This window comes from Mangifera indica, chromosome 5, assembly GCF_011075055.1.
Source record: "Mangifera indica cultivar Alphonso chromosome 5, CATAS_Mindica_2.1, whole genome shotgun sequence".
NCBI lineage: Eukaryota > Viridiplantae > Streptophyta > Magnoliopsida > Sapindales > Anacardiaceae > Mangifera > Mangifera indica.
Genome location: NC_058141.1, coordinates 3,753,760 through 3,897,938, shown reverse-complemented (window position 1 = coordinate 3,897,938; position 144,179 = coordinate 3,753,760). Strand labels below are relative to the sequence as shown.

Here is a 144,179-nt window from a genome sequence, read left to right as displayed (position 1 = left end):
AGTGATAGGACCTAGGGGTTAGGTGCCCTAACCTCCCTCTTTTATTTCCTCTCAACCACAAGTAAGGCATAAACAAATTTGTATTTAATGATGGTTCTCTCTATTTAGCCACCACTTAAGAGCAAATTATCCTTTTTAACCTCTACCCTTTTCGGTGTTTGACAAAATTAATTAAAACTAAGAGGTGCTAGGGTGATAAGCTTCTCCTTAAACCTAAAGGAATAAGTATTCTTTCTAGCATCATGCTTCACATTCCTATCAAATTGCCAAGGCTTCTCCAACAACACATGACATGTATCCATAGGTATGATATCACACAAATCTTAGTCAATGTAATATTTGTCAATAGAAAAAGAAATGAGCACTTGCCTTGTCACTTGAAGACTGTACCTACTATTTAGCGATTGCAACTTATATGGTTGAGGGTGTGGTGATGATAGTAATTTTAGCTTCTTCACAAGTGTAGTAGATGTCATATTAGCACAATTCTCACTATCCACTATAACCAAGCACACCTTGCCAATGATAGTGCACTTTGTTTGAAAAATGTTGAGGCTTTGATCATCATGAAGGTTGTTTTGGATATGCAAAGCTCTCTTAAGCACTAACACATTGCCATTATCTGTTTCTTCAATCACCTTTTCCTTTTCTTCATTCTTAGCTAAATCATCATTCCCTTCATCATCTTCATCTTTCATACATTGATAAGCCTCATTAATTGCTTGAATTTCCTTGAGTGTTATCACACTTCTATTAGGACAATTGGTTTAGAAATGCCCCTAGTCGTGACACTTGAAACATTTCTTGTCATTTTGGTTTGATCTTATTGGATAGGGTTTGTCTTTGGGGTGTTTTACTACTTTCTCTTTGCCCTTGTCCCTTAAGAAAGTCTCAAGTTTAGTATAGGAAGTGGATCCCTTAGAGAATGACGTTCCTTTGGTGAAAATTCTTGTGGCCAAGGCTTTCATAGCCTTTCTTTGCTTCTCTACCTTGATTGCAAGCTTATACATATCACCAAAAGTGCAATAAGGTTGCAATTATACCATATTGGCTATATGTTGCCTTAAACCACCAAGAAACTGAGCAATGGTTTGTTCTTTTAATTTAAGCATCTCACTCCTCATCATGAGCTTCTCATACTCTCTAATGTACTCATCTACACTACCATCCCCTTGTTTAAGTATATGAAGTTCGAGGTACAATTCTTGCCTATGGTTGTTAGGTAAGTTTTTTTTTTTAAAGTAATTTTTTGAGTTTTTCCCATAATTTCGCTTTATCCTTGCTCTCTCTACTTCTTTGTTTCTTAATGTTTTCCCATTATAATAAGGCATAATCTTTAAACTTCAATATGACTACCTTACATTTCTTCTCATCGCAATACCCCTTATATTTAAACACCCTTTTGATGGCATATAACCAATCAACAAAGTCATCCAGGCTAAGGCTTTCTTCAAACTCTAGGATGTCAATTTTCAAGTCATGGTCATCATTCATAAGTCTCCTCCTCCACCTAGTCTCCTTATTATCAACTAACTCACTAAAGATGGGTGGTGGTTATCTAGGTGGTCTTCGGTGGTGGTGAGGTTGATAAGGTTGAGGTGATGGTGCATAAGTTTGATAAGGTGAGTTTTGTGTTTGGTTTTGGTTTAGGTTCCTTATAAGTTAGAGGACTTGGGCTAATTGTTCTTTAAGTTCATGGATCTCTCATTGGAGTTTTTGGTGTCCAAATATCCAAGGATAGGGTGGGGATAAAGATTCACTCCTATAAGACATTTTGTAGTCAAGTGTTTATGGTTATGGTTTCAAGTTTTAGGTGATTTTCTTTGGGCAGTGATTACAGTTATTAAGAAAGGTTTATAATAGTGTTTGGGGTTGAATATGTCTCACTGAAGGTAAAATTGAAGGTGTTCTTGGTGATGTTTAGGTAAGGTTCAAGTATGGTAAGTGTATGAAAAAGGTGGAGTGGAAGAGAAAGCACACATAAGGTTTATCAACAAGCAATACTTGCCAAGTATTTTCAGAAACAACCAAGTCAAGAAACTCGCTTTTCCAACCAACGCTCTAATACTTAATGATGCATTACCAAGTACAAAGTGTTGATCAACTTTAGGTGAGTTAACTTTAAGAATTCCAACTATGATCTTGTTTAGAATACAACCTACCAAGAAGAACCATGCACACATGTATCAATTAACTAAAGATGACCTAACATGCCTCCAAGGCTTAAAGGATGATCCACAAGCCAAGGAATCCCACCACCTATCTCCAATCAATAGAAAAGACAATAAAGGCACAAGTATTTAGAGAATACTCAAGACCATTTTCATTCATCAAAGGTTAAAAAAGAGCTACAATGAATTTCTAGGCCTTTATAAAGGCTACAAAATACATTAAACTAATACATTAGAATTCAAATAAAAATAATAAAATAGTGCATTTTGAGATCCCAACCAAACTAAACAATAGTTTATGAGACATGCCCATTGTGTCATTATTTGTCTTTGTCGAATTGGGTAAGTCTTGAGCTTAGCACTTGTCATTCTTGTCTCCTTCATTATGGCTTTCTTTGACTTGTTTACACTTCCCATGATGAACTGATGCACTATGAATGGAGTTCAATTACAAATAAATAGATAATTAAGCTAAGGCATAATTAATTAAGCAACATTTAGATAAAATAACACTCCATTAGGCTTGCTTGCTATTCTTGGAAGATCGTATTACATCCAATAGAGTGGTTTAAGCCTATTGAAGCTTGAAGGGTCAGACGGTATGAAGAAGTTGCATGGGCTTGGATGTTGTTATTGGAGCTTGATTGGAGAGCATGGGCTGAATCCGCATCATGCTTATAATATATATAATTTTATTTATGTCACTAATGTTATGTTGATGTCACTGACTTGATCAACTGCTTAAGATTCAAATCGACCTCTTAATTGAGTCAATGCTAATTTTGGATTTGAAACAATACTTATAATAAGTTTCATAATGATTTTAAAGGGTATTTAATATTTAAAAAACCCTTTTTTAAGTTTAATATCCCTTGATGACCCATGAAATCAATTTCTATCATTCATGTAAATGAACATTCAATTTTGCAAACCACATGAAATAAATTATCATGTGCTCATTTGATATAACTTATGATTGTTGGAATCAATTCCTATCATTCACGTAAATGAATCTTCATTTTGCAAACCACACAAAATAAATTATTATGTGCTCGTTTGATATAACTATGATTGTTGAATTGTGATCAAGATTATTATTTTAAAAATAATTAATTATATGATAATCATTTGGTATCACTGACAAGTGCTTATTTGGAAGAGACTTAGGGAGAATTGCCTAGTGCATAAGGCCTTAAAAGCACAATCAAAAGCACTTCCTTTCAAGTGAAAAGTTGAAACCTAGAAATCCCTAGTGTTCTTCTCACAAATGGTGGGACAAATGAAACAAAAATATCCCTAGTATTTTTCTCAAAATGGTGAGACAAATATCCAAATATTTAAAATTTGAATTTTAGTTATGTAAAACATGATATAAACATATACAATAAATATGAAATATATATACAAAAAATCTATAAAGAAAATAACAAAATAAATTTAAAAAACAACTGTTGTAAGTATAATTTTTCCCTAATAATTTGAGAATTTGAAAAATATTATAATTTGATTGAATAAAGTTGCAATATTTTTAGCACAGGAGTATAACTGATGTTGAAAGGAATAATTTGATTGAGTTTATTTATTTAGAAATATATATCATGGGAAAGACATTGTATAATTTTTATAACTTCTATTTCAAATAATATTTTATGCAATGTAGAGAGTACACAATTTATATTAATTTTGGGGTGTTATATTCAGTTATTTAAGGTGTAATTATCTTTTTTAAAACTACTGAAGGGAATATCAAAATTTTAAAATTTTCGAAAAAACAATTTTTTTTTTGAATTTCCAAAAGACCACTAAAAATTTCATTAACATTTATAATAATTTTAAGATTATAGTTCACCCCAAAATATACCACAAGATATCAAAATTTTAAAATTTTCGAAAAAACAATTTTTTTTTTGAATTTCCAAAAGACCACTAAAAATTTCATTAACATTTATAATAATTTTAAGATTATAGTTCACCCCAAAATATACCACAAGATGTCATTGACATCTCTATCCATATTTGTACCAATAGTTTTTTTAAAAATAATTTTAATTTAATTTAATATAAATTAGGGATATTCAAATTTTTTGGGCACAATATGTTATTTAGTTTGAGGGATATTTTTTTTCATCAATTTTATAAAAATATTCTACACATGGGGAAATGATTATTTTAAATTTAAAGGGTGATAATTTGTCATTTTATCAAACCTTGGAAGGGAAATAGTCATTTGACCTAAATATATTGTTAATAAATATGATTTACCATTTAGTTTGGTTTTATTGTTTTGACCAGATTATTCACAACCCTAAATATTTCCCCCATTTTTACGTGAAAATATGACAAAATGGTCAAGATTAATGGCAAGACTCAAGTATGTGCAATGCCAACTTTGTATACGTGATGTATAACCTAGTCAAAGAAAATTTTATTTAAGGAGGTAATTTCATATAAGAGTGGATACAAAGTGAGCCAAACTCAAACACCTACTAGTTTAAGTTTTGCTTGAATGAAAATTTAGGCAACTCGAGTTCATCGATTCGAAGTAAAAAGTAGCTTGAGTTTGACCCAATCCTTAAGTTTAAAGTTTGAAGCTTAGATCAAGTTCATGACTTAAATTCGTGGTTGGGATTTGTGGCTTCACATCTCATTAACAAAACGATATTGTTTCGATAATTATTTAACATGACTTGAATCAAGCCATGAGTTAAATTCAAACTGAATGAAATTATCACCTAATTGGCGAGCTAGATCAAGCCAAACTCCCTATTGTTTGAGTTCAATTCGATTTCATAAGTGAGACGACCCTTTCAACTTAAGCTCAATTTGAATTTGATCAAAACAAATTTGAGTTGAGTTAAACTGAATCGAACCAACTTTTTCAGCCCTAATTTTGTCTAACCTTAGCTTCAAAGGTTAGGATTATTTTTTTATGACACACCTGAGAATTGGTTTTTTAATTAATTCCCTCTTGTTTGAGTTCAATTTGATTTCATAAGTGAGACGACTCTCTCAACTTCAGTTCAATTTGAATTTGATCAAAACAAATTTGAGTTGAGTTAAATTAAATCGAACCAACTTTTTCAACCCTAATTTTGTCTAACCTTAGCTTCAAAGGTGAGGATTATTTTTTTATGACACACCTAAGAATTGGTTTTTTAATTAATTATACTTAATACTAAATAAATAAATAAAAAAACCTTGCTTGAGAAAGACATTTCTCATTTTGGTATTGATACAAGAATTAAGATTATGAATGTCACATCTTTTGACTAAAAATATCATTAGCATAAATTTAGTTGATAAGGAATGGGACATTAATTGTGGTGGTTAAGTGCCTAAATCAATTGCTTATTAAAGAATTATTGAAAAAGACTAAATTATTATGTAAATAAGCACTGCCCACTTTAGGTCTTTGTCAATAATAAAGGGAGAAAAAGTGAAAACAAAATCATTTTAGATAGGCCAAAAGACATATGTCTACTGAAGGTTGGATGCAAACCCAATTTCCTATCCGCTAATTATTAAAAAATTCAAATTCTCACCTATAGACTGTTAAAATTTACAGGATTAGTTAACTCTAAAGGTGAAATCATCATTTAACTAGTAATATATTAAAAATAATAAAACATTATATATTTCCCCTCTAAGTTTAGGAAACTAACAATTTCTTCCTGGGTTTAGGGCTTTTCTCTCTCCCTTTTCCAATGTCTAAACCAGCGGCTTCGCTTTCCCTTGCCTTTACTTTTGATGCATATCCAACATGTCCCTCCCCCTACAGTGACCTGTCTTTGTCCTCAGACAAAAACATCCCTTTTGTCACTGGATGAAGGCGACGTCTTCGCCTAATGACAAAGATGACATTTTCATAACCAAACAAAGACGAATAATTATGGGAGGGAACACGTCAAAGATGCGACGAAAAAGAGGAGAGAGAACGAAGTAGCCAATTTCGATGTCGAAAAAAAGGAGGGAGAAAAACCCTAAACCCTAGGGGGAAATGTAAATTGTTAGTTTTCTAACCTTGGGAGAAAATGGATAATGTTTTATTACTTATAATATATTACTAATTAAATAATAATTTTATCCTTGGAGTCAACCATTTATGTTACTTTTAACAGACCATGGGTGAGAGTTTGAGTTTTCAATAGTTGATAGGTGGGAGTTTGAATTTTTGATAATTAGCGGATGAAAGGTTAGATTTGTATCAAACCTTGGGCTGGAAATAGTCATTTGGCCTTTTAGATATTGACTAATCAACCCATTTTATAGTCTAATCAAAATCAATGTTTTCAAACTAGGTCACTAAGTTAGGTATTGACCTAGTCAAGAGGCAATATGAGTTTTAACTTGGATTAGTGTATATTCAAATAAATATTAAAATATGGTGTATCAAGCCTTATGAATTGTAAAATTTTATAAAATAATATATTGATGTTATCATGACAGTTTGACCATTTTGTCTCAGACCATACTAACCACTTAGTAATGGCTGAACTAGTTCAACTAGCCAAATAGATCCAAGTTTTAAAACACATCAAACCAAATTATACTTAGTTAATTTGCAAATTTTGAGAATCAATCACTACTAAAATGATGTATAATGGAGAAATTTAATTTAATGGTGATTGGGTCATCACCACTATCTAACATAGAAGGCAAAAATTCAATTGAAATCCTATAATTTGAAACAATGCTAATGTTTTTGCATATGATAATTCTTATATAGAATATAATTTGTTAATTTACAACAATGGTAAACTTTATATATTCGATAATTTTATTTAATTTAAATATATAATTTTCGAAACTAATTTAAATACATGTTAGATATGTGCAACAGTGTAAATAGCATAAAATTACATACATAAGTATTTCTATTAATCACATATTATCATATCAATTTATTTGAATAAAATAGGGAAAAAAATATTTAACATATAATATTACTTGTAAAAATAATAAAATAACAAATAATTTATATATAATATTTATGGGACACATTTTATGTCAATTTCAGTTCCTCCACTTATTATTTAGGATTTTGGCCATACTGAATTAGGTTTAACTTGTTCAAGCACAGATTATAAAACTTTAGGTCCAAACCTTTGACATGTCCATTTGGATCTCATATTTTTTGTTCAAATATGGTTCATTAAAATTTTGGGGCTTTAGGCTATTTTGGGCTTATTTCGAGTATATTTTGTAATTTTAAAAACTTACAAAAACATTATTATAATCTCTTGTAGGTTTAAAAACCCAACATATATATATATATATATATACACACACACACACACCCTTGACCTTAATAAATTTTTGGGCCCTATTGGATCTCCAGCTTTAGCAACCTATGTTCAAACTTGAATTTGATAATTTAATAAACAAATTTTTTTGTCAAAGCTTGCTCGATGCTTGAATTTTGTTTAGCCTTAAACTAAATCTTTCGGGTCAAACAATTGTGCTTTAGCTTGTGTGACCTAAAAAACAGACTTATTTTTATTTATAATTTTTTACATTCGAAAGACAAAGTTGCTCTTCAAAGATTTTGACAAAAATAGAAATAAAGAAAAGTAATAGTGGGCTCCAAATTTCAATTATTTCACTCGAGAAATTGGAATTCTCCAAATTACATCAAGGTTCCAATTCATGAAACCTAAAATCTTAGTGTCACACTAAAGGTTACTTTTCTAAGAAAAAGTTTATTAACATCAACTCAATTATAATAGCAATAAAATTTATTGGGTTGTATCAAGTTAGGTCAACAACTAGATTGTCTATCATTTTTACTTTTTAAAATTTTAAAAATAAATTGATTTATTTATTTATTTTTGTTACAAAATTTTAGAGATATTTATGTCATTTGATAATTATTTATAGCCAAGCATAACTATTAAATTTCCATGTAAAATGAATACAATGCAACATCCTATTTAGTTGTCCCATATAAAATGTCTAAAATTCTGTGCGCTTTTAGAGGCGAATGAAAGAGGATGCATTAAAAAAGAGGAAAGCAAAAGTTGGAACCTTAGCCTTTTGATGAACATTGCACATCCCTTCACAGAATCAATCATCACATAAAAATGCTTTTCTGATAGCTTAAATGGTGAAATTGAAACACCCAAACAACATGACAAAAGTTTGAAACTTGTTGAAATATATCAAACATAACTAGCGGTGACCCGATTCAAGTAAGGGTTCATCATTTAAAAAGAATCACCTAAAGATACTCAAACTTTGTTAGTTATAATTACTGATATAAGATGGAACAAACCAAGTTTAATCATAAACAAGCCGAGTTTGAGTTTATTCGAACATTTGATTTTGAGTAAGTTAGAACTAAATAAAAAAATTAATTTGTTTTTTAGATAAGTTTGAATCACAACTAGTTGATATTGAGCCATTATTTGAGTTGAAAGAATTGGATTAGAGTCATTTTGAATTGGCCAAAGGACTATTTCACATTCAAGTTTTAATACAAAAACAAATGAATGGGTATTTGAGTTTTTCAAATCTCGTAAGTATGTATTTTAGGGATAGCAATAGAGAGGAACGGAGAGAGGATCTCAATCTCTGTCCTTGTTATGGGGATGATAAGGATTCCCCATTCTCTTTCTGTGAAGAAAAATTTTCTCTTTATACCCGCAAGGAAAAATCCTCTTATAATACCCTTTAAACATAACATAAATATATAAAATTAAGTAAAATTAAAATCAACTCACTATTTCAAAATCACAAATATCATATATTAATCACTTTAATATGCACAATAAAAACCTAAATAAATTTGAAAAACATAAATAATTTAAAACTATATAAATATGTTAGTATTTTAAGTAAATATATTAATATAAAATGATGAAGATAGGGATGGGGACTGGGACAAGGGGGCGACTGGGACAAGGGTACTACTAGGATGGGATATATGTATCCTCGTCCCTAACTGTGGGAATTTTTGTCATTCTCATCCCTATCCTCTTCCCTATTTCTATGAGGAATTCCCTCCTAGTTAAGGTCGGAAAAAGTCGAAGCCCTTAAATTCGGACTAGAATTGTCATTTCTAATGTATTTGTCTTTATATTAAAACTTGGGTGGGAAATAGTCCTTTAGCCTTTTGAATTAGGTCTTATTTGGGCTCAGTTTATGTTGAATCCAACCATGTTTATCTCTACATATATTCAATGAAAAAATAGATTTTTTTTTTAATTCTTTGATTTTATCCATATTGAGATTATTTATTTTCATTATTCTAAGTAGAGGTGTAAAAGGGTTGGCTTTTATTCGTGCGGAGTTTAGATCAAATTCAACTATGTTGATCGTTACATATATTCAATGAACAAATTTTTTCTTTTTTAATTCTTTGGTTTTATCCATACTAAGATTATTTATTTTTACAATTCTAAGTCGAGACGTCAAGGGGTCAGGTTGGTTGAACCCCTTATAAATTGGCACAACCCATATTAACATAACCCACAATTTAACATGTTGTGCCAAGGCCCACAAGCCTATGAGGGTGACCTGATGTGGGAAAAAAATAATTTAGAACTTAAAAAAATTAAATAATATGGCAAGTTCGTCGAAAAAAGCATGTGGGTCATCTTGCCTAAAAGACCACGAAAGCACAATCTAGGGGGTCAAAGGTTGTGTCTTGGGTCTTACTATTCCAATAGTCGGCATGATCTCTAATATATGCAATTTGACGAGTTTTGGCCAAATATGATCCATAAATCTAATAAATCGTATCAATTAAGGTACGACATGACCTAACTTGGCCCATGGATACGTTTAATTTTGGGTATCGAAGAGTTTGAAACATATTTTAATTTGTTTTAACTTATTTTAATTTAACAACAAAAGTTCATTGATTTTTCACAATATTTGAACACTTTCATATGCAAATATTGCATATTTGATGTAGCTCAGGTATAATATTGGATATTAAAAGAATGTTTTATATCAAAATTTAGCCTTTTCAAGAATTTTTTTTTTGAACTTTAAAAAAATTTGAAGTATCAACAATAATTTCTTTTAGAAATTTTACCAATAAAACTTTTATGTTGTAAGTTCAATATATTCCACTATTTGGTCCAAATATATGATTTACAATAATATAATATTACATAATATTAATACATCATTATATAATTGAATAATTTTAAATAAAAAATCAAAAAATATTTAATTACATGATAATATATTAACATCTCAATTGGTTTTAGGAAACCATGTGTCTTTGACTTTTTCATGTGAATATCTACTAATTTAAAAAATGCAATTCTAATTCCTAAGAAATTACAATGGGTAATTTAAAAATCTTGTTGTATGTAATTTAAAAATATGACCAAAACAATTGGTAATGTAATGAATAAATGATATAATAATATGAAAAAAAGAGAAACTGGGTATGTATTTGTCTATACAATAAAAAATATATATTATTTAATTTTAAATTAAAAATTTTAAACTAAAAAATAAAAAATAAACTGTAAGGTATATACTGAGCTAGTAGCCTAATATTATTGAATTTAAATGGAGAATCTATAATTTAGTGTCTAAATTTAGGTAATAACTAACCTAGCAATTAATTTGACCAACATAAATGTGAGTACTTTTTTTTAAAAGAAATATAAAATTATGTATACATATTTTTAATATATAATTTATATATATAAATAATATATTATTATATGATTATATAATTTTAAATTATAAATAAAATAACATCAAATCATATGATAACACATTATTTATATATTCAAAATATATACAAAAAATATACATATATAATATTATTTATTATAATAATATCTACAAATCTATTTTGTGTAGATTTAAATAAGAGTAGATTAGAGTCGAAGTGCACCCAAACAATGCCCAACTCAAACTAGAGTTAATGTTAAAAGTCTTACTCAAGATCGAGTCTAACCATTTTTAACAAACTACATTGGAAATATGTATTTTCAATAAACCATTTCATCAACAATGAATATGCAGCAAACCCAATTCATAGTGTTCTATGTTGAGAATAAAAAATAACAACTACTCAATCCACCCATTATAAATAGGTCTAATCATTTGATTTTCATCACATTTCAACTTTTTTTTCATATTTTTTTATTAGAAAACATAAATTCAAAAAAATTCTTGCAATTAAAAAAATTGAGTTTGATCAAACTTGAGTTTCGACTCCTATGACTCAAGCTTTATGAATTTAAAAATCATGACGCAAGATTGAACCATGTTGGCACATTTCAAGCTAAATCAAATTGAGTTGGCAATCAAACTTGAGCTAACTTGGCTTGAATCCAACCCTTTTTTGCAGGTTGTCATTTGATCAAATGCTCGATTTAGGTCAAACCCAATTTGACTATCAGTTGAACCATTTGAACTATTTCAATTAACATTAGAATAATATTCAATTAAATAGAATCATGATTTGGTGATATATGGTGCATATTTATTATAAGAAGAACTCAATTCGAGTTCTAGCAAATGCATTTTTTTTGTACTTTAACTGAACAACACTTTGGCTAGTGAAAATTTGCAAACTATCATTCTAATGTGATATTATCAAATTGGCCTGATAGTTAAACTAATATGGATCGAATGATAATCAAGTCTTGATCGAACTAATTTGACCGATATTGATCTAAATTTTAAAATAACGAGTACAAGTAATCTTTTTAAGTAATAAAGTATTATACATTACCATTTCAATAAGTTACAAATCTTGAAGACCGGATTGTTTCAACCTATCAAAGTGTTTTCTTAGGTTAAATTTTCATTTGAATTCTAATTTTTTTGGGTCAAATATATAAATTTTTTTAAATAAAAACTTATATGTGATTTATATAGAATCTCTTAACATTTTTAAATAATCATGAATCTCTTATTTATTGTAAATTGATCACCTTCCTTGTAACTTAATTGATTTGGTATGATTTTGTTTGGTTAAAATTAAAAAAAAAAAAAAAAACACCCTAAACCATTGGGATTTTCTTTTGTTGTCCCTATTTTTGTATCTTGGACACTAAAAGATATAATTATGTCAATTAGGACTTATTTGAATCGAGCCAATTCGATCGATTTTGTATTTGATTTGATTCAAATTGAATTTAAATTAGAATTTTAGCTTGATAGTTCAATTTGAGTTTGTCATAAATCTTCTCTAACAATATTGTTTATTCCATTAATGGTAACATTATTTGTCTCACCGATATCCCTCCGATGATATCTCTAACCAACTTAAACAAGCGCTAACTAAACAAGATTCAAACTAAGCTCAAGCCAATTCATGTTCGGGTTTGACTCAAATCCAATATGTTAATTAGTGTGACTTGTATCATTTTATCGTGTTCTTCATTGGTAATTTCCACTATTATTATTTCAAATAACAATTAATAGTTAAAAGTTATTCAACGGTATTTATTAGAGGAGTAATATCATATGTGCATACTTTTAAGTATATAATTAGATAAACAGATAAATATGTTATTATATTATTGAATATTATTTTATTATTAATTTAAAATACCTCGATTACATGATGACATATTATCTATGTATTCAATTATATACTTAAATTGTATATACATAGTTTACAAATATTAAAACGTGCATAAGAAGTTCACATTGCTTATTCACAATTATTAACTCTCCTCCTCTAATAACAATAAAATTATTATTTATATACTCAATTGTGTATCAAAAAATGTGTATACATAATTTTATTGTTATTAGAGGGGGAGAGTTAATAATTGTGAATGAGCAATATGACCTTCTTATGCACATTTTAAAACTTGTGAATATTTATATCACCCTAATTATATATTATCACATCAATTTATATAAATAAGTAAACACAAATTATTTGGACATATAATTTAATGTATATATTGAGGTGGAGAGATTATTAAGTCTCTACTACAGTTCTTTTTGAAAACTCTTAAGGGTTGTTTGCTTCTTAGTAAACATAAATTACTTTGATAATCTATTTTTTATTACTTAAATTATTTTGTTTAATTTGTCAGTAATAAAAAATTATAGTACCAATGGTGTGACAGGTAAAAAATTATAGTATTACTAAAGTAATCTTGATTTTATTATAATTATATTTTTATTTATTAATTTTTAAGACAAAAATAATCTCATTTTCAATTAATATAACAAGTAATATAAAAAATATTTTGAAATAATTGTACCGAAGTCATTTCAGTAAAATAATATATTAATATTTTTTTTACCTCTAGTCAAACACAATAATTATTTATACCTACTAAATTTTATCAAACATATTAATCAGTACTCTATTAAGTAATTTATCTTCAAGATAATCTTTTAATTTAGGTAATAAAATATTACTCAAATCAAACATCCCCTGAAATATAATTTTATTGGGAAGTTTTATTGAAAAAATATAAAATTTATCTCTTTTTTCTTACTTTAATTTTGAAAACTAACAATTATATCATATTTTAGTTTTAAAAGTTATTTTTTCAGGTTTAAAAAATTCACATTTGCCCCTCATTTTTAAGGGTTTCATATTTATATTTTTGATACCTTTACTAACCCCCTATATTTTTTACTCTTCGCAACCACCCCATACTTTGAAATCTTCACTTCCCCTTCTCTTTTCTAGTTGCTCCTCTATCTCTAGCATCATTCTTTGTTCCATTGGCACACCCTAAACTCTTGAATAATTGGATAGGTGATGAAGGTTGAACATAGAGCCAAAATCGACTGAATCAATGCGAAATACGCTTAGGGTTTCGACTTTATCAACAAATTAACACTATCATCGACCTCTCTTTTGATGGTTGATGATGGCATAATATCTCCTTCATTCGATTCTTCAAATTGAAGGGAGACGGAGCATTGGTGGTTGACTACGCCAAATTGAAACATTGATGGCCAAAATCTTTTGCTCGATTTTAGCCAAAATTTTACACCAGACAGGATATAAATGGGAAGACGATGAAGGGATGTCATGACATCTCAGTCTCGATTGTCGGAGACGAAGGGAGAAGGACCTCAACGATGATCTGGAAGTTGAAGCTGAATAAGGGGTGAAATTGAAATTTTTCAAAAGGTTGGGGGTTCCCTAAATAGGAAAAATATGAGAGGCTGAATTGAAACCTAGACTTGGGGGCGGGGGAATGGTTAGTTTTTAAACTTGAAAAAAAAAAGATTATTAGTTTTCAAAACTAAAGTAGGAAAAATAAGATAATTTTTTTATTCTTTAAATAAAATCTCTAAAGGATAATTTTACCTTTGACAGTAGTAGTTAAAATTAACAGACAGATGAATATTTGAGTTTTCAAAAGTTAATAAATATAAGTTTGGGTTTGTACTAAACCTTGGGTGGGAATAAGTCTTTTGGCCAAAATTAAATTATACGCACAAATAATTTTTGTTCACATATTTATACAAATTAATATGATAGTATATAATTACGATGATATGCATATTTACAAGTATTAAAACGTGCATAAGAAAGCCATATTGATGAAACAATATTTCGGACTTTTTATATTTGAAAAGTCTATTAGCCCATCTATTATCCATTTGGTGGAAAGACAGGAATGTTATTTTCTCTTTTTATCTTCTCTTTTCCCCTTTCTTCTAAGGCTGGATTCGAACTGAGTCGAGTTCAAGTTTAGCTCGATTTACATATAGTAGAGTTCGAGTTCAAACTTGAGCTTGAGCTTATAAAAGCTAAGTTCAAACTCGACTCGTTTCGAGTTCAAGCTTTTAACTAACTTTTTATTAAAATGATATTGTTTTAATACATATTGGTCAAAACGACGTCATTTTGTATCAAAATTTTTAATTCACAAATTTAACGAGTTCGAACTCGAAAATATTGGCTCGAGCGAGCTTGTATAAAGTTGGCTCATTTCAAGCTGAGCTTGAGCTCAAGCTTGAACGGGTTCAGTGTGAATCTAGCCCTACTTTCTTCATCTCTTCTTGATAGACACCTATCTAGGATTTGGTTTTATATATCATCAGAGACCGGATCGTCCAAGGAATTCTTTTGAAGATTAAGTACCAAAAGAGATGATAATTGTGGGAGAAATGGTGGAAATTGACCAGTAATATTATTGCCATGACGATCAAAATATTCAAGCTGACTTAGCCCACTAAGATTTTAAGGTAATTTTTTTGGATAATTCATTTTTGCCTAGTGATAACATCCTTGTACATAGACCAAAAGTTTCTTGAACCGGAGAATCTAATGGAAGATGTATCATTCAACATTTCGGAGTCACATTGGATGTTACCCAGTGTAGGAGTAGTACAGTCCAATCAAATGTTAGATCGTTTGACCAATTTTTTAAAAATAATATTTAAAATTTAATCATTAATTATGTAATTTAAATTATTTAAATAAAAAATAAATTTAGTTTGATGACATATTTATTCAAAATTGATAGACAAATCTTGGGATAAATCCACTCTAACCCCAAAACGGTTTTTTAGCAAACTGTAATTGTTTTTCTTGATGGGTGACAATTAAACCAATTGAAGTGACTAATTTAATCTAATTTTTAAAACTATGATATCAATATAAGCTAGTAATGTTATAGGACAGTGTAATCAAAAGTCAAACTATTTGACTAAATTATTATATTCAAAACAATTTTTAAAATTTAATCATTAAATATGTAATTTGAATTATTTAAACATAAAAATAAATTTAGTTTGATAATATGCAAGCATAAAATTGATATATAAGGTTTTGGGTTCAATTTTTTTGCAAATCGATCAAACTATCTAATCCAATCTGATTCTTTTAAATGATCACAATGAAGTCATGCCAATCAAAACACACAAAAGTCCATTGAAGGTTGTTGACATTGTGTTGGTGTGTGCATGCTTGATTAACAATGTTGATTGTGTAGGCAAAAACGCGTTGACAAAGAATTGGAAGAGATAGGTGCATAGATGATGAGGATGAGCATGGGGGGTGGCATAGTCATAAAGGTGATGATTGATGATGAAGATCAAAGGTGTTTCTATAGTTTTAATAAAAATGTGAATAAATTAATAATTGACATTATATTAAGTGTTTATAATAGCTTCATAAAGGGAAATTAAAATAATTATCCTTTTTTTTTAGGTAATAAATAAATTTATTCTTATTTTTGGGGTTTAAATGAAAATACTTATACTTTAAAAGATTTAAACGAAAATGTCTTAAATATTCTAAAAATACTAAAATTATCCCTCCTTTATTCCATATTTTGGAAAATTAATTAAATTACCCTTTTTTTAAGGGTAATAAACAAATTTACCCCTAATTTTGGGATTCAAATAAAATACCCTTATTTCAAGATATTTAAACAAAAATGCCCTAAAAAAAACAAAACTACCATTACTTTATTTCTATATAAACTATATCTCTTTTATTATTTTTAGGGAGAAGGACTATTTCACCCCCAACTTTTGATGCGTTCTCAAACTGCCACCCATGGCAGATGAAAATCCACTTTTTTCACCCATGAGCAAACTGCCGTCCAATTTTTCAGTTAGGGACAGGGGCAAAATTGTCATTTGCTATTTAAAACCTTAAAACTTTAAAATTTTACCGTTTCCCCCCTCCAGGTTTTAAAAACTAATAACTAACTCATCCTCAAAGTTTAAAAAGTTTAGATTTCACCCCTGGGGTTTGCTTCCTTCTCCGGCCACCACCGACGGCTGACGCATTCGATCGATCTCTCATCTCTGACTACAAAGGACGATGAAGGATGACCCTTCATCGCCCAGATCTGGATGATGAAGCATGAAGAATAGATGAAGGACGACGCTTCGTTGTCCTTCGTCGTCGCGTCGTCCAGACGTGACGAGTGACGAAGAGAGAAGAAAAGAGACTTTCATCGAGCGATCTCCCAGATCTAGACGATGAGCAAAGTTTGAAACCGATCTCCCAGATCTGGATGATGAGCGAAGTTTGAAACCGATCTCTTAGATCTGGACGACGAGCGACGAAGAGAGGTCTCTTCTTCGCATTGTGCGACGAAGAGAGGTCTCTTCTTCGCATTGTGTGACGAAGAGATCTCCGTCTCTTCGTTGCACCACCGCCATCGCACCAGGAGAAGGAGGAGGCCGGTGACGACGCTAGAGACGACGTCGGGAGATGAAGTTGAAGAATAGGGGTGAAATGCTAGTTTTGAAAGTTATAGGGGGCGACTGTATTTTAAAAAATATGGAAACCCTAGGTTTGGGGGTGAAAATGTTAGTTTTTAAAGTTTAAAAACTTTAGGTAAGGTGAAAATGTTAGTTTCTACAACCTAAGGGGGGTGAATGGTAAAACCCTCACATCAATTTTGGGAGATTAAATTGAGGGGTATTTTTGTTATTTCATCTAACAAGAGTAAAATGAACATTTTACCCTTATGCAAACAGATATCATCCATATTAACAGCTCATGGGTGGGAAAAGTGGATTTTTATCTGTCATGGGTGGTATTTTGAAAATGCATCAAAAGTTAGGTGGGAAATAGTCCTTCTCCCTTATTTTTAACATATCTAAAAGAGATTTCTAGAAAGAAAAAAGAAGTTCATATTCGGGATATTGAGTGAGAAGAAAAAAGTTCATGATATCGAGGTATTTATATCTACTATAACTTCAATCGTTATTATTTTATTAATAATGCAATTATATGTGATGTTTTATATAATAAATGATAATTTTGTGTAAAAAGAAAATTAATAAAAATTATATGGGCTATTTTGTAAATATTATAGTTGTATGAGATGAAATGATATTTTACAATAAAAGGTATTAGAGGATTAGATTAGATAATATTTGAGGGTAAAATGATATTTTACAATAAAGAGTGTTAGAGATATGTTAGTTAATATTTGAGGTAAAATGATATTTTACAATATAGGGGTAAAATGATATTGTTCCAAATTAATATCACATTAATCAAAATATATTAATAGTTACAATATATAGTTGAATTATGAAATAGGTATAATTATGCAATATAAATCTGTAAATAGTATTTTCAGTCATATTATTTATATTGATTATATATTTTATTGTAAGATTAATCTAAATGGTTGGATATGCTTCAATTAGATATGGGGGAAAATAGATAGAAAGAAGTGAAAATGTAATAAAATATTTTGAGGGTAATAGAAAATTGATTAAAATTTCAGAATACATGACATTCGAGGAATTAAGCTAAATGGTGAGCGACAAATGTAATATAGATCGAAGGATATTTAACATTCAGCTAAGTATGAAACCAAAACATCTTAACGATGGCATCCCGATTGAAATTTTGAATGATGAAGATGTTGAGGTTCTTAATGGTTTATCTAAGCTCTTCAAAGAATGCGTTTCAGTTTTTGTAACAACTACAGTTAATAATAATAGTTATGAGGCTCAACAAGCAAATGAAGTTTTACAAGGTGATAAGTCAAGTAGTTATCCAAAAAATCAAAATATTGGTTTAGAAGGGATTCAAAATGTCGGGATCAATTTGAAACAAGAATTTTTAGAGGAAGATTTTACGTATATAAATGATATTGATGTTGATGCGTTCTATCGTGTGGAAGAATTTCTTTATGACAACAAAGAAAAATTTCTAGAGTGGAGTGAATTTGATGGAAAGGTTGTGCATGATATTCGAATCGAGAAATCGGAGATCAAAGAGAGGACACATGTTAATGAAGATATCAGATTGGGTTGCAGTATCCCTGCATTCTAACAACATATTCGACTAGTCATATGAAATGACGCTGTCTTCTTAAAGGGTAGATATCTCAGTCAATTATTTATCATTATTGCATTGAATAATAATAATTAAATATACCCATTGGCTTTTGGCATTGGTCCCAGGGAAGACCAAGACACGTTGTGTTGGTTTTTAACAAAGCTAAAGGATTATTTTGGTGAGGTACCTCATTTAGCCATGATTTCAGATCGATATGTCAGTATAGTGTTGTCATCACCTCTATTGTAACATGTGATTCAAGTACAAGAAGAATGCAAAAGTCTCATGGATTTATTGGAAAACAGCTAAGGTGTACACGAAGTATGAATTCCAAGAGAAAATGAAGTCATTGGCCCGTATACACTCTGATGCAGCAGCATACCTATGTGAGGTGGGTTTCGATTGATGGGCACAAGTATATTTCCTAGGACATAGGTACAATATAATGACTACTAATATTACTGAGTTATTTAATGCACTTGTCAGACACGTTTGAGATTTATCCATTACTATGCTAATCGAGTTCATCAAAGGTATATTGCAGCGATGGTTTTATGAAAGAAGAAATCATGTAAGTAAGTACATATTCAATATTACAACATGTTAAAAATGTGTATGTAAACTTATACTTAATTACTCATCATATCTGTTTATATTTATATGATTTGCAGATAATTGCATTAGCCCAATAACACCTTAGGTAGAGGAAAAGATTGTCAAACATGTGCAAAAGTCTTCAAACTTAGAGGTGTGTTCTATTACATTTGAACGATACCAGGTTCTTGGTAATGGCCAATATGATGCTCTGATTGACCTTATAGAGCGAACATGTACCTATAGAAAATTTCAACTATCATAGATTCTCTGTATGCATGTCATTACTATTGCCAGATATACGAAGCTCACCACTTGCATTCAATCGGTGCATCTATGCTACAACATCGTTTTTTATCGTATAGTCTACGCGGAGGCTATCAATCCATTAGGAAATCAATCATAGTTGATCCATCTAAAGGAGGCAAGTGTTATCCACCCACTGTTCGTGTATCATCGTCGTGCGGGATGTCTAACAAATAAAAAAAGATGCCCTTCATAAGGAGAGATTGTTGAACAACTTATTTGTAGTCGATGTCACAAACTTGGACATACGATACAGAATTGTAAAAGTCTTACTCCAATACCTAGTTCTGTACCACCAAGTTTAAGAAGAAAAAAGAAAGCTGAAAGATAACTGTACTTATAATTGTACTTGTTAATTTTGATATAAATATTGTTATTGCACTTGTTACTTTAACTATAAAGTTTGTAATTGTAATATATTTTGGTATAAAAGTTGTGATTATAGTTGTTACTTCATATATATAGTTTCTGATTATAATATATTATCTTTAAAATTTGTGATTATACTTGCTAATATATCTATAAAATTTCGGCTAGTAATCATTATATATGTCCATGTTGATTTCATATATCCATTTTTAGTCGTTTTTTATTCATTATACTTATCGCTTATAGTAATTATATAAAGGACAAACGCATATAAATGAATCAACATATGGGTATACTAACATATAAAACATATGAATTAATAAACATATATACATATACAAATGAAATTTAATATAATGGTCAATCAATATTCTGAAAAAATAGTTATGTGCCTAAATGCATGTGTAGGCGTAACGAGTCCTCCCCCTCAAAAGATAACGATCAGCCAAGTGTCAAGCACTCGATGTATTATAACATGAACATTCTATAATCACTTGATATGGGTGCTTGCTGCAGTATATCCACCACCCTATGCAATGCAAATGGATCGTCTCATAGATTCTGACCTGTATGAGACCAAAATAATGTCGCAGTTAGCAAATGCGGTATCATTGATGTATACTCGAACATCTTTAGCCTAAATAGCTCCAAGTCAATAGTAAACCTTTGTAACGAGTTGTAAATTGTAATCATATGAATTGATAAACATAGTAATTATATAAAGGACAAACACATATAAATGAACCAACATATGGATATACTAACACATAAAACATATGAATTGATAAACATATATACATATACAAATGAGATATAATATAATGGCCAATCAATATCCTGAAAAAATAGTTGTGTGTCTAAATGCATGTGTAGGCGTAACAAGTCCTCCCCCTCAAAAGATAACGATAAGCCAAGTGTCAAACACTCGATGTATTATAACATGAACATTCCATAATCACTTGATAGGGGTGTCTGCTGCAGTATATCCACCACCCTATGTAATGCAAATGGATCATCCCGTGGACTCTGACCTGTATGAGACCAAAATAATGTCGCAATTAGCAAATGTGGTATCATTGACGTATACTTGAACATCTTTAGCCTAAATAGCTCCGGGTCAACAGTAAACCTCTATAACGAGTTGTAAACTATAATCTTCCACTTCTTTAAATCCAAGACCCCTGTTACCTAATGTGCATTATCAAAGTTTATCAGGATAAAAACCTACACACATTGATAAAATACATATATTAGACCTTAATTCAGTATTCTTTGAAAAATAATTGAGATTCGAATACTAACCTTATCAATCACACCCCAAGGTTGTAAATGTAAATTAGGTGGATAATCAACATTCACCAGTCGTATGAAGAGCGGAGGAAATTGGTAGTTATACTTATCTTTCATCCATACAACATACTCATGAGGGATGTATGCAACAAAACAAGCCAAAATTGTCATCCACTTTTGACGAACCTTCGCAGTATCATTATGCTGTCGTCGACGTAATAATCCCAAAAATAAATCTACATATTATAAAAACAGAAAATATAACGTTATCACGCACCTGAACGATCTTCTATACTAAAAAATAAAATTAATTAAACAGGTGAACTTACATCATCAGACAACCATCAGAATGTATCTATGAGTGTACCCTAGAAGGAAATTTTGGTTCCCATCCGTATGTCATACACATGATGTTTCTCGAAAAGATTTGGTTTTGCATATAATTTCTTAAAAATTTTCTCACACTCAGTACTTGATAATTGCATAATCAGTCTTAACTGTTGGATCTGTGGTTTCAATAGATTTATGTAAGGGTTACGAATGAGCAATCTCTTCTTGACAATTCTACCACGAATTATGCAAAAATACTACACCAAAATAAATAATATGTCATTTAAAATTACATTAACTCATGAGATTTTCATAAACTTTTTAATACCTTCTGTAAGGTAGGAGTCATTGTCAGAGAATCCGCAAGTGAAGTTAGGTCGATTGTATTAACTTTCGAGACTGTCTATAGTTAAATACATGAATTCAGTAAATGAATAATATATTTTCCAATCATACTTATTAAATTTCTTGAAAATTTTTCAACCTGAATAATGTCCCCTTGTACAGGGAGCTAAACTACATCGTTAGTGACCTCGTCATCTTGAGAGGCAATATCGATCACCTATTTTCCCTTGCTTGGTATATTGAGATGGACTAAACGGAGAGGTTAAAGGTAAATGACAATTAATATTAACAAAAGTAATAATTTACAATGGTTAATCCAACAATTTACCTCAATCTTCATATAAGGTGATAATAGAGCATTCTTATGGGGTGATCCATTGTCATCAGTGATATCCTGTGACATTATTAACATCTCATATTAGTAAATCAAACTGTTTGACAAAAATTATAAAGTATACAGTTAACAATATACGTACCTCTAATGTCAAAATAGATGTGGCCCATCGACGTGGCCTGCTCAACACTGAGACACTGTCACAATGTCTACAATAATGAGTTAACAGAGAATCGATAATCAAATATGTAAATGAGATATAATATTAACAATCGATGTTATACTTATTGGAATCATCACATAAGGGGTCGACAGGGAAAATATATGGGGTAATCTATCATCTTTGATATCCTATAATAGTATTAACATTTTATATTGGTTAGTCAAAGAGTTACATTTATCGAGATTAAAAGGTGTACTGTTAATAGTATAGTACATCTACTTTTGGAGCCGATGTCATCAAGGGATCCCCTATCAGTATGGCCTCAAAATTGTTAGGACACTATCATAATGTTAACAATAATGAGTTAATAGAGAATCGATAATCAAATGTGTAAATGAGATATAATATTAATAGTCAATATTATACTTACCATAATCATCATAGAAGGTGTCGACGAGAAAATCATCGTCGACATTCTATAACAGTGTTAACATTTTATATTGGTTAATAAAAAAGTTATGTTTATCAAGATTAGAAGGTATACAGTCAATAGTGTACATACATCTACTTTTGATGTCAATGTCATCAGGGGATCCCCCATTGGTGCAACGTTAGAAATGTGAGGCCACTGTCACAGTATCAATTGTAACAAGTTAACAGGTAATTAATCAACGATTTTTGAATTCGGATATAATATTTACAAACGACGTTATAATTAGCTGAACTATCATAGAAGGTGTCAACGAGAAAACCTCACGCAATGATATGTCATCGCCCAAATCAAAAGTCAATATAGGATCCTCTATGGATGGTCATTTATCAAACAACTGACATTATAACAATATCAACATTCACGAGTTAATAGAAGACTAAAAGTATTTCTAAAGTATCATTTTCAATATACTTAAAACATTTAGCACCTACATTGACAACAGATAAAGATAGGAATGTCAGACTCCCTCTCGATAGTCGGTTACCATTATCATGAAAAGACTATAACAACATATACAATTATTATAGGTTTTATATGGTTATATATATAAATAGATGAAATATCTAATAAATTATTAACTTTTTTATTTGTTGGACAGTATCTGTGTAGTGATGAGATCGTGTCTCCTCCATACGAGTCATTATATCCTCTATACAACTCAGCCTATCCTCGATCCGACTCAGCCTACCCTCCATACTAGCCTTTATATCAGTGAATCGATCTAAGATAAGATTTCTTCATTGAGCCAATATAACATCAAAGTAATGAATGGAGAAATTTAATCCATTAACATGAGGAGTGTTTAACGTGCACTCAATGGTAAGGAATAGAATAGAGGGCTCTAATGATATGTGCTTGTTAACAGGGGTCATAATAGGGACTCTGACCAGACAAGGCTCGGTCACAGGAGGTTGGACAAGAACCTCGATAGGAGGAGGAGGAACGATCAGGGAAGTAACATTAGCAGAACCCGATAATGCATTTCTTAGCAACGTCAGGGGTGATGTGGATGAAAAAGATCGGTTGTTTGACATCTCCGTATATCAGACGATATCATCATACCAGTTTGTCCCTTTCTTTACTAAAGATAAAATTAATGGAAAATTAACATTACCCTATAGATTTTTTTTAAGTGCACTTTGTTATTATACTTTATACATATATTAATCGATAACAAATAATACTTATTGTATCTCCAATAAAAATAGTTGAGATAGAAAGATATCCCATAATGTCTTTTGTGTGCCATCTCAACATTTAGATAACTCCTGAAATCGACAAGATATCTACCTATCGATGTAGCAAGTCTAATGTCATGTATATCCAAAACTGTAATTTCAACTTAACTCGGTTATTGTATATATTTACAATCGTATTAAATCAATTATATTTTAATTAAAAAAACTTTTAAATTAATAAATGCCACAATTACATGAAACGTCAATAGAAATCTTATGATACCATACTGTTTAAGTTAGTTTTCCTTCTTCTTTTTTGGGTCGAGTCAGAATCTATAAAAATTTGGGAAATATTATCAAAAATCAAGCGATATGTCATTTGTCATACCCGTACTCCTTATAGGTATGCATTAAACCCATTAAAATGATCAACCAATTGTAATATTTTCTGGGGAATTGTTTTCCTCAAATCACTCCCTAATTATCTCATGTGAAGATAAAACAACAATGCTAACTTTACTGCATCAGTGTCGTCCTCACCCCACAACCTTTGCTAGAAAACACGACTCAGATCAGCATATGTAACTGACTTACACCCATGAAAATATGTCTAGAAGATCCGATCTGTGGCCTTCGATGGAATATAGATGTCAATATCTACCATATGACTAAATCGAAGGCTTGTCATAATAGCAAATTCATACGGACTGAACCTCACATTCACATCATTAACTCGAAACCATAACTCCTCTCTCAAGGTCACCTTATTTACCGCTCTAAGGATGAAAAAGTGTATTAAAACTCCACTAAATTGGCTATCCTTCAAATCCAAGAAGTGTCCGAAATAGATATGTTGAAAAATTTGTAATTGTCTCTCTGTTAATAATTTTTTGATCATAACTCTCACATTTCTATATTCATATATAGTAATTTGAGTCTTGAAGTGTTTTTCAATAGGAAATCATATTTGCCCTCATCCTTTTTTCTCTTTTGTCTAACTCCTTGTATCAAAATTAAATTGTGATTATATTAAGCTTATATCAATTTTATATTATAAATTATTCAATTATGAATATAGAGGCCTTATTAAAAAAAAAAGATATCAAATTCGAATTCTACACGTCAAAAAATCTTAAGATGCATAAATTTAAATTTTCCCCTTATATGAAAAAAATAAAAAAAAAACCCAAATTTTTGCATAACATGCAATCTGCCCCCTAAATCCAACCATGCCAATTTGCGTGGTGGATAACTTTGGAAAAACGCATTTTGCCTCCCACCACGCAAATTCGCGTGTCAACCACACGAACTCACAAGTCAATTGTATGAATTCGTATAGTTGACCGTCACCTTGTGTATCAACCAACTTTTCAAATTTGTGTTCTGCCCTACCACATGATTAAAACTCGCATTTTCACCCCCAACCACACAAGTTCGTATGATCCTGGAAGTTTGAAAAATGCACAAAACCTTCCCATCTCGAACAAATTTCACTACACAAATTCATGTGATGAACGCGCTATTTGAGTGGTTATTGTTGAATTTTTGCGCTTAGATTTCATCTCCCAAACTTCGTTTTTCAAACATCATTTCAATAACAATCAACTTTACACCTAATCTCACACAAAACTCTAGGAAAATTTATCAAAATCACCAATAAATCAAACAATTTCATCAAATCTTTTAAATCGGAACTCTAACGCTAAACATGCAAATTTCACATCAAATCGACTAAATCTTTGAACTCAAATGCATAAAAAGATGACAAGGATTATTTTACTAACTTTTTTGTCCATTTTCGTAGCCAGAAATGTCACGAAAATCACCTAAGAAAATCGATTGCACCAATTGCACAAAATGTGTGTTTGAATATTCTGTTTTCGTGTGTTGGATGGCTAAACGCAACGTTTTCTTCGTTTTTGAAATGAAAGGCATTTTCGTCTCTACAACAATTTAAGACATTTTGGTTTAAAATTCAAAAACAGGGGTAATTTTTTTTGCCCCCTTAACTTTAGGGTAATTTAATTAATTTCCCTTTTATAAAATCACTAAAAGAGATAAACTAGTAATTTATAGAGAAACAAAAATGTTTTCTTTAATAGGAGTGATTGAGGGATGAGGTTGGACAAATAAATTTTCAAACTTAATAGTTGCCAATGATCATATCATCAAATTTTGGATAGAAAATAGTCACTTGACCTACTTATTATTATCTTTATCTTATATCATATTTATTTGGTGAAATAACTATTTCCACCCTACATTTGATGAAATAATTTCTATTATTTAAGTTTGAAAAAATCAATTTTTTACTAATCTATTAAAATCAACTATCAGTTTTAACAGTAAAGAGATATTATTGTCATTTTATCTAAATATTATAATAAAAGTATAATTTATTATCATTTTGTCTCAAAAATTTAAAATATTACAATAATAACCCTGTTGGAGTGAACTGTGAATATTATTGTGGGAGGAATAAATGCCATCTTTTTAAAACTTACTATAGATGAATAAATATTTTTTCTTATAAAAAATTATTATACTCACCCCTTTTTTTTAATATAACTATAGTTATTATGGTTTATACTATGACATTTAAAACTACTAAGAAGAACATTGAAATTTAAAAAAATTTCAAAAACACCTTTTAACTTTTTTCAAATTTCAACTTTAAAATTTTATTAACACCTTTAATATTTTTAAAATTATAATTTACCTAAATATATAATTATATGTCATTGACACCTCTATATATATTTACACTAATAAAATTTTTTATTATTTTTAATTGAAATGAATATATATTAAGGTACAAAAATTATTCAATAAAATTTTGAGGGCAAAGTATTATCTAATTTAAGGTTTTTTTTAAAATAATTTTATTTAAAAATTAATAAATTTTGTTAACAAATCTTACAAACAGGTGGAAAATTCACTTTTTCTGGATTGTCAGTTCATGAAACAATGGGTAGAAAATAGTCATTTGACCTATTTATTTTCATCTTTATTGTATAGCTTATAGGGGTGTATAATCCGAGTAATTGAACCGGTTAATCAGATTTGTGAGTTAAACTAAATTTTTAGTTTGATGAAAATTTTGAATTGAAACTGAATCAGATTTACACATTCTGATTGATAACTAAACTAAATTTACCGGATAACCGAACGGAATATTTGGTTACCTGATTTTGAACCGATTTTTTAAATTAATATTACAATTATACCCTATTTCATCATGAACATTTAGACTTAATTTGAAAATACCTTGCCAATTGAGGCCTAATTGATTCTTTGGCAAAGAATTGCCTTTCTATATTCTTGGGCCTTGCTTTTAGAAGGGATAAGAATATATTGTTTTTTCAGGATAAGTATCAGCTAAAGGAAAGAAGTACAAATGTGGGGAAGATGATTGTTGAGAAATCAATGGCGGAAAATGAACTACAACTGCCCATCTTCCCCTGGTTGTTTTTGCGAGGAACTCTTTCGGTTACCTACACACAATGCCTGTTTTTAACATTAGAACTATGAAAAATACAAAGGAAAATAATAGCAAAAAATTGACAGAGAAATATGGCCATGAATTTTTTTTTAGTCATTAAATTTTTATATAAAATATTATTTATTATATATTTAATTAAAAATCGGTTTGGTTTGGGAAATTAGTTTTTTCAAATTTTACGAACCGAAAACCAAATCAAAAATTTGGTTTTTTACAATTATTCAAATTGGTAATTGAATCAGTTTTTTAAATATCTTATTTTTCAGATTAATTTAGGGTTCAGATACTAGATCAAGTTGATTTTGGCATATTTTTGAACACCTTTAATCACCTATAAACCTATCTTCATCTTTGGAACTTATCTCTTTCTCTAATGTTGTATATAAACACCAAGGTGTAATAAATGAAAAATTAGAGAAATTTACTCTCATTTTATCATGGGAGTTTAACTGGGGATAAGTGATAAAATTCAAACAATAGAGGGCATCTGAGATTATCAGCAAACTTCGGGGCCTGTTACTTTAAACCCTCAGTAACCCAAAAAAACCGTGTTAAACCGGGCGCCAAGTTTTAAATTTTCGTTCGTTACTCCAAGAGAAGAGGCAGAGCCATGGCCATTGAATGCCTAGTTCTCGGTAACCCATCTCTTCTCTTGACTCTCTTCTTCAATCTACAATCTCCACAAAGATTATCATTCGTTTGATTGACTTTTCCAGGAGCTGGGCAAGAAATCGGGAAGAGCTGCGTGGTTGTAACGATCAACGGCAAGCGAATAATGTTCGATTGCGGGATGCACATGGGCTACGACGATCACCGTCGTTACCCAGATTTCTCTCTCATATCAAAGTCCGGGGAATTCGATAATTCTCTCAGTTGCATCATCATTACTCATTTGTAAAACTCTACCTTTCATATTTGCTACTAATTTATTTTCTTTGATTGTTTTGCATTCACTTAATTCTTTCTATTTGGTAACTGCGCTTGGGATTTTGTACTTTTTTTTGTTTCAGTCACTTGGATCATGTTGGGGCACTTCCTTTCTTCACTGAAGTTTGTGGGTACAATGGACCTATTTATATGACGGTAAATCCATTATGTGTTTGATAAAATGTTTATCTCATGCTTTCGCTTTGTGTGTAGTTCTTTTTCACAGGTCGAAGTAGAAAAATAAAGCGGCATATTTTCCCCCTTCTATGAAGCTCCATGTTGACTTCAATATGTTTCTTTTATGAACTCAAAGTCCAGAATTTTATAGACTTTTGATCTTTATATACGGCAATATAAGTGTGTAATATAAAATTGTTGTCTTGTAGTTCAGTTTAAAGTGTCCAGTATGTTGCAATATATTCAAAACATACTTTACCAAACGCCATGCTGATATTAATGGTGAACTTTATATAACATTTAACGACTGATGGATTTGGCTCTTCTCTAGCAGTTGATGCACTATTTTAAAAAGTTTAATATTATTCTTTTTCTCTTCATTTTCTAGTCCAATATCATTTTTTTCCAATTTGTGGATGGATATAGTTTCAGATGATTTTAGATTTGATTTCTTCATCATTCCAAAATATCATCCTTGTAGACTTATGTTTTAAAGGGAAATCTCAACTTCATTTCACATGCTAGCCACTTGTAACTCTTTCTTGCTTTATTAGTGCATAGTTCAATTGCTTACATAAAATTTATAAATGTACTAAAATCTTAGTACTTCAGAATTTTGTGCTTGTAGCTTAGGGTATCTGCTGTTAAGTCATGCTAACATATTGGACAATTTATTCCATAAAATTACCATTTTTCTGGAGGGACTAGTTTAGTTCACTCTTAGGTGTTTTTTACTTGTTGTTGGCTTGCATGTGGGGGCTCTTGTTTTCATAAAAGTTATACTTTTTGGACCAATCATGTTTGCAATTCAAATTATAAATTTTGATGTATTTCGATGAATGTTTACTGCAGTATCCAACAAAGGCATTGGCTCCTTTAATGTTGGAGGATTATCGAAAAGTTATAGTTGACCGAAGGGGTGAGGAAGAGCAATTTACTTCTGATCATATTGCAGAATGCATGAAGAAAGGTAGGATTTTCTCATTTTCTATGAGTGTAACTTGTTCTGGACTTTTCATTTTTTACAGTTTGGTAAATGCTGAATTGTAAAGTTGTATGCATCAAAATTGGAATACCTTACTTTAACACCAGTAATGTGTTGTTTCCATTTAATTGTTTTGATTGAAACCTTTGAAGTTGTTATTGTATGGACTCCAACTTTTGTTCACACATATATTAATTTCTTCTTCTCTTTCATTTCTTTGCAATTTTATGCGGTCTTTAAGTCGTATTTCGCTTCATATATTCTTAAAGTTTCAAGCACATATATTAATGCGTTAATGTGTTTTCACATTTCTGTTTCAAAATGGTTTCTCATTGCAGTCATAGCAGTAGATCTGAAGCAGACTGTGCAGGTTGACAAAGACCTTCAGATCCGTGCCTATTATGCTGGACACGTAAGGTTTTTAAACTTAATTCTATAAACATAGGCCTTTTATCAGCCTTATCTGCACTAGATGGCAGCTCACACTGTGATGTAACTCCTATACTGTCCTTCATATCCAGCTTAACTGCCTAAGAATTGCATATACACATTGAAATTAAACTGAGAGAAATGTATATTGTATGAAAGACATATCGCTTCTCTTTTCTAAGATACACCAGTTAAATACATGTATAACTATGCTTTTTTTTTATTATTATTTTTTTCAATTTATAAATTTCAATTAGACTCCTTTCTAATCCTTGTATGAGCAGATTTAGACCCAAGATCTCTTGTATAAGCACACCAATCAACTGACCTACCTAGTACTCATAGATTTGACTACATCAGTTAGGGGTTACATAAAATTGTCAGGTTCTCATGTTCCAACTTTTCCCAAGTGGTTATTTAACATGGTAACAGGGGCTGTTGATCAAGTGGTCATGTGTCTGAATTCCGTTGTATAATCGAATTAGAGTATGCTTTGTTTATGTTTGTTACAACGTTCTTGGTTTTGATTGTGTCAGATCTATGTGCCTTATATGTGTGTAGATATGCTAGTGTTCACATACTGCTATTAGGTTCTTACTCATCAACTTAAGCATCTGGATAAACTGCTAATATATTTGACAGACACATTCATTACTAAATAAACATTTTGTGTGCTTCAAGTGTGAAACACAAGACTGTTTAATGATCCACATGATATGTCGTTTAAAAGTTCTTGACAGATCATTTTCATTATTAACTCATAATATTTTTCATCAGGAATTTTGAAAATGTCGTCCACATGTCATTGAGTTACAAGTCTCATTGTTTATGGTGTTTAAGGTGCTTGGAGCTGCAATGTTCTATGCAAAGGTGGGGGACACTTCTATGGTGTACACGGGAGATTATAATATGACTCCAGATAGACATCTTGGAGCTGCTCAAATTGATCGACTACAGCTGGACCTCCTTATAACAGAGTAAGGAACCTATATGCACGCATTTTTAAGTTGTGTGTAGTCCCATCTGCACATAAATAGGAAAAAACTATTAGCTACTGGTGACAATCTTCTGGAGTGTGTGATTCAATTTACCTTAGTTTGACGGAAGGAGAAAGACTTATGCCATTCATCACTTATCTTTGCCATAAAGGCAATTAATTTTTCTAGCCAGGTTTGGATGACCTAATTCTAAAAAGGAATAATCAGAAGACCAGCACATTGCCAATACTCCATTATACTACATCATTTAGCAAATTTCATTCTGATCTTTAATTGGGTATATCATCATTATAATTTCTCAAATGAATATCAAGTTTTCTTCTTAACCTTTTCTTCTCATCTGAAAAATAATATACGGATATTTTTATGATTTTTATCCTGAATGGTTATGAAAATCACGATGGACCGATACTGGGCATACAACTCGCATTTCTATCCTGAGTTGATAGTTTCTGGCTGTATTAATCTTTCTGGCCTTCAAGTATTTCCATTTAATTATATAATTTTGTTAAAAAATGAACCTCTGGAATCATGATTTAGAGGCAAAATCAGGTGATGCCGTTTCTCTACGGCTTAAACTACACAAAATCAAGACAACTGTGTTCCTGGAGTGATATAATGGTTGTCCAGAGGCATCTTTTAATTATTTGATTGAGGGAAGAATTGATGCTCAGTGAACAGAGTGAATTTTTGGTTATAAATCTTGACATGAGTGAATTAATTTTCTTTTCCCCATTGAATTGGATGTATTTTTGTTTTTGACCTCTATTGTCATTTAGTACTTGAGTTCCAAATTGAATATTTGGCTTTATTTTAGCATTGGTTTAATTATCTTTAATCAGCTAAAGATTTTTTTAAAGATAATATTTGTCAGTTTTTGCTGAGATGAAAATTGTATTCAGAATCTCAATATTTTATAACCATCTTCTCTATTAAATGAATATATTATTCAAACATGAATTCTTATGAACCTATTTCTTGCTTATACATGACTGTCTACACCAGATCTAGGTTAAAGGATGTTTTCTAATTCTTCTGACAAGAATTCTGCTTCAGGTCCACATATGCAACAACTATACGGGATTCAAAATATGCTCGGGAGAGGGAATTTCTTAAAGCTGTACGTAAAAGATAAGACTGTTGAATTCTCAACTATTTATTATATTCTTAAATTTTTTGCTAATTTTTTCTTCCATAACCGACTAGTGGTAAAAGAGATTTGTTTATCCTCAGAGTACCTCAGAGGTTAATCAAATCTGCAGGGATCTTTTTCTGCTGCTTCTGATAGTCAGTGCCAAAGAATTTAGAAAGTTCATGATTATGTATCTGGATGAGTGCCTATGAGTATGTGCTTTGATTTATCTTTGACCCAGCATATAGTTGATTCTGTAGCCTTCTTCAACTTTATCTGTAGCTGTGGCATTAATTTTTTTATATTTTTACAGATGCTTTCAGCATATGTGATATTTTTTTTTATCTTTGACTCTTTTTATGGATATCTATAATATGCTACTGTGAAAAAATATTGAAAGAATCTTAGTCATGCGTGGTTGTGTCATCTATAACTTCCTATACTTGGTTTACATATTTGTACAAGTTATCGAATATTCTTTTTAGTTATTATTTGTTTTATGATAAAACTCAAGGAAATTGCTGTTTCATCATTTACTTGCTTAACTAATTTACATTCACATTAAATCTTCTTACACTATACATTTTTGGTTTCCATTTACTTGCATTAATATCATTCAATTTATATTATTCAAAATCCCTCTGATAGTAGTATGTTTCTGTGTTTGAAAAATTCCTTTAGGTTCATAAATGTGTTGCTGGTGGAGGAAAGGTGCTTATTCCAACATTTGCTCTCGGAAGAGCTCAGGTTTTTTTGTTGCACAAACTTTTATTTTGCTTTCCTTGATTAATTGGAATGTGAACTATGACTTCATGCCTAAGTAACTTGTAGAGATTTTAAGATTTACCAAACATAGGTATGCAACAAAGAAATAAGTACTGTGGTTTGTAAATCATAAGAGAGAGTTTGGAAGGATTGTTTCTGCTGTGAAATTAAGTGCTGCTCTATCTTTTGCTCTGTTAAGAGCTTCAGGAAAAGAGTGGGGTGACTCAAAGGTTAACATGTTTTGAATATCTAGCCACTCTATCTCTTCCTCTCTTCACTTCACTGGGAACTAGACATTTTATCTTTGAGAGTCTATTCCTTATGCTTTCTGTGTCTTCTAAAATTCCTGGTCATGGATGCTTCTGCATATCTAGGTAATTGTTTTATTGATATAAATATCAATAAAGTCAGTTTGTAATTACCCTTCACTCTTTTATATAAAATGTTATAGTCTTTAAACTTAGAATTTGACATATAAGATTTTGACTTCTTGCTCCTAGAGAGCTGAAAATTTTCTTAACAATTTTGTAGGACTTAGGACCACATATTGTGTGAGATTTTACCTTGATAGGATTGCTCGTGAAGACATACTTTTTTTTTTCCTTTTGTAGATCTACAACTTGTATCCTTGTTTACTGCATTGTAGAAGTCATAGATGTGATCTATATATGGACTTTATAACTTGACTATGAATAATTGCTATTACCATGGAACAGTTAAGAAAATCATTTCCTTTTTCTTTTTGACAATATTCTTAATTATCATACAGGAACTCTGCATATTGTTGGATGATTACTGGGAGCGTATGACTCTTAATGTGCCTATTTACTTTTCAGCAGGTTTGCTAAATTTGCTATTTTATTTATGTAAAATTCTTTGTTTGCTTGACTTTGGTTAGTCAGTATATTCTAAATCATGATATTCTTCTTTGTTCATGTATAAATAAGATGTGTAATTATAGGTCTAACAAGTTGAGAGTGATAATCAAGCTCTATTTGCTATGTTCTCATTGAAGATTTGAAAATTAATATTTAAACAACCAGAGAGCCAGCCTAGGCAATTGCAAGGTCACATGAGATTTTTGAGAACTATGTTGTTTATCTCAGTGTTACACTATTGTATGATATCTGTGGCTGAGATTGTCAAGATGTTATTAGCTTAAACTTGAAATGGATGCTTTAGTTGATAATACAAAGTTTTCTCAGGAACCCATATATGCAGGTTCTTGATGTTTTATTGGCATGCAGCTTATCTGCTATTTTACGGTTTTTTATTAATTTTATCTGTATGATTTAGAAGTACTTATGGAAATAATATTTGATGGTGAATGCTCACTAATAAGTGGAGAAACTTGCCTTAGGTGCTCTCTTGTTGGCATTTTTCTTGTTCTACCGGTAGGCAATCATGATTCATATTTCTGTTGATGACTGGATTCTTGTTTTTCAGGTTTGACCATTCAAGCCAATATGTATTATACAATGCTAATTAGTTGGACTAGCCAGAAAGTCAAAGAGACATACGCCACACATAATGCATTTGACTTTAAACATGGTACGTATAACTTTTTATCCTTTCTTCTGAGGAAGTATTAGTATCAATGCTTAGACTCAGCCGCTGTAGAAAGATATCTGTATACTCCTAAAGATATCTGCTTCAAATTATATTGTTTTCCCTGTTATCTACAGTGGCATACCCAAAATTTAGAATAGAAACAATATGTATTCTTAATCAGTCTTGTCTCTTTTAAGGGGCATTCTTCTATCTGAGTGCCATTTCTTGTTTCAGAGTTCTCTCCTGGCATATTACTCTGATTGCCAATTTACTATTGGAAGCCTGATATTGTTGGCCACATGTATGTCATATGTTACGATAAGACGGTAGTTTTCACACCAGTTCAATTCAATTCCTGTAGAAATTTGTATTTTTGACTTTTTGTAATATAAAAAATGGCTTCTATACAGTCTGAGAAGCAAGTGAATTATTGATTGTCTTCTTGATTCAGTGAATGAAGTCAAAGTACTTAGTTTCCAAATTGGCATGTGATTATCTCCAAATCTCTTTCAATGTACAAACTATCACCCCTCTAAAGTTTTGACTGTTTTTACATAATCACAACATTTTAGAACACTTCCAAACAATTTTTATAAGAGCATATAAAAAGCTTGGTTTATGACTTCTTCAAACTTTCATGTCAATTACTTTTTGTACAGGTGAAAAATTTTACTTCATTTGCTCAGATTAGGATAACTTAGAACAATGCTCTTTAATCTTTCATGATATATATCTGTTCCAAAATAATTTAACAATGTTAATTTCAATTTTTGGAACAGCTTAGTTTAATATCAATTTTTGGAACAGCTTAGTTATCCATTGCAGAAGAAACAATATTTCAACTCAAGTTGTAATTAAGAGTTACTTTTTTCTTTTATATCATTACATGATTGTTTTGCTTAAACGGTTACATCTCTATCTTATTTGTGTTTGGATGTTGCAGTTCGTAAATTTGACCGCTCTTTGATAGATGCTCCGGGTCCTTGTGTTCTTTTTGCAACGCCAGGGATGATTAGTGGTGGTTTTTCTCTTGAGGTTTTTAAACATTGGGCTCCATCTGAAATGAATCTTGTCACATTACCTGGGTAAGAACTTTGTTATTTGGTTTTTTTGTTGGGCATACATGATAAAGTGATCATGCTGTGATTTAATGTTCATTTGTTTGATAGAAAACTGCATTTGTATGCTTTTGTTTTCAAGCCAATCTCTGATGCATTTTTGGGGATTTATATTAAAGATATAAGAAAAAGAAATGAAAGAAGAAACATTTCTAGATTTATTAGTGGTTATTTAATAGTTACTGGATGATTTATCTGTCTTAGGGCATCTATTGAATTATTAAACTGACTTATCTTCATGGTTATCGGGTTTTCTAGAATAAGATAGCCTTTTGCTGTGACTCAGCGTTAATCTCCTGGCTGATTGCTGGTATGATTCTTTATGTCGTTACTGACTCGTTGCTAACTTAGATATGCATAAAGAATGTTTTACTATTGCTATTACTTGAAGGTCACTGTAAAAGCAGTTATCTTTTCTCACACTGCTTCATAAGAGAGGTAACTAAATGCACATCAAACACTATACCTGTGTCAAGAATGTTCTTTGAAAAATCTTTTTGACTTGGGATTAGGATTGTCAATGTTCTTCTGAAAAGAAAAGTGAGTTCTTGTAGCACAAAGGTAGTTGCCGCCAATAGGAATTAGTTTCATGAATCTGGACTATTCTTTGGGTACAAGTGAGCCTCACTATCAGTGGCAATGTATGATATATGATCTGTCTAAATTGAGGCATTTAGTTTGTAATTTTTCAAGTCAAGCCAAAAATAGATTTGGGAATTCAACAGATAGCTTCTTTAGAGAATTTATATGTTATGGCAGTGGGATATGTGCTTTTTTAATTATCGATATATGTTATGGGCTTGGAGACTTATTTCAATTTATGAATCCTCTTTTTTCTTTTTTATTTGTAGGTATTGTGTGGCAGGAACCATAGGACATAAATTGATGTCAGGAAAGCCCACCAAAATTGATTTGGACAAGAAGACCCAAATTGATGTCCGATGTCAGGTTCATATTCATCCCTTACCACTGTTAATTTATTTTCAGCAGTTTTTTCATCATCTTATGAATTTTTTTTTTTCAATCTTTCATTTCGTCTCTTTTCACATATTGCAGTATGCTCAAGTTTTTCTATTGCTATTTTCATTTAAAGCACAAGTTGGTATCTCAGGTTAAATCTATGAAGTATTAAATTTGTTTTGCCAAGTTATTACGACAACCCACAGTGCTGTGACAGATGTCAAATTGATGATCCGAAGTTATTAATCTCTTCATTCCATGAAAGTCCAACTCTCTCATTACGCAAATCATATTATCCATCTGGTTTGGTTTCTCCAATCTAGGTAGAATGACAGAGGTGAATAGTTTCTGAGGTGCATTTAAGTCTTTATTGAAACTTGGTGTTTGAAATATACACATATATCATAGGGCATGAAACTATTATCTTATTTGAACAAGAAGAGTTTCTGGAAAAAAGATAGTGATCATGTATGCTGTAGTATAGTGTCCAGCACTAAAATCTGAATGTCATGTAGTATTTAAGCATGTTAATGTATCTGCCTTAAAGGGTCTCTTCCCCACCAAAAATGGGATTCATTATGTTATCTTTGCCCATCTGTATCCTCTCTATGTTTTGACAGTGCAATATATGACTTTCTTTTGTTTGCGCTTCCTTGTGTCAATGTTGTTTATTGTCTTAGATTTCCTAACTGCGTTTTCTGTTTCCAGATTCATCAACTATCTTTTAGTCCTCACACAGATGCAAAAGGAATTATGGATCTTGTTAAATTTCTCGCCCCACAGCATGTAATACTTGTACATGGCGAGAAACCAAAGATGGCTACTTTGAAAGATAGAATACAGTCTGAATTGAGGATTCCATGTTATGATCCTGCAAATAATAAATCGGTGCACATTCCTTCAACTCACTTTGTGAAAGCCAATGCTTCTGATGCGTTCATCCGAAGTTGTTTGAATCCCAACTTTAAGTTCTTAAAAGGTGGTTCAGAAGAGAACTTTGACTCTGGTTCAAAAGGCACAAGTGCCTTGTCACTGCTGCAAATAAGTGACGAAAGAGTTCTGGAAGGGATTCTAGTCTTGGAGAAAAGCAAGAAGGCAAAGATTGTACACCAAGATGAGCTTCTGCTTATGTTTGGAGAAAAAGAACACAAGCTTCAGTTTGCCTATTGTTGCCCTGTAAGTATTGACAAGTTAGAGAAGGCCACAACCACAGATCTTACTCCAGAAACTGATTCACTTTATGTTTTTCAAACATCCTCTCTGATTCAATTACTATCCACAAGATTATCGAGTGAACTTTCTGAAGGAAACATTGTAGTTCTGGGGGAACATCTGCAGGTGGAATCATTTCAATTATCAATTTGTTTGAAGGACAACTGCCCATATAGAAAAAGTGGTACATCGCAGCAGAAAAAATCTGAAGCAGTATTCTTTTGCTGCACTTGGTCAGTGGCAGATGAGAAGCTTGCATGGAAAATCATTTCAATCATGGAGAATTTTAATCAGACTTAAATGTCTCATCGTCATGCAGCTTTTTATGAGAATGCCCTTAAGTTGTTTACGGTGAGCTCAATTATGTGCTCGCAGAGAGGGGTATTTTTTTAATCAATCATGGAGAACTTCAACACAAGTGCAACTTCAAGTCATCCGGCGCTGTTGTATTCATCAATTTATTGTTGATCATATGGAGTTGTTTATGTTAAAGGTAATCTACTCTGAACTTTTTGGTGCGGGTGTTTCGTGAAGTGTTGCACAAGAACGACATAGGAGCCATTGGCTTGTGACATTTTGCATATCACTTCTTGACATATTTAAGAAAAAGGGTATTAGCAAAATAGGTCAGACAGTCTTTCAAAGTCATTGTTTTAATTTGTGTTTGTTATGAATAATGTAATATCCTAGCAAGAAATTGGTATTTTCTAGACTTGGACAGTTTATGCCTTTGGGTTATGTGACTAGCAAAGACCCCAACCTAAACTTGATCCAAATTAATATCATACCAAAGACACCCAAATTGAATTATGAATGTGTTGATATAATATAAATTGAATTAATCTAATTAGGTCGTACTATGTCAAAACAAAGTTCGTTTGACCCACTTAACTTAAAATGACATATTCTATATATTTTTCATTTATATATGATTTGACCATTTTAACTCAAAACAACTCAAACACAACACCTATATGAAGATCATGGTTTGGTTATGCAGGGTCAATATGGACATGACTTGATTTATAAATGGATTAACCAAATATGATTGAATTAGAATTTGTGTAGAAAATACTCAATATTAAATCTATTTTTATTTGTCATATTATGTCATAAATTGTCAACTCTAATATGTTTGCAGTAAAAGACTTATTTTTAAACTTCAAAGATTCACCGTGGAAGTCTTTGAAATAGCTTCAACACTAATGTAAACTTAAAAGTAGTAATAAGAGGAAATCTCAGTTGTCTTCTTTAGCATGGGGCAAAAACAATGGGAAATCTCATTATTTTTAAATTCAATGGACGAACAAATTTAAAACCCAATTAGACTTTGACCTAGTCAAAGTATTATTCTATAGATTAACCCACCGATTGAGTAGAATAATGATATTAATATAATATTAATATGATATAACTAAAATTTTGAAATTAAATATATTATATATATTTACTAAATAATATTGAATAACAAAAACACCTAACTTAATGGTTTTTGTATCTATCCAATTATGTTATAAAACGAGGTTTGAGTCTCTTAATTCTCAATATCAAATACATATAACCATAGGCACTCCTTTCAATGTATTCTCAAATTGGCAACTCTAGCTCTGAAAAAGCCAGTTTTTCCTTTCCTAGAGACAAAATGTTATATGATTGACTTGTCAAAAATGAGTATTTCTTGATGCACTAAAATAGGTAACAAACATTAGAATAAAGACTCTGCATTAATTAAGTGGTGTACATGAATTTATTATCCATCAATAATGCTACATTCCTTTCATAAGATGAATCTCAAATTTTGTAGACCTGGCTCATGTCAGATTTGCTTTATGCAAACTAAGCAACACAAAAAACAAAGAGAAAGGGTTTTTTCCCTCGAATACATTTCCCACCAAAATCACTCACTCTTCCGTTTTGGCCAATCACATCCAAGATCTTACAATCCAACGGCTCTAATCCCAATAATACAAGTCACACGGATCACTTTCCAATCCAACGGCTACGTATGCCTCATCTCTTCCTATATAAGCCTCGTCCTCGTCGTCTTATCTTTTCATCCGCCTTAACAAACAAACATCCAGAGAGTGACCAAAGGAAAACTGAAGAAAAAAGACAAGAATGTCAGGAAGAGGAAAGGGAGGCAAAGGATTGGGAAAGGGAGGAGCAAAGCGGCACCGTAAGGTTCTCAGAGATAACATTCAGGGGATCACGAAGCCGGCCATTCGGCGTCTGGCGAGGCGTGGCGGAGTCAAGCGTATCAGCGGTTTAATCTACGAAGAAACTCGCGGTGTTCTGAAGATCTTTCTGGAGAACGTGATTAGAGACGCCGTGACCTACACGGAGCACGCTCGCCGGAAGACCGTTACGGCCATGGACGTCGTTTATGCTCTGAAACGACAGGGGCGAACTCTGTATGGTTTCGGGGGATAGGGTTAGGGTTAGGGTTAGTTTTGTTTTCTTGCGTATGAATGGAAATTGTAATGAATTAAAGGAGATTTGTATGGCAATTGATTCATCTCTGAATCTGAAGGATTGATAGAGAAAATGGCAGTGGCAGCATAATAATAATGAACATTGTATGAGTAATTCTCTTCTCGCTTAAGACTAAAAACATAGTATAGTATAAAAGCCCCAGCTCATGAGTGTTGGTCCTCTCTCTTCCTCATACAGCCAAGAAACCTAACATACCATTCGGTATTCCATTACTCTTCTACCCGTGTCTATCTATTGAACACAGCTGAAAAAAAAAAAAAAACAGAGGGTTATTATTCATTGAGTAATAATGAATTTCAGTCTTTCAGACTTCAACAATATATATTTGGAACAAATCATAATCTTCTCAATTCCCATACATAATCTGCTCCAATCGAGGTTGACCAAAGTAGTCAAACAGTATCCATGGCTGACTGCAGGGAATCAGTTCAACTTCCTCCTCACCACATGAAGTTTCCACTAATTCAATATTCTCAACAGATTCAGTCCTCACACATTCCTGTACCCTCCCTTCCTGTAAAATCTGAAAAATCTCCTCCTCAAATGAAGAAATAAAAAACGGGCTATTAGAAATACTCTCATCATATTCTTCATCCTCATTAAGCCGTGACTCTATGTTTCTTAATACGACCCGTTCCTCAACACACATCTGAGCCTTTTCAACACTGTGCAGTAAGTGAGTCAACTCTGCATATTCAAGTTTCACTTTCTGAGTCAATTCAAGAAGAAGCAATTTCTGGGTAAAATGATCCCCATGCCTTCTCTCCTTCCCCTTCCCCTTCCCTTTCCCCAGTACAGAGAAATTAGTAGAAGCAGCATTCTTGGCGTTCATGATTTTGTTGTACTTATGAATCAGTTGGACGCAAGATTCAGAATCCTCAGGCCAAGAATCGAAGGAACTGGTACTGGAAGATAGGTCTTCGTGTTTGCAAATAAACAGAACATCAACGTCGCAAAGAATGCTCAATTCCTTGCTCTTTTTCTTCAAACATTGGAGTCTCTTTGGGTTCTTTTTTGATGTCTTCATTGTCATTGCGAGAGAAAAAGAAATCAACAAAATCAGCCACTTGCAGAGAGCGGAAGAGAAATCAAGAAAATCAAGAAAAACTCAAGGAATGAATATCGAAATCGTTGCCGCAGCTGCTTCCTTTAAACAGTTGGAGCTGGCGCCAAGTTGACCGTTGGAGAGAATTATTAAAAAAATAATTAAAAAAATAATTTTTTTTAATTAAAAAAAAAACATTTGACTAACTTGTTTTTCATATAATATAATCTCTTGCATTAAGCGTATTCGTGTTGAGATTATTAATTTGATTAAGGACAGAATTGACGGTCAGTGAACAGAGTAACTTTTCTGTTCATAAATCTTGAATTCTTTTTCTACTTCCCATTGAATTGGAAATATATTTCTTTTCGACCAGATTGAATATTTTTGCGTAGGTTTAAATATCTTTAATCAGCAAAAGTAAAGATGAGATTAAAATTATATTCAGAATCTTAATATTTTATAGCCATCTTCTGTATTGAATGAGTATGAATTTTTTCATTTTTTATTCACTTAACAATATTCAACATATGATTCTATTTACATCTTGACGTATCAAACTAAACCAACAAGCACACAGTTGCTATGTTTGAGCCGTTTGATCAAAATTTATATTCTAGCATAAACATAGAGAGTCCAAGAAAGAACTCTTGTTATTAGATTCAGAAAACATCAATCGTGTTAATAAAATAAAATGACTTCATCTACTTAATATATTGAAAGCAATTAACGGATCATATGATGATAGTTACTTTTGTTAATTCAGTAAATACGAACTTACAAGGACATGGTAGAAAACAATAAGTAGAAGGGAAGATGAAGGCCCTTTGAAATCACCCCCACCGCCATTGCCATCTTCCGAAGATGAGGAAGACGACATTAGTTTATAACAGGCGAAGGAAGCTATAAAGGAGATGCAAGAAATGGGCTACAAAGAAGCAAGGACAAAAGGGTGTAGAAGCGAGGGACCCAAAACAAATGCGTTTGGGATTCCTGGAGGAGACACAATGAGACTTCAATTGATGTGCTAGCCTGCTAGTGCATATTATAATACAATTATAAATTTATGGTAAGGCCAAAGGACTCTTTTCCACCCAAGCTATACTACTTTTCCAAGTTTTCTTCGTTAACTTTAAAAATTTCAAATACTCAATCATAAGCAATTAAAATTAACGAATTTTAACTCCTTAAAATTTTATCTCTTTTTACCCCCCTAAACTTTAAAAATTAAAAGTTTCTTCCAACCTAAGTTTTAAAAAATGACAGTTTCCCCGTAGGGTTTCATTTCCAGATCTCTAACGCCATTGCTAACGGCCTCTCCCTAGGGTTTCGTTTCCAGATCTCTGACGCCATTGCTAACGGCCTCTCCCTAGGGTTTCGTTTCCAGATCATGTATTACAGCTTCTTTTCAACACGGTTCTCTCTTTTCAAAGTCAGAAGATTAATACTACTCCAGGAAATTATTCGAAGAGTGAAGAGGAGAAATAAATTTGTTAGCCTCGTTAGAACTTACTTCAATGTGGTGTTGTTTAGTCAATAAATGGTTCCCATCTCACTCAAATCGATTTCAGATTCAGATAAGAATTTTGTTCTTCATTTTCCAGTCTTCACTACTTCATTTTAAAAGAGAGTGATCTGATGGTTATGTTTAAGTCAAATTGTGTTTTCTAGGTAGTCCTTCTAAGGTTGAGAATGTTTCATATATATAAACACTTGAGAATGATTGTTACTTGGTTAATGAGAACACAGAAAAGAAGTTTTCAATAATTTTTTGAATCTCTTCATGGTATCTGACTCTTCTGACCAACGTCGAGTGACAAGCTTTACTTCACCTCCTGAGAAAAACCTATCTTTTGGATCTACAAAGTCGCCACTTCTACCTCAGATTGGGAACTTTACTATCAAGGCTGCAAGCTGTGAATGATAATCGACGTTATTGGCGTGGTTAGGCTTTCTTCTCAGCAGGCCACACATGAATTGGAAGAATTAATGGTATTGTCCTCCATAACAGCAGCTAGATTTGAGATATTGGGAAATCAATTGTGTGTGGTAGGAAAATATTTTGTAGTAAGAACTGAATCTTTATAAAGCAAAGAAGATAGTGAAGAAGGAGTTTTGAATGACAAGAATGTTGGTAGCCAGTTTTGTTATATAACGAACAATTCAGAATTGGTAGAAGTGATGGTTTAGTTTTAGGGAGGATTCTTATTGAAGTGATGACCTACCTAGTTTCAGAGAGGATCCCTTATTGAATTTTCTCAGGAAGAATTTTTCCTTGCTTTAAGTGTTCTTTTTCAGTTTTACGTTAGAAATTTTTTATATGGGTTAATATTAATTATATTTTGATTTCATAAAATCAAATAATTGAATAGTCAAATACCAATTTATATATGGATTTGAGTGATCAATAAAGATATATTTAATACACTTAAAAATTATTAGTTTGGATGAACGGTTTAGTATGTGTCTTCGGTTATTGGACTTTTAATGAGAGGGTCTAAATAATCTCTTATAAATTAGCTAGGTCTGTATTCTAAAACCTAATTTTTGATACATTTACTCTTTCAAAACAGTTATAAGAAAGTTTTTAAAGTAAGAGATCACTCATAACGTGTTTTCAAGTTTTAGATTATTTCTAAAGATCTTTGGTTTCAGATGCATGACTCAAATAAGTTTTTCTATATCTTTAATCATTAATTTTATATTCAATTTAATTATAAAATTCAGTATTTTATAATTTATGCATATTTAGATTAAGTTCAGTATAACACCTTATATCATCATTCTTCTTCGCAAGCCAACAAGTTACACTTTTTGGCTTCACGGAGGATCCGAAGCATGATGTTTAAAAAATAACCAAGAAGGAAGTTTCTTCTCCTTTTACAAATTGACTAGTAGACCCTAGTCTCAAGGCCAAAAGACTTGTTCTCACCCAAGGTTCGGTGTAACTTCAAACTCTTGCGCTCCAATTTTTTAAATTTTAAAATCTCATTTATAAATTAAATTCCATTAAAAGTTTTAGTTAAAAATAAAAACAAAATCGTTATTTAATTAAAAAATTAAAAAAAACTAAAATTTTATCACCTTATCTTTTTTCAATTAAAAAATGTAATAATTTTTCTTATTTAAAGTTTAAAAAATGATAATTTACTTTATAGAGTTTTGAAATCATCATCGAAGAAATATATTCACCAGCTCTGTTGAGTTATCTCTCTTTATCGATCAAATTTCTACCTTTAACAAAGATTAGGGAGCAAACTTTTTGAAGGAAACATTCAAGTTTCGGGGGAACATCTTCAGGTGGAATCATTTCAATTGTCGATTTGTTTGAACGACAACTGCCCATATGGAAAGATTGGTCTGTCGCAGCAGAATAAATCCAAGGCAGTATTCTTTTGCTGCACTTGGTCGGTGGCGGATGAGAAGCTTGAATGGAAAATCATTTCAATCATGGAGAATTTTGATCAGACTTTGAATGTGTCAGCTTCACGCAACCATTTGTGAGAATGTCCTTGAGTTGTTTATGGTGATTTCAATTATGTGCTCGCAGAGAAGGGTATTTTTTATTAATTATGAATGATGTTCGAGAGTGTTCGAAGTGATTAAATATCAATAAAAATTTTATTATCTCGTGAAATTTGAGATAAGTCGAACTTTACTACCCATAGAGAAAATCGATTATGCTCTTAACATTCGAACAATGCCACGCATCAAGAGAACAAATCAGTGACTGATATAGTTATCGTCGCTGCTTCCTTTAAATACTTCAAGCTGACCCCAACCAAGTTTGACCGTTGGCAAGAATAAAAATTTTAAAAACGAAAGACGTGTGCTTTTTTACTAAAATAACCTTACTCTTACATTCCGTTGAGTTTTTTTGGGGCCTAACATTATATGGGTCACAGTTAATTGGGTTATTGTATGGGCTTTGAAACGTGATGAGACAAAATTCACAACGGTTATCCCAAGTAAGATTTGTCTTAGGACCTGATTCAATTTAGACAGAGCCCAAAGCACTTCTCCTCACTTAAAAGTTTAGTTCATTTCTAAATATATTATATATATTTATAAAATTTTAAAAATTTAAATACTCATTTATTTATAAAAAATTTTTATTAGAGTTAAAAGTAAAATTATTTTTTAACAAAATATTTTAAAAAATTAAAATTTTATATCATTCTCTTCTTTTCCACCACCAAAAGTGTAAAAAATTACTTTTTTTCTCCTTCTCCAGCAATAGTTTTCATTCCAATCTACAACCGGCCTTCACCAACTTCTTTTCTCATCAAATGTCATGCTCGATGACCAATGTTTTGAAAACTTGACCAGACCGACCGGTTCAACTGAGAACCGGCTTCAAGTCTGGTCTGGTTGATATGAAAATATAGTTTGGTAAATAGCTCAGTCAAACCCCATCAAAACAGAAAAACCGGATGAACCGGTCAAAACCGAAAAAATTGAGTTTAACTTTAAAATTTCAACAAACACTGCACATTATTATTAATTCCAACACATCGGGTTTGGCTCCCTTGGCAACTTGTGTCTTCTCAACTTGGATTACATAATTAATAAAATATTATTATATTATTAATTTATTAACATAAAACAAAACCCTAAAGATTCCCAATTCACAATTTTACTTAAACAAAATATCTCCCGACAGGCACAACGTCTTCTTCTTTTCGTCAGTAAGTCCTCTTCTTCTTGATTTATTATTTATTTCTTTATTTGTTAAAATGGGTTTACTTTAATCTGTGGTCTCAATGCTTTTTTTTTCTATTTGAAAGGGTGATGATCTTTGTTTTTGTTTACTGAAATCCATTCTATTAATGTTTCAATTTTAGTTTTTGGGTGTTGGGTAGTTGATTAAATAATAGCATTACTGATGCTTTGATATTGGTGTTTGAAATTGTTTAACAGACAAAAGAATCATGTTAGGTCGTGTTAAAGATAACTGAGTTAAACCATTGCCTGTAAAAACTGCTACCCTAAGGTGCTAATTAGAAGCCATTAAATTTGGTTTTTTGGTTAATTATATATAAAACTCACTTTGCTACTTAAATTTTATTGTGTTATAAATTATAATCACTAGAGCTCCAACATTCTACCTTTTTCAAACAAGTTAAAAATTCTATTTTGGCATTTCATAGAAATCTCCCAACAGTGAATTATTGAAAATTATTTACAGTTAAGTTTGTATAATCCTTGACCATTATTTTTTGCTATGATCAGTGATGAATGAGAACATTCAATTCTTGGTATGATTAAAAAATCACATGTCTAAGTTAGTGTGTCCATTTTACCTTATTGAAAAGTGTTTGCTTGTAAAAATGTCATTCTAAATGATAGTTTATTTTTCAGTGAAATGGAAAACATATCATCAAGGTCAACACCATCTTCTAAGGGAGAATCTAGACAACAAACATCTTTCGAACACTCCATACAACAAAAAAAGGATATAGTATGGAAGTATATTAGTGAGGGAAGTAATTCTAACAGGAAGAAGGTGTTAATATGTGGATTTTGTCAAAAACAAATAACAGGTGGAGGTATTAATAGAATGAAGCAAAATTTAGCTAGAGAAAGAGATACTGTTAATCCATGTAAGAAGGTTACTGGAGATGTTCAATTTCAAATAAAAGAGTTATTACAAGAAAATATTAATAAAGCCAAAGAAAGAAGGGGATTATATAATGAACATGATGATATTCAAGAGATTTCTGAGTATCAGTCTAGAAGTTCTTATAAATGAAAGAGAAAAGCAAGTGCTACAATTGACACATTTTTCAAAATGTCTTGTGATCTTTCTCAACCTAGTATCAAGGCATGTATGCAAAGTCAAGAAAGATGGGATGATACTGACTTGGAAATTGCCTTATGGTTTTACAATGCATGTATTCCTATAAATGCAATGAATTCTCCTGTTTTATCAAATTGCAATAAGTAAGATAGCAAATATGGGCCATGGATATAAAGGTCCATCTTATCATGCTTTACGTGTAAATTTATTGAAAGATGCTAAACAACATGTAAAGTTGATTCTCTACTCTTATCGAAACACTTAGGATGAAACAAGTTGTTCCATTATGACAGATGTTTGGACAGACACAAGACAAAAATTTTTAATAAATTTCTTACTGTATTGTCCTAGAGAAATTACATTTGTCAAATTAGTTGATGCTTCAAGTTTCTCTACAAATGCAAAGAGTTTGTGTAATTTGTTTGTAAAATTGGTTGAATGGGTGGGTCCTCAAAATGTAGTTCATATGATGACTGATAATGGAGTGAACTACAAAGCTACAGGATATTTACTTTGTGAGAGATTTCCTCACATTAGTTGGTCACTATGCACTGCTCATTGCATTAATTTAATAATAAAGGACATAGAAGAGATGTTTGAGGTGTAGAGTTTGGTCAATCTTGCTTCTAAGGTAACAATTTTTGTTTATAATCATTAATGGACTTTGAATTAGTTAAGAAAAAAGCCAAATTGGAGAGAAATTATTAGTCCTAGAGCCACTCGCTTTGCCACCAATTTTATTGCTTTGAAAAGTTTACCCTATTATAAAGATTATTTGCAACCTCTTGTTATTGATGCAAATTACAAAAAATTCTTGAAGATGCAAAAGGGTAAAGAGGTTGAACAAATTATTTTTAATGGAAATTTTTGGAATAATTGCTTAATCACAGTAAGGATTATGACTTCACTAATACGTCTTTTGCATATTTGTGATTCTGATGAAAAATCTGCTTCAAGTTATGTTTATGAAGGGTTGTATAGGGCACGCTTGGGTATTAAGAAGTTGTTCAAAAATAAGAAGCATTTGTACAAGCCTTAAACCAACATTATAAATGCTAGATGGGATAAAATGTTGCGTCGAAGTCTTCATGCTACAACGTATTGGTTAAACCCAGCTTTTCAATATGATCGAGACAATTTTTGTAAAAAACCAGAGATTATGAGTGGGTTGATGGATATGATTGAAAAACATATTATATGTGACAAGTTAAAGTTGTTAGCTGAAACTAGTTTATATCGAGATCATTTGAAAAGTTTTTCTCATTCATTAGCTTATACTACCGGCAAGAATATTTGACCTGGTAAGAATCAAAATTTATCAATGCTTTAATGTTTAATATTATCTTTAACTTTATTTACTGTATTTTAGTAATTTGATCATTTAACTTGTTTTTTAATGAAAGATGAATGGTGGAGATTATTTGGTTATGATACTCCAATCTACGAAAGTTAGCAATAAGGCTTCTTAGCCAAACAACTTCTTCTTCTGGATGTGAACGAAACTGAAATGTATTTGAACGCATACACACAAAGAAAAGAAATATGCTAAAACATCAAAGGCTTAATGATCTTGTCTATATTCATTACAATTTGTGATTGAAAGATAGGTATAAAAAAAATTAAATTTCTTTTCTCATGTGATTTTACATGTTCATATATATGTATGTATTTTATATTAGGTTTACTAATGAGAATAATATTTTTATATCAATGTATAGGATTTGATCTTCCAAGAAGTCATATGGTCTTGGAGATTATGAATCAATTGATAAAACTGAGTTTTGGGTTATGGATGAAGAGGAATAAGGAGAACTTGAGTATGATGAATTAGAAAATATGTTGGATGAAGAATATCCAAAAGATATTGAAGAGTCATGTTCTCATGATTCTAAAGGTTGGTTTAAAATCAATAGGTTTTTTAAGTTCATGTATATTTAAAATTTATGTTAGATTATAATTTTATTATATTTTTATAGGTGATGAAGATGATCCAATGGTGATATTTGATGGTCATGATAATGATGAAGATTGATTGGAGCTTCCGCCGTAGAGTGAGAATTCTTTGATAAAGATATTTGAAATTGTTTTATTGTTTTAGTTTTTTTGAGTTTTCTGTCTTTGTTTCCATGAATTGAAATTTATGATTCAAAAAAACAAACATACTTTGTTATCATCAGTGTTACTGACTAGCAAACTATTTTTAGTGTTATTTGCAATTTTTGTGTGTTGTAGTAGATTAATGATTAGATTATAAGGCCCAATGTGTTTATGAAATGGTTGTGTTGTGTTTTATGTAGGTTGTTAATTTCATATAAAGTGCAATATAGATAATTGAATGAGATTTTAGATTGTTTCCATGGTTAGCAGTAGAGAATTGTGTAATGTGAATCCAGTACCTTTCTAGTTTCTTTTGTTAGTGTTAATGGTTGTTGGATTGCGATGTTTAAGTTTTGGGAATAGTGGAATTTAATTAAGTAGTCTAACTTATATCATAATAATAGTTGGTGATGTATCATTTTACTACACATGTGTTTGCCTTTTAAAATTAAATGGTTATGTTATCTTTTAAACAGTGTTTAGATGGTTAATTGTGAGTTAGATTGAATACTGTTTAATTGGTCGTGAAAAGTTGTATATACCATTTTTTGTAGTTTAATCACTTTCCATGATTATGTTGTATGTGCTAATTGTTGTTGGGATGGTAATTTTTAAGTTGTGTTGCATAATGAAAAAACTTAATGTCCGGCTTGCTCTTTTTTCAACTGTTTATATTTTGTAGGTTAACCCGACCGATTCAATCGATTAAACTGATTGAACCGTGACCCAGTAATCTCACCAGCTCATTACCGGTCCAGTTTTAAAAATATTGCTGACGATAGTCTTTGTGGTCAGACAAAGACGAAGAAGTCGTCTTCTTTTCTTCAAGTTAGATGAAGATGATTTGTTTTCATTCGACCATGAAGACAATCAATCTTTGGCCATCTAACATAGATATATCGCCTTCTTTTGACGACTCCATTACGATGAGAAGCTCCGAGGGTAGGAAAAGAAAATGGTGGGAAGATGAGTCAACGTTGGGAATAGTTTCCTATAAAAAAAAAAACCTAGGGGGAAAAAGTAATTTTTTTAAAGTTTAATCCTGAAAGGAAATCATTAGTTTTTCAAATCAAAGGTGTAAAATGATATAATATTTAATTTTAAGGTTTAATGATAAAATAATAATTTTATCTCTTATAATTAATTATTTAATTAAGTTTAATAGCCTATAGAAGAGTTTTTGAGTTTTTCAAATTTATGAGTGTATTTGAGAATGAGCTAAATCCTTAGGTGGGAATAAGTCTTTTGATGTTTAAATAATAGTGGAGATTAATTCGAATTCAAAAGATTTATTATTCTTCACTTAAAGCACAATGAAACAGTCGAGCTAGCATATAAAATTTGAATTAAAGATTAAACTTATATTCATAAAATCGAGTTCAAGTTGTTTTAAATATTCTGAATTCGAATTGGCTAAAATTGAATTTAAGATTAAATAATTTACGATCTGAGTTTGCATATTAATTTATCAATCTCTAGTTAATTTTCTTTTTAAATTCAAATTACACTCAAATTGAATTTGAATAAGTATGAATCCAGCACTGGGTGCTACACACGTTTGCTTTATCTGCAGTACCATGCTTTATAAGGTGCAATAATATTGTATGTATAATTTTATATACAAATAATGATATATTATTATATGATTTAATATTATTTTATTTTTAATTTTTAACTGTCTAATCACATAATAATATATTGTTTGTACATAAAATTATGTACAAAAATTATACAGCTAAATGACTATTTCCCACACAAAGTTTGGTACAAACTCAACTTTTCACTTGTTAGTTATTGAAAATCTAAATAGTCACTATTATGTTAAATTTTACCGTTATCGTCAAAGGTAAAAATTATAAATCCATCATATTCCCCTCTAAAAATTAACAATTTCTCTCCTACCTTCCCTTTACCCAAAGTTTAAAAAATCACTTTTTTCTCCCTAGAGTTTGCATTATTTCCTTATTGCTTTTCTGATGACCGGAGTCAACCAACCTTCATCGTCTCATCTTCTAGACAAGGATGAATCATCAGTCAACCTCCTGTTGATCTACAATTCATCAATGAGGCATAGATCCGTGTGAAACATAGATTTGTACATTGCACAAATTAGGTAAGCTGATATGTGCACCGATTAATGCACAAATCGATTCGATAAAAAGTTTAAGCGTTTGTCTGACCGATCTGTGCGTTGACCAACATGATTTATGTCACACAGATCCTCATGACGAATCATTGGTTGATGATTTGTCCTCGTCCGAGAGATGGGAGGGAGAAGGTTGGTCAGTTCTAATCGCCAAAAAAGTGACAAGAGAGAAAATACAAACCCTAAAGGGATAAATAATCATTTTTCAAACTTTGGATAAGAAAAAAATAAAAAAAATTATTAATTTTTAAACCAAAAGAGAGAGAAATATGGTGAGTTTGTAAATTTTTAAAATATTTTTATTAAATAATAATTTTATCTCTAACAATAATATTATAATTTAATAAAAAAATAAATATTTAAAATTTTAATAATTAACAAATGAAAAATTAAGAATACACCAAATCTTGGATGAAAAAAATCATTTGGTCAAATTATTCAGATAACACTATTCATATACAGCCATGTACATGTGTTTCTGCTCTCGTCACGTTTTCCCTGCCTCATGCGTTGACTAATTTATCACTCTTTTTTCATTTACCCAAAATGGCAAGTAAATTAATCGTTCTAATTCTTACCCATAAAAAGGAAAAATAATTTATTTTCAATATTAATTAAGGTAATTTTGTAATAATAATCTAATAATTAAAATAATAAAATGAATATTTCCTGAATTTCCCACGCTGACTGAGTAAAATTTTCTTTCAAAAAAGTTCCCAACAGATTGAAAACCTTTTAGAAACCCCCCCGCCAATTCAAACCCAATTCAGGAGCCACCTCTGTCACTCTGTGTTCCGTTTCATCTACCATTCAACTCAGTGGCTCACCAAAACAAAAACGGTTCTTTCTTTATTGTTTCTTCTACACACAGCTGAACAAACAAACAAACAACAGAATCAGTGTTAATTAAGCGTCTCGCTCAATTCATTCAATTTCGTATCGTTCACTTTCATGTCTTCTTCCCAAACCTCTGCAGCGGCAGCGGCGGCGGCGGCTGAGGCGGAGGCCGACGGCTCTGGGAGCCACGCGCCTCTCCTGCGTCCACGGGAATCCACTCCTTCGCCTACTGCTGCTGCTGCCCGCCCCGCAACTCTTGCTCTCTTGCTCGGCCGCGCTGCCGGCCGCGCCCGAGGCCCTTCCATGCTTGTTCGGGAAACCGCGGCTCGTGAGCTGGAAGAGCGACGCGCGGATTGGGGCTACTCGAAGCCGGTTGTTGCGTTAGATATGTTGTGGAACACTGCGTTTGTGGTGGTTTCCGTCGTGATGTTGATAATTACAGTTGATGAAAAACCTAATACGCCGATTAGGTTTTGGATCTGCGGGTAATTTTTTCTTAACTTGTTTGACCTAGATGGTATTTGTATTCACTATTCATATATGGAAATTGTTATGTCACCGGTGCTTAATTGCGTTAATGTTGCTCAATTGTGCACCAGCACCGTATTTTGTCCTTGAATTTATTGGTGAATGTTAACTTGCTTCCTGGTAAAGATACTTGGATCAATAGTTTTGGCATAATTTTGAGGAACAGCAGCTTAATGACATATAATGCTTGAGTTGCTTTTAATTAGACTGATTGAAACTTTGATATACATTTTTTGACTGACAGGTATGCCCTGCAGTGTTTGGTGCATGTGGTGTTGGTGTGGTTAGAGTACCGGAGGAGGAACACACGGAGAGTCAGGGATGATGAGAGGGGTGTTGGCGATATGGTGGATGCGAATAATGATAGTGAGGGTGAGGAGGAGGAAGAGGATGGTGGAGGATCACGGATTTCGAGTCGATCTAGGTGAGTTTTGGTTTGATTTTCTTTGTTTAAAGTGAGGAAGTTTAGTTTGAACGGAATTGATGTTAAATTTAAGTTTGAATTTGGATTTTGGATTTGATTCTCACTAATGGTTTTCTTGTTCAAAGTCATGCCAATGATAGTACATCTACAGATACTGGTAAGAATGTGCCTGGTTAACCTTAGCACTCATCATTTTGTGTTTTGGTGGGAGCTGGATTTGAAAAGGTTGGGAATACCAAGTGCAAAAAGTTTGGTTGCACATTCAGGAACTTGTGTGGATTTCTCTGCTGATATGAATGCATAAATTAGGGGTATATTATTGGATGAGAATAAAAAAATTTGTTACCCTAGTTATAAACTAGTGTAACCTGACGGCCCGGGTTTCTCTTTTTCCCTCTTAAATTAAATGTAGTCTAGCCTCTCTAGTTTAATATAAATGTAGAAGATGAAGATCTTCATAGAGGATCAAGTTTTGGCAATTGAAAAATATCAACTTTGGATTAAAATGGGAAAAAGTCAACAGATAAAAGGAAAAAGAGTTTTTTAGAGATGTGTTGTGATAACCATTGCTGCTGAAGGTTTATAGCCACACAATATATAGAGTTGTTAAAGACAGAATAAGAAAAAAGTGGGGATTAAACAGGTTAGGAAGTTGAGTTTTGGGAAGATGGCGGAAAGAGTATTCCCACATCAATATTTGTATCTCAACATCAAGGAAAAAGGGTTGAAATCTTCGTTTGTGGGGGAATTCTTGCAGGGAGATCTCAAAATAATCTAAGGGTTGCTTCATTGTGGGCCATGTGATCACTTGTCACTCCTAAAGTGAGTTGCTTGTGGATTAGCCCAAGTTGTTTGTGTGTTATGATGTTATTGGGTTTCCTCGTATTACTGACACAATGAATTTGTATTACTTAAAATTTTTGAATAGCGATTCTTTGCTGGCAATCTGACCAGATGAAATGAAGGATTGATGGTTCTCAATAATGATGTATAACCATTGTTAGAAACAGAATATAATAATGCAAAGAATCATAGGATTCAAGTATGTATGAAAACATGCAACCTTCTGGTCCATCATGAACTTTTAGCTTGTTTATTCAACCTTACAAATGATTCCATGATTATAGTGTGATACACAATCTTGACTGCTGATTGATGTTTAAGCAACTGCGAATTGTAAAATTCTTATGTGAACAACTAGATGCAAGCACTCACATGTACTTTGTTTTTTTTTTTTTTTCTCTTTTAAAGAATGGAAATATGATGTGCTCATTTTATGTTCGGCTGGTCCGTGTTGAGAGGTATCAATACTTGTTAGTTTGAACTAACAGTGCATTTATCTGCTGCAAAGGAGATTCAAGATTTATCCTTTTTCTTTATTCACCTTGATTGGGAAGTGGTTTTTGGCTGACTTTACTAGGTTTTGGGGTTTTTGTACAGGGGAGAGATGGTTAGCGCAATTTGTAAAGAATTATTTTCCCTTTCTTGGTTTTGTGTCTTATTTGTCAACACCTGGCCTGGTCCACCAGTTTTTCTTCTCATATGTAAAATTTGATAATACTTGTTAAAAAAAAAAAGAAAAAACTAAATGATGCATCTACCATTACTTTAGGAAGTAAGCTGGCTTTTGATTGTTGTTTTAGTAACTTTACTGTATGTAAGATTACTGACCGCTTACTGATTTGATGCTTGATGGCTTAGTGTCACTAAACGATGTGAATCGATTAATACAATGGTGTCATTTCTCTGGTGGATAGTTGGATTTTACTGGGTGGTCTCCGGTGGAGATGTACTCCTGCAGGATGCCCCTCGTTTGTACTGGTATGCTTTTAACTTATCTTTTCTATTACAAAATCTTCATTCAGTTGTACATGCTTTGTATTTTAAATTTTGTTTCCTTCCATGCCTATCACAGAAAAAAGGTATAACCTCTTGATGTTTTCCTTAAAATTTCTAGTTTTCTACTCTTTCTTTCATCTTTTTCTGGAGTCTGATGACTCTAAATACTTAGGCTTGTTCGTTTTTTAATCAACTTATTTTATTTTATCAATCCCTGGGTTTTCTGTATACATCACCCAGTACATGAGTAACACACATTTGCTCTTTTATTAAATGAAGAATATGAAGCTCAAGATTTAACTACATTTGGTTCTCCTTCTGTGCAAACTGCGATGTCGGTTGAGACTTGACCAATATTACATGTTACTGTGATCCTAATCATTTTATCAAGTAAAATTAAGTTACTGGAATTTGATCAAATTCTAATATTAACTCAATTGACCATAATCCTGCCAGATTGATTTGAAATTTTTTTCTTTTATGCTTTAGTATTTGCTGAAGAAAGACTGCTGAAATCTCTAATTCATCATATTTGCAGGTTGGCTGTGGTTTTCCTGGCATTTGATGTGTTCTTTGCCATCTTTTGTGTTGTTTTGGCATGTTTAATCGGGATTGCTCTGTGTTGCTGCTTGCCATGCATTATTGCAGTTCTCTATGCTGTCGCAGGACAGGTTTGAAGAAAAGAATTATGAACTATGACTGACACAGTGATCTTTAAACAAATTAAGGGTGAAACAACTTACTAATGGTGTCTTCTCTTGTTTGACTGATTAGGAAGGTGCATCAGAAGCAGATCTCAGTATCCTTCCAAAATACAGATTTCAAATATTGAACAATGATGAAAAGCCTAGTGTGGGAGCTGGGAAAATGGTTCCTGTAGAAACAAGCAGTGGATACTTGGCAAATGAACGTATACTGTTACCTGAGGATGCAGTAAGTTATTCTTTACTATGGAAATACTCAGTTTTCAGAATCACAATGTATTCAATTAGAATTGTTGCCTTTTGTGTTAGTACAAAGTAGGATGAAAGTACTAGAATCTCTTCTTTTGTTTTTCTCGTAATATTTGTATACAGCTATGCCTCACTGCAAACCAAGCCAGACCATTTGATATGCTGGCTTGGTTCTATGAACACTTCCACTGAAACAAAACCATACCAGTTGCTTTGAAGCCCTGAAAATATAAATCAGTAAGACTGGTTTCTTTTTGTCTAATGTTTTGATGCAGTTGTATAGGCAAGAGTCAGGCTAGTAAGTGCAGTTTATTGTGTCATACCACTTCGGCAAGAGTTGCTTCTTCATATTTGATATGCCAAATATAATTGAAGTGTTTAAGCAAGTGAGATGCTTCAGTGAAGTCATAAGGACTGAAAATATAGTAATAATATAGTAATATCATAGGAGACCGTCTATTATCAGTGGTTTATTTTCTGAAGGGCTTTGAACTCCCCACATTATTATACTAAGGTCTTATCAAGAGATGGTTTCAGTAAATTGATTTTAGCGTTTCTTTATCTTTTCCATAGGAATGCTGTATATGTCTCTGCCCTTATGAGGATGGTGCAGAGCTTCATGCCCTTCCCTGCAACCATCATTTCCATACCACATGCATTGTGAAGTGGCTTAAGATGAATGCGACATGTCCTCTGTGCAAGTACAACATTCTCAAGGGAAATGAACAGGTATAAGAATGGTTCACATGCACTCTCTGTATATGCCGAAGAAACCAAGGCAGTAAGAACAAAACTTCTCCTAACTCTTTTCAGAATGAGTTTCCAATTTCGGCATTTGCGCTTCTTTACTATGTTCATTGGCCTTGTGGGGTTGTTTTTTTTCCCCTTGCCCTTGTATGAATTATTTCAGGCACTTGTGCAAAAGTTGGAGCCATTGATTTGCAGGTTTTAAGTTATGCCTTGTTTATTCTCCTTTCTTTTTTTGTTTTGTAGTTGTATAAGACAAAAATAATGGTTTCATGTATTATTTATACTTTTGTGTCAATTATACTACATATTGTACCTTTGTGATTCAAATAATAGGCGGTATACTGCAATGGATTATTTGCAGTGTATTCTATGTCTGATTTCTAGATATGTGATGACAATATATTGACCAGCAGCTTCACTTTTCGTTGAATTGTATTCTAAATCTGATGGCATTTCAAGTTCAAGCTTGAATCGGTTCATATGGTAAATAGTAACATTGGAGAAGATGAGATGACGAAAAATGATTAGAGAAGAACAATTGTTGACAAGCCCTTGAACTTGAGTTGAGTTGTCAATTTGGAGCTTTAGTTCAAGTTTGACTTAATTTGACCTGAACATGGATTCATCCACCCCTGCCCCTACGGACTGTGTCTATAGTAGGAAAACAAGCTCTGTTACATTTAATTTATTGCTGGGAATTTCAGAATGGCTTGAGCTATAATGGCTAATGAATCTCTTCTTGGTCATGCAAGACAGCCAAAAGAAAGCTATATAGGATTCCAATCAGTTCATAGTGGAACTATATATATGGTACAAGGGTTGATGTTACCCTCCACAGGTAAGGTAACGTTACTCTGCAGTACCCTGGTAGAACCTGCATGAACAAACTGGATATAGTTTTTCCCATATGCCTTTGATTGCAAAATCCATAATTTCGGAATCCCCACAACTGTAGAGCCAAATTGATGTTTGTAAAGAGGTAGGCAAAGGGTTCATAATTCTTGTTCAACATAATGTTAACATTACCAATGTTTGTAGGCTAGATCCAACATTGACTCGATCAAATGATCGATCCACAAGTCCATATAATTAAAATTTTAACACACGTTTTAATCATGTGATGACAACATAATTTTAATATGAATGTCAAACTAGTCTAACTTGTAGGTTGAACCTTGGTTCAATACTATTTATCTAGTTTAACCTCAAATCAATCTATTCCAATGGCTAGAACAAAATTTAACCATGACTCAAACCGGATTTGACATTGGTTCTTGAAGCTTCTAGTTGCTCACTACATATGAGCTGCAAAAAGTTGAATCAAATGCGCACCTTTGGCCTCCAGGAACAGAAATACTCAATGGAGTAAAACATTTTCTCCTAGATAGTTCCCAGTAAGTGACGTGCAAAATCAATATGCAGTGCATGCCCCCCCTGAATTGCATGTACAAATTGGAATCAGGAACTTGATACAAGTCTCATAACTGAAATAAGCATAGTTACTTTTGAAAATCACAAAATCTTGTCGCGATACAATTGATCACATAGTATTCTCTAGGGTTAGATTCAAATTAAGTTAGTTCAGCTCAGCTCAGTGTTTGGCTCAATTCAAATTGGAGCTTTAACTTGACAATTTGATTCAAGTTCAACTTGAATTCTCTCCGACAATACTGTTAATCTTACTAATGTCATTATTCATCCTTCGAATAACACTGTTCATCTCTCCTATGACCCTCCAACAACACATCCGACCAACTCAAACAAACATGAGCTGACCATAATGAATTCAAGCCAAACTTGGGTCAACCCATGTTCAGCCCTATTAGTCTTTGGATTTAGACAATCATAAACTATGACAAACTGCAATATTCATAGTCATAGCATAATGGTTTATGTTTAACTTCACAAATGATAGATCATCACATACTTTTCTGAAATAAAGTATGTATATTAACAATTAATCAGCAATAATTACCAAAAGATTGGAGAATTGAGAATGAAAAGACACTTGCCTTGAAAGCTACTATGTGAGCCACTGGAAGTCCCTGAGTACCATTCTGTGCAAACAGGGATAGGTCGCCAATAAGATCTAATACCTTATGCCGACAAGGTTCATCTGGGAATCGCAGTGACGGATTTAACCAACCGTCACTGATACTGCACAAGAAAATCAAGAAAATGAACAAGTGTATAATGAAAAGATTGGGAAAATTTTATGTCTTTTATGTTGAAACTAGCAGAAATATAATGCTCTCCTTGATCAAATAGAAAGATGAGAAAGAGAAATTGAATCAACATGCTTTAAGAATCACGTTACGTTATCTCTCATTAGATGTATAAACTGAATCCAAGTTTCTGAGTCACTCCGGCCTGTGCTTATCTATATTTTCAACTTCATACACAGATTAATGTTGTTACCTATATCAGAGAGTAAAACTGGATTTAAACCCACTGCAAGTTTACCATTTCAAAGTATAGACATTGATGTAAATGTGATTATCCTTTTTTTTTTTTTGGGGTAAGTTAAATGTGGTTATCTTGTTCGTGGAAAAATGAAAGATTTTCTAAGTCACAGAAAAGTCAACATTATGATATATTCTGTGTCTATCACAATTGTATAGAAGACCTAGTCTCACCAAACTACACCCTCATCAGTTCAAAATGTGCATTCTTTAGTACCATAGGTGGTCAATCTCATGTTTGTTTCATAACATATTACACAGGGGTCCGGTAAATCCATTTGGTTATTCATCCACAAAGCCTCATAATTCATAAATTAATGAAGGATCTCACCTGCAAACAAGGGCATTTTCTAATGAACCCCCTTTTATTAATCCGGCATTGCGCATAGACTCCACCTAAAAAGAATATCACAAGAGATTTAGTATCTGCACTGCATATCCATAACATAGAGCAGTAAAAAAAAAAAAACCAGAATCATCATCAAATTTAATGACCAAATATCCAGGATAAATAAATATAGATAATAGTTCCACAGTCTTAATTTCAGAAATTTATAACTCAGTTAGAAAAAATAAAAATTTTCAAATATGTGCAAGCAAGTTATATTGGAGAAAAATAAAATTAGCTACAAGATCTGCTTTTATCTGATAGAGCACCATATGACCATATTATGTTGGTGAAGACTTCATGGCTCTGTCTAAAAGGGTCACCCAATTCTGTTAGGCTATCATTAATGTCAGAAGCTTATAGGGAACATCAGCAGAAGACCAAGCTGTAGTATTTAAACACTAACACGTCTCCTGTGGTACTTGAGAAAAGAAGTGCACAAAAATGTATAAAAATAGTTATCATATTTAAGTTTATATGCCACCCGTCTTTGATAAGAGGGTTCTACCATATATAACATCACGTATGTAATTTATATGAACCAGCACTTTGGAAATCATACAACAAAAACTAACATCTCAGCTTGCCTTTGAAGATCATCAGTGCATCAATTAACAACAAAAGAGAAAGCATCAAACCATTAAATGAGCAAGTCACTACTGATTTTGAACAATGACAAGGCTACCACTTGAGAAAATGGACAAAAACGAAACCTCCTCATAAATGCAAAAAGTTCTTGAAGATGCAATCTGTGTTGCATAGACAGACTCATCCAAAGGGGCTGAAGAAAACCATTGGCAGCCAATAGTGGGCACCTAAAGAACAGAAAGGCAAAGTGTATGAATCGCACTATTCTTGGTACCTAAGATATGACATCAAATGTATTGGGTTGAGAGTTTTCAATGTAAACAAACATTTGCAGCAATTATAGGCGAAACAATATATCACATGGTAAATTTGGAAACAATATAGTTAATTCAAATAAATAACAAAGTTTAAACAAACTGCTTTACAAGATCATATTTAATGTTGTACACCATCAAACACCCAATATAGCTTCATACCTTGGGAAAGTGGACTCCACAAGTGATGCGAACCTTTGGGGAAGGGAAAGCGGCTATAAAAGAATCATTCCTCCATACATGCACTGGTTCATTCAAATATGGAGCAACTTTTTCGCCATTGTTTCCATGCTGATCCAAGGCCTCCTTTACCCCAACTTTTTCTATTGCCTCCAACCATGCACATGCTGACCCATCAAGAATAGGTACCTGTGTTAGTAAATTGTTGGCAATCATCGATCTTCCTTTATAATGTTCATGAAAAATCAACTATTCACCTCCTGCCACTCCAAACAATTCCTAATGTAGAACACTGCAATAAAAACTTGTTCCTATGAATTATTAAATTATTTTTTATTCAAATTTATTATAATTAATTTGCTCCCATGGCTTAGACAGCATGAGTTATACCAAACTGATGCCAAGTAAACAGCTAATGAAAATGGCACAGCAGTCTTATGGCTGGCAAAATACACCCTCTTATGAAGGTAACTTGATGAGATAGCAAAAGAGATTCTGCAGATCTGAGGAAGAAAGGGGGATATCTAGAAGAATTAAGAGGTAGAAAATAATTAAGAAAAAAATAATAGAAAACAAGAAAAGAAATTCAGTAGGGAGACAAAATAGAATTTAGAAGAACAGAAATTAGAGAAATTTCAATTATTTCTACAAAAGATATCTCATCAAATAAGATTATTTAAGTAACATCAATTTATCGAATAATAAAGATAAATCTTAAAACTAAATCCTAATATAAGCCTCTTGGCTTGGCTCTGCATCATCTAATCAATTTGTTAGAGAAAGTTAATTAACCTACTGCCCTTCTAAACAGTGTACTAGAAAAGCATGTCCCTTCTTTAGTAAAAGTGTAAGAAGAGACTCATGAATTTGGTCACGCGTACAAAAAACTCATACACCCTTGCCATTCATACACAGCACAAGTCAGTAACACATTCACTTATCAAACCAAAACTACAAAGCTGACAATTCCAGCGCACACTAAATTGCAAGGTTAAAAATTTCATGTATTCCACTGGTCCAAAATTAAATTTAGCCCAGCAAACTCTTGAGCCTGAAGACTAATTAAAAGCACTAACCTCAACCTCTTGACTGTCACAATCCTGATTTTCGATCTCAATCTTGCAATTATCAACACCCTTAGCCTCCAAAGCAGACAGCAGATGCTCAACAGTCCGAACTCTAACTCCGTCCTTACAAAGTGTGGTACACAAGGGTGATACTTTGGCGAAATCAATGGATGCAGGCACCGATTTTGATTGAAATTTGAAGTACCTACCTTCACCAGCAAACCCCGGAAATATTTTCACCTTTGAAACCTCACCCGAGTGCAAAGTCTTGCCACTCTTCTCTATGCATCCAGCTATGGTTTGTTGAAGCCTACCTGTCTATCACCAAACACAATGTCGTAGACCATCATAAATTTCTGCACTTTAAGTAATTTCATGTTACTAAAAGATTCATATACTGTAATTAAGGCATGACTGATACTCATAGTACTAACATCACTCTATGTTACAATTCATAATTTGTTATTGCTTTTCGTTTGACCAAAATCCCTTGTTTCCGATTCTAAGAAGTTTTTTGTAATTTTTCATCATTTGGGTTCAAATGAAACACAAAAATGAAGCATACACGATTGAATTTTGACACGGTTTACCAGCTAAATATCTCTTTTTTCTAATTTTTTTTTTCTGCTGAACAAACCGAAAACACAGAAGCAAACTCCGACAAAAGCTCTCGGATAAACAAATACAATATATATGGAGATGATGTGTGCGAGCGTACAGATTTCCAGGAGATGAGATTGGAGGATTTGAGGGTGTTGAAGGTGCCAGACACAGTCATTTGACGAAGCAACTTCAATTGACTTTGCATACTGCAAGTTGACAAGGAGTTTAAAGCTCGTTTGTTTCGGAGTGAAAGAGAATAGAAGTAGAAGTTCAAAAAGAACCTGAGTTGGGATATTTCCTATCCACGTTAATTAAATAAATAGATGCATATTTTATATATTTTATAAAATAATTTATAATTTTAAATTAAAAATAAAATAATATATAACCATATAATAATACATCTTAATTATATATATTTTTATAATTAAAATGAGTACAAATAATATAATTTATAATATAAATATATTTTAAATTAAAATAAATATAATTTTTGTATTAATAAAATATTTATTAATTAATACACCTATAATTTCCCTTGATGTAGTTTTATTTTTTAAAAGTATTGTCTAATAACTTTATTATTACTACTATCAAATAAATTTTTTTTATATACAAAATAAAATTATCATTTAATTATTAATCTTTTATTTTATTTCACAAATTACTTTTTATAAAATTCAGTGTTGAAAGTACTCTTTTTACAGTAACAATGATAACCAGTAAAATTAATGTTAATTTCATAAACAAATAAATGAATAAAAATATTTTATTATTCTTAGCTTTAACCATCATTTTTACAAGATTTTAAATCTCATAAATTTGTGATTAATAGGTATATTTAAAATGTAAATATCAAGTTGAAAAAATAGTGAAGAAAATTTTGAGAAAGGTTTGATATTTGAATGAATAACCGAATAAAAAAATGAAATAAAGATGAAAAAATGTAAACAATATTATGGAGAAAAGAATAAGGAGGTGAGAAATACGAATGACTCTATCTCATTTAGTCTACCTCTATTACTTATTTGTAGAGTTAAATTCGAGTCAAACCAAGCTTGAACTTGTTTAAGCTCAAACTTGCTCTTGAGCTTGTCAAAGTTCTCTCACGCTGTTTAAGCTCAACTACTTAAAATGATTTGAGCTCGAATTGAGATCAAGTGAGCTTTGAACTTAGCGTGATACAGTAACTAAGCAACAAAAAAATAACTACAATAACTTTTTTTGATATGATAAATCGAAATGATGTCCTTTTAATTGATTCATATAAAAATTTTTTTGGGTTATGAGTTTGATAAACTAAACATTTTTCAAGTTTGAACTCAAACAAAAAAATTTTTAACTCTCAAGTTTAAACTTGAACTCGAATTCATTTAAATCAAATTTATTTTGGACTTATTTTAATCAAACTTATTTCAAGTTTTAACAAACTCAGTTTGAATATACCCCTTATTGTTTATTTGCTCAACAATTAAATATACATTTTATAGTATAATATTATACATATGAGGGGCAAAATGGGTTTTTGACAAAGTCTGAACCCCCTCCCTTTGCCCCTGATTTTGGTACTATAAGTTTGTTATGTAGGACAACGAGAGATTTTGCTCGCAAATGAGAGGGAATTCCATAACCATCACTGTGTCTGCAACGGGAGATTATCTTTGCCTCTCAGATGGAGCTTCTCCAGCCCAAGATCTTTCAGCATCATCTTTTCTGTTATGGCTGGAGCTAGTTTGTAGTGTTTGTTTTGATTGTTTTAATTAGAGGTGTCGATGGGCCGGGCCGGACTGGCTCAGGCTCGGCCCATTGGGCTAATGGGTCGGGCGGGGCCCAAAGTCCAAACAGTAATGAGCTTTCGGGCCGGCCCGACCCATTAATATATAAAGGCCTAAGGCCTGGCCCATATAAAAATGGGTCTTAAATGGGCCGGGTCGGGCTGGGCTTTAAATATTTAAAAAAATTATTTAAAATTTTTAAACACAAATTATTTTTCAAATTATAAAATATAAACAAATATATACTATGATAATATTCAAATGGGTTGAATTTATTTGATACTTGATCCATTTGTAATATTTCGTAATGATAAAATTAAAATAAAAATAAAATTATAAACACAAAGAATTATTATTTATAAATTTAGATATTTTCTGAAAGATAATTGATGAGAGAAAATGAGATTGAAAATATAATAAAATAATTAAGATTGAGAGATTTGTAAATGAAAGTGAAAATGAAAAAAAATTGAATAGATTTATATAAAAATAAATAAATAAATTAATTAAAAAATTAAAAAAAAAATGAAGGCAAAAGGCAGAAGGTAGAAACCTTGCTTCTACCAAAAAAAAAAATTAAACAGTATCAGGTCGGGCCGGACCAACACATGAGTTTAATATTAAAAGCCCGAGACCCGGCCCAATAGGCCCGTGTGCCTAGCCTGACACACTACAATATGGGTCGAGCTTTCTCGTGCCGTGCTTTTTTTTGTGTTTCGTATCAGGTTTCTATTCGATCCGGCCCAATTGATGTGTCTAGTTTTAATGCTTACTAGGTGGTGTTTAAGGCTTTTTGCTGCTTTTTCGTCTTCTTGGGTTAGTGTGCCGGGCTTTCTCGTATCGTGCTTTTTTTCGTGTTTCGTATCGAACCTCTATTCGATCCGACTCAATTGACGTGTCTAGTTTTAATGCTTACCAGGTGGTGTTTAAGGCTTTTTGCTGCTTTTTTGTCTTCCTGGGTTGGTTTCTTACTTTACTCCTGGGTTTTATATTCTTCTGTATCTAATTTTTTATTACTATCTTATCCCTTATCTTATAAGATAAGGCGGGTTTAGGTTGTTTTGGATTTTTCTTTCTTTTTTTCATAAATCTGTGTCCTACTTTACTGGCACGCAAAACTTAGGGGTGTCCTTGAATTATTATTATTTTTACGGGATGATCCAAAGCTGAATTAAACATTAGGGTTGGTTTAAATATAGCATTTTAATCTCCCCTAAAGTCTAAAAAATAACAGAGGACCCCTCATATGAAATAAAAATGGTATGTTGTGACTTATGGTGCGGTTAATTAAAAAAATTTTTTAAGAAATTTGCCTGCAAGAAATAGTCGATCATGCGCAAGTACCATCTAACCTGTTAATGTCATCATTCGACTTGTTCAAATTGAAGACCGAAAACATAGGAAGTTCAACTTTTAAGATTGAAAAACATGCCAACGTAGAGGGTTGAATTCATTTTGGATCAATTTCAAACTAAACTCTGATTGAGATCGACTCAAACATAAACAAATTTGAATTCGCTTAAAAATAATTTAATTTTAGATTTGATTTAAATTAATTTAAATTTGACTTGTTTATGATAACAAATTATTCTAACTTGAATCGAATTTAACATTAAAAGCCAGTGTTTTCATTGCTCTTAAGCTAAAACCCAAAAAAAAAAAACACTTTTGACCATAATAAAAATGTATTTAAAAAATTTTAAAATTTTAAGAGTATTTATGATAGTTTTTAAAATGGTGAATATACGATATGATATATGAGTTGATTATCATGATTATTGTAAAGAAATCTGGTTGGGTATTGATTAGAATTTTGGACGAATTAGGTTTTTATTTTTGTTATTGGTTTGATAATATTTGAAGATCCGTTAACCAAACCAATTTGAAAAAAAAAAACCGAAGTTTGAAAGAACCAGTGCCACGACTACTTTTCAAGAAAATGCTTAATTTGCCCGCCATTGGAAAAGCCTCTTAAAAACCCTGTTGTTCCCACCCGCTCTTATCGTCTTATTACAATATTAAGTCTCTTAAAAAAACCCGTTCCCTCTCTCTTCCTCATTTAAATTTCCTTCAGTCTTTGTCCAACCAACAAAATCAATTCAGTTCAACTCAGCTAGCTCTTCCTCCTCCGTTCGGTTCCCCAGACACAGTAAGAAAAAACCCTAGAACTTTCTCTGTGTTTCTTGAAACAAAGTTTGAATCCAACACAATCCACTCTGGATTCCTGATTCTAGGGTTTTCGTTTCAGCATCGACATGTCCTGGGAGGACGAAGTTGTTATGCGCGATGTCGCCAATGCGGGGCTTGTTGTCAGCGATCGCATTGGCGGTGAAGCTGCTACTCAGCTCGACGTTGAAGATGCCCTAGAAGCGTCTAGATACGCTAGCCACCCCTATTCTACTCACCCTAGAGAGGTACAATGCGCATGATTTTGATCGTTATTCGATAGGTGAAATTGAATCGAAAAATTTCAGCATCGTGTTTATAATAAAGGAATAGATATGGTTCTGTTTTTTTTTTTTTCCATCATAGGAATTAGTAACATTCAATGCTCTAATTTGTGATTTTAAAAGTTTTTAACTTTTAGCATTTACTTTTTTCAGCATTTAGTTTTAAATTGGCAATTAAATATCAATTAAATATGATAATAGATAAGGAATTGTACTTGTTAAAACGCATGCATTGCGAGCCTTATTAGTCCAAGTCATGCAATGAATTTGTGTAATGTGTGAGTTTATTTGAATATGAAATGATTAATGAAAATAAACTATTGATTGTAGCTAGTGAAACTGAGTGGTAGGGAAATGGCACATTATGATGCAGTGTGATAATAATATTTCAGTGGCTGCCTCTGGTTGAGGTGGTGGATTCATTGGACTTGCCTACAGTACTTGTTCAAAGATATAATGCAGCTGGTGGAGAAGGAAATGCTTTATGTGGAATATTTCCGGAGATACGGAGAGCATGGGCATTGGTTGATAATTCCTTGTTCCTTTGGCGTTTTGACAAATGGTAAGATCTTTTTATTTTCTTAAACTAATAGTTGTGAAATTGGCCACAGTGTCGTGGATTGTTGATGTAAAATGGAGATGTAAATTAATAGAAAAGTCACTAAGGCAGGGGTAGTTACTAAAGTTGACCAAGTGTCCATAGAGCTCTAGTGGTTATTTCGTTATTAAGCAATTTGTTGGCAATTGAAACACAGAAATATTAAGAAATGATGTTCTGATTTCTTAAGTTAATATATCTTTGTATGAAGGCTTAAAATTATTTGAAGAAGGCTGATGGGAAATATTTGAAATACTTGTGTCAATGGTAGTGCTTAGTGGGAAGGTCTTATGTAATTCCACTTATCTTGCTAGTGAGAGAATCTTGGGTTGAATGGTTGTAACATTTCTTCTGTATATTTGTATATGATGAAATCCTGCATGATATAAAAATATAAGAACAATAATAATGATTAGTGGTATAGATAATGAAAGATAAATAAATGTATATTTGTCATGGTTTTATAAGATGTGCACTTATGATATAGTATCTTATTCATACAAAGATATTTCTGTTATTTGTGTGATTGTTTCGGTGCATTTCCATCAAGACAATGCAACAACACACAAACTCAATTCTGGAAATTACTATTTATTTGACACAACAACAATTTGTCTCTCAATTTTAACCAATCAAATGACCTCCAAATCTTGCAAATTTTATATCATTGCAAAAAACATTCAAAGAGCTTTTTAACGATATATAATGTCAATCACAACTCAATCAACAAGGTATTCAAAACTAGCTTCAAAGTTTGCTGGCAAAAACTGGAATTTGCAAAAACATACATTGTGAACAGTAATCCGAGACATACAACACACATTCAAGTGTTCACACTTTGGATTTCAAGGAAAACATAAAATGTAACCAAGATATAAAGGAAAGTTCCACCAACCTTGGGGTCTTCCACTACCAATCTTCCACCAAGAATGATTGGATAAAGGAAATGAGATAAAAGCCAACAAAGTTTTTTTCAAATTTTCATTCAAAATGCTAACCAACCTATTACAAATGAAGATTCACCCCTTTATATAGGAGACATGGATGACAATGATACAATATTTCCCACAAAAGTCAACTAAAAATGACACGAATTAAGCTAAGCCATTTATTCTAAACCAAACCCATACATAGTAATTAAGTAAAGACAAAAGTTAGTTGCTTTTTCTTTAACTTTAGGAAAGATGTTTCCTAACTAAAATAACTAAATTCTAATTTAGTTCCAATGTAACTAAAAACCAATTTTGGGCTCTTTGAGCTTCTCAAAATGATGCTTGGACGTTTGAGCCATTGATGGACTTTCAAAGTCACACTTTTGGATCAATTGGAGCAAGTTGAAGGTGCAATGCTTCCTTTGGCTTGGGATTTGCTAGAACTTCATTCTTCTTGGCTTCAAAAGTTGAATGGAGACTTGCAGATGACTTGGAACCCAAAAATGACAATGGAGCCGCGTATACATCATCTCTCTCTCTTTTATATGTTTATTGGGAATTAATTCACAGATTATCTTTACATGGTCATATTTGACCATAACTTCATATTTATGATTAGGGATGGCCAATGTCCTGAATACACTAGAGAGGAACAAGTTATTTGTGCGGTTGGTCTTGCCAAATCTAGACCCAAAATTTTTGTTGAAGCTATCCAATACCTTATTATTTTAGCAACGCCAATCGAGGTAGTTGCCTGTACTTTTTTCTTTTTTTCTTATGCAAATGTAATTTTATTTATAAATTTTTGAGTGGAGTTTTTGTTATTTTCTTGTGAAAAGCTTTTATTCTATAGCAATATAAAGTATGTTGGGAATCTTTACATCCTTGTTTTACTAATTTAATTTATTTAAAAATTAAATTTAAGAACAGTGGGAGAAACAAAAGCATTGCTTTTTCTCCAATGCTATGATGTTATATATTTTATCTCGAGGATATACTCCTTGCATGTCATTTGGCCCAATTTAATCTACTCATTAGGGTTATGTTAGAGACAAGTTAGGTCATGTTACTTTTCACAGAACGTTATCTGATGCTGGAACAAGTACAAAAAATGCTTGTTAGGAATCATATAGTAGGAGCAGCTATAACACTCTTTTATTTCTCTATTAATTAGTCAAATTCATGACTATGAATATCCAAGGATGCTTTTATTTTAATTATTACAGTAATTATGTCGTTAGATTTTGATTTGGAGGTGAATGGACAAGCTTAGTGGTTTGTCTTTGCGAAGCTAAAGAAAGATGCTTTGACATACCCATGACATGAACAAATGCATACTTACCCAGGAATGTAGCTGCCCACTGTAGTGTCATGCATTTGTAATATATTGAACCCAGTGCTTTATTAATCTAGTCAGATTATTTGTCCTTAGGTCAAAATGATTGTTTATAGTAGATATTTATAGCTATTTGAATAATTGTTGGAGACTCAAGTGATTGACATGTAAGATAACTTATAATTTGTTCTATATTACATCTTCATGAATCTAGGTACTTATGTTTGCATTGTACATTTTACCTATGTACTGGAAGTGATAACCTTTTACATTATGCAGGATTGTACCTAATGACACTTCTTTTGGTTCTTTCTTTCGCTTATGTCTCTTATCCCTTGGAGGCCTTCTTCTAGTAATAGGTTTTTAGGAGAATCCCATTTATTTGGGTGTGGATGGTGGACATGCTTTTATGTGAATTCCAAGTTTAAGTTACTATAATATAATTGACTGGAGCTACCCTCCAAACATTTTGAATGGTAAATGATATGAAAGCACTCCTTTAGTTTCTTATTATCATGGCCTTCATGTTACCTAAATACTTTTTAAATATTTTTATCAAATACTTGTCATGTCATTGGTCATTATCATTTTCCTTATCATTTTTATATTGTTTGTCTCACCACATTGAGCATTATTTTCATTTATTGTGTTTCACACAGTTGTCTTTCTTTGCAACTAATTGTAGTATTCTTGTTCAAGATCTTGTTGTTTCTTATTAGCCATTTCTTTTATCAGTTGATGCTTATTGGTGTAGCTCGTTCTAGAGGAGGTGATGATACAAATCCTTATGCAGAGATTTCAATGCAGACTTTACCAGGGTATACAGTGCCATCAGATGGAGTTACCATGACTTGTATAACATGTACTGATAAGGGGCGCATTTTCCTGGTAGGCTGTGATGGCCACATCTATGAGTTGCATTACACAACTGGCTCAGGCTGGTACAAGCGCTGCCGTAAAGTATGTGTTAGGATCCCAAGTGTAAGGTATGAGACTTGAATCCTACATTGGAAAGTATGAGCAACTAGTGTGGGGTTTATATGGCCTTGACCTTTCCCATCTCAATAGCTAGCTTTTGAGGTGTGATTCTCCTAAGGTTCGTATCATTTGGTGTCAGAGCATGGCAACGAGAATGGAGACGCGAGTTGAAGCATTAGAGAAAGAGATATCTGCAGTAAAACAAGGAATGGATGAAACGAAAATGCAGATAAGGGAGTTGAATTCTAGAATAGGAAACATGGGCTTTGATGTGGAAACTATTAAAGAGTATTTGAGAGATCTTAGAGAGACAACTCTTGGTAAAGATGGTGGAGATAAAGGCAAGGCACCAATGCATCCGGAAACCTCCCATTCATACTCACCGCCGACGGGGGAACCATCTGGACCACCGTTAGGAAGGGCAGAAGAAGTTGTGGGAGAGGAGAGGATGAACCAAAACTTGTCAGTAGGGGAAGAACAAATTGGAGGCAACATGAGGGATTTACAATACCGAAGTTTGGACCTTCCACTGTTTAATGGAGAAGGGGCCTTGGATTGAGTGTCAAGAGTTGAAAGGTACTTCAATGTGAATCGTTTGACGGAACAAGAACGTCTTACAATTGCTGGTGTTTGTATGGAAGGCGAAACACTCCACTGGTTGCAATGGAGGGAGAAACGCCAAGCGTTCGCTGGTTGGGACCACTTTAAGCGGGAGGTTCTGCAACGGTTCCCGTTGCTAGATGAAAAGATGCCATAGGAGGAGTTGTTCTCACTGCATCAGATCGAAACTATCTGTGAATACTGCTCCAGGTTCGAACTACTATTAGTAACCGTCATAGGGTTGTCTAAAGATACGTTGAAGGTAGTGTTTATGAACGGATTGATTGAGGAGGTCAGGGAAGAAGTGAAGTTATTCAACCCACACACTTTAGAGGAGATGATGGACAGAGCACAACAGGTAGAGAAGAAAAACAGCGTCATCGACGCCAAATATGTATTACGTCCAGGGCGAGCTAATCCTAAAAACACAGTTGGGTCGACTCGACCTTCTTACGCAGCTCAATCCAACCCAGTTCCTTAAGCCACTAACAACCCAAATACTAGACCTCATTACACTATAGTAACCAGCCTAACCCTCATCTCCAACGTAGCCCAAACCCGTACACATACAAACCCAATCAAAGCAACCAACCCGGATCCAATCCCCTCTCTTATGACCCACGTTCTTCTCCAACAAGCAAAACATCCACTTTTAGAGCTCCAATGAGTTCTAGAGCGTCAACCTCATTTCCATGGCATGATGGTAACTATCGACGCCTCATAGATGAAAAGTTTCGTGCCAAGGTTGAAAGAGGCTTTTGCTTTTGTTGTGAAGAAAAATTTGTCCTAGGTCACCCGTGCCAATTTCGTCAACTCCGAATAATGATTTACAGTGAAGAAGAGCAGGAGGAGGGAATAAAAGCAGAAGAGGAAGAGAAGGAAGCTGAAGGGAAGAAGATGACCGTGAGCCTCAACGTCAGTTTAATTGTGGGCATTGGAAACCTGAAAACTTAAAAAATGATTGGTGAAATCAAAGGGAAAAAGGTGATTGTGCTGATAGATAGTTGGGCTACCCGCAACTTTCTCTTAGAGAAAGTGGTGGATGAGCTGAAAATTTCAGTGAAAACTACCAATTTTGTTGTTGTGTTAGGAGATGATTGTAAGTTCCAGGGGAAAGGAAAATGTGAGAAGGTCACATTGTGGATACAGGGGGTGTAGATTACGCAGGATTTTCTCCCCTTCCGACTTGGAGGGTAGATGTGATATTGGGTGTGGATTGGTTGCGGTATAATTGGGAAAGGAAAAGAATTGAATTAAAGGGATAAGCGTCTTTGATGATAAGGGAAACGTCTCTGTAATCATTGGTGAAATCAATCCGCCCTGAAGAAGAAGTATATTGGGTGAAGGTAGCTAAGAAGACGAACGAGGAAGATTCGGAAGGAGAGAAAATCCTACCTATAGTGGAAGAGATACTCAGAGAATTTAGGAATTTATTTGGAGAACTAAAGGGCTTACCTCCCAAAAGACCACAAGATCACACAATTACATTAAAGGAAGGAATTCAGCCCCCAAATTTGCGGCCATACCGATATCCTTACTTCCAGAAAAATGAGATTGAGCGAATTGTGCAGGAGATGATGGCAGCAGGTATAATCCGCCCCAGTTTGAGTTTTTTTATGAGTCCCATTATTTTAGTGAAGAAAAAAGACAGAGGATGGCGATTTTGTGTTGACTATCGAGTCTTAAAACGATGAATTAGTGGATGATTGACGAATTACTGGATGAATTAGTGGGGGCAGCAATTTTCAGCAAGTTGGATTTTAAATCCGGGTACCACCAAATCCGTGTGAGGGAGGAAGATATAGAGAAAATTGCTTTTCGAACACATGAGGGACATTACGAGTTTCTAGTAATGCCCTTCGGCCTAAGCAATGCTTTTACCACCTTTTAGAACCTGATGAACACAATTTTTCGCCCTTATTTGAGAAAATTCGTTCTTGTATCTTTTGACGATATACTGATTTATAGTCGAGAGATTAAAGATCATTTGTGGCACTTGCAAGTAGTGTTGAGTTTGCTTCGAGACCATCAGCTTGTTGTCAATAAAAAAAAAAGCGACGTATGCCAACGAATGAAGTATGAGGCCATGTCACCATCAAGGTTGTTACAGCCATTGCCCATTCCGAATCAAATATGGGAAGAATTATCAATGGATTTTATTTTGGGGCTACCAAAGGTGAAAGTAATCGATATGATTATGGTGGTAGTTGATCGGCTCTCTAAATATGGGCATTTCGTGACCTTGAAACACCCATTCACGGCTAAAGATGTGGCAAAGGTGTTTATTAGGGAGATAGTATGTCTTCACAGATTTCCGAAATCAATTGTAACTGATAGAGACAAGATCTTTATGAGTAGTTTTTGGAGAGAATTATTTAAGGCCGCAGGGACAACTCTTAAATTTAGCTAGGCGTACCATCCTTAAACAGATGGACAAACGGAGGTTGTTAATAGAAGTATCGAAACTTATCTTTGGTGCTTCTACAGTGGACAACCACGAGAATGGATTAGATGGTTAACTTGGGCAAAATTTTGGTATAACATCTCCTTCCATTGTTCAACTGGGATGACACCTGTAACATCCCATTTCGAAACGGACCCTTAGCGGTAATTAATAAAATTTTTTTTTTTTTTTTTCGCTAATGTTAACCATCAAATACAATTTAATGTTTGTGAAAAATCATCACATAATACTTATTGGAATACAAAAGAAAGTTGTATCAAAATGTCTCAAATTAAAATTCAGTGAATATAAATAGATTGATAGTTCCAGAATGCGTGGATTCCATAAAATAAATTATTGTGAAAATGATCAGAATAGAAATAAAATAAATATAGCCAAAGCGCAGTTCAACGTGTTGATCTACTCGCCTCCCCGCCTGCCTCGTTATTTTTCCCTACCTGCAACACCCCAAAATAAATATATAATTTGTAACAGTCAGTAGACTTTTTAATAAATTTGATATTTCATATGGATATTTTCGACGGAGTCTCACCGTCACATCCATCCCGGATGTACCCAACTGAACACCCATCTCAGGTGCCTCTTACGTCATCATTTTGGAGAGTATCTGTTTCAATTATATATCCATTTTTACCAAATCTGAACACCCGTCTCAGGTGTCACCCACGTTGATATCACATATCAAACTAATTCTGTTTTCTCTTTATGCGGAATCAAGATGTCTCATTAATTAGCTATACCTTTGTTTATAGCTATCTTAATCTATGAAATTTTTATCCACTAAAGTTCAAAGATTAACCCACGGAAGCATCATCCAAAGCATTGAACTTTCAATTCATTCATTCAGCCATTAAAAGAAAAGAATTAATTATATATATATATAATCATGTTATTTACTTAATAAATGCAACAAGCCAAACTTTGCACGATAAGGCGCATGTAACACATTATTATTTTATAAATTCAACAATCCAGTTCTCAGCACATGCCAATTTCAATCATGCAATCCAGCTCATGATGATGATTCATCCAAAGAGATAAAGCATACATTTAATACAAAAAAAATATCTAGCATAATTAGCCACTCAAAATTTTCCACAACTTCATGACAACCAGGCATTCAGAGTATTACTGGCATTTATACATGCACACCATAACGCGTACTGATACATACATGCCACTGCAGCTGAAAAATAAGGTCTAATGCATGTTGTAATATTTTCATCTGTAACTGGCGACGGAAATTCTACCTTTAAGCCAAACGACGGAAGTTTCCGCCTTTACCAGGTGTGTATATTGTACGTTTAATATGCAAGATATATTTCTGAGCAGTACGTCATTTATGCCGATAAACTCTAAAAAAAAATTCTGATTTGGAAAGACAGCCACATTCACAGAATCCTTCCTTCTCTTCTTTCTTTTTTTTTCTCTAAGCGTCTATCCTAAAATCCTCACTTTCAATCCTCATGGAAATCAAAAGAAAATCTCAACAGCATAATCATACACATATATATACACAAAATCATATTCACAGAAAATTATTGTAATAAGAGGTATAGACAGCCTATGTTTCTTTTTTTTTTTTTCTGGAAACCATTCCTAGACTTTTCTTTCTTTGTATGTCTAACCACCGAATCACATTCCATCAATTTATGCAACGATTATTTCAACAATTATATTGCAACCCATCATCACCGCTTAAATAATTTTGAATTCCCGTATGCATTCATACACTTATTCTCCTTATATATATACGTAAAGAATACACATATATAACCATAATAACTAAACATCTGGAAACACTTATATATATATAAACACACATAAAAATATCAACTACTTTCATAGAATATAGATGCAGTAGGGAAGGGTGGTTCAAAAGCCTACCTCTCCTCCGGCGATCACGTCCGTCTTCGCGTGGCAGTAGTCTCCTCGATGACCGCTTTCTCTGACCGGCGAACAGAAGATTCTTCTTTCTCTTTGGCTGCGTAAGAAAATGTTGCTGGCAATGTAACAACTATGTAGTGAAGATGAGAATACTTTTCTTTGTGCAAAAGAAACAAATATGAAAACCCAGCAGAGAGCCCTCTGGAAAACTGTTTCTTTTCTTTTATGTCGTTATTCCTCCAAAACGGCTTCCAGGAGAGTTATATCTAGCAAGCGTTACTCAGACAAGAATAAATGGCAGGAAGAATGCGTTACGCCTGCGCACAAATGGTGGGAAATAGACTCTGTGTTTCTCATAATCTTTTACCTAAACAAGTGGCTTATAAATATACATACATATTTTTATTCAAATAATTAGCAAAATGGCCAAATTGCCCTTTTATTAATTTAGGAATATTACAACACCATTTAAAACTGTATATGGGAGGAATCCCTTTCCAATTTTTAGATGGGTTGAAGAAGACTCAAGGATAGAAGGAGTAAATGCTCTCATCAGAGAGAGAAACTTAGTGCTAGGTAAACTGAAACTCAATTTGCAGAGCGCATGAAGAGGATAACAAACAGAGGTCGTAAAGAGGTTGAGTTTGTTGGAGGAGATTGGGTCTTTTTGAAGCTTTAACCATACCGATTGCATTTGTTGGCATCACGCCCGAATAAAAAAGTAAACCCCCGATTTTATGGCCCTTTCGAGATTGAAGAGAAAATTGGTTAAGTTGCTTATAAATTGAAGCTTCCAACAACGGCTAAAATTCATCTTGTATTTCACGTGTCGCAACTGAAAAAACAAATTGGGAAGGCAGCTCAGAGCCAACCTCTACCAAAAGGTTTATGTGAAGATGAAGAGCTAATGGTACAACTTGAATTAGTGAAAGACTTTCATTATTCTCAAGGGAACCGGGAGTTATTAATCAAATGGAAGCATTTGTCAGATTTTGAATCATCATGAGAACTTTATGAGAATGTTAGGAGACTTTTTCCCCACCTGCACCTTGAGGACAAGGTGCCTTTGGATGGGCGGGGTAATGTTAGGTCCAAAGTTTATGCAAGAAAGAGAATTAGGAGAGAAAATAACATGGAGACACTTGGCGGCAGATTAGAGAGAACAGTTGGCAACCAGTAGACTAAAGGTACAGAAACAGAGGGCAGACAACAGGCTATTAGAGGAGAAATAATCTAGTGTGCACACAAAGGAGACATTACTGCAGATCAATAGAGGCATGGGACCATTAGTACGTACATGACTGACGAGGTGGCAACTTAGAGTGGCCAAGCATTAATGAAAGATTGGAAATTGATATAGACTTGGAGGTGAGAAAGAAAGGGGAGAAGAGCATTTTGAAGGAAAAATAGTATATGGGAGAGTTCCAGCCTCTCGAAAGCTGGAGGAATTAGGTGTGGAAACGTCAAGTCATTCCAGCTGTTGTTTTGGCTATTTGATTAATATTCATAAACAGTGATTTAGTTATTGTGTTATTTGTTTATTTCACTGTTCTGTTGTAAAAAGGGCACAAAAGAACTAGAACTTTGTATATCATTCCAAAATATCGAGTGCAAAAATATCCCATTTTCATTTTCAAAAAAATATCAATATCATATTTGCATAACAAATATTGTTCCCTTGTGATTATTCTGCACGTATTGCTTGCAAAAGTTGAGTGAAGTTGCAGTAAAAGTGTTGTGAGCTGGGAAATCCTGTTGCCTTGTTCCAAGTCTGTAACAAACGTGGTATCAGAGCCATCACCATGTTTCCCAGTTGTAATCGTGCAACACGGGTGGTGACGCCGACATTGCAGTGTTCGCCTGGGGCTAGCAAGGAGCTAGAGCATAACCAACCCATGTGGGCATCGGGGTTGCGGAGCGTGATGGTATGTTAGGATCCCAAGTGCAAAGTATGAGACTTGGATCCCACATTGAAAAGTATGAATAACTAGTGTAAGGTTTATATGGCCTTGGGCTCTCTCATCTCAATAGCTAGTTTTCGAGGTGTGGTTCTCCTAAGGTTCTTATTAATATGCCTCACTGCTGGTGTTGGAAATGTGATTTCAAGGTATTTATATTTTGATGCTGCAGAGTGATAATCCATTTATGCACCCCTGTTATCTCATAGTGATGATTGAATCTTGTCTAAATTTTCAATATTTTATCACATTTTTGAATTTGCAAGTTCAACCATGTGATATTTGAGACAAAGAAGTAATGTGTCTTGCACTCAAATTTGGTAGTTGCAAATAAAGGTTTTACTTACACCATATTTGAAAATTATGCTTTTATGATTTCTAGTTGGATAGTACAAAATTTATTTAAATTTGGAGCTGTTGACCCCATCGTTGAAATGGTTTATGATAATGAAAGACAAATTTTGTATGCAAGAACTGAGGAAATGAAACTTCAGGTTTTTGTTCTGGGGCCAAGTGGAGAAGGTCCACTAAAGAAAGTGGTTGAAGAAAGGAATATTTTCAATCAAACGGATACACATTATGGAGGTAGACAATCAACAGGACCAAGAGTCTCGAATCGATCAACAAAACCATTGATAGTCTGCATTTCACTTTTATCGACTGTTGAATCAAAGTGGTTGCACCTTGTTGCCGTCTTATCAGATGGAAGAAGGATGTATCTTTCCACTTCTCATTCTAGTGGTAATGGTGCAAGTGTTGGAGGTTTGAGGGGATTTAACAATCACCAGCATAGACCAAGCTGTTTAAAAGTCATGACAACTAGGCCTTCTCCTCCTTTGGGGGTTGGTGGAGGGCTTGGATTTGGAGCTATATCTCTTGCTGGGAGGAATCAGAGTGAGGATCTGTTATTGAAGGTTGAAGCAGCATATTTCTTAGTTGGAACCCTTATCCTTTCTGATTCATCACCATAAACTATGTCTTCTTTTCTTATGGTAAGCAAGGACTCAAGCTCACAATCATCTTTGTCTGGTAGTTTGGGGACAAGTGCTAGGACTTCTCGAGCACTAAGGGAAACAGTGTCTTCTTTTCTTGTTGAAGGTCGAATGCTATCTGTGGCTGATGTTTTACCTTTACCAGATACTGCTTCTACTGTTCTATCCTTGTACTCAAAACTTGAATTTTGTGAACTTGAAAGCTTAGGGGAGTCCTATGAAAACGCATCTGTAAAACTTTGGGCAAGAGGTGACCTTTCAACCTGACATATACTGCCAAGGAGGAGAATTGTTGTTTTTAGCACCGTGGGCATGATGGAAGTAGTTTTCAACAGGCCCATTGATATTTTGAGAAGGTTGTTTGAATTGAACACATCAAAATCGATCATAAAAGATTTTTTTAACTGTTTTGGAGCGGGCAGGGCAGCTTCAATGTGCTTGATGCTAGTTGCGAGGATAGTTCTTTTTAGCTGTGGAGTGTATTGAAAGAGTTGCTATAACTTCAGACTCTGAAGAGAAGGAAAATCTTGCTAGAGAGGCCTTCAATTTCTTAAGTAAAATCCCAAAATCCACAGATTTACGAACTGTTTGCAAACGCTTTGAAGACTTAAGGTTAGGTATTAACCGAATTATAGGTAGTGCTGGTGCTGTTTAATTTGTGTATGCCTGAATTTGATTTCATTTTTTTATTGGCTTACTGCAGGTTTTATGAAGCTGTGGTTCGCTTACCTCTGCAAAAGGCACAGGCTCTTGATTCTGCAGGTGATGCCTTCAATGATCAAGCTAATGCAGCAACCAAGGAGTTTGCTCTTGCACAACGTGAAAAATGCTATGAGATAATCACATGTGCTTTGCAATCTCTAAAAGGTGATTCTTCTCCTAGAGAATTCGGGTCCCCTGTTAGACCTGCTGCTGCACGATCTACCATTGATCCAGCCTCACGGAAGAAATATATATGCCAGATTGTTCAGCTTGGTGTGCAATCACCAGATAGAATATTTCATGAGTACCTGTATAGAACTATGATTGATTTGGGTCTTGAAAACAAGCTGTTGGGGTATGGAGGTCCTGATTTGGTGCCTTTTCTGCAAAGTGTTGGTCATGAACCCTTACAAGAGGTTTTTATTGTTTCCATTGTGTTATTGCATTTAACTTTAGAGGAATTAGCTTGATCAATTTCTCAAAAAAAAAAAAAAAATCGAAATTTTGTGATGAAATTTTCACAGTTGTAGTTGTTTACTTTTTTAAGATGTTAAGAGCATGTTTCATCACAAGTTTGAATTGTTTGTTATTCTAATTTCTCTCTTTTTCTTGTAGGTTCGGGCTGTGTCTAGATTAACATTAGTGACTTCCCTAATGAGTCGAACTATCCCATCAAATGGAGCTAAATACTTGGATCTTTTGGCATGATATTATGTCTTGAAACGACAACATCTACTTGCGCCTCATGTTTTGCTAAGGCTTGCTGAAAGAAGATCAATTGATGCAAATGATGCTCCTACTCTTGATCAGAGGTTTGAAGTTTTTTCTCTTCTTTTCATTCTTACCCTTTTGTTATTTCTCTAAATGCAAACAATGTTGTGGATAGGATCAAATGGCTATCAACCTACTGTTGAATGGAATTTTTGTTTTATCATTTAGAATTCAACAATGATGTCTATATAAGGAAAAGTCGGCTAAGTTAAATTTGGTTTGGAATTTGATTGCTCAAGCAGATATTTGGCTTTTTTTAACCCATTAAAACCTAGTCTCAGCAGTCAAGTGGGTTGTTATCATGAAACATATGTATGTTAATTTTAATCTTAAGTTCAATATATCTACTCTGCATATGACTAGTTGAATATGTTTCTAGAAATCCTTCAATCCCTTTTACATATTACATGTACTTCAGGGTTAAAATGGAGATTATTGCCAGACCTTACAACTTTGGTATTCAAGAAACTTATGGGATATAATACCCCAAGTGGATGGCCCCAGGGGGAGTTGAACCACTGACCTCTTGGTTGAAACCAAAAGCCTTAGATACTTGACCCAACCCTTGGGATTATATGACCTGTAGCTGAATTAACCTTAATTTCTCAATTTCTAATTCCATTATCAGATTAATTTGTTAATATAAACAAATTAAACCACCTTAATGCTAGTCTTGTGTGTTTTGGTTCCTACGATGTATAGTTTGAACTTCCATCAATAATTGCTCTACATTTGTCATTGTCAAGTGTCAATACCTAAGTAATGCAATTTTACAGGCCAAGAATGCAAGTAACAGTGACAGTCTAGTTAGTTCTTCTTGAGGTGCTTTTGATAATGGATTGTTGGATTTACTTGAAGGGAAGGTCACTATTCTTCAGTTTCAAATAAAAATCAAAGAGGATCTGGAGGCCATAGCATCTAGTTTGGAACCATCAGGTGACATGTCTGCTCAAAATGTACCAGCAGCTAAAAGCCATTCTTCTAACAATACTGACTTTGCAAACACTGTCTGAGAAAAGATCAAAGATCTATCATTAGATTCGAAGAACATCACTCAGTTATATGATGAATATGCTGTTCCATTTGAACTTTGGGGGGTACACCTTTTATCTGTTTCCATTCTTGCTTCCATGATTATTGTCATTTAAGTTGATAATTGTTTGTCTTTCTTTTGGTATCTTAAACTTCAGTGAATTGATGGCTTACTGGAAAGACCATGGTTTCTTTTCTTTCTGACCTTCCATCAGAAAACCCTTTACATTAATTGAGATAAATGAAAACTAAATATAAGTTTGAAATCTTTTCTTTAATTTGAAAACAATATGATAGAGACCTGGAGAATGTGAGGATCTCACAAGCTGACTTCTGCCTCTGATGGAGTGCACTATCAAGGTTCCCAGGAAAGCTGAAGTCCTCCAGTGGTTGCTGTTTGCTCTTTCGTTTAATGTAACAGTGAAAGGAATGCGAAAAATAGAAAGAAAAGTGTTCTCACGATATAATAATTGATATCAATTAACATAAGTAAAAACAGTTTGCATTTCTTTTGCCCTACAGTCACAAAGATTAAGCAACCACACTCCTAATTAAAAGCTATCAGTTCCTTCAAGAGAACAACACACCCAAACTCCCCAAAATGATTACACAACTCAAAATAATATGGAAAAGAACAATGTCACTCCAGCTTTCGAGAGGTTGGAACTCTCCCCCACTTCCTTTCTATTTCCTCGGAAATTCTGTCTCCCCCCTTCCCGACTCCAGATCCCTATTTCTCAATTCCATGCTGCTGTTATCCCAATCCTTGCTTGCCAACTCAACTCTCAATATCTTCATAATTTCCTTCTTTTCCAGCATGTCCCTAAGTTTTTGCTGCCTGTTTGCTGCCAGCTGCTTCAGAATCACAGCCCTCTGCTAACATAATTTGCTTTCCAGTATCTTCCTTTGCTCGAGCCTTGGACTCTGCCTTCCTTCCTCCTTTCTTCTTCTTCACATATACTCGGGCTCTAACACAATACAAGGTTAGTTTCTCGATCTATTTGTCCTGTGTGATTCATGAGACATTTATATTGTTATAACCACTTTGTATTATGATAATCTTCCTTTTTTGTGGTTGTATTTTTTTTTTTTTAAAATTAATTTGCTAGTCTATCTAATAGTGCCATACAAACTTGGCTGAAACTTTACTCTTTGGTCACGATATGTGGATTATTCACTTGAATTGTGTTTTTACTTCTTCATTGCTTGAAATATGCACATTATGGACATATAAAATTAGTATAAAATTGTTTGACAAGGTAGAATCATGCTGGAGATCTATGGTCTAAATATCTATTGGTCCCAAAAAATATTTTCCTTAAAGAAATGAATTGGTTCTTGGTGCTGTAAATAAATTTGTGATTGTAAAGTGGTTTTTAAATTTCCGAGAAAATTTAATTTAATGTGGTACTTGGTAAATTGAAAAAGTAAGGTCATACCTGGCTAGAAAAGTGTGAATCATCCTTTGTAAGTATATCTGAATATTGGCTCAAGCTTCTGAAATAGTATTGGTTGTAACATATCACTAGTGTTTGCTTTCCCTCTTTTTCCCTGACCTATAGCTTACATTTCCAAGTCATTTTTGCTCTGAATCCCTCTTTGGAAATTAGTTTAGAAGAAACCTAAATGATGGGGATGTTGCAGTGCTCTTTCCCTAATTCTGCTTATTGAGGATGTGATGTTTGGAAACAAGAACATATGTGCACAACCTTCTGCTCTGTCTTCGATCTTTTAATAATTAGCTCTTTAATTACCTCTTCTGCTTTCTCCTCATCCTTTAAGATTCATTCATTGTGTGTTAGCCTTAAAACATTGTGTTTGCCCGAGGGAGGATTAATACTTGATGCTAAAAGAAAACAGGTCTTTGTGCTTGTTGTCTCATTGGTGTATTATCTGTAAAAACAATGGGGAAAGTATTGACCATATTTAGCATCATTGTTCTACTACTTTCCAGGTGTGGCATATTGTTTTTAAGGGAAGCCACATTGGTTTGAATTGAACTTTTTTTTTTCAGTTTTTAATAAAAAATTTGGAGATGTGTTGTTTGGAGTTGGAAAAGGGGAGGGTGTGGGGTGGTTGATTGGAAGGTTAACTGGATATAATCTTCTTTTGGGTGGAATTGTAGGATTTCAGCAGATATCTTCCTTTTCTTTATTCTTAGTTGGACCTTGTCAATAATAATAATAATAACAAGAAAAGGCTCTGTGCAAGGATCAGCTTATTTGCTTCTTTTTCATTGCTCTTTTGCTATTTTTATATTTTGTCTTGTCAAATGTAATATTTTGTAATAATGGACCTTATTTCCAAGCAAATCTTTTAAATTTGTAGAGTAGTTTATTTACAGTGTCATTCCCAGACCTTTTTTTCTTCAATTTGATTTTACATTTCATAAAGCAAAAGTTTTTTTTTTTTTTTTTCAATTACTGCTTTCAGATATGTCTACAAATGCTTTACTTTGCAAGCTATTCTGGTGATACCGATAGTAGCATTATAAGAGAAACCTGGGCTAGACTTATTGATCAAGCTCTTTCAGAGGGTGGCTTTGCTGAAGCTTGTTCAGTGCCGAAGAGGATTGGTTCCCTTGTGTATCCTGCGGATGGAGCAGTTTTACCTTTGGACACTTTATGTCTGCAACTTGAGAAAGCTGCACTGGTACTTTTTCCATTTTGTGTTCTTATGCATGCTTTGACTTGTGTATGTTTACTGCAGAACTGCTCAACATAGTCTCAAATTTCCCAGATTCTGTTTGAATGTTGTAAGGTTTCCTTGGAGTGGGGTTTACTATCTTTGCCTGTGGTTTATGATTTCTTTTTGGGTTGTTTTTCTTTAAAAAAAAAAAAACCTTTGTAGGAGGTATTGGATTCAGGAGCTGAAATTGTTCGAGATGAAGATGTACCAAGGGCTCTTCTGGCTGCTTGCAAGGGAGCAGTTGAACCTGTATTGAACGCTTATGACCAATTATTGTCGAATGGAGCTATTTTGCCATCTCCTAACCTCAGATTACACCTTCTTCGATCCGTTTTTGTGGTATTTAGAGAGTGGGCAATGTCTGTATTTGCTCGGAGAATGGCTACAAGTTCTACTGGAGCCTCTCTTATATTACGTGGAACATTTTCAGTTGAGCAAACAACTGTCATAAACCAAGGGATTCGAGATAAGATCACCAGTGCTGCAAACAGGTTAAATTCTTTTTCTTTTCTCTCTCACTCACTCTCTTTTCCATGTAGCATAATAAATGGTTCATTTTTTTTTAAAGATTAAATGTGATATGGATGGAGCAGTAATGAAGTTGTCCGGACATCTGTTTTGTTAAAACAGGTTTACATATATTTTCTGAAGATTTTAGTTTAGATTTATGATAGAAATCCTTGTATTGCTTCAGTGGAAAATATCTTTTTTTTCAAACTTGTTTTACCTGAAATGTTGGACCATCAATCATTGCCTTTGACAAATTCTTCACAGAAGTTTTAAGTTCCCCAAGTCTGGCCATTTTTGTTCTCCCGACAATTGTCTGCCTCTTTTTTTGGCATAATGATAAATTTTTCTTTATAAAAGAAAGCAATATCAAAGGCGCTAGAAATAACTTAGATAAACTCAAATTTACCTTGTTAGGAACAAGTGTCAATATCTACTGCTTGCTGACATGGGGCAAAAGAAGGGAAAAAAATGTTAGAAGGACTTGAAAAGCATATTTGTTTTTTGAGGGTAGCACCAATTGCTATATCAGTGACTGTTTGGCAATGATCATTTCCTTTGTTCTTTTCCCTTTTTTTCTATTTAAAGGTTTACCATTTTGTTTGCAAGGGTGGTTTTATGGTTTTGATCTAACTAGTGGGACATATTTTGTCGCTTGCACTAATGAATTGGCATTATATGTATGGTTTCATCATGTTTACAGTGTAACATTTAATTCTGTTCTCTTTGAGTGTGGTATCAGGTATATGACAGAGGTACGGAGACTTCCCCTTCCACAAAGCCAGACCAAGGCTGTCTACAGAGGATTTAGAGAACTTGAGGAATCCCTAATAAGTTCTCTTTCTTTTACTCGATTTTGATTGTTTCTTCTTTATGTAATATTGTATGATGAAATATTTTTTTTCACGGGTTTTGCCAATAAATAATATTATAGGTTCAATGTTGGAAGTGCTCATATGCTTAACAGTAGACAGTTCAAATGTAAAAAATGCTGTGGTTTTATCGAAAAAATATCAAGAGCTTGAATTCTCATTCCTAGCTGCCGTGTGTAAGAAATTGGAAACTGTTAATGCCTGCATTTTGGTACCAGCTCCTTGGTGGGAATTGGAGTTGCCCTTGTGCCTCTGTAAAGTGGAATGTTCCGATCTGCAGTTTTTGGCCTGTTGAACTCATGAAGCTGGAGAAAGTTTCTTGTTCTCAGCCTTTCCATTTTGCAACTATTTCCAAGATATTGCAGCTCTATATGCCCTGCCATGGATATTGGTGAATGTTCAAACTTACAGTTATGAATAACGGCAAGAGGTGACAGGCCACAGTGACTGACAATGGTTATGAGCACACAGCTGCCATATTTAGGTATATCTTTCTTGCTTCTTGGTCATTGATTTTGTTTTTGCTTTAACTGTGCTTCATTCAGATTCATTGTCCACTGCTTTATTTAATCAGAAGTCATGTTTATTGACTACATTAAGAGATTAGATTTCTCTCACTAAAGGGATCAATTTTTTTGCAAATCGCCACCCTAGCTTGAGCTTTGATCTTCGAAGGTTCCCAGCTAGTCCAGAGGGATTTAAATTTGGATGGCTGTTAGTACTCAGCATGTGACAATTCTTTATTATTTTTACAGCCACCATCTCTCAACATGTTCACACTAAGAAACACTCCCATTTAAGATATTGCCGAGAGTAAAACTATGTGTAAAAACATTTTTTACTAACTTATCACGTTGACGTAAGGTAGGTGAAAAGTCAACAATGTATTATTGAATCATATGTTACGTTAGATTGTATGAGTAAGTTAGTAAAAAAGTGTACGTGAATGTAGTTTTATTATATCATCAATTATGATGAATTGAATTCATACATTTGTTTCTAAGTAGGCAAAAGACGCCCATAATCTTTGGTCAAATTCAGTTGATAAATAGGGAATAGAATTTCTTGGATCTTGAAAGGCATTGAAATAACATGTATTAAGCTCATTGAAATCTTGTTTCCTGGGTTGGTTCTCTTTCATTTTCAATACCCAATCTAATTCTTTGTACCTATTATTAGTTCATGAAATATTTTTTATTTTAAATGAAAATAAAATAAATAATTACTTAATTAAATTACTTAATGATAGATGAGATTATTTGTACTGTGATTATTCCTAATCAAAGTGTTAAAAGGGATTTATTGTTCAACTAATCCTGTGTTCCACATGCCTCGAGGAATAATTTAGCCTATGATTTTCACCATTTTATTTAGGTGGTTCCTTTGACAATTAATTAAATGCTCCAAATCATCAAAATTTTCATCTATTAATTAATATTTTTTATTATTTTAATTGTATAAACACATGTTTATTAATTTTATTGGGTGATTTAATTATATATTTTATTTTAAAATTAAAATTATTAAATGTGATATTTATTTATTTATTTTTTCAAATTGAAATATTTCTAATCAAGATTGTCTTTTATGGAGTTTATATTATTATATGGATATATTTTTTAGTATATAATTAAGTATATATATATATAATATATTATTATATAATTAGATATTATTTTATTTTTAATTTAAAATTATTCGATTATATAAAAGTGTATTACCTACATGTTCAATTTTATGCTAAAAAAAATTTACACGTTTTTTAAAATTATAAATAGCTAATATTTTGTTTCTTAAAAGCAATATTAGTTTAAATTAAAAAATGGGTTTTGATGTCCTCTCTTATATTTCGTAATATTTTTCAAAATCATTATCTATTTTTGATTAAAAAATAATAATAAAACATGAGCGAGCCAATAAACAATATACTGAAAAATGCTTTTATATTATATTATTAAAATAGATATTACTTTATTATAATTTTTATTGAAATAAAAAAAGAAGTAATGTGATACTTTTGAGAAGAATATTTTATATTTATATTTAAAAATAAATAAATTCTATGTAAGTATAATGTTTAAATCAATTTAATAAAATAAATTTCAATTATATCATTCAAAAAGCACAAAAATTTAAAAAATTATCCAAAACAGGGGCGTTTTAGTCATTTCAGTAGCATCTAACATGCAGGCAGGCATTCAGGATTTTGGATTTAACATCGCAAAATCCAAAACTGCGTCTCCTTGGAAACTCAAAAAACGAAAACGCAAAAAGCAAAAAGCAAAAAGCAAACACACAAAATTAGGTCTTATCATTTTCATAAAACACCACCACCACCCCGATTAAATTAAATTAAACAAACGAAAAACAATTCTTCATTTTCTTATTTTTCCCTTTCTCAAAATCGCCAGATCTGAACTTCAAATTCAATTCGAGTTTTCTCTGAGAGGGAAAGATCATGAAACGACGTCGTTGATTCTCCGCTCTTTTTGATCATCTAACCAGCCAACCAAGCAACCAAGCAACCAACAACAGCTATTGAATTGTTAGGGTTTTGGTTGCAATTTTTTCATGGCGGACGCAGTGATTCCCGCTAGTGTCCTTCGTAGTCTCGCCGATAAGCTCTACGAGAAGCGCAAAAATGCTGCCCTCGAGGTGAAATTGATGCTCTCTCTTTGTTTAATTTTCTTAATTTCTGTACTATTGGTTTAATTCGTCGTCGTTTCTGATATCTTAGTGTTTCGTATGTCTTTGTAGGTTGAGGGCGTAGTGAAGCAGTTGGCGTTGGCCGGCGATCACGACAAGATTTCGGCGGTCATCAATTTGTTGACCACCGAGTTCACCTACTCGCCTCAAGCCAACCACCGCAAGGTTTTAGTTTTTGTTTTTTGTCATCCATTATTTTTGTTAATTTTATTTAAACTGCTACGCCTAGGTTTTTGGTCAAGTAAAATATTTTATGTTTTTAAACTACAAGATTATACACTTTAATTTGATTTTAAAATTTTAATTTATAGTGGAAAATTCAGAATTATTATGCTTAGAAGTTATAACATTCAGTATTTGGAAGGACAGATAGATATGTGATTTTGGTACAAGTCTGTGTTACTACGGAGTCTTTACAGTACTGTATATATGAAGGTTTAATTTTTATTTATATTTGCAATGATTGTTGACTCATTGTAATGCATAAATGAGCGAACTTGTGTGTTGTGTAGGGAGGATTGATAGGATTAGCTGCTGTCACTGTTGGGTTGACTTCTGAAGCAGCTCAGCATCTTGAGGTAACCTGTATTTTATTTATTTATTTTCTAATGTTATGATGTTCATTCAATCTAATTCAGATTTTTGTTTGTCAATTGTTAAACTTTGAATTGTTGTTTGATCTCAACCGTTTCAACCGTATTTTTCGGTATTATTATAAGTTTGACTTAGGGTAATTTCATCTTTGTCACTATTTGTTTATTTATCTATCAGATGTGTTGAATTCATTTCTCTTAAAAATTGAATATATGAGGAGGCTGAATAAATTTCTTTTCCCATTTTGAATGACTCATATATTTATCACTCAATGTGACTGTGCGCTTTTAGGGTTTCTTTTGATAATAATAAGTGACTGGTTAAGCAGTTGTTTTATTCTGGTTGGGTCAATACTTCTGTATTTCAGCCCATTCTTTTACCAAATATATGCTGAATGACAGTCATTGAAGTTCTGCACTACTACGCAACTAATATTTCTTTATTATTATTATTTTTTAAGCAAGGACTTTGTTTTTATATTTCATAGGTATGTATTACATATTTAGTAATTACACATACATGTAATTCTAGAAAGGGCACTTCTTACTTAGCCAATTACGATTATGGTTTGTTGAAAAAGAAATGGATACTCTTGTAGATTTCATCTAGTATAGTTGCAACATCAAAACGACATCAAGGTGGGAGTTCTTTAATAATTGGTGATGCTTGCTGGAGATTATGCTCTGTTTCAGAAATATGGAAGTGTTTATGGATGGACATTATTATTTTGTGTTTGGTGTTTTCAGTAGTAGATTTAATGGAAACGAGCCTTATCTGATGGACTAAAGTATCAACAACTAGGAGGAGGGCCTCTTTCCCACTCTGCTTGTGTGTGTCTTCTGATTGGAGACGTGTTAGTGGCCTATAGAATGGAGAGGGGCTGTAGTGTCTTTGGATTTGAGACGCAGTGTATTGTGTGTCTTTTGAGTGGATAAGGTGTGTAATATGCGTTGTGGAAGTGAAGGGGTGTAGTGTGCATCTTTGGGGTGGACTGTAATGTGCTTCTTTGGTGTGCAAAAGGGAGGGGGGGTGGGGTTTGTTTCTTCAGAGTGCAGAAGGGGAAGGGGTGTGGACTAGATTTAATTAAACCTTTATCTTCGCTGTAATGTATGTCTATGATTCTCTTGTATACTTGAAATTATTACTGAATACTTTTATTTTGTTAGCTGATTTTGCTCTTTTTGCCTGTTGTTTACAACTGTATTCACGATTTCTCCTACATTAATCTTCTAGAATATTTTTTTGTCATTTTTTCTTGTGTTGGTTCTTCTGCTTTCTTTGCTGGTATTCTTATGCCTAATTTTTCATTCTGATGTAACACTACAGCAAATAGTGTCACCTGTGCTTAATTCTTTCTCTGATCAAGATAGCAGAGTTCGCTTCTATGCCTGTGAAGCTATGTATAACATTGCGAAGGTGAGATTTGATTGGGTGATTGACATTTTATGGCTTCATCCCCCAAATTATATGTTAAGCTTTTGCTGCTGCATCACAGGTTGTAAGAGGAGATTTCATCATATTCTTTAATCAGATTTTTGATGCATTATGTAAGCTTTCAGCAGATTCAGATGGCAATGTACAAAGTGCTGCACATCTACTAGATCGCCTTGTAAAGGTGGTTTCTCCATCCTCCCATAAATATTTAACTTCACATTGTAATAATCTGAACATAGAAATTCCTTTTTGCTGGATCAATTCTCAGATTTTGCTATGTGAAACAGGACATTGTCACTGAAAGTGATCAATTCAGGTGCACAGTCTTATATTCCAAATCTAAATTGGAAGCTCTTGTGTTTAGAGGCAAACACTGGAACAGGAGTTTGCGACTGCTTTTATAATTTAGTTTGTTGTTTTATGGTGTCTTTCTCTTCAGCATTGAAGAATTTATACCCTTGTTAAGAGAGCGGATGAATGTTCTAAATCCCTTTGTCCGGCAGTTTTTGGTTGGATGGATCACCGTATTGGACAGTGTTCCAGATATTGATATGCTGGGTTTTCTTCCTGACTTTCTTGATGGTAAATAGTATTTAACATATATAAATTGCTTCTTTTTTCCTCCTGGTTTCAAGTATTCTTCTTTTCTGCTTGTGGACTCTAAAATACTTGATAAATTTCAGGTTTGTTTAATATGTTGAGTGATTCTAGCCATGAAATACGGCAACAAGCTGATTCAGCCCTTTCAGAGTTTCTTCAAGAGATTAAAAACTCTCCAGTAAGTCTTCTACTGAAAATTAGAATTTCTGATTTCATTATTCGTTGCCATGATATCTGTTTCCTGACCACTTGCCTTTCTGCATTACTTTCTTTATGTCATTTTAAAGGGGGTATGGGGGAACCCAAGGTTCAATGTCAACGGGTGTGAGTTGAGTGAAATTGTGGTGAGTCAAACTTCAAATTAATTTAATATAATTTTAGGAAAATTGTGTGGAATAATAACTAATTTGATATATCTAAAAAATCGGTGGGGCCAGACCTATAAAATTGAACACAAGTATTATTGGATTAAAAATAAAAAACTTAACAAAATTAATAAAATTCTTGTTGAGGGGTGTCACCAGCCCCCAGTGGGCTGTTGGGCCCTTCTTTGGAACACCCATGAATTTAGGATTGCCAGCTTTATTTTTGAAATGTGATACTAACAGTGGCATTGGTGGATCATTTACATCAAATATTTTGTCATGAATTCTTTTTGTTCATTTGCAATTTCCTGACTCAAGCAGTGCTACTGTTGAAGTCTGTAGATTATGGTCGCATGGCTGAAATACTGGTTCAGAGGGCAGCTTCTCCAGATGAGTTTACTCGGTTAACGGCCATCACTTGGGTAAAGTGTAATCAGTCTTTTCTGTTTTCATTTTTTTAAACAAAATTTCTCTGCGTTTTTTTTCCTAAAAATGTTGAAGATTGCATTTCATATGAATAGCCAAACTGCTTAATTTATTGATTGAACAGATAAATGAGTTCGTAAAGCTTGGTGGGGATCAGCTGGTTCCTTACTATGCTGATATTCTAGGAGCCATTCTACCTTGCATTTCTGATAGAGAAGAAAAAATCAGAGTGGTAAGACAGTAAAAAGCTAACAATTTTCTAATAAATTTAAAAAAAATTAGTTGCGGTACCTTTGAGCATCTTGGTAAACGAACTTGTTTCCCTCTTTTTTTGATGTAAGGTTGCACGTGAAACCAATGAAGAGCTTCGTGCAATCCAGGCTGATCCAGCGGAAGGGTTTGATGCTGGAGCAATCCTCTCTATTGCAAGGAGGTGTAGTTTTGTAATCTGGGAAAATTCTAGTTTTGTGAATGAGTTCTGATGTTTAACTGTAAATGATTACTGAAGAGATTGCTGGCTCTTTTGACTGATTAGGCAACTATCTAGTGAGTGGGAGGCTACTCGAATTGAAGCATTGCACTGGATATCAACCCTTTTGAATAGACATCGAGCTAAGGTGACTGGACATTTGTAGGTTAATCATGTGATCATCTGGTTCATGCATGTCCTCATGTTTTTTACCTACTTTTTATAATATTATTATTAACATTGAACCTAGTCCTATAGTTTGATTGTTTCAAACTTGTAACACACTGTAGAATTTAGTAAAAATCCTGTATCTCAACTTCTTATTTTGTCTCATGGGTGTTTGAGATACCACTTACTTGCTCCCTTTTAAAATTGTTGTTTCCCCTGTATTTTTGAGGCAAATATGTCATTTGTAAATGACTGCAGTTAGTTTTAGGGAAAGTATAAGTTTTGCAGCAATACTGTTATTATGTTGACTGGGGATGGTTGGATCTAACCAAGTGATTATTTATGCTTTCCATTTCATTACTGAAGTTAAATTTTAAAGTTTAAGTCTACTGGTGGTTGTGGTATGCATGGTTCTTAATTTTTATATTACCTGTGCGCAACACTATTGTTGGCGTCATAATGTAAACATTTCTAAAATTTTACATAATCAAGAATCGTAATTTCAATGCATGAGAGTGAAATAGTTTAAACCTGTATGACATCAAAAGTGCGGAGATACAGCGCTGATCTTGTTACTTCCATTTAGAGGTAGGCCATTGCTTTTGTCAGCCAACCTAATAAGTCTGTATACTAGCCTTATTTGTGCCTGTATCACTGTGATACACTTGAATCAATTGTGTGCAAAACTCAATGGAACAGGGTATGATTTTAATTGTGTTTAGTATACTAATTTATTGTTTGTGATGTAAGACAGAACCTATAGCGTATATTAGATTTCAGTAAAATAATTTACATAATTGTTTAATTAGTTGATCGGACATTGTCATATTTCTTATCAAAAAGTATACTGTCTTTATAGGTCTGACATTTTGCAATTCAGTTTTGGGTTGGTTTCTTGACTAGTTCAATGTGTCAAACTCACCTGAAACTACTGTGCACATCCCTAAGTATTCACTTATTTGTGTTTCTGTTTCCTTTTTGGGAAAATATATGTCTTCTGGCCTTGTTTTATGTTGATAACACGTGGTTTCAATTTTCTTCATTTAACAGGTCGTTTGTTTTCTAAATGAAATTTTTGACACTCTTTTAAAAGCACTGTCAGATCCTTCTGATGAGGTAAATTTCTTCCCAATTTCTGATTTTTCCTCCAGCAGGCCTTTCTAGTTTTATTATGTTATGTATTTCATTTAACATAACATGCCTTTCTAGTTTTATTATGTCAGTTCAGATGGTCAACTACGTTTCTTTAGCCTTGAACATGAACATGCTCCTTACATTTGTGTATTTCATTCAACATAATTCTCCATCATGTAACTTTATTAAAAATTGGAAATTTGGATTTTTCCCCAGGTTGTGCTCCTGGTTATTGAGGTTCATGCATGCATTGCAAAAGATCCACAACATTTTCGCCAGCTTGTTGTTTTCCTAGTACATAATTTCCGGGTTGATAATTCTCTTCTGGAGAAGTTAGCCTCTTTCCTTATTCCTTTTAAATGTTGTAGAATAGCTGGCAGTGGTATGCTTACCTTGTTTCTTTCTACTGTAATTGTGCTTTCTTTTGTTTCTTTAGGCGTGGTGCTTTGATAATCCGCCGACTTTGTGTACTTCTGGATGCTAAGAGGGTTTACCTGGAACTCTCCATGATACTTGAGGGAGAATCGGACCTAGATTTTGCATGTATTATGGTTCAGGTTATCCTCTATTCAACCTTAGTTAAGGCACTAAAGTGGGTTTGAATCAAAGAAACTATGTTGAGCATGTTTTTTTTATAGGCCAATGCAATTCTGGGATTGAAGACATAACTTAGATATAAAGTAGGAAAAAATAAAATGGTTTAGCCTTTCTATTCATTATTTTAGTTAATAGAAGTAGCTTTCATTCATATTTTCATTTATGACCAAATTATACTTGTTATTTCTCTCCTTTCAGGCTTTAAATTTGATTTTACTTACGTCCTCCGAACTATCTGAGCTTCGAGATCTCTTAAAACAATCACTGGTTAACCCTGCTGGGAAAGAATTATTTGTTTCCTTATATGCTTCATGGTGTCATTCATCCATGGCAATTATAAGTCTTTGTCTATTGGCTCAGGTAAGAAATTAGAATTTTTACGGCTATTCATTTTGTTTTTGTATCGTTCCTTCCCAGTGAACTTCTTACCTGTTTTTCATAGCTATTTATGTAATCTTAATGATAATGTTGGATTCTTGTCTGACAGACATACCAGCATGTCAGTACTGTGATTCAGTCACTAGTGGAGGAAGATATTAATGTCAAATTTTTGGTCCAGCTGGATAAACTGATTTGTTTGATGGAAACTCCTACCTTTGCTTATCTTAGATTGCAGGTGCTCAAGTTGAACGTTAAATTCTGATTTCACTTACCATTGGGTCATGCAGTTGTCTTGTAAATGTTCTGCTTAGCAAGAACACATGCATGTATTCCTTCCTATTTAGCACATATTTTTCTTCAAGTTGTCAGTTTTACTTGGGAGGTTTGAAAAGATTTTTTTTGTTCTGTAGGTTTTTAGAAAACTTTTTTTATAATTATTGTGAACCAATTTAACATTCTCGGCAAACGCCCCATGCCGTCATGTGGAAAAGCTTCTTGAGTTGGGATTTAGGAGATTGGTAATGATTTAGTTTTTTCTTCTGGCCTTAATATCATTGCCTGTGCATACTAATAATATGACCTTTAAGTAATTACTGATTTCTTTTCTTTATCATAGTTCAGGGTTTCATTCAATGAATAGTGTTTAGAGACGCATGAATTTCTAAATTGATACAGTTGATTGTCTGCAATGTTGTTAATTATTTTGCATTCATCTGTTGTTAAAGCCATTTGTTATATCATTGATTTTGACCTCTCAACATCAAGATATTTTGATTGGTTGATTAATTTTGTGATTTGCAGCTTCTTGAACCTGGAAGATATATGTGGTTATTGAAAGCCTTATATGGTCTTCTTATGTTGCTTCCCCAGGTATGTCTCAGCATTTTGCTACATTTCTCCATCTCTGTTTTTTAATGTTAATTGGACCTAAAGCTTACTTGGTATGCTCATATTTAATTCTTTTTCCTCCAAAAAATTATATTTTACTGCATGGAAAGTTCTTAGAAATGCGTTGTAATCTCTAGTAGATATTTGAAGATCAATCCCACCCATTTATCATTTGTGATTTCTGCTTGTAATCAATCCCATTGTTCATGATTCATTATTGCAGCAAAGTGCAGCCTTTAAGATACTACGGACTCGTTTGAAGACTGTACCTTCATACTCTTTCAATCAGGAGCAATTCAAGTGGACATCTTCAGGTAATCACTACTCTCTCTCGACAGGATCACAATTCACTGAAGATGGTGACTTGAACTCTGACATGGCGGCCTCGCACAATGGAATTAACTTTACTTCAAGGTTGCAACAGTTTGAGCAGATGCAGCGCCAGCATCGGATGCATGTGAAAACACAGGCGAAGTTGCGGAATAGTTCTACTTCAGTGTCGAAGGTTTGTTGAATTTAATCTGCTATCATCTGGTCTTCTATTGTGAATTAAGTAATAAACAATGTGTGATGAAATGAAAGGATAAAGGCATAATATTTAAGCACATTCAGGCGATGCTGAATATATTATTCACTTGCTGACTGAATATGTTGGGTGGTTTCATGACCTGAACCATAATGGATTTTATTGTAGTTTAATACTCTCATGTTTTTATAATATTCTAAGCAATGTTTTTCTTATTGGACAAAGATTTGGGTTTTGGGGGAATAGAATGAAGTTTTAGAGGTATTGAACCGATTTTATTCGTCCAAAACCCCCTATTATTGTCTAAAGGGGATAAACATTGCTGTGCTTAAATTGGAATCTGATTTATGGTGGGGTCTCTCGACAATGCAGTGATGTTCTTGTTTCCAACTCTTATTTGTGACATTGCATTGTTCTAGTATTTCTTTTTTCATATTGTTATCTTATTTAGTTTTGTTGATATATTATTTTTCAATTGTCACTGATATATTTAGGATCTTCTCTGTCACCTGTTGAATTTGCAGGAGGTGCAAAGACCGCAAGAATCTCAACGACTGTCTCCCCCCTCAGACGTAAGTAGAACTTCTTCAAGATCATCATCCAGAAAAGGTCCAGGGCAGTGACAACTCTAGTGATGAATCTGCTGATGATCTCACACCTCAAATGAGATCAAGTATAAATTGTAAAATTGTATATTCTAGGAGTTTGTTTAATTAATTGAAGTTATGGAAGGTTGGGATGATGATGATGGTGAAAGTTGGGTTTTGAATTTTATAAGTTAAAAAACTTGGGTTTTAGCCTGAGCTGATTCTTTTTTCCTATGTAATTGGGACATGCCCATATGGTTGTGTTATTTTTATTGGGAACCATATGGGCTACAGGGAGATATATAATTTTAGAAAATGCATTTTGTTCTCTCTCTCTGTTTATCTGTTGCACAGCAACCAAACTCAATTTGATACATTTCTGCTTCTTCTTTGTTTTTCTTATTGTGGGTGGAGACAGGCTGAAAAATTGTTTAAGAGCTTCAAGTTACTGACTGACAGCCATCTTCAACTCTCGAGATGATGGTTGCATTCATGATCTACAGGGAGTTATATTTAGCGGTAAGGATACTAAACATAACACCAGTAAGGTACTGTTAATTCGTGTGCTCCCAGTTGGCAAGTAATTAGGTCAAAAGAAGGGGAGGAGTTTGGAAGGTGCTGACAATCAACAAGCCGCTTATCGGAAGTAAAAGTAATTCTTGCTACACAAATCCATAATTTTATTGATTATAGGGTTTGGATTGAATTCAAAAGTCCCAATAAAGCCCTCCTTGAGATAGGCTCAATTTCAAAATCAAAAGAATCCTTTCGAGATTAATTTAAGATTGAAAACCAACCCTTAGCTTGGTTCGAATTTAGCTCATTCCATAAAAATGAGTTCAATCCTTAGCTTTCAACAAGCTGCTCGGATAGAAAACCAACCCTAGTTGAGTAGTGCTTCAAATTCTACTGACCACTTAGCTTTATGTAGAGCAACACTAGCAAACGCGAGCCTGTGCAGCTGAAAAAATAAAACCACAGAAGTCTGCCTTCTGTTATTGTTTATAGAGCATAAATCTTCTCAAGGTCAGAGTTATATTCATCAGCATCAGATATATTTGCCGAGTACAGTGACCATGAGAATGACTTGCTTGCACTTGCCCTTCTGATGCGTCTCTGAGAGTCGTTGCGGAAGAACCCACAATGTTGTCGGAAAACAAAGTAGCACATACTAGCAAGCGTCCCAACAAGAATTGGTGCTCCCATCAGGGTTATGGTGATAGCCATCCAGGAATGTCCCTTCCCCACAACAACAAAAGCTATTGACAAAAATGCTCCACAAGTGCATGCGCAAGCAGCCCACATTAGCTTGTTAACTACCGAAACAACCTGCTTCTGAGCCCCCGTGTCCCAGGCCACCAAAGTGATCTGAACCACCACAACAGCCAGAGAGATGAAGAGGGATGTCGCGTTTAAGAGGCAAAACACACGAAAGCCTACTTTGTCAGCAATGTAAGCCTGCCCTGCTTCTGGTTCATCCTTTATATACTGACCTGGTAAACTAAATAATGCCACAAAAGCTATCGAGGCAAAGAGAGTAGCAACAACTGTAATAGAATTGGTCGTGTTCTGTACAGCTTCCCGGTGAAGCTTCTTTAGTTCCTTGGCGATACCAGTAACTCGTCTATTGGTTTTTTCATTTTGTATGAGTTGGACACTTACTTCATGCTTAATATCACTCACAGTCCTCTTAAGTTCCATAGCTTCATCTACTTGGCCAATGTATCTTGCATGCTTGCCACCAACCTCCACAAGAGCTTCCTTGATTTCCAATGAAGATTCTCCATATTGGAGTTTGTCAGCCAAATCCATTGCAGTTTCTCGCTGGTAATTAATGGAATTGACATCGATCGATGTATAACTAAGCAATAGGTTTATTATCTGAAATATATAGATAACAAAATGTCAGGAATATGAACATCAGTGGAAATCACAAGAAGGCAGCTTTTCTTAAATATAAGTTTTATTCAAGGAACTACAAAAGCATGCATAATTACACTGTTTCCAGATTTTAAATATCCTAGAGACACCCTAATGTATTAAAGACATGAAATTCAGAGGACTATGTTTCGTGACGGAAACTTGAAATTCAACAAATATAACCTAGAATAAGTTCTCTCATTTTCATGTTATCATTCTAGCCTAAAAGTGTCCCTCTATGTTGTTGGTGTGGAAATATGCACCAACAAAGCAACACTGTTTGCCTTTTATTTGGATACTATGTCTTTTTATAATCTTGCACCCAAATCTCCCTAATTCGGTGTACTTCTTGTTGGTGCATATTTAAACACTAACAGTTGTGTTCGAGCCAATGAAGGGAAATAATCTGAGACGAGAAATTCCCCATCAAGTAGGTAGTTCATTAATCAGAAATTCAAGGTTGTGGAATGTTAAGTTATCATGTGTCTTTTGGTGTTAGAAGCAAGAATATAAATATACATTGTGTTGGAAGTATCAAAAGCATATAAATTAAACAGAAGAATGCTAGATAAATAACTAATGACAAGAAGTTCATCAATGAAACATACCTGCGGACGACATTTCCTTGTAGCTATATGAACTGCTGTATTACCCTTCTTGTCACGCTCAGTCAGTACCGAGTGATCGGCATGTAATATATCCTCTACCACTGAAGGACACTGACCCTTTGCAGCCATATGGAGAGCAGTTTGACCTTTCTTGTCTTTGATGCTGACAATTCCAGGATCATGATATATCAGCGTTTTCACCATATCAACAAGGCCATATCTAGCAGCCGTGTGCAAGGCAGTTTTTCCATTTTTCCGAACTGCTCTTATGCAACTAACATCAGCATCCAAGATAGCCTTAACCACATCTAAATGGTCTTTCACAGCTGCTGAATAAAGGGGACTTGTATTTGAGGAGTCGCATGACTTGCAAAGCTCAGGCCAAACACTCAAAAGTTCCTTTACAATTCCTAAACAAAATAAAAGTCAAGACAATATCAAGTTAAGAAACCTACTATCATCAAAACCTCTATCAGTCATGCTAACCACTGCAAATTTTTAAATTTTCGAGACCCCTTAAGGCTTATGAGAGCAGTATAGAAAAAATTACTAATTTCTTACCTCTACTTTCAAGATAAAGAAGTTTTGTATGCACAAAAGGAGAAAACCATTCAAAATGACATCATAAATGTTCAGTTCTTTCAAATAAGACTTCCTTACAGCAGACATTCTACACCATGAAACTAGAACCTCCCTGGATTAGCTAGTCAATCAGTTAATAATTCACAACTATTATCATTGATTTGTTTTGATCGCCGCCACACCAATTGTATAATACCCTTATTACAGCAAAATAGACATAGCCATAAGTTGGGAAAATGTATAACAAACTTTTAACTATAGAGATATAATCAAACTTTGGCACATGATTTGAAGGTTCAAATTCAGGTATTTTGTACATATTCATGACACACAAGATGTTGTGGTTCTCCCGAAGACACAATAATCCACTAAATCCTCAAATCCAAAGCATTTGAATCTCCTTCAATGGACTTTAAAAACAGCCACAGACACTCCATCAGAACAAACTTACCATAAAATGAAAAAAGGTAACAAATCAAGAGCTGCTACTTCAGAAACAGCCCAATTACAAAACCGAACACCAGCTTAAATATTAGTCTTTGTCTCGATAATTTTGAGATTAAATCAACTTAAATTTAGTCTTTGTTTCGATTATTTTGACAATCAAACCAATCCAGTTAAAACACCCTGCAAAAGAATTAATAAAATAAAACAAACAATACAAAAGATGAACCACAATCAAACATACCCAGATGGCCCCTCTTAGCAGCAACATGAAAGGCATCCAAATCAGACTTGGACCTGATCTTCACAATATAAACATCACAAAATTTAAGCAAGTAACTGAAAACCTCTTGAAAATTATGATCAGCAGCCACATAGAGGACAGTCTCCCCACCATCATTTTGCATAGCCATCAGATCAGACACCAAAGAAGAGCCATCAGGAGGCTCAACTTTTGTCAACTCATCAATAATCCTTTTCAGGGCTTTAAGGTCACCGGATCGGACGGCCGAGAAAAAAGATTGGTGGGTGATGAACCTGAGTGACTTTGAGTCCATCATGGCATAAAAGCTCAGATTGTTGAATTCTAGCTCAGTTCTCAGTACTCACCCATCTCAAACATGTTTTCCTCTGCATAAATGCGAGAAAAGAACAGTAAAAACAGAACCCACTTGGCTATTAAAGTCTTTCTCCTCCTCTCCCTCTGAATCTTCCTCTTCTTGCAATTAAACGACGAGAAGACTTGACTAAATGTGAAAGAGACTTAAACATAAAATACAGAAGTCTGTAGGCATCTTTCTTGCAACCTTTTTCTTTATGATTCTTTTCACAATATTAATAATTTCTTGGAGATTTTGATTAAGAAAATGGGGTCTATATTCTTTTGACAGCAAACACCATGTGGGGGTAGTAGACTCTATCCTCTCTGTCTTCATTTTCTAAAGACAAAGAAGACATCACACTGTTCCTTTCTTTTCTCTAATATTTGTCTAATCTAATGCAAGACCAGGCATAGACTTTGATTGAGCTCTCTCGCAGGCTTCACTGTTCCTAGTAAGTGGTGACTACCATCAAATTCTGGTAAAACGTTATGCATACGAATTTGGAATTTTCGTGTTTGTGAATAACTATAGTAAGTCCTGAACATCTTATCAACGTCTTGCGTGCCAGACCGACAGGTTTAACCATAACTGTGATCCAGTAGTCCTGTCTAGTTACAGTCGATACTAATTGTTTTGAATTGGGATGAAGCATGATCGAACTGGTCTAAATTTATCCAATCACAGTTTAATACCTCTATATAATTTTGTTATTTTATTTAACTTATTTGAAGGGAAAGTTTATTTTTTTAAATTTAATTTTTACGAAATAAACATGCAACACCACCATAGTGATTAACTAACATTTTTCCACCTAATGTTTGGTGGAAAAACACTTTTCTATCTATGATTCATCTTAATAACACTTTTTCGTCCAAAATTATAGCTTTCATTTGTTGCTCTTGTAAAGTCTGGTTCGTATTTGTTGATTGGTGTTAACTGAGTTTGAATTAAGTTTTGTATGATTGAAATTAGAATGAAATTGAATTGATTGATATATCTATGGTTGATTGGAGTTTGATTATAGTATGATTATGGTTCGATAGTTACTGGAAAAGTTGATTGGGTTGTTTTGACTCTATACACATCGAAAGTACTTGTTTTATGATCGGATTGAGTATTTCTTGTCACTCACATTTCATCTCATAAACACTCACTCATTAGTTTCATTTTTTTTTCTTTTTGTTGAAACCATTGTTAATAAGGGGTTGATTTGTAAAGCTGAAACTTTTGTTGTATAGGCTTCTAGAAATTGTTGTATAGTTGAAACTATTACTTAATAATAGAAGTCAAATATTTTTGTTGGCAGTTTTTGTAAACATTATAACATCAAGAATTAATACAGGTTCTCAATCTCTTGTGATTAATGAAATAATTCAAGATTTGCCTTTATTTTCAGTTGTCATCTTCATATATCAATTACCAGGATAAATTAGGCAAGTTAATTATAAATTTTGAGTATTTAAATAATTTTATATTATTAAAAATACGAAACAACAAAAAGTCAATTTATAAGGGTATTATGGTAATTGTATATTTTATGATATCTTTTCTATTAACGAAGTTATAATGTAGATAGAAACATATTGTTAATGCCAACCCGGGTTTTTATACCAAAGCTTGGGTGGGAAAATGTTAATTACTTTTAATTATAGTCCAAATTTAATATTTAATGATTAAATAGATAAAATTATTTAAAATATTGTTTTTAATATTTATTTAATTAACCACTACTACAATTGTTTGTTGACTTAGACTAACCCTTTTATTGGGTCAATATTTGATCTAAGTTTGAAATCATTGTCTTATTGCTTAAGGGTTGGATACCATTTAAATATGAAGTTGAGATTTTAATTTAATTCGAAAATAATCTAATTTTGAAACCAATCCAAATAAACTCGAATTCAAACGTCTAAATTAATTTGAATTTGAATCGTTTTATGAAAATAAATTCAATTTTTAACTTGAGTAATTTGATTTGAAACAAATCCAATCCTATTATTACTTATTCTACAAACATAAAAATTAAGTTAGAATCTCTTGATTGAAAAAATAATGGTAGATATTTCCCAATTTACAATAATATTATCTTTAAAAAATTCAATACCATTCATTGGACCATCTAAATAAAATATTAATATTTAATATATGTTATTAGATCAATTAATATGAATTATATTCTAGGTTCAAACCTATGTACTGGAGGGATTTTAATAGTTTTATAGAGAATTTTTTATTAGGGAAATTATATTAAATACCCATTTTACCCTTTTATTAAGCAAAAATGTCCATTTTTTCTATTCTTAAGCAAAAATGCCTATTTTTCCTATTCCTAAGGAAAAATGCCCTAAATTTTTGTTAAAATACCAAAATTATCCTTTATCACATCTATATAAACTTTATCATTCTCACTCTCACTCTCACTTTTATTACATACACTTCTCATATTACTCAAATACTTACTCTCACTCTCATTTTTATTCAATATCAATTACTACGAGTTCGTTCGGAAGGAAGAAGTTTGTATGTTTGAATTCAAATAAAAAAAAGTAAATTCATGAAAAAAAAATATTTATACGAATCTTAACTCAAAACTTAATTTTATTTGTTAAATTTAGTTTATATGTCATGTAAATGAGGTATTTGAATATTAGATAATACTTTAGAGGTTAAATGAAATGTTAGAAAAATATATGAGACATTTTGATATTACACAATATATAAAAGATTTAAATAACATGTTAAGAATAGATAAGTATATTTTGATACAAGACAACATACAAGGGTATTAAATAAAATATTAGATAATTATGAGTGGGTTAAATAAAATGTTAAAAAATATGAGGGGTATTTTGATATTAAACATTGTAAGAACGTTTTAAATAAAATGTTAGGAATAGATAGATACATTTTGATATAATACAACTTACAAGGGTGTTAAATGAAATGTTAGATAATTATAGAGGGTAAAAAATGTTAAAAAAATATTGGAAGTATTTTGATATTACACAATATATGAAGGATTTAAATAACATGTTAAGAATAGATAGATTCATTTTGATACAAGACAACATACAAGGGTGTTAAATGAAAAGTCAGATAATTATAGAGGGTTAAATAAAATATTAAAAAATATGAGAGTTATTTTGATATTAATCATTGTAAGACTGTTTTAAATAGTTATTGTGGACTTTTTATTATAAATGATTAATTTTTCTCCAAAAATATGTCATTGTAGGATTGATAATTAAAATGACTGGTTATACATCGGTTCGTTACCAAGGAGAATGGATTCAAAGTGATGACAACACAATGAAATATGTTGGAGGATCTAAACTATTGATTAAAATTCCCTTTGAAACAACATTTGAGGGATTTATTTAGTTTTTGAAGGAGTCTTGCGATCTTGATCCAATTAAAAACTACCTTCAACTATCTATGAACCCAAGAAAAATTGAGTTCGATTGTCTCGTACAGATCCAAAATGATGAAGATATCTAAGATCTTATTGATATACCTCAATACTTACAGGAATGTATTCCTATTTTTATTACATGTACCCCTATTTAAGGACAGGAAGAAGAAGAAGAAGAAGAAGAAGAAGAAGAAGAAGTAGAAGAAGAAGAAATTAGTGAAGTGAAAAAAGAATATGATCTGGAAAACTTAATTGATTTCAGTAATAACGCCTTGTATATTGCAAACTCATGGGTTTATGGAGAGAAAGATAGGGTTCCTGACTGGGGTGACTTTGATGAAAATGGCATGATTGATATTCCTTTTAAAGAGGCAGAGCTCGAGCACAAGCCACTTGTTACCGAGGGTATGAACAATTTGCAGCTTGAAGATCCTATTTTGGGTGGTGAAAATTATTCTGGGCCATTTTTTGACAATGTCCCCACTGATCCGTTTAAGTGGCTTCCTGATTTTCCTTCATAGCCATCAACATCATCAAGTGGTACAAGATCGATCTGAGAGGAGAATGCTGTAAAGTTTGATGATATTTTTCATAATAAAGAACAATTGAAAGATGCTATGAAGCAATTTGCCCTACTGAAAGGATTTCAATATAGGGTCAAAAAGTCTAATAGGGGGCGATGGAATATTAAGTGCGAGGTTGAAAACTATCAGTGGTATATATCTGCAACCAAATCCAAAGTCAATGCAGTGTTTTAAATCAGTCAAGTGAATCTAACCCACACATGTTCAGTTGATCAAATAATGCCACATCACAGACAAGTTGGGGTCTGAGCTTTAGGTCAATTAATAAGGTCAAAGTTTGTATTAATTGATTGAATTTATCAGCCTAAAGAAATAATTGTGGACATCGCCAAATGGTATAAAATTGACATTTCATATTTACAAGCTTAGCGGGCAAAAATTGGGCTTTGAATTCATTAAGGAGCTCACTGAAAGAATCATTTATACTCTTACCAGATTATTGCTATAATTTATAGTGTACTAATCTGAAAATCGTTACCGCTATTGAAATGGACAATGACTATTGATTTAAGTATTTTTCTCATAACATTAGGATGTTCCATTCGTGCATTTAGAGAATATCTTCGACTTGTTATTTGCATTGACGTTATTTTCCTTAAAGGTCGATATCTAGGTCATTTATTTTTTGCGGTGGGCCTCGATGGTAATAATCAGATATACCTCATTGGTTTCTGTGTAGGTAAAAAAAAGATCACGACACGTGGTGTTAGTTTCTCAGGAAAATTAAAGAATGCATCCATGATATCTCCGAATTGATGATAATCTCGGATCGAATCATGTTATATACTTTTTAATGGCTAAAGTCTTTTCAGATGTCCACTATAGATGTTGTCATCACCTTCTATATAACATGCGAGCGAAGTACAAACGAGACTCAAAGGTAACATGTTTAAACATGTATTAAATTTTTATTCTATTTAACATTTTTATAAATTTTTATTATAAAGTTCTCATATTATTTATTACCTTGCAGGTTGCGGGTGCATATTGGAAAGTCGCGAAATCATATACAAAAACAAATTTTGAGGCTATGATGTGATGAAATCTCAAGCTAGGGCTTATCTAACTGAGATCGAATTTGAACGATGGAGCATAACACATTTTTCGAGGCATCAATACAACATCATGACAATTAATATTGTGGAATCATTTAACTCCTTTGTCAGACATGCACAGGGTCTGTTTATCACGATGCTTGCTGAGTTCATTCGTGGTATCTTATAACGATGGTTTTACGAGAGGAGAAACCATGCAAGTACATACCCAATTGTTAATAATTATATATTTGAGCATGTATTTCTTCACTTATGTTTGTTATTAACATATATGTTGTTAATATTTTTTCAAATTACAGATGAATACCCTAACTTTATCACCCCTTGGACGGAGGAGAATATTAGTCGTCGTTTGTCAAAGTCTGCATGCTTGGAAGTTCAGCTAATTACACTTATTCGGTATTAGGCTATTGGTTTTGGTGGATACATGGGCATTATGGACTTCAATGAAATGTCTTGTATATGTAAAAAGTTTCAACTTTCACATATTCCATGCAAGGATGTCGTTGTTGTTGCAAGACACATGAGGTTCACAAATGTCAACGCATCGGTTCATCCATTATTTTGCACCGAGTTTTACTATGCAATATATGAGGAATCTGTCAATCCTCTTGGAAACAAATTAGAATGGTTGCATGCACTAGAAAAAAAAAGTTATCTTGCCCCCCGTTCTCGATAATGGTCGTCCAGATCGCTCTTCCAATAGAAATCGACGTCCTTTACAAGGGAAAAATGTTACACTCAGGATTTGCAATTGTTACAAGGAACCATGGCATGTTCGAACCTAATGTAAAAGCCCAACACCAGTCCCGAGCTTTGCTCCATATGGTTCATTCAAAAAAGGTAAAGGATCGAGATCTTAATAAACTTCTGTTTAGTTGTATTAATTATACGATTCATGATTGTTGTTCAAATAATATGTAATCGATGTATTTTGATTATTATTTTAAATATGTAATTGTATTCACATGTGATGTAATAAATTTAGTGTAAATAATTTCTTCATTTCATATTTGTTAAAATGAGTATTATTCTTCCAATTATTATAATTAACTTTTCCTGATTTGATTAATGCATGTTTTACCTATGTATTAAATTGAACTTATAAAAATCAATAAATTATGTCATTCAACCTGAACTATATTAAATAAACAATAATAATATTAATGTTAAAAACATTTTTGAGTATTTCACTAATACCATAATTTAAAGTTAATAACATCACTCTAATTTTATATAATTATTTCCGTGACAAAATTATTTAAAAAATGAAATCAAATGCATATTTATATATAATGATGGATAAAATACATCATACATATACACACATACAATAAATATATACATAACAATATCTGAAAAATGATAAATAAACAATGATCGAACTAAATATACATCCGTGATTTACTCGATACAGTGAAAATACAACTGTGATGCTAAACGCAGACGTATAGAGGTAGACGACTCTCGAGAAAAAATTATGCTCTGTGACAATGTTAAACACTTAAAAAAGCGTAACATAGTGTCAGTATGAATGTCGTGTATGGTCGCATCTGTCATTCGAGACACCTTATATGTTGTGAGCATAATATCTTAGTGCTATACACCATAATCAATCAATCACGGAAATCTATAACGCCGGTTATCCAATGTGTGCAGTTGAAGTTTATAGGGATGAAAACTTATAAACAATGAGAAATTAGAATGGATACAAGTGTAGATTATATTATAATTCAATGTAAATTATAATGAAAATACTATTATGCTATACCATATCAACCATCCCCCATGGTTTGTAAAATAATCCCGGGGTATAATCTGCCTCAACCATCTTCGTGAAGAGCCCATGAAACCGATACTTCTCTGTCGGTGTGGTCTACCAACTGTTAAAGGCCATCTCGACATGTCTTACAAAGAAAGTGTGGGCAGTCATCCAACGCTATGAAATAGTCACATGGTGATCATCTTAGTGCTAACATAATATAGCCAAAAAGGAATCCACATGCTGAAATGGTATAAAAAACTTGAATTGTGTTAGTTATTGACAAATATATAAAACTTTTAACTGGTGAATATAAAACTCAACATAATTGCAATATTCAATAAATCAATTGACTCAATGATTAACAATTACATACCTGATCACTGGTGAAAATAGTGCCTACATGACTCCAAGTAGGAACGTCTCGTGTACACCACCTAAACATTCGTGGAGACGCATGGATATCAATCATATTAACCCAATCATACAGGGTGTCTAGCGTCTCATATATCCAATACTGTAATACAACCATTAATGATTAAAATAAATGAAGCTGTATTTTTGTCGATTAAAATATATAATCAATAAATTTAAATTTACCTGAAATACAAATGGAAATCCGTAGAGGTCATATTTACATATTTCAGGCATTCGACTGGAGTAGACTCTGTCACTTACTTGTGACATCGATTTGTACATCATCTGCCACATTGCAATGCCCCAAGGATAGGAATTAAATCCATCGAGATAATCAACCAACTGTAAGTATTCGATAGATACTTTCTTTCGTTGATCATTCCCTAACAACACCATATAAAGACAGTATAGTAAGGTCATCTTGATGGCATCAATATCGTCATCCCCCCATGGCCTAGCCAAAAAAACACCCTCTATGTCGTGATACTGCACCTTCAAACAACCTCAAAAGTATGTATCTTTGATCCTATGTCTAAATGAGCAGAGAATATACAATGAAAGAGCAGTGAGTCAGCTAACAGATAGCTCTGTCATCAAAGAAAACTCAAACAGGCTGAATCTCTTGTCAACCCTGTTAACCCTAAACTATAACTCATCTCTGACGGAAGACCAATGTAACTGTCACGGGAGAAATGCATGAACCAACACTTTGAAAAATTTGATATCAGGTAGACAAAGGAGATTCCCAAAACACATCCTCTCAAACAGTCGAAGTTGATCTAGGGTTAGTGTTGACTTAATCTTGGACAATGCAGTGTACTATGCACGACATATATCCTCTGCCCGAAAATGTCTCGACTCATCAGGGATTCGTTGCAAAAAATTTGAAAATTTTGTAATGCATTCATAAAAAACATACATATAAACAAATGTAGAAATAACAAATAAAAAAATATAGAAAGATAAAAAATAGAAAAAAAATCAAAACAAAAATGATAAAAATCTGAAAAATGAAACTGGAATTTCAATTCTACTCACTGAAATACCCTAGAATATTAATAATCCAAAAATCGCTTAGAAATCTGAAGAACATGAATCGATACATCCTAAAATGGCAAATATTGAAAAAAAAAAGGAAACAAAATTCAAATTATATATGTCAAAATACCCTAGAATGTCAACAATTGAAAAATTGATCAAAACTCTAAAAAATACAAGTCGATCTATCCTAAAATGATGAAAATAAAAAAAATGCAATTGAAATTTGAATTCTATACGTTGAAATACCTTAGAATGTCAACAATAGAAAAATTATTCAAAAATATGAAAAATACGAATTGATATATCCTAAAACGATGAAAATCAAAAAAACAAAACTGAAATTCAAATTCTATACATTGAAATACCTTAGAATGTCAATAATCGAAAAATCATTCAAAAATATGAAAAATACATGTTGATATATCCTAAAACGGTGAAAATCAAAAAAATAAAATTCAAATTCGAATTCTATACATTGAAATATCCAAGAATGTCAACAATTAAAAAATCGTTCGAAAATATGAAAAATATGAGTCTGTCTAACCTAAAATGGCGAAAATAGAAAAAGAACTGAAATTTGAATTCTATACGTTGAAATACCCTCAAATGTTAACAATAAAAAAATCATTCAAAAATCTAAAAAATACGAGTTGATTTATCCTAAAATGGTGAAAATCGAAAAAAGGAACTGAAATTCGAATTCTATGCGTTGAAATACCTTGAAATGTCAACAATAAAAAAATTATTCAAAAATCTAAAAATACGAGTTGATATATTTGAAAATGACAAAATTCAAAAAATGGTGAAAATCAAAAAAACGAAACTGAAAATCGAAAATACGAATCGATATATCCTATAAATAAAAAAGTCGAAATATCAATCAGAAATTTCGTCATTACATCGTAAAATGTGTCTAAAAAAGCACAAAAATGAAAAACCGAATGTCAAATTTGAAAACTACATATCAAAAAACTCTAAAACAGGAAAAACAGATATAAAATTCGAAAACTACATGTCGAAAAACCTTAGATATGAAAAATATCAATTTACCCCCTTAGAAAATTTCTACTAGAATAGGTTCAATATTTATCTCTTGCCCCCTCAACAATTTTTTAATCTCTTAGAGCACATGCAGTTTAAAAAAAGTAAATTTCCCCCCAACCCAAGGTTTTCATGGCATTAGCCCATAGTTTCATATAAAATTCACAAAGAGCCCTAGTGGACTACCCCTTCTCCCCCAGCTCCCTAATATTTCAAAAATGCTACTTCTCCCCCAGCTCCCTAATATTTCAAATCCATTTTTTCGATTTTTCCCGTGTTAGGACAAATCGAGTCTTTTTTTTAAATTATCTTACGATTTTTCGATTATTCATATTCTATGGTATTTTATCGTATAGATTTCGAATTTCATTTTCGTTTTTCATTAAGATTTCGCCGTTTCAACTTCTAGAATTCGAATTTCAATTCCATTTTTCCTAATTTTACCGTTTTAGGATATATCAACTCGTATTGATTCATTTCTGATCAATTTTTCGATTATTAACATTAAAAGGTATTTCAACGTATAAGATTCGAATTTCAGTTTCGTTTTTTTGAATTTCACCATTTCAGGATATATTGACTCGTATTTTCAAGATTTCCGAACGATTTTTCAATTATCATCACTTTAAAGTATTTCAAAGTATAGAATTCGAATTTCAGTTCTGTTTTTTCGAATTTCACCATTTCAGGATATATCGATTCGTATTTTCAAGATTTCCAAATGATTTTTCGATTATCGTCACTTTAAGGTATTTCAACGTATAGACTTCGAATTTCAGTTTCATTTTTTTAAATTTCACCATTTCAGGATATATCAACTCGTATTTTCAAGATTTCCAAACGATTTTTCGATTATCGTCACTTTAAGGTATTTCAAAGTATAGAATTCGAATTTCAGTTTTATTTTTTCGAATTTCACCATTTTAGGATATATCGATTTGTATTTTCAAGATTTTCGAACGATTTTTTGATTATCGTCACTTTAAGGTATTTCAAAGTATAGAATTCAAATTTCAGTTCCGTTTTTTCGAATTTCACCATTTCAAGATATATCGATTCGTATTTTCAAGATTTCTGAACGATTTTTTGATTATTGTCATTTTAAGGTATTTCAAAGTATAGAATTCGATTTTTAGTTTTATTTTTTTTATTTTCATCCTTTCAGGATATATCGATTCGTATTTTCAAGAATTCCGAATGATTTTTTATTATCGTCGTTTTAAGGTATTTCAAAGTATTGAATTCGAATTTCAGTTTCATTTTTTTTGATTTTCGTCCTTTCAGAATATCTTGATTCATATTATGTTATTTTCGATCGATTTTTTGATTGTTAACATTATAGGGTATTTGAACGTATAAAACTCGAATTTCAGTTCTTATTTGTTAAGTTTTGTCATTTTCTTTTTGATTATTTGGTATTTTTCATCTTTTTATGTTTTTTCCACTAATACATTTGTTTACATATTTATTTTTATGAATGTCTAACAAATTTGTAAAATTGTTACAGGATATTTCTCAGAAAAGAAGACGGGTTGACAGCGAGCTGTGAATCCCCGACGAGTCTAGACACTTTCAGGCAGATGCGATATGTTGTGCACAGTGTACCGCATTATCTCAGATTTCTTCTACATTGACCCTGGGTCAGCTGCAACTATTTGAGAGGACATGTTTCGGGTCTCTCCTTCGTTTACCCTAAACCAAATTCTCCGGGATATAGGTCATGCATTTCTACTACGACAACTACATCCGCCCTTTGCCAGAGACGAGTTTTGGTTTAGGGTTAGCAGGGTTGATGTGAGATTTAGCCCGTTTGAGTTTGCGTTGGTGACAGAGCTTTCGTTTAGCTGACAGACTGATATTTCTTCATATATTCCTTGCTCCTCTAGATATAGGATCAGGGATATGTACTTTCACGGTTGTCCGAAGGTGCAGTATCATGACATAGAGCGTGTTTTCTTGTCGAGGCTAGGGGGGATGACAATATTGATGCTGTCAAGATGGCCTTGTTGTATATTCTTCACATTGTTTTGTTGGGGAATGATCGACAAAAGAAGGTGTCCACAGATTACTTACAGTTAGTTGATCATTTGGACGAGTTTAATTCCTACCCCTGGGGCGTTGTTGTATGGCAGGTGACATACGAGTCTATGTCACAGGCGAGTGAGAGAGTCTGTTCTGGACGGATGCCTAAAATCTATAAATATGACCTTTACAGATTTCCTTTCGCATTTCAGGTAATTTTTATATTATTATTTATATATATTAATTGACAAAAATATAAATTGATGTATTTATATCATAAATGATTATATTACAGTATTGGATATATGAGACTCTAGACACGTTATACGATTGGATTGACCTTGTTGATCCTTATGTGTCCCCACGGATGTTGAGGTGGCGTACGCGAGACGTCCCTAGTTGGACTCATATAAGTCGTATTTTCACTGGTAGTCTGGTATGTACTCGTTAATTAATAAGTTGATTAATTCATATGATGTTGCTATTATTTAGACTTATATATCTTTATTATTAGGAGGATGTCACATTCCCCTTTTGTCCATCATCGATCTAGGAGGGTGCACCATGGTATTCTGAGATTCGTGAGTGCACCGATTTACCCAATGCTGATTCCTCCTCATCTTCTTCGATTCCTCCATCGACTGTAGACAGGGCTTCTGTAGCCTCTGGACCTTCAGATGTACCTGTCGACACTTCTGAGACACAGGAGGAGCCTATTCAGCCTTCTGTTATGGAGCAACCTTTACGTTCCCCTGTAGTTCAGAGCCCACGGACGACATACCATCTTGGAGTGGAGGACCGTACTACCCATCATGCCACCGAGCAGTGCCCCCTATCTGTAGCACCCAGTATTTCTACATTAGATACTACATTAGTGCACTGGGGTGCTACGATTTTACGTGAGATATCAAGTTTTCATGACGATGTCTCTTCCCAGATGACTTAATTACGCGACGATATGACTCGAGTACAGGATCATATGACTCATTTGGAGGACATCGTCATACGTACATATTCAGCCCCCGTCGCTCAGGTTGTAAAATCACTTCTAATTTATTACTTATTAAAAATGCATACACTGTTATTATTCTGACAACTATTATTACATTCGTACAGGAGAGGGACGATGATATCCGATCGACATCCCCCATTGATACCACTATACCATCCCGTCAGCCACACGAGCTCCGTATGACATTTCAAATTTATATTGAATGTCGTTATTATATTATAGTATTGTTATATATGAAATGTCATATAATTAAGTTATTATTACTATTATCTTAGGGTAGTCGCCATGAGGAGGCACCGGTTAGCCCTTCTGTTGCATCACCTATCCGAGTTGAGGTATGTCACTTAGGACCAGAATTTTATTTTTATGATTGTTCGGTTATCGATTAATATAGGGTATATATATTCGTATAGGGTCTTCCTCATGAAGGCCATCCGGTCGGATCTCCAGTTGCTTTAGATCCTCCACTTGAGGTATGCTAATTATTAACGATATTATATTTTAGGCTAAAGGACTATTTCCCACCCAAGGTATGCTGCATTCTCAAGTGTCCCCCCTTTAACTATAAAAAAACCAAATACCCACCCATGAGCAGTTAAATTTAATGGAACCCTAACACCTTAAAATTTTATCTTTTTTTCCCCCCTAACCCCTAAAAACTAACCATTTCCCCCTAGGCCAAGTTTTGAAAAATAGCATTCCCCCCGTAGGGTTTAGTTTTCAATCCCCGATGCCAAATCCGGAGCCATTGCCAATGAGGAAGCCTTCCCGACGCACCACCATGCTCTGATGCCCTCTCTTCTCTCCTCTGGAACGTCAATCGGCCCAGATATGGTGAAGACGATGACCTAAAATGACAAAGCTCTTTGTCGAGAGACGAGGCTCTTCGTCTTCCCAGACGAAGATGACGAGCTCATCTCTGTCTGGAAAGATGTCGCGTCTTCCCAGACGGAGAAGAGGTAGTCGTTGTCTAGGAAGACGAAGACCTTCATCTCCCGACGAAGAGCTTCATCATTTTAGGTCGTCGTCTTTGCTAGATCTGGGGCTGATCGACGCTCCAGAGGAGAGAAGAGAGGCCGTCAAAGCATAGTGGTGCATCGGGAAGGCTTCGTCGTTGACGATGGCTCCAGATTTGGTATCGGGGATTGAAAACTAAACCCTAAGGGGGGGAACGCTATTTTTCAAAACTTGACCTAGGGAGAAATGGTTAGTTTTTAAGGGTTAGGGGGGAGACGGGGATTAAATTGTAATTTATTTTTAATATTACAGATAAAATGATGATTTTACCCTTGAATCTATTTGTTTTAACAGCCCATGGGTGGGTATTTGGTATTTTCATAGTTAAAGGGGGAAAACTTGACAATACAACATACTGGGTGGGAAATAGTCGTTTGGCCTATATGTTATATGAAATATCACTTACCATTTTACCCTTTTCATGCATATAGGGAACTGACATTGATATATTATCAATAGAGGGTTCTCCCCAAACACCTTCCCCGGAAGTTGAGGTTAATTTTTTTAAAATGATGTCATTGATCGATTTGTCTTTTTTGTTATATTGTTTATTTAATGATGTTTTGACTCTTTTTTAGGACGAGCGATTATGGTTACTTGCTGATATCCTGAGCTCAATCAAAAAGATAGTGGATATTGGTTCACAGGATGAGGACTTCCAGGAGAACGTTTCTAAGGCCATTCATATTGAGGTATATCAATTATACTTAGTATATAAATATTCGTATATATTGGTCACTGAGATGTTCAAAATTATAATTTTGAAGTCCCCCAAGGGAGCACGCGTGGTGGACTTGACCGTGATTCAGGATTCTCCAGCTGAACCTCCTCCCGCATACATGATGAAGGTAAAATAAATCGATTAATGCTAATTGTTACGTACGATGGAATGATGAATTAATTATTTTTTGGGATCATGCAGCTTATTCGTATAACACGTGGCCAGATCATCCGGAAGGGTCTGCTGGTTTGCACTCCATATACAAATCCACTCAAAGGGAGGGCGAAACGGTAACTTAGGACCATTCCATCCTCTACCTCAGAGCGTGAGGAATCTTTCCTCATGTGGTACACCAAAGCTACGGCTTCCAACACACATGATGTCTACTTCATCGGGTCGAAGTCAAAGCACAGTTTTTGGTGGCTTGTGGTAGAGTTGTGCGAGTGCTGGCCAACGATGTAAGTTGTCTATAGTATATAATTCCTGAAAAAGTTTGATATATTTATCAATAACTAACACATGTGAACTTGTTTATACCATTTTAGCATGTTGATTCATTTTTGGCTTTAGTACGTCGGCACTAGGACGACCACTGTGTGACTGTTTCACAGCAGTGGATGATTGCCCACACATTCTTCAGAGGCCATATTGAGATGGCTTGGAAGAGTTGGCAGACCATATCGTTTGAGGAGTTTGAGTTTTTGGGGCTTTTCACGAGGATGGTTGAGACAGCGTACACCCCGGGATTGTTGTATCGACCATGGGGGATGGTCGATCAGGTATAGTATATATGTATTTTCACTACATTGAATTAGTTGAATTAGTCTATTATTAACTAAAATTTGTCACTGTTTATAGGTTTACATCCCTATAAACTTCGACTGCGCACATTGGGCTGTCGGAGTTATAGATTTCCGTGAGTGGTCGATTACAGTATATGATTTGGATGTATTATATTTGGGGAATATGGGGTCTCTTGAGCAGTAGATGCGACCGTATTTGACATTCATACCCGCGTTATTAGAGGCGACGAGTTTTTGGACCGTTTCTGGACAGACTCCACGACGTGATTCCCTCACTTTATATAGAGCGGATGTCCTTCAGCAGGGACTGGGATCTAGTGACTGTGGCGTGTTTATGTTACATTTTTTTGAGTGTTTGGTATTGTCACAGAGTGTCGATTTTCCCTGAGAGTCGTCTACCTCTATGCGTCGCCGTTTAGCGTCGCAGTTGTATTTTCACTATATCGAGTAGCTCATGGATGTATATTTAGTTAGCGCATTATTTATTTATCGTTCTTCATATGTTCGTATGTATATTTTATTGTATGTGCGTATATGTACGATGTACTTTATCTGTCATTATATATCGATATATATTTGATTTCATGCTTATATGTGATTTGAGTGATGTTACTATCTAGCAACAATCGAAACAATAAAAACATAGGATTTCTCAAACAATAACACATTTGAAACAACATGATGAAGGTAAAAATATACTCAAACAACTTCTTATTTATACTTAAGTTATTACATCACATGAAAATACAATTACATATTTAAAACAATAATAAAAATACATCGGTTACATCAAACTGAAGTACAACAATGAAGAATCATATAAGCATGTCAAGATCTCGTTCCTTTGCCTTTTCTAGATGAAAGTTACGGGGCAAAGCTCGGGACCGGTGCTGGGGATTTACATTGGGTTCGTGCATGCCCCAGTTCATGGCAACGACTGCAAATTATCGGTGTAATAGTTTCTCCCTGCGACGGACGTCGATTTCTGTTGGATGGCTGACCTGGACGACGACTATCGAGGATGGGGGGCAATATAACTCTTTCTTCTGGTGAGTGCAACCAATCAGATTGATTTCCAAGAGGATTGATAGGTTCTTGATATATTGCACGGTATACATCGGTTTGGAAGAATGGATGAACCCATGCATTAACATTCGTGAGCCTCATATGTCGTGCAATAGCAATGACATGCTTGCATGGAATACGTAAAAGCTGAAACTTTCTACATGTGCAAGACATATCACCAAAGTCCACAATACCCATAAATCCACCAAATCCGACGACCTGATACTGAATAGGTGTAATCGATCGAACCTTTAGACTTGCAGACTTTGATAGATGACTGCTGATTTTGTCCTCCACCCAAGGGGTGATAAAGTGAGGACATTCATCTGTAATTTGAAAAAATATTAACTACACATTTCGTAATAACCAAAAGAAAGAAGGAAAAAGTACATTAGATAAAACTTTTAATTAATAACGATTTGATACTTTACCTACATGGGTTCTCTTCTCGTAAAACTAGCGCTGCATGGTACCACGAATAAACTCCAAGAGCATTGTTATAGGTAGACCCCATGCATGTCTGACAAAGGCATTAAATGACTCAGCAATATTAGTGATCATGATATTGTATCAATGTCCCAAAAAGTACGAGAAGCTTCAGCTTAAGGGTTCATCGAGTCAAGAGATTGCATCATCACCCCAAAGTCTGATTCTGTGTATGATTTTGTCGCTTTCTAATATGCACCTGCAACCTGTAAGTTGGTAAAAAATAAGAAAAACTGAGTATAATCAAAATGTATGAAAATGATAAACTGTTACAATGTTAATTACCTGTTTAAAACACTATACCTTTGAGTCTCGTTTATACTTTGCCCGCATGTTACACAAAAGATGATGACAATAACATTCATGGTGGACATCTGGAAAGACTTCAGCCATTGCCAAGTATATAACATGATGTCGATCTGAGATTATTGCCAACTCAGATAGGTTATGGATACATTCTTTAATCCTCTGGAGAAACCAACACCACGTGGCATGATCTTCTTTTTTACCGACACCAAAACCGATTAGATATATCTGGTTATTACTATCAAGAGCCACCGCAATGAATAAATGCCCCAAATACTGACCTTTAAGGAATGTATAGTCAATGCAAATAATCGGGCGGAGATATTGGCTGAATGCACGAATGAAACATCCTAATGCCATGAAAAAATTCTGAAATCGATGGTCATCATCTATTTCAATAGCAGTAACGGTGCTCGGATTAGTACATTGAAGATTGTAGCAATAATCTGATAAAAGCATAAATGATTCCTCCGGTGAACCCCTCAACAAATTTATAGCCCAATTTCTTGCCCGCCAAGCCTGTGAGTATGAAATATCAATTTTATATCGGTCGGCGATGTCAACAATTATTTCCTTAAGCCGATAAATTCGATCAATCATCACAAACTTTGATCTCATTAATTGACCTAAAGCTCAAGCCCCAGCTTGTCTGTGATGTGGCATGATTTGATCAACTGAACATGTGTGGGTAAGATTCATAGAGTTGATCCCCTAGACTTTATCGACTGTGGACTTGGTTGCATGTATATACTAGTAACAATTTTCAGCCTTGCACTTAATTTCCCACCGCTTCTTGTCAGATTTTTTACACCAAATTGAAATCCTTTAAGGCAAATTCCTTCACAGCGTCTTTCAATTGGACTTTATTATGGAAAATATCACCAACCTTAACACCATTCTCCTCTCGGATCGATCTGGAACCACCTGAAGATGCTAATGGCTGTGGAGGAAAATCAGGAAGCCACCTAAATGGATCAGTGGGGACATTATCAAAAAATGGCCTAGAATAATTCCTACCACCTAAAATAGGATCTTCAAGCTGCAAACTATCCATACCCTCGGTAACTGATGCCATATACTCAGGCTTTACATCTTCTGAAGAAATATCAGGCATATCATTTCCATCAAAGTCACCCCAGTCGGGAACTCTATCTTTTTCTCCATGGGCCCATGAGTTTGCAATGTACAACAGGTCATTACTGAAATCAATCAACTTTTCTAAGTTGTATTCTTTCTTGACCCTACTACTTTCATCTTCATCTTCATCTTCATCTTCTTCCTTCTGCCCTTCAATTGAGGTACATGTAACAAAAACAAGAATACATTCCTATAAGTACTAGGACATATCAATAAGACCCTGGACATCTTCATCATTTTAGATCTATACGGGGCAGTCGAGCTGAATTTTTCTTGGCTTCATTGATAGTTGAAGGTAGTTTTTCATTGGGTCAATACTACAAGACTCCTTTAAAAGCTCAATAAATCCCTCGAATGTTGTTCCATAAGGGATTTTAATCAATTGTTTGGCTCCTCCAACATATTTCATTGTGTTGTTACCACGTTGAATCCATTCTCCCTGGTAACGAACCAATGCATAACCATCCATTTTAATTATCAATCCTGCAATGACAAGTTTTTGAAAATAATTATTCATTTATAATAAAAAAATCTGTAATAACTATGTAAAACAGTCGTACCATTATTAATATTAAAAAAATTCCTCATATTTTTCTAATATTTTATTTAACCCCATATAATTATTTAACAATTTATATAACACCCTCGTATGTTATCTTATATCAAAATCTAGAAAATACGAGTCGATATATCCTAAAACGGTGAAATTTGAAAAAATGAAACTGAAATTCGAATTCTAAAAGTTGAAATACCCTAAAATGGTAAGAATCGAAAAATTCTTCGAAAATTTGAAAAATACGAGTCGATATATCCTAAAACGGTGAAATTCAAAAAAACAGAATTGAAATTCGAATTTTAAAAGTTGAAATATCTTAGAATGACAAGAATAGAAAAATTCTTTAGAAATTTGAAAAATACGAGTCGATATATTCTAAAACGGTGAAATTCGAAAAAAGGAATCGCAATTTGAATTCTAAAAGTTGAAATACTCTAGAATGGCAAGAATCGAAAAATTCTTCGAAATCTGAAAAATACAAGTTGATATATCCTAAAACGGTGAAATTTGAAAAAATTAAACTGAAATTCGAATTCTAAAAGTTTAAATACCTTCGAATGACAAGAATCAAAAAATTTTTGAAAATCTAGAAAATACGAGTCAATATATCATAAAACAGTGAAATTCAAAAAAACAGAACTGAAATTCGAATTCTAAAAGTTAAAATACCCTAGAATGGCAAAAATCGAAAAATTCTTCGAAAATCTGGAAAATACTAATCGATATATCCTAAAACGGTGAAATTCGAAAAAACGGAACTGAAATTCCTATTCTAAAAGTTGAAATACCCTAGAGTGGCAAGAATCGAAAAATTCTTCAGAATCTGAAAAATACGAGTCGATATATCCTAAAACGGTGAAATTCAGAAAAACAGAACTGAAATTCGAATTCTAAAAGTTGAAATACCTTAGAATGGCAAAAATCGAAAAATTCTTCGAAAATCTGGAAAATACGAGTCGATATATCCTAAAACAGTGAAATTCAAAAAACGGAACTGAAATTCGAATTCTAAAAGTTGAAATACCCTAGAATATCAACAATAGAAAAATTTTTAAGATATCCGAAAAATACGAGTCGATATATCCTAAAACGGTGAAATTCGAAAAAACCTAAAATTTCATTTATAATGCTCCTACAATGTTTAATATCAAAATGCCCCCAAATTTTAATAATATTTCATTTCAACCCTCTATTATCTTTTTTTTTATTTAACACCCTTGTATGTTGTCTTGTATCAAAGCAATATCTATCTATTCTTAGCATGTTATATAAATCCTTTATATATTGTATAATATAAAAAAAAAACCCCATATTTTTCTAAAAGTGCATTTAACCCCCATATTTGTCTAACATTACATTTAACCCCTATATTATGACATATAAACTAGGCTTAACAAATAAAATTAAGTTTTAGGCTAAGATTGGTATAAATACATTTTTTTGATAAATAGTCTTTTTTCGAATTGAATTCAGAAATACGAACTTCTTCCATCCAAACGAATCCCTACTAATTGATCTTGAATAAAAATGAGAGTAAGAGTGAGTGTTTGAGTGATATGAGAAGTGTGTGTAATAAAAGTGAGTGAGAAGGGTTTATATAGATAAGGGGGAGGGTAATTTTGGCATTTTAGAAAAAGTTATGAAATAAAGAAATATTAAAATGCCTTTACAATGTTTAATATCAAAATACCCCCTAATTTTACTAAAATTTCATTTAACCCCTCATAGTGAGTGAGGAGAGTTTATATAAATTAGGAAAAGGGTAATTTTGGTATTTTAAAAAAGTTATGGTGTTTAATACAAAATATCCCCTAATTTTAATAAAATTTCATTTAACCCCTCATAATGAGTGAGGAGGGTTTATATAAATGAGGGGAAGGGTAATTTTGGTATTTTAAAAAAAGTCATGGGCATTTTTGCTTGAGAATAGTGATTTTGGGCATTTTTGCTTAGTGGGAGGGTATTTTGGCTATTTTTTATAATTTCCCTTGGGTGGAACTTGTATAGTTCTAATGAGTATTTGTTGGTTTCGAAAATGCCAAAGGACTTATTCCCACCCTAAGATTGTTTCTTTCTTAGGTCCTCACTCTTTAACTTTGAAAAACTCTTTTACTCACTTATAAATGGTTAAAGTTAACCAAATTTGTTAATTTTAAAATTTTATCTTATTTTTCTTCTATAAACCTTAAAAAATTACAATTTCCTGTTAGACTAAGGTTTAAAAAACATGTTTCCCTCTAGGGTTTACTTTTCTATCTCTGACCGCTCATCTAGAGTCATCTCTGATAATCTATTTCCTTTGATGTGTTCTCTCCCTCCGGAGGTCTCTCTCTCCTTCGGTTGATAATTCAAGTCCAGAAGACAAAGGTCTTCCTCGTCTTCTCAGCTTGAATAACTAGCCAGAGGAGGGAGAGATGAGGATGGAGAGATTGTTGAAGGGAGAGAACACATTGAGAGGGATTATCGGTAATGGCACCAGAGTAACAGTCAAAGATGGAAGAGTAAACCCTTGGGGGGGAATGTTATTTTTTAAACTATGACTTGAGAGAAATTGTTACTTTTTAGAGTTTAGGAGAGTAAAAAGAGATAAAATTTTATTCATTTTTAATATTACAGATAAAATGATGATTTTATTTTTAAAACTAAAAGACTTAACAATCTATAGATAGATAACATGGTTTTTCAAAATTAAAGGATGAGAAGCAATATTTGGGTGGGAACAAGTCCTTTGGTCCTTCGAAAATAATATCATAAAACACGTGTGTTTGGTTATAGAAATGTGATTATAACTTCAAAATTTTACGGGCGGTTAAATTATTCTATTTAAGTTAAAAAGAAATAATGTTTTTATCAAATTTGTTGACAATGTGAAAGATTTAATTTATTTTTTAGGGGTTACATTGACAAAATTATTAATAAATTTGAAGGTTGGATTGATGACATTTTTTAAAATTGGGGTGTTAAAAAATGGAGACTAGGATCCTGTTTCCAAAGAGAATAAAGGGAAAGATTACATTTCTAAAATCAATGAATCTGAAAAAAGGGCCAAATATGCAATGATTTTACAATAAAAACCCCAGAGCCAATATGGGCTTTAGAATATGGTATTTAGTGTCACAACAAAAATGAAATAATAATATTTCATATATAAAAAATGAATATAAATATAGATACAAATATTAAAATATTATAATATAACTGAATAATATTAAATTATAAATAAAATAAACATATCAATATTATACCCGTGTTTATACTTATTGTCAATGTACATCAAATTGGACATAAGATGCTATAGGCTAGACAAAGTCTTGTCTACCAAAATAACATGGTGCCTTTTTAAGGCTCACACTAAAAAAAGACTAGACAAACTCAGATATTCCCTAAATCTTGTATGATTGATATACCAACTAGACATGTGCTAAACCCTAAAACACAAATAGCCCACAAATATGTGCTAAATTCTAAATGTGAATGATTAGATTGCTTACTCCAATCTTCAAGTTTGATCTATTTCAAATTAACCCATGTTTCACTTATTTTAGCTAATTTATTAAAGGGTATTTAGTTTTGGAGAATATGTTGTAAAGTATCATGTTACTTTGTAAATTTACAATCATTGGCTATCACTTGAAGCTAGCACTTTCTGGCAATAGGGCAAGTTTGTGTCATGCTTTTGTATTTCGTTTTAGAAGATACTTAATTTATATCCTAGCTGAATTAGAATTATATTGAAAATACTTAACCTAAAAATTAAAAGGTTTGATTCTTTTCATTTAAAAAAAAAAAGTTTGGTCATTTATTTTAAACAAGGATGAAATTTAATACCTTCGGAAGATATAATCTTTTACTCATATTATTCATAATTTAAAAATATATTCTTTAGACTAGTTTAACAACCTATCAATAAAGCCTCTCACTTCAATACGATCATATTATAAGTCATTAGTATATATACTTAAGTTTATTTATAAGAGTATGAAGTCGAGGTTAGATTTTTTGGCTATACATATAAGATTTCATATTTTAATTAATTGTTCTATTTATAGTAGATAAATTTATTCATCATCCTAATCTAGATACGATGATAGGTTGAACAAAGTTATATTATGCCTAAATTGGCATGATTTAACATGTTACGAATCGTGTTGTGCTAAGACCTGCTACAAGATAGACCATATTGGTCTGCCTTAACACTAAGACTCATGACACGGCTCATAGCCTTTTTGGTTGTGCTTTTATGGGCTTTTTTGCTAGGGTAACCCTACTTTACAGGCTAGCCAACTCTATATAATTTTCTTTTTTTAAAAATTTTTGTGACTATATCAGATCGGCCCATAGACTCAACACAACCCATCTTAAAAACGGGTCTTGGCGTGACCCGCAATTTTGCATGCAGTACCCCCAAGCTGGGCTTTTTTAGTTTTATGTTGATTAATTCTGGTAAGTTTTCTTTGCCTTGAATTATCTCAGCTGATGATTTTTCTTTCTTTTTTTTTTTTTTAATTTGGCATTGCTTTAAATTTAATAATTTTTCATATCATTCTCATTCTGTATCTTTGTTTTAGGGAAATGGGGTTTCTTTTTGTTTTTACAACTCAGTTTAATTGTTAATTTTGTTAAACACGGTTATATATTTCCGGGATTTTGATGAAGTTTGGGCTCATTTGCAGTGTCTTCCATGGTATTAAAACGTATATGTAGAATTTTCAGTTTTGCGGAAGAGTCGGGGATACTAGCGATGGAAAATTTGCCCTTTTATGCATTGAGCAGGCCTAATTACCATTGTTGTGTTGATGGGATTGTTTGTCGTATTAGGGTTTTATATGAATCATTTGATCAAGTAAAACTCCGCTGTTGTATGATGTCAGACAAATTTACTTAAACTGAAAATAGGTTGGTAACATCAAGTTTTGTAAATTAGGGTTTTTAGAGTTCTGAATTTGAGTAAACTGGACACTGTGGGAGTATTTGGCGGAGGAACTATGGGCAATGAAATTGGGTTTGACGCTTCTGCAGAAAGGGCAAAGGTGGGAAGCTTATGGTGGCTGTATATTAGCAATCTTCCTAAAACTTACAGTGTTCCAATCTTCTTTCAAGGGGAGGATATTAAGAACTTGCAATATGCTCCTATTCTTTACCAGGTATATCGTTTGGCTAACTCATAACTAATATTAACAGCTCAATGACAATGGCTGTTTGGTCACTTTTAAGGTTGTGCTTGAGATTTGAAATTATTGCCTGATTAAGACAGAGTAAAATAAGAAACTAATGTAGTTCATTTGCTCCAAAATCACTGCTAAAGGCTCTGAACCATTCTGGCTAGTTGACTTGAAGGGAATATATATACCTTTGTTTGGATTCTTTAACGGCTCTAGATTTTCAGTTAGCTTCAAAAGCACCAGTAATTTGTTAAAATCTATCTTCATGAACCAGGTGAACATAAGATCCCGTTTTCTTCTTGATTTTGACCAAGAAGTCTGGCGTGCTCTTGAGAGTTTGAAACCTAATGGTCACCTTTTTGGGGGCCAAGAAATGGGTGCATCAGTCCTTGGATGGGCAGTATTGGCAGTCTCATTTATGTCATTTTGTTTGCATAAAAATCCTCATGATGCTTCCTCTTATAGATATGTGCAATCACAGCTTCAATCCTAATGCTCAAATTGTTCAGGAAAAAGAAGCAAGGAATGCAGAATTGCTAAGAAAGGCAGGTTCTCTAATTTGTTTTCTTATATTCCTCAATTGCTTACATCTTCTGAAAAGAAGTTCTACACTTTTTAACTACTCCAGAACTTATATTTCGATTCTTAGATACAAATATATAGCAGAAACAGAGATCAAACAAAATTATGCATTACTACTTACTTATCGGTGCCTAAACAATGATCTTTTCTTGTAGGGCTATGGATTTGTGATTCCTTCAAATCCTTATGACAGCCCTGAGCTAAGATATGACGGAGTGCTTATGGATGCTGGGATTTCATTTCCAAACTTCTCCTCACCAGTTGGATGGCAACAGCAATTTTTATCCCTCCTAAAGTTAGATGGAGTAGCATCAGTTTCCAAGGTTTCTCCTATTGAATTGCTTTTAACTAATTGAAGGGCATGCATCATATTGAATTTTTATCCCTCTCAAGTTCTGGTCCAAATACTTCTGCTTGTGATTAACATGACACTCTCTTTCCTTTATTTTCAGAAAATTGTGACAGAAGGCAATGAGAGCTTCAGAGTTTGCCGGAAGAAAAAGGGCAAATCTTCCCATTCATTTCCCTTTTAGTTTTGAATGCTTATAGAAGCTACGCCCTTTCCTCATGCAAAGTGCTGGTCCTGGACATCACCTTTTTAATCCAATCCTTTTAGTTTATAAGCAGTGAGCAGCATTCAGGAGCCATGAAATACTAGAACTTGAGCACAATTTAAGAAAAAAATTATGGAAACAGTGCAGAAGCATGATTTGTCCCTTGTTTTATCCTAACAGGTAACCTTAGGAGAGGAAGCCCGGATTTGGTGGAGGGACGTTTGTTGGCAGCCTTAAGAGTATTACTTGCAAGTGATTTGAAAACAGTGCAGAAGCATTACTTAAATCTGAATCCCCCCTTGGAATTGAGAATGAAGTCGCGGTTTTTCACACCCTTGTTGCATTATGTGTGATTGCACTAGAGCATTTTCCTAGAAAAATCATGGAAAATGAATCCCTATTTAAACATGGAGTTTCAGCTTCTACTGAACATCTGAACTGGCCAACAGATTCAGAATCGAGAAGAAATCTATAATCATAGACATGATGCAAAATCTCTTGAAGAGGGTTACGTTATTATTGTCAAAGGAAACCACAGCTACTCAAGGCTGAAATGAGAGTTGAAGATACATCTACTGCCGCATTTTGGCCTCCACAATTTCATTTTCTTCCTCTTGCCATGTAGGTATCATTGCCCATTTCCCGTCAATTGTGTACCCATTTCAGATGTTTTGAGTATTTGTTTGTTATGTTTTTGAAAGATTTTGATAGTTTAAACTGGTATTTCGCTGATCTTTACATCATTACTAACCAGTATCCCGAAATTGCTGGTAATATGTATTATTAGTATACTGAAAACTAAATTGTACAAAAATCTTACATGAAAAGACCAAGAATATTTGAATATTTGTCTCAGGGATAAGGGCAATTTCTTTGTTTTAGGGCAGCATAGTATAACTGAAAACTAAATCATGGTTCTCCTTAAAATAGTGGTGGATTCAATCTAAACTAGTTTGATTGAGAACCACCACTCAGCTTAGCTCATACAGTTGATCTCAAGTTTAAGTTCCAAGCTTGGATCAAGATCATTTAGTTTGTTTCATTGGCAACATTGTTTATCTTGCCGGCAACACCTTTTACTATATATTTTAGTTGTGATTTTAAAAATTAGATTGGATTAGTTGGTTTGGTGGTCACTTACTAGGAAAAACTGTTATAGTAATTGAAAAATCTTTTTTAGAGTTAGACTCTGACTTTTCAAACCATTGGATCAGGTAACCCATGGATTTGACCCAACAATTTTTTAAAAATTCATTATTGAGATTATTATACTAAATTTATTTTTATGTTAAAATAATTTAGATTATATATTTAATTATTAATCATATAAAATTATTATAAATATTGTTTTTAAATAGTTTATTAGTCTAACCACTAATCAAACGATTTGACCATCGATTAGATTGTATTATCTCTTTCATTAAGTTGATATCTGATTCGATTTTAAAAATATTGTTTTTAGAAATATTTTACATCATTTGGAATGAACTTAAACTCAAATTAGACAATATTATGCTCGAAGTAGATAATATTATATTCGATCCGATATAAGCTCAACTTCAAATCCATTCCTATCCCCTACCTCAAAGGGTTATTTTAGGATGAAAAGTTGGTATAGCTCATAGAGTTCAAATTATCTTTAATTCTTTGGTTTTATCCTTATCTCAGTCTTAATCTTGATGGGATAGTATTTAAGAAATCCAAAAATGGAAATGAAGGATGGTCTAGAATTCCTAAATTTTACTCTATTTTCTGAAAGGCGACTGCGACTGCGACTCTCTCTGCTGCCTGCCTACCCAACTACCAATTTCACACACTTCTTTGGATTTGGTTCGCCAAACCCTCAACAAAAATCTCAAAAATCAACTTCAACAGTCACAAATTGACAACTAATTTTATTTTAAAATTGATGGCTCCAACGAACAAAAAAATTCTAATACGCAAACTTAAAAAATGAATTCAAATTGAATAACGGAATATTCTGATATATATATATGCATATGCTGAATTAAAACTGTTAGTTTTTTGTTTATTTATTTTTTAATATTTATGAAGATGTTGTTTCTGTTTTATCCTGTGAAATTTTCCCAGGAAACAAACAAAAGAAAACAAGAAAAGGAACAAAAAGGAGTTCTGGTTTCAAAGACATGTACAACTGAAGCAAACAAGAAATCCCAGAAATTAAAACTGTTGGCTTTTTTTTTTTTTAATATTAATGAAGATGTTGTTTCTGTTTCATCCCATGAAATTTTCCCAGGAAACAAACGAAAGAAAACAAGAAAAGGAATAAAAGGGAGTTCTGGTTTCCAAGACATGTACAACTGAAACAAACAAGAAATGCCAGAAGCTGATCACTAAGAAAACCTACAAACTAACACAAGAAATACCCACATGAACATCATCATCATCAAAGTAACTGAAATTCTATATTTCATACACGGTAATTATTTCTAAAAACTCCAACTGATGAAGAAACAGTTGCTCTCTCCCTCTCCGCCAGCCCCAGTGGCGACCTTGGCCGCTGCCTGGCGACTCCGTAAGCCACTCGTCTAATCTCCGGCTGCTTCATCTTCTCACTCTCTTGCTTGATTTTCATAACCTGGCTGTGAATCGCTACGCCACCAACCACCTTCATGTTCTTGCTGCCATCTTCTTTCTTTTGTTCCATTCTTTGCCTTTTCTTCCGCCTGGAATATTTTTAAAAGGAAGCCACACAGAGAGAAGCTTTCGAAACAGTTTTCGTGATGAATCCTGGAAGAGTTTTGAACGTATGAAAGAGTATTTAGATGTAAACAAAGAGATGATAAAGACACGGTTTCCTTCGGGTAAAAGAGTTCGATACTACTATTTATTTGAATCTTGAAGCTTCAGTCTTAGACGATTCTTTCAACCGTTCACATCACGACACTCTTAACGACTTTGAAAATACTGACATTTTGTGATGTTGATTAAAATATTCATGTTAATTTTGAAAGGTTGGATATAAATTAAGCTACCTTTATTTTAGAAGCTGATTCCACTTAATTAAGCTTTACTTAAATTTGTTTAATTTAAATTTAAATTAAATTTAATTTAAAAGAGTTAGTTCATTATTTGAACTGTATCAAGCTTGATTTAAATTTATGATTTGAGTTCATAGTTTATTAATAAAATAATATTATTAAATCTATTATCAGATGAAATAATATCGTTTTATCAATAAACTGTAATGTCAAATTATAAATTCAAGCAACAAAATTGAGTTATAAATTCAAATTGAAATTAAGTCAAATTATAAGCTGAATTTAAGATAGAAATATTTAAGTTAATTTGGTTTGTATTCACCCTTTAAATGTTATACAAAAATAACCAATTACTCTCGAACAATTTTGTCATCATGTCTAATATTTCTATGAAAACCCAAATCTCTTAACCCTAATTGACACCTTTTAATTATAACACAAATGATCACTTACTTTAAATGTGTATAGTTTTACTCTATTAATTTTTACAAGCTTAAAAAGAAAAATATTCTTACTTCTTTTTAATGTTTTTTGATCCAATAATATAAATATACTAAATATCTATATTAGGGATATTATGAGTATTCTAACACTTCTTTTGTAAACTTACTGAAAATAAAAAATTATACAAAATTTAAAATAGATTAAAAAAATTTAAAAATTGAGAGTTGTAATTAAATTTATTGAAAAAAATGTTTTTATTGGAATGTCTAGTGTATTTTGGAACTTGGGAATAATTAAATCATGGGTACTTTTTTTTTTTAATTTTTAGTTTATTTTGTAATTTATTTCAATTTTGAAAAAATATAAAACCTAAAAAAAAGAAAGCTAATAAAATTCCTTTGATAATTCAAATATATATATATTTTTAAATTTTTGTTTGACCAATTGCCGTTTGGTGATACATATGTTGACTAAGGTCAATTGCTTAGATAGAGCTAAGAGGCTAGTCTTTGCCAAATTTCTTCAACACTTGGTTTGACTGCTTTCTATTTTCAAAATTAATCATTATGTTAAATCCTATATCCTAAATATCAAATTTTAAAGTAGGGGTGAAAAATTTATTCTGAAATATTTGAGGTGAAATTGTAACTTTTTAACATTTTGAGGGTACTTTTATGTTTTCCAAAACTATGTCAATTTGGTTGTAATTGATTTCTAACAAGGGTAAAAACGTCAATTTTGTAAAATTTTAGAGTTTTTATATAATTTTTCAAAAATAATAAAAAAGTTTTTGGTTTTTGGTAGGGGTAAAAACTGCTAATTTAAAATTTTTTTATAATGAATAATAATTATAAAAAAGTTTGGGAGTGTTTTTAAAATTTGTTTGAGTGCCATCATTTTGGCAAGTGTCAATTTCTGGTACCGGTGAAAATGACAATTTAAAAAAATTTTAGGGATAAATGAATGGCCAAAGGACTATGTCCCACCTAAGGTATACTACAATCTCAAGTTTTCTCTATTTATCTTTGATATTCCCAAACACCCACTCATAAGTAATTAAAATTAATGATAATAAGGGTAAAATCGTCATTTTTTCTATAATATTAAAAATAAACTAAAATATAATCTCTTTTTACCCTAGGGTGAAACCGTCATTTTTTAAAATTTAGGTTGAAAAAAATTTTTAGTTTTTAAAGTTTAGGGAGGAAAAAAAAGATTATATTTTAGTTTATTTTTAATATTATAGAAAAAATGACGATTTCACTCTTACTATTGTTAATTTTAACTGTTTATAGGTAGGTGTTTGAGATTATCAAAGATAAAAGGGAAAAACTTGAGATTGCAGTATACCTTGGGTGGGAAATAGTCCTTTGGCCTAAATGAATTTTACAAATGTTATTTTTTTCTATTATTTCCAAAACACACGGAGTGTTGCTAACAATTAGTCTTAAATTAGGGTGAAAAATTAATTTTTAAATTTTTATGGTGTATATAAAATCTTCAAAATAAGGTTGAAGGTTTGAATACAATTAAGGGTTTAGAGTTTAATAAGTTTTAGGGCTTAAGATTTACCATTTGAGATTTAAAATTCAATGTTTAAGATTTAGGTTTTAAGATTGATGAGTTTGCGTTTACAATTCTTGAGCTTGGATTCAAAGTTCAATATTTAGGGTGCGTTTGGTTGACGGTAAGATAGATTACCTTAGTAATCTATCTTTTATTCCCTTGTTTGATTTGTCAGTAATAAAAGATTACAGTAATCTTCTATTACCAATGCTAACGTGGCAGGTAATATATGTGGTAATCTGATTACCACCTTCACCTTAAGTATTTAAAGATTACTGGAGTAATCTTGAGTTTATTATAGAAAAATTATTATTTATTAATTTTTCGAGATAAAAATAAATTTATTTTTAATTAATATGACAAATAATATAAAAAATATTTAAAAATAATTATATTCAGGAGCATTTAAATAAAATAATTTACTAGTAATCTTTTATTACCTTTAACCAAACACAATAATTATTTATACCTATCAAATTTTATCAAACACAGTAATCATTTATACCTAGTAATCTTCTAAGTAATCTATCTTCAAGGTAATCTTTCTATTTTAGTAATCAAATATTACCCAAACCAAACACCCCCTTAGTGTGTAAGACCTTAACGATGAAAGTTTAATGTTTATGGTATATGGGTTTTTAATAATAAAATTATGTATATTTATTTTAATTATATATTAATATATATTATAAAATAAATAAATAATTTTAAATTTTAAATAAAATAATATTTAATTATATAATAATATACATAAATATATATACAATATTATTATTATTTTTTAATGACCATCACGAGCGTATATTTTTGATTGCCAACAAGAAAATATTTTGACCTATTTCCGTATATTTCGATTGCCAAAATGAAAATATTTTGACCAATTCGAAAATTTGCTCGCCTTCGCAAGCACTAGGACTGGATTCGAGCCGAGCCAGCTCGAGCTCGAGCTTGGCTTGGCTCGGTTCGAGCCCGAAATGAGCCAGACTCTGTTTGGCTCGGTAGATTTTTTTTTAAATTTTTTATACAAAACGATATCGTTTTGATCCGTATATATACACAAAACGATGTCGTTTTGATATGAAAAATGAGCCAAATTGAGCTATAAACGAGCCGAGTCAAAAACGAGCCGAACCCGAACCGAGCCGAGTTTGGCTCGAGTCGAACTCGAGCCAAACTCGAGCCGGTCATAAATAGACCGAGCCGAGCCTGAGCTGGCTGCGAGCCGAGCTCGGCTCGGCTCGAATCCAGCCCCGGCAAGCACTGTATTGGGGCGGGCATCAAGCCATCACAAAAAGTCCAGCCTGAACCCAAAAAAAAAGAAAAAAAAATCTTTTCGCACCCAAACGGCTTCTTTTGGCCGCACCATTTGCCCACGTGATTACTCGCGTTATTCCCCCCACGTTGCCCTTGCGCTAAGTTACAGCCTCTGGATGTTTGGGCCAATCCAATGCTCCTGGGGTTTTCATGCTGACAGGTGCTTCGGTTGTCTTCCCTCCTTTCTCTCATTTTATCTCTGCCAAAATGCTTCATCCGCCGTCCTCCTCCGCCCTCTGAGATTACGACTTGCCGCGACCACTTTTAGACTTCGTTTCTCCATACCTTGGAAGCTAAGCATTCCTTCTTGTTCTTCTTTTATCTTTTCGATTTCGGTTCAAAATAGTTTAGGGAATCCGTATGTTTTCTTCAATTTTTGACTTAGATTGATTGATCTCATACTAAACATGTGAGTTCAATCAATTGAAGTCTAACAAAAAGGAAAAAAAACCGATCAGATGGTATGTTAACTCAAGACACTTTTTTTGTAAGATTAATTGACGGAACTCGAAGCCTTGAAAGTTACCTTAAATTGTGAACGGCTAGGGACGCAAGATGTGGCAAATAAACTTCTTGTTTATGACATTCCTTAGACAGCCAGATATGCATTTCTTATATGCCACGTTTCCATTAAAACTTGGTGTGTTCAGACAATATAACCTAGCCATCATAGAAATCCTGCAACAATAGTTGACAGGGAATATAGAGTTTCTCTTAAATCTATACCCAATTCAAGTACATATGCATCTTTAATATTATAAATGTCTATTATGGATTAGGATAACACTTCAATCTGATTTGTACTTCTAGAAAACCTCTTTTCTCCAGATCTGTGTATATTGTGGGGAAAAACAATTCATTGTTTCAGCATATCAACAACGAAGACTTTTTTAATTTGAATATTACCCTTTTTTATAGTTGTACTTGATATCTATCATTTAAGGATCATGACTAAAATTCAACATAAGCAAGAAATTAATAACAGTGTGCAATATCCCACTGCATTATGTTCAATTCGAAACCCAAGCTGTAGAAATAGCAGTTCAGATTGTGATTATAGTAAATGATGCCTCAAAGATATTGGTGTCAAGAAAGAGCCCAACTGCAGGGAAGAAGAGAGTAAAGAGGGGAAGGACCAAAGAGTATATCTGTTATTCACTTAACAAATAAAGTGTAATGGTAACTTAATGTAAAGATGCATATTTGTGCTTGTTTTTTTTTCATTGATTTTTCAGTTTGGAATATTCTATTGTAATATGACAATTCTCACCTAATTAGACGATTTGTTTAGGTATTTCTATCTCTCTTTATAATCTTCTTCCCAAATCCCTTCCTGCCCTAGTTCTTTTGTCATGTTCTGTTACTGCAATATGACTATATTGGTTGAACTACAGATTTTTCATGTAGGAAATTTTTCTTTGTATATTTTTTCAGTGTTTTATGTGCTTATTTCTAATTTTGAATTAATTATTTTTTGGGATGTGTAAAAATATTACATGGATAATTTTGGAACCTGCTTTTCTTATTACTTAGTTTTTGAACTTGAGTTTCGGCATCTATATTTCTTTTTCCATAGTATTCTTGCTTATGTGTGCTCTTCCATCATTAGTAGCATAATGCATTGCTAATGGAAATGCAGAAGAAATTGGTTCGTTTCATCACCTTAACTAGATGCAGAGACATTTAATCTTGGATTCAAGGTAAGAAATTGTAATTAGTTATTTTTTTGGTGATGAATTAGTGTCCTAGGTGCTCTATATTCCGAAAACAACTGATATAAACTTGGTGATGTGGTTTGTCGATTTTTTGAGATGTTTTTCAAATGTTTACATTGACTGTTGCTTTGTGGTAAAGTTTAGGTAAAAGTTGAGGCTAAGGCCTTTGAAATTTGAGATGTGCATAAATTGCATTCTTCACGTATGATCTTTCTAGGCAAATGTTAACCATGTGGCCTGCAAGTTATACAACTGTTTTAATTTTATTGCTGGTGGTCCAGGGAGAGGCAAGGGTGGGGCAACAATTAAGTACTTGTTAAGTATTGATTAGATATTTCGGTATTCTTGAAATTTATAATATTGCAAACTTACAAATGGGGTTTAATTAATTAATTGACTTAGGCCTAATAAGACAAGTTATTAATGTATATCATTCCAGATAAATTAATTTTTCAACAGTGCTCATAATTTAATTGGTGGGCGTGAGATTCATAAGTTCTACCATTCATTGCCAGATTCTATGGTTTTTTTCCTCTTTGAAGACTCTTATTTGTAAAAGGTTCAAAGAATGCTATTACTAAATCAGTCTAAGAATGCTTGTGGTTTTCACATTTCAGCTGTGGTGAAGTCAATGAATCAGTGATCCCTTACCCTGTGGATGTGAGTTGTAATTTTCATTTATGTGTGTGGGTTTTAGCTTTGGTTCTTCAAATCATGTTCTAATATTTCTTCTTTACTATACACCGTGTGGACAGGACTTGTAAATAACATAATATTATCCTTGCATAACACTTACAAATTTCAAAGTTTCACTCAAAACAATTTTAAATTTTCTTCTGCTCCATGGCAACCAATCTGGTATAAAAAAACTTAAAAGCTGAAGTTGCTTATAGGGCTGTAATTTCCAGCTGTGGCACGATATTTTCGACCATTTGCTCATTTTTGCTTGTTATTGATTACTAGATAGATATGAAACAATGTTGATTTGTGTGTCATACTCTCATATTGTGGAATATGGAATATCATACTTATGAACTGTGGAATACATAAAAGAGCTGGGGTATTGGTTTACAAAAGATAATGTCAATGTGGGTTGTGAATTTCGGTTGTGGGTTTAGTTTATTATCTCTCTTTCTTGCAAATTTTTGTAATGCGATCCACTCCAATCCAATCCAGTTCAATTTTTTTTTTTTGTAATTTTTCATGTGTAATGTTGAATTTAATTGAACTGCGTATTTCTTTTTCTGAAAAGGAATTTTGCTGGAAGTGCTTGTGCAAATGTCAGGCTTACTCCTCCATGGCCCTTTTAGTGCCCTGTTAGCTTTCATTCGTTGCAATTGAATTGTTCATACCCAGGTCTTGAATATATTATTTTTTAAATGTCATCCTAATGAAAACATCAGACTACTAAATTCTGATGCCTAAGAAAGCTAAACTAAAGAGAGGGCCTCACTTTTTTGATTGAGTTGTTGGTGGATATTAGAATAAAATGGAAAAATAAAATTGTTCTAGTTTAGAGTTTACCCCCATTTTTTCATTGAAAATGACAAGAGAGGAAATTTGGGGTGGGCTGTGTGGGCAGTTCTTGGATTACAGAATTAATAGAAGTTATTAATTGTGCTTATTTTAGATTTTCTTAAAAGTTGTAGTTTTGTAACTTGTTGATCATATTATTGTTTGTAGGAAGGATACGAAGTTTTTGTTGTTGGAAATTGAAAATTGAGTGAAATCACAAGGTATGATCTAAATATTAGTTTTTTTTTTTCCATGTTGGAATGAACTTCAATTAATGTTAAATGACAATTGACATCTTTCTTTGTGTTAATTTTTTTTTTTGTTTTTATAGATCCTTCTTTTGTGTTGGTGTTACAAATGATTAACGGCCCTAGCAAAAGCATTCATTGACCTTCTTTCTTTGCTTGAGCTCTGTTTTTTCCATTCTAAAGCTTCCAAGGCCAGAACAATTATTCAGCATTGTTTCTGAGGGAGTGTGTCCCATGCAACCATGAAAAACTGATTATGTAAAATGCTAGTTTTTTTTTTTATATATTTTCCATTATGCATTTGATTTTGGGCATTATGTAAATTAATTGTATTTTTTTGTTCTCTAAGTTGCTTGATACTTTTCGGCGCTTTCTTCTGAGTAACAAAGTTGAATTGTTCTATACATCTTTCTTTTTTAGTGGAGGGAGATAAAATGATATTTCATCTCAAATTTGATGAGGAGTGATACAAATTTGTGAATCCATGCAAATTTGTATCATAAATTAGAAAAGAGAATTCAGTAGATAGTGATTGAATGATAACCCCAATTAATTTTGGAGGATCAAAGGTTGCATTTTTTATTTCTGTAAATTTCTCTTTGTAAATTTCGTAAGGTCATCTCATAAGTCAAACTCTAGAAGTTGGCCATTTGTTGTTGCAGAAAATATTGATTTATCAATTAAAATATTTACAAAAGTTAATCCATTTGGTTTGTAAATTGTTGCCAAAGGTTTTTTCTTTCTTGAGATCTGCACACTATTGATATCTGAAATATTCTAGCATGCTTTTGGCTCAATATCCATGCATCGGAGTCCTTATGTATTTTGAAAGAACTAATTTGCTTAATCTAGATATTGATACTCTTTGGTGTTATCAACAAGTTATTTTCTTTGTTTTCAAGTGTTTTCCTTTTCTATTTTCCTTCCTATCATTTTTCATATATATTGTGGAAGGGTCATGCGTTTGTATTTAGCTTCAACTCTCTTATTGTTTACCTCATTTTTGGTATTTAGGTGTTCAAAGTGTTATAAAAATTTCTGAAGCTTCTGCGAAGATGGAAGACTTTTATGATCTTATGTTAAATGTCAAGGGCTTAAAAATTCCAGGGGATAGTCTAGACGATTACCTTAGTCTGGAAGAGCTTCATGGAGATATTCAGTATTTTTGCAAATCATGTAGAGCATTAGTTGATGCTGCTTGGAGTATCAAGCTATGGTCACTTGGTGAAATTCTTAAAGGCATTGTGTTTTCCTTCCAAAGGTACTTTGTCATGCGCATTTGAGAGCATTATGTACCGCTATCGTGCAGTTTTGACGTTATATATGCTGTTAGACTTGCTAATTTTGACTCCTTTATGTCTTATTTTTTGTCATTTCTTAAATTGTGTCATGCTTGACAACTAACAAACGAGAGATTTTTTTATCAATTCATTTTTCACTTGTCAATGTTGCAGATCTTCTGCAACCCTTTTTGATTGGAATTTGTAATTCAAACCCCATAGCAATTTAAAGATCATTTGTGACTTAATTATTTATTGTTGTTGAAGTTGCATATCAACTTCAACAGTTCTTCAATTTGGTGAAACTCATTATATGATAGTTTGATCTTTTTTTATGTGGTGTTGTGGATGAATAAGTAGTTGTTCATTTAAACTGCATTGGAAAATAATAGTTTGTGGAATGTAATAAGCATAAGATGGCAAATCCTATGCAATTATTTGAAAGTATTTTGCAGTTCTTAATTATGATGTGCCAATCATATATATGCACTCTACGTTGCATGATTGGCAACCCCCTGGTAGCCCTTTTAAGTCATAACGTGGACACTGTAATTGTCTGACTTTTGGCTGTATCTGTCTCTGGCTGCGTCTGTCTTTGACTGCATTTTAGTCGAAAGTAGGTCATAGGAAAAAAATGGTTAGTTTTCCTTTTAAGCTATGGGAAAGTATTATTGGGTATTTAAGTGGAGGCTCAACTAAAGACGCTACATTGCAGAGTGTTGCATTAAATGTTGATGGCTTCTTCTGCATGGGATTGACTTGGTTCTGCTTGTTATTTCTTATGTTGAACTAGTTACGAATTTGCATAGAGGTTCCAGTGACTTTATACTCACAAGTTCACCTTTTTTTTTTTCTCCCAGCAATTTCAGAGAGATGAAGAGGTATATAAGAAGATTTTTTTACGTGGTGGGGAGAGTGCTCCCATGAGAAGAAAGAAAGACAGTGGTTATCAATTGCTACTACCAGATCGGTAAACAATTTTATGATTGCATTAAAAAATCTATGATTTTAGCATGCATATTGACACACTCTAAAGTGGATGTACCCCATTCCTGTTAAAGTCCAATCCCATTCCAACTCATTATTATTCAGCCCATATTTATTGTTTCTCAATTCCCTTCCTACCCATTTCTATTCCACCCATTTTTCGATTCTTGTTAGATCAAGCAATTGGACACAACAAACACTGAGGGGCACGCCGAGTCATTTATGTCCTTATTGGATTATTGATACAATTTAGTATTCTATAATCAATAATCCGGAGGCTGTGATACAAATAAAAACAAATGAACAACGATTTAAATATCTATGTACTATTTACATTGTCATATATCAAATAACCCTACGGTATAAGATATCACTTCACTCCTTGCATGTATCACCTCATATTGTAAAATAGCGGTTCTCCCCCTACAATTATGATATCAAAACCCTCCACATGTCTCCATCACCCTAATTTTGAGACAATTCTAAGCTAATATTTAATACAACACAAATTATTGCATAATCAACAAATTAATCAAATTTTGAATTGTTATTCACATAAATATCTCAATATCATGAACTTCTTTCCTAGGAATCAGACACGATGTTAGATATTGAGTGAGATTGTGAAAATGTGAATGATATTTTGTTGATATAGGGTTAGAGTTTATATAAAAGAGATGGAAAGTAATTTTGGTAATAAATTAAGTATTTTGGTCATATCCATTTAACACAAAAAAAAAATGTGGTCAATTTTGTTTTGGTGTATGAAAACAAAATCTTTACACTAGAATATATTAAATATGACAAGAAATGATTTAATAACCTTTAGTGCTATTTTCGTGATGAAATAGTGGTGAAAAGTTAGTAAAAGTGAATGGTTTCTATGCATTAGGGAGGTGTCTTAATATGTGGGGTGAAAATGTGATTTTTCAAATTTGAAACGAATTTTAGGGGTTCTTTATATATGGACATTTTCATCATTGTAAAAATTGTTGGTTATTGGTTAATCATGTTTAGTTTAAATTAACCGTGACTAATTGAATTAATTTCTCTTTTAATAAATTTAATATGAAATAAGTTTTTAGAGAGATTGACTATTTGATTAGATTTCTTTTTGTGCTGATAGGGATATAATCAAGTAAGTCAAATAGTGCTGGACTTGAGCTTAATTAATTAATATAAAGACAAAGCTTAAATTTGAGCTTAAACTTTTCAAACTGATTGGAGTTTTACTAAAAAATTACATCTAAATCTCTTAATTCTCAAATAAATATTTTAAATCTCTTATCATATATATTATTAATTGTCTTTATATTCAAAATTAGAGAGTAAAATTTTATAGATGTAATTAATATTTGAAATTTTCTGTGGTTTATTGACATTTTACTTGCAGCAGAGTATGAGCTTGTGCGCTGATTGAGTTGACCACCAAGAATTTCGAGAATAAGATAAAATTATATAGAATTATATAAGAATATATCATTATTGATATTAAATGGAAAATAATTATAAGTACACATAACATTATTCATATAAACTATTTGCGACATTGCTTTATAGCAATGGTTTCGAGCTAAACCAAACCTGAATAATAGATACCTCAAGCTTGATTCGAATCTAGAATGGTTGACTAAAAATTAAATTTGGCTTATTTGAATATTTAGAGAAGAAGAATCATTGTAGAAGAAAAAGAATAATAATTGACGAGGTGAGCTTTGATGCGAAAAAGGGTTTGAGTTGAAATTTTTTCAACTCTTTTAAGCTCATGTCATTCAGATCGAATCCACCTTTACCACCTCTTGTTGCTTCCATGTTAACAAAATTGTACGTATATATTTTTTATATATAATTTAAGTATATAGATGATGTATTATTATATAATTAGATGATTTTAAATTAAAAATAAAAAAATATCTAATCATATAATAATATATCATTTATGTATTCAAATTATATACTCTATATATATATATATATATATGTGTGTGTGTGTGTGTATAATATTTCTCGTATTTATCTGCACTCTTGAGCGAAATTGTAAGCCTTTTGTGGGTATCTATGGCTGAAGAAATCCTTGAAACAATTGACTGACGATGTAACTCCACAAGAGGGAGCTGAAATATTAACTGACGAATCCAAATCTTCTTTGAAAATGGTTTTAGGAGAGAAATTAATTTTTTCTTGGTAAAGATGCTTACTTATTTTCCTTTTGAAAGCCTTGTATAATTGAAAAATTCTTTAAGGGTATTGAAAATATTTTATTATCAAAATTAAAAGATTATTTTGAATATAGAGTATTTAAAAGATTATCGAATATAAATAAATATTATATTTGATAAAATTTGATAGATATAAATAATTATTATGTTTGGTTAGAAGTAATAAAAAAATACTAACATATTATTTTACTTAAATACTTTTGAGTATAATTATTTTAAAATATTTTTATATTACATGTTATATTAATTAAAAATAAGAGTATTTTTGTTCTAAAAAAGTAATAAATGAGAATATAATTATAATAAAATCAAGATTATCTTTTTAATTTTTTAATACTTAAAGTAGAGATAGTAATAAAATATCTCTTATATTACTTAACAAATCATTATTAGTAACAAAAGATTACCGAAATATTTTATTACTTATAAACAAAATAAAATAATATAAATAATAAATAATAGATAATTAAAATATTTTAAAAAGGACAATTAAAATATGAAATAATATTCACCGTTGTCTGAATATATATTGAGTCTATAAGTGTGGAGATCGAAACCTATATTACACAAACTTTATTGGTTTTGTGTAATATGAGTTTCGATCTTCAGACTTATAGATCTAATATATATTTTTGATATAGTATCAGAGTCAATTGACTAATGTCTGAGATGAGTAACTCGACATTTACTGCATCTTCAGGCAACTCCATGACTTTTAAGTGATCTGATGTGACTAGATCTGGTGAGTGCTTCTATCAAACTGGTGGTTTTCCTATCTCAACGCTTCAACTTGTTACATCGAAACTTACTAATGAAAACTATTGATATTGGAGGACTCAAGCATTTCTAGTTATAGGTGCTCATGACCTAAAAGAGCACTTACCAGGTTTAGTTACTTGTTGAACGCTTTTATTTCTGTGAAGTCTGATAATGGAATTGATGAGATTAAGATTAGGAATAATCAATTTAGTGTGTGGAAGAGATATAACAAGCTACTTATGGGATGGTTGATTTCGTTTGTTAGTGAAAATTTGTTTAGTCTAGTATCACAGTGTAGCATAGCAAATGGAATGTGGATTGCACTAGAAGCTTACTTTGTTACAGAGTAGAAAGTAAAGATTATGCATCTTAAAACCACTTTACAAACTTTAAAGAAAGGGAGTCTTAGTGTGCAAGAATATATGCACAGAATGAAAGCTGTTTTTGACACTTTGATCTCTAGTGGTCAGTCATTAACGGAGAAAGATTTAGTTAATTTCATACTGAATGGCTTGGGAGTTGATTTTGAGCCTATAGTGGTATTCACACTTGCTAGAATGGATTCACAGTTTGAAAAGTTATCCTTAGTTGATCTGAAGCTCATACTTAAAAAATATAAGTAGATACTTGGGAGAACCTCAAGCTTCTATTTTGATTTTAATGGTGGAGTAGCAAATATGGTCAATCAGACCAGTAGAATTGGGCCTAGGTATATGAATTTCAAATATGAGAATTTTGAAAAGAATAGCAGTGCATTTTTTGTTGAATCAGCCTTTGGACATTTGGGTAGAAGTGAGAACATGAGCTAGAAACACTTTAGGCCTTCTTTTCATGAGTTCAATTTTGGGTCATAGAATACCGGTAGAGGAAGAAATTTCAATAGGCCTAGAGTTATTTGTCAACTCTATGGGAAGTTAGGACATTTAGTCAAGCAGTGCTATCATAGATTTGACATCTATTATACTGACAGTAATCTTAACTATAGTGTCCAAAATCTAACTACCCTTCAAGCACTTCCATCATAAGTCAGTCTTAATACATTGAACAATACATCACAACCTAGTTATTACATATCACCATCATCACTATCATCTCACAACCCAAACAACTATTAATCCCATCTATCACAACCAAATACAAACCCATAATATACCACAAATACAACTCTTTATGCAGCCCAAACATTTATGACTAATCTTTACTAGTCAACTTATATTCTTTAGCATATAGATACAATATTAGGACCACAATCACCTACTGGTACTACTACTCAGATGGTCAACATATCATATACTCATGCTTCAATTAGTAGAAGCTTATTAGCCATTCCAAAAGCTAATCCCAAGACTCTAGAGGATTTATCCTAGTATATGAATTTAGGAGCAATGGATCATGTAACTGCTAGGGTTGATTTGCTTGTTGTTAAGGAGGATTATGTAGGTAATCAGCAGTTCCAAGTGGGTAATGGTGGGTGTTTACATATTTCCCATACTAGTTATGCTTTTTTACCTACTTTTTGTGCCAAAAGATACCTTTATCTGAGAAAACTTTTATCTATCCTTAAAATTACTAAAAATCTTTTTAGCATTTCTAAGTGTACTAAAGACAATAATGTCATAGTAGAATTTATGAGTGACTATTGTCTTGTTAAAGATAAGGATACTAGAAATATGCTACTCCAAGGGACTCTTAAAGATGGCTTATATCAACTCCAAGCCTCTATTTGAATTTGTCTGTTACACCTGAACATTTTTCTTGTCATTCATGTCTTTGAATTAATTCTGTTGTGTGTGCAAATATATCCAATTGTACCGTTGATAAGTCCTCTATTGGTTTTACTTCAATAATTCTTGTTAATGATTCTGTTTTAAGTGTCTCTTTTTCACCTTATACTATCCTGAATATTAATGAAGTCAATGTTTTTGTTTGGCGTAGATGTCTTGGACATCTATGTGTGAAAACCGTGAAAAACATCTTTACTAAACTGAAATATACTACTAATTTTGCTGATTTGATGTTTTACAAAGACTGTCAATATGGAAAAACATCATCAAAGTCATTTTAGTTTTTCAAATTCTAGAGCCATACAACCCCTATAACTTATTCATAGTGACTTGTAGAGTCCAACACCTTTAAAATCAACCTTAGGTTTTAAATACTATATAGATTTTTTAGATGACTTTACTAGATTTACTTGGATTTTTCCTTTGAAAACAAAGGCAAAAGTCTTTACCTTTGTTTCAAAATTTTCATAGGCTAGTTGAAAACCAGTTTGATAAGAAAATAAAAACCTTACAAACTGATTGGGGTGAGGAGTATAGGATTCTTGCATAATATCTTAGTAAGCATGGGATAATTTTTAGACATCCTTGCCCTAATACACATCAACAAAATGGTATAGTCAAGTGTAAACATAGGCATATAGTTGAATTTGGGTTAGTGCTGCTTTAAATCTCTAGTGGGAAACCTTCCAAACCTTTGTTTTTCTAATAAACAGACTATCTACGCCTATTCTTTTCAATTTAACCCCTAAGCAGTTACTGTTTCATAAAGAACCTAATCATACTGCCTTGAGAGTGTTTGGGTGTGCTTGCTACCCTTTTCTTAGACCCTATAGTAAACAAAAAATTAATTTTTATACAGAGAAATGTGTTTTCCTTGGTTATAGTCCACTGTATAAAAGCTACAAATGCTTAAGTAAAAATGGCAAGCTGTATATTTTAGCTTCAGTAAATTTTGACGAGAATGATTTTCCTTTCTTTTTTTATCCTAATTTCAGTTCTGGTGTGTCTTTATCTTCTTCTTAATCAAACACCACAGTTCCAAACACAACTTTCACTCTATTTATTCCTACTTTATCTCTAGTAAACACCATTACCATACCTTCATTAACATAACCACAAGATTCTGTCAATTTAAGAGTTCCTTTAGCTACTCTTGGACATTTTAGTTCAGACGATACATGCTCACATTTCTTTGGTAATACAACCATATCTTTGATTAACACCCCAACACTTTATCCAAATACTATAACAGAATCTCAACCACTAGTTTATTCTTATATTCTAGCAACAAAAACACCTAATCATAGACTCATTAGTACTTCTCAAACACTCAACTCATCTAACATAAACACCGCCATTCCACTGCAAGTTACTTTACCTGCTAAGATTCCTGAACCAGTAACTGAAAATACACCCAATAGGCCTTGTCACCCCATGATTACAAGAGCTAAATCAGGTCACTTACTCATACGAAGAACCTTTTCCCTTCTCATAGAATATGTACCTAAAGAGTTAGCAAGTGTTGTAGAAGCTCTTTCTAGTTCCTTATGGTTTGAGACCACGAAAATGGAATTTGATGCTTTAGAAAACAATGGAACTTGGGAATCAGTGCCTTATTCACCATATCAACATATTGTAGGTTGTAAATGGGTTTATAAAACCAAGTTAAATGCAGATGGGACAGTACAAAAGACTTAAGTCTAGGTTAGTAGCCAAAGGTTTCCAATAGACTCTTAGGGTGGATCACCTTGATACATTTAGTCTAGTGGTTAAACCTGTTACAATTCGGGTAATTTTATTCTAACAGTGGCATATAAGTGGCCTGTTCATCAAATAGACATTAACAATGTTTTTTTAAATGGTGAGTTGCAAGATAAAGTGTATAGAGCTAACCTCAAGGCTTTGTTAATGGAGATAAGCCTCATTTTGTTTGTAAGGTGAAAAAGACATTGTATGGGTTAACACAGGTTTCTAGAGCCCAGTTTGAGAAATTAAAGGGTGTTCTACTGGCTAAGGGTTTCACTATTGTTATTTCAGATCCTAGTTTATTTGTGTTAAGTTATGTTGAGGTGAGAGTTTACATACTCATCTATGTGGATGATATTCTTCTCACTAGTCCTAATACTGCTTATATTCAAACTCTTATACAACACTTAAATGTTCAGCTTTCACTAAACGATTTAGTAGAGCTTAGTTACTTCTTGGGGATAAAGATTAGGGGTGGATTCGAACCGAACTGAGCTCGAACACAGGCAAACTCGATATCAGCTCTGTAACTGTTCATTCGAGCTTGAGCCGTGGCTTGAGCTCGTCGAACATAATGAAAAGGTAACACGCGCCTGGCTCGGAATACGTAACGAGCTGAGCTACTCGCGAGCATATAACGAGTTGACATCGAATATGTTTAATGATCCGAGCTATCGAGCTAGGTTTGATTATGCTTAACGAGCCGAGCCATCAAGCCACAAAGCT

General features: G+C 32.8%; 8 protein-coding genes, 2 long non-coding RNA genes, 1 other non-coding gene and 1 pseudogene across 22 annotated transcripts; 8 read left to right on the top strand and 4 right to left on the bottom strand.

Moving 5' to 3' along the window:
- Window positions 1–27,691: 27,691 nt before the first annotated feature.
- LOC123217830 lies at window positions 27,692–27,810 on the bottom strand. Its single transcript, XR_006502565.1, has one exon. It is a non-coding gene; the product is annotated as a small nucleolar RNA snoR135 (small nucleolar RNA).
- Window positions 27,811–28,355: 545 nt separating this feature from the next.
- LOC123216556 (cleavage and polyadenylation specificity factor subunit 3-II-like) lies at window positions 28,356–38,772 on the top strand. The gene is made up of 13 exons (XM_044637006.1): window positions 28,356–28,433; window positions 28,515–28,692; window positions 28,809–28,881; window positions 29,755–29,872; window positions 30,226–30,299; window positions 31,157–31,293; window positions 32,371–32,434; window positions 33,128–33,193; window positions 33,981–34,050; window positions 34,658–34,762; window positions 35,706–35,847; window positions 36,732–36,828; window positions 37,549–38,772. The coding sequence occupies exons 1-13, from the start codon at window positions 28,409–28,411 to the stop codon at window positions 38,350–38,352; spliced, it is 1,953 nt and encodes a 650-aa protein (XP_044492941.1). The 5' UTR covers window positions 28,356–28,408; the 3' UTR covers window positions 38,353–38,772.
- A 1,318-nt stretch (window positions 38,773–40,090) lies between these two features.
- Window positions 40,091–40,638, top strand: LOC123216563 (histone H4). Its single transcript, XM_044637013.1, has one exon. It carries the CDS (start codon window positions 40,171–40,173, stop codon window positions 40,480–40,482), a length of 312 nt encoding a protein of 103 aa, XP_044492948.1. The 5' UTR covers window positions 40,091–40,170; the 3' UTR covers window positions 40,483–40,638.
- Window positions 40,639–52,404: 11,766 nt separating this feature from the next.
- LOC123216558 (E3 ubiquitin protein ligase RIE1-like) lies at window positions 52,405–57,387 on the top strand. The gene is made up of 6 exons (XM_044637008.1): window positions 52,405–52,955; window positions 53,243–53,422; window positions 55,124–55,243; window positions 55,800–55,932; window positions 56,036–56,194; window positions 56,788–57,387. The coding sequence occupies exons 1-6, from the start codon at window positions 52,585–52,587 to the stop codon at window positions 56,947–56,949; spliced, it is 1,125 nt and encodes a 374-aa protein (XP_044492943.1). The 5' UTR covers window positions 52,405–52,584; the 3' UTR covers window positions 56,950–57,387.
- Window positions 57,388–57,955: 568 nt separating this feature from the next.
- On the bottom strand, window positions 57,956–62,813 carry LOC123216559 (probable UDP-3-O-acyl-N-acetylglucosamine deacetylase 1, mitochondrial). Of its 2 annotated transcripts, XM_044637009.1 has the most exons (7): window positions 62,682–62,813; window positions 61,973–62,281; window positions 60,879–61,085; window positions 60,528–60,629; window positions 59,758–59,822; window positions 58,977–59,121; window positions 57,956–58,398 (listed from the first exon to the last, which is right to left on the bottom strand). In XM_044637009.1, exons 1-7 carry the CDS (start codon window positions 62,769–62,771, stop codon window positions 58,345–58,347), a joined length of 972 nt encoding a protein of 323 aa, XP_044492944.1. In that variant the 5' UTR covers window positions 62,772–62,813; the 3' UTR covers window positions 57,956–58,344. The 2 variants fall into 2 exon arrangements, with proteins under 2 accessions (XP_044492944.1, XP_044492945.1); XM_044637010.1 differs by lacking the exon at window positions 60,528–60,629.
- A 3,428-nt stretch (window positions 62,814–66,241) lies between these two features.
- LOC123215819 (nuclear pore complex protein NUP155-like) lies at window positions 66,242–67,642 on the top strand. 3 transcript variants are annotated; one of them, XM_044636071.1, is made up of 3 exons: window positions 66,242–66,490; window positions 66,590–66,755; window positions 67,184–67,642. In XM_044636071.1, exons 2-3 carry the CDS (start codon window positions 66,597–66,599, stop codon window positions 67,355–67,357), a joined length of 333 nt encoding a protein of 110 aa, XP_044492006.1. In that variant the 5' UTR covers window positions 66,242–66,490; window positions 66,590–66,596; the 3' UTR covers window positions 67,358–67,642. The 3 variants fall into 3 exon arrangements, 2 of the variants coding, with proteins under 2 accessions (XP_044492006.1, XP_044492005.1); XM_044636070.1 differs by having other exon boundaries at window positions 66,242–66,755; XR_006502167.1 differs by having other exon boundaries at window positions 66,242–66,755; window positions 67,122–67,642.
- Window positions 67,643–73,955: 6,313 nt separating this feature from the next.
- Window positions 73,956–76,338, bottom strand: LOC123215821. The gene is made up of 2 exons (XR_006502168.1): window positions 75,587–76,338; window positions 73,956–74,136 (listed from the first exon to the last, which is right to left on the bottom strand). It is a non-coding gene; the product is annotated as an uncharacterized LOC123215821 (long non-coding RNA).
- A 1,301-nt stretch (window positions 76,339–77,639) lies between these two features.
- LOC123215818 (nuclear pore complex protein NUP155-like) lies at window positions 77,640–85,268 on the top strand. 4 transcript variants are annotated; one of them, XM_044636066.1, is made up of 7 exons: window positions 77,640–79,148; window positions 79,240–79,654; window positions 79,854–80,050; window positions 80,786–81,106; window positions 83,475–83,693; window positions 83,892–84,220; window positions 84,979–85,268. In XM_044636066.1, the coding sequence occupies exons 5-7, from the start codon at window positions 83,487–83,489 to the stop codon at window positions 85,094–85,096; spliced, it is 654 nt and encodes a 217-aa protein (XP_044492001.1). In that variant the 5' UTR covers window positions 77,640–79,148; window positions 79,240–79,654; window positions 79,854–80,050; window positions 80,786–81,106; window positions 83,475–83,486; the 3' UTR covers window positions 85,097–85,268. The 4 variants fall into 4 exon arrangements, with proteins under 4 accessions (XP_044492001.1, XP_044492002.1, XP_044492003.1 ...); XM_044636067.1 differs by having other exon boundaries at window positions 77,640–79,153; XM_044636068.1 differs by lacking the exon at window positions 80,786–81,106.
- A 2,073-nt stretch (window positions 85,269–87,341) lies between these two features.
- Window positions 87,342–96,312, top strand: LOC123216720 (protein VAC14 homolog). 3 transcript variants are annotated; one of them, XM_044637250.1, is made up of 21 exons: window positions 87,342–87,763; window positions 87,866–87,979; window positions 88,327–88,392; window positions 89,735–89,824; window positions 89,904–90,023; window positions 90,130–90,158; window positions 90,282–90,424; window positions 90,526–90,620; window positions 91,143–91,229; window positions 91,358–91,465; window positions 91,575–91,666; window positions 91,769–91,850; window positions 92,921–92,986; window positions 93,221–93,336; window positions 93,441–93,561; window positions 93,800–93,961; window positions 94,089–94,217; window positions 94,784–94,852; window positions 95,094–95,184; window positions 95,285–95,375; window positions 95,921–96,312. In XM_044637250.1, exons 1-20 carry the CDS (start codon window positions 87,680–87,682, stop codon window positions 95,329–95,331), a joined length of 1,911 nt encoding a protein of 636 aa, XP_044493185.1. In that variant the 5' UTR covers window positions 87,342–87,679; the 3' UTR covers window positions 95,332–95,375; window positions 95,921–96,312. The 3 variants fall into 3 exon arrangements, 2 of the variants coding, with proteins under 2 accessions (XP_044493185.1, XP_044493184.1); XR_006502277.1 differs by having other exon boundaries at window positions 95,295–95,375; XM_044637249.1 differs by having other exon boundaries at window positions 95,094–95,375.
- Window positions 96,313–96,642: 330 nt separating this feature from the next.
- Window positions 96,643–100,628, bottom strand: LOC123216721 (ankyrin repeat-containing protein At2g01680-like). Its single transcript, XM_044637251.1, has 3 exons — window positions 99,782–100,628; window positions 98,512–98,921; window positions 96,643–97,864 (listed from the first exon to the last, which is right to left on the bottom strand). The coding sequence occupies exons 1-3, from the start codon at window positions 100,095–100,097 to the stop codon at window positions 96,986–96,988; spliced, it is 1,605 nt and encodes a 534-aa protein (XP_044493186.1). The 5' UTR covers window positions 100,098–100,628; the 3' UTR covers window positions 96,643–96,985.
- A 22,400-nt stretch (window positions 100,629–123,028) lies between these two features.
- On the top strand, window positions 123,029–125,729 carry LOC123215922 (annotated as a pseudogene).
- Window positions 125,730–131,289: 5,560 nt separating this feature from the next.
- LOC123215666 lies at window positions 131,290–138,561 on the top strand. 4 transcript variants are annotated; one of them, XR_006502141.1, is made up of 7 exons: window positions 131,290–132,900; window positions 133,533–133,575; window positions 134,168–134,271; window positions 134,599–134,651; window positions 134,762–134,936; window positions 135,693–135,939; window positions 136,819–137,054. It is a non-coding gene; the product is annotated as an uncharacterized LOC123215666 (long non-coding RNA). The 4 variants fall into 4 exon arrangements; XR_006502140.1 differs by lacking the exon at window positions 134,168–134,271 and adding an exon at window positions 138,339–138,561 and having other exon boundaries at window positions 131,292–132,900; window positions 136,819–136,928; XR_006502138.1 differs by lacking the exon at window positions 134,168–134,271 and having other exon boundaries at window positions 131,294–132,900.
- The last annotated feature ends 5,618 nt before the right edge of the window (window positions 138,562–144,179 follow it).

Excerpts from the sequence above, each read along its gene's own strand:
- LOC123216556 (XM_044637006.1), top strand. The coding sequence starts at position 28,409 with ATGGCCATTGAATGCCTAGTTCTCG. Across the intron at positions 28,434-28,514 it reads CATTGAATGCCTAGTTCTCG|GAGCTGGGCAAGAAATCGGG; the intron begins GTAACCCATCTC and ends TGACTTTTCCAG. Across the intron at positions 31,294-32,370 it reads CTGGACCTCCTTATAACAGA|GTCCACATATGCAACAACTA; the intron begins GTAAGGAACCTA and ends ATTCTGCTTCAG.
- LOC123216563 (XM_044637013.1), top strand. The coding sequence starts at position 40,171 with ATGTCAGGAAGAGGAAAGGGAGGCAAAGGATTGGGAAAGGGAGGAGCA.
- LOC123216558 (XM_044637008.1), top strand. The coding sequence starts at position 52,585 with ATGTCTTCTTCCCAAACCTCTGCAGCGGCAGCGGCGGCGGCGGCTGAG. Across the intron at positions 52,956-53,242 it reads ATTAGGTTTTGGATCTGCGG|GTATGCCCTGCAGTGTTTGG; the intron begins GTAATTTTTTCT and ends TTTGACTGACAG. Across the intron at positions 55,244-55,799 it reads GATGCCCCTCGTTTGTACTG|GTTGGCTGTGGTTTTCCTGG; the intron begins GTATGCTTTTAA and ends TCATATTTGCAG.
- LOC123216559 (XM_044637009.1), bottom strand. The coding sequence starts at position 62,771 with ATGCAAAGTCAATTGAAGTTGCTTCGTCAAATGACTGTGTCTGGCACC. Across the intron at positions 59,823-60,527 it reads CTTTTTGCATTTATGAGGAG|GTGGAGTCTATGCGCAATGC; the intron begins GTTTCGTTTTTG and ends TATTCTTTTTAG. Across the intron at positions 58,399-58,976 it reads CTCACATAGTAGCTTTCAAG|GGGGGGCATGCACTGCATAT; the intron begins GCAAGTGTCTTT and ends CATGCAATTCAG.
- LOC123215819 (XM_044636071.1), top strand. The coding sequence starts at position 66,597 with ATGTCCTGGGAGGACGAAGTTGTTATGCGCGATGTCGCCAATGCGGGG. Across the intron at positions 66,756-67,183 it reads ATTCTACTCACCCTAGAGAG|TGGCTGCCTCTGGTTGAGGT; the intron begins GTACAATGCGCA and ends ATAATATTTCAG.
- LOC123215818 (XM_044636068.1), top strand. The coding sequence starts at position 83,487 with ATGCTTTACTTTGCAAGCTATTCTGGTGATACCGATAGTAGCATTATA. Across the intron at positions 83,694-83,891 it reads AACTTGAGAAAGCTGCACTG|GAGGTATTGGATTCAGGAGC; the intron begins GTACTTTTTCCA and ends AAACCTTTGTAG. Across the intron at positions 84,221-84,978 it reads ATCACCAGTGCTGCAAACAG|GTATATGACAGAGGTACGGA; the intron begins GTTAAATTCTTT and ends GTGTGGTATCAG.
- LOC123216720 (XM_044637249.1), top strand. The coding sequence starts at position 87,680 with ATGGCGGACGCAGTGATTCCCGCTAGTGTCCTTCGTAGTCTCGCCGAT. Across the intron at positions 87,980-88,326 it reads CTCAAGCCAACCACCGCAAG|GGAGGATTGATAGGATTAGC; the intron begins GTTTTAGTTTTT and ends TGTGTTGTGTAG. Across the intron at positions 91,851-92,920 it reads TGAATAGACATCGAGCTAAG|GTCGTTTGTTTTCTAAATGA; the intron begins GTGACTGGACAT and ends TTCATTTAACAG.
- LOC123216721 (XM_044637251.1), bottom strand. The coding sequence starts at position 100,097 with ATGATGGACTCAAAGTCACTCAGGTTCATCACCCACCAATCTTTTTTC. Across the intron at positions 98,922-99,781 it reads TGCTAAGAGGGGCCATCTGG|GAATTGTAAAGGAACTTTTG; the intron begins GTATGTTTGATT and ends TATTTTGTTTAG. Across the intron at positions 97,865-98,511 it reads CAAGGAAATGTCGTCCGCAG|ATAATAAACCTATTGCTTAG; the intron begins GTATGTTTCATT and ends TATATATTTCAG.